Here is a 144179-nt window from a genome sequence, read left to right on the forward strand (position 1 = left end):
ATATCTGTTTACTATAATTAAGAAAGTTTCATGAGAAAGAGTTGAAAAACAATCCGTAGCTTGCCAACTAAAAGAAATATCCAGAATTTTAAAAAACCTGTCATAATTTCTTGATTTGCCTGGACTAAAGGATAGAAAGGAACTGAAATGATTTGGACCAACTGACCATGGCACCTGAGTTAATTATTATTGGGGGTGGGTATGCTTTCCTCATGCTAGTCGGCACTCTTGCAAAAGCCTGACATTGACTGGGCAGGGGAATGTGGGTGGACCAGGACAAATCCATTTCTATTATTAGAGAAATAACTTAAAGCACTGACTCCAATAATGGAGGCTCAGTGAGATCATTTGAGGATATGAAAGACAGAATCCTAATTTTTGTTATTTAGATTTTTCATGACAAAATTATGCATTTCTGGAAAGTACTACTTCTCCTTTGAAGGGCTATGTATACAACGTTGTGGAGAAGATCCTAATTTATTTCCAATACTTTCCTCAGAAGAAAATTTAACAATGGCTATATAGGAAGTTTACCCTAAGTCAAAAGATAAATGGTAATTGTATGTGTCATGCACTTTTACTGGTGTTTAATTTATATCAGTTTATTTAATACTGACAACAATCCTATAAAGAGGATATTATTTTTTTAAAGATTTTTTTTATTTTTTTCCTTTTTCTCCCCAAAGCCCCCCGGTACATAGTTGTGTATTCTTCGTTGTGGGTTCCTCCAGTTGTGGCATGTGGGACGCTGCCTCAGTGTGGTCCGACGAGCAGTGCCATGTCCGCGCCCAGGATTCGAACCGACGAAACACTGGGCCTCCTGCAGCGGAGCGCGCGAACTCAACCACTCGGCCACGGGGCCAGCCCCAAGAGGATATTATTATTATTAACTTTAATAACAATGAATGGATTCAATTTTGTTTCACACTTTCCTAACTGATATCACCATTAAATAAAATATTTTAAATGTTATTCATGTTTGCTTTTATAGTTTTTATCCTTAGAGAACACAATGCAAGCAAACAGAAACAAAAGAAAACAAAAAAACCTTGTCCCTGAAAGGCGGTATGCAAAAAATTCTTTTAAGTAATTTGGCCTTGAGTAAATCCAGTCTTCCCGGTGTTTGGCAGAGTACAGAAAACATTCATCTTTGGAAATAAGACCAGGACAGAAAGTCCCAAGGGCAGATTGATTATGGAATCTTTTGCAAGTCAGCACCACAAAGTTGCCCTGTAGAAAGCACATGTGTCATGGAAGAAACAAGCTGTTTACATTTTCCAAATTTTAGAATTTTTTGACCATACTATTTGCCTAGTTTAATAAGCCACAGACATATAAAAACACACAAAGAAATGTATATAGAGGTGGCAAGGTGGAAGGGGGGAAATGAAAGTTTCTGAAAAAGATTGCAATTTGAAATAATAGATTTGTATGATAGTCTTCTGATTTGGAAATTCTTATTTAAAAATTATACAAGTCTGAAAACTTTGTATGACATGGAATGACGGTCTTATTTCACAGTGATAATTGATATCAATAATCTATAAGCATTGGCAGATTATTAGAGATTTTAATGATAAATGCTGCCCTTTCATTTATAGCATTATTTGGTTTTCACAAAGTACCATGCTGATAATAATGAAATAGTAGTTTGCATCTCCTAAGACCCTGTGTATCTGAAGATTGCAAAGTATTGCAATTAACATAATTTTCAAGCATAGAAAAGCACATATTAGTAGTATCTTAAGGATGAGTTCATTCCAGAGCTGTCCAGTATGACAGCCACTAGCCACATGTCTATATAAAGTAATCTTTTAATTAATTAAAATTAAATAAATATTCCATTACTCAATTGCACTAGCCTCATTTGAGTTCTCAACAGCCATTTGTGGCCAGTAGCTGCTGTATTGGACAGTACAGATACCAGACATTTCCGTCACTGTAGAAAGTTCTATTGGACAGTGGTGTTCTAGAGTTGTAGTCTTCAAAATGTAAAATTTATACTTTGGTGAATGAAAACTTTTTTAATATCTAAATATTTACATATAATGTGTAATATAAAATCAATATAAATATCTGTTTTAAATATAATAAACCAATTTATCAGCATGCTCTTATTTTATGCTAATTATTTAATCTTATTTTTGGAGGATTTTGTATGGATTAATATAAAGATTCTTACTTTTCCGTATCTTAATATCTTAAATATATGCATCTAATCCCTTCTGCTCATGCAGTGCCACAAAATACCTAAGCTTTATGTAATATTGTGTTCTATATTTGAAATATAATCCCCCAGTTTTATACTAAACAAACCCCAAAGAAATATTTTCGTAGCATATTGCTTTCAAATAATTAAAAATATCTTGCCTAAATTTCTGAACTCATCTTAGCTGGGAAGGGATGGGACACAAGGAAATCTTTAGTTTTTAAAGTTCATTGGTTTCTGAATTATTGAAGCACACTAAGTTTAAATCTAACTTAAAAGTGCAAAAATGCTCTTATTCCATGCTCTGGCTTAAAAATAGCCAAAGGGATTTTGCTCAAACTTGTGAGTCATTGAAATCCAAGAATTTTTACAAATGCATGATGGTTAGGTTAACTCTAATGTTTACAACTTTGAATACATTCATATAAATTAGAAACCTCACACTAAGGTGAAGCCACTTTTAGAGACAAGTATAGCCACCTAATGACCAAGAAATTATAGTCACTCTATAGGTCTCCACATTTTAATCTTTAAATGGTAGTTCAAGTGGATTGAATTCTGTATTAATCCAATTGGTACCACAAATTCAATCTGCATCTTGCTACGGAAAGAGATATAAATATACAGATATAAAAGTAGACATATGGACAGCCATGTCATGTTGAATGGAATTTGTCCTCTTTTTAAGGATAACATGTAATAAATGCCCTCAAATTCTGAAGAAGATAGCATTTAAGTGTCACATTCTCTTTTTATTCTGTTCCAGAGTATCCGCAAAGATACCAAAAGACTATCCTGTGGCTCAAATTCCCTGCAGCCTAACAGCCCATGCATGATAATATTGGAGCATAGAAGGAGGTAATTGAGATGGTGAAGTTGTAGGCTACAAGAAAACGCTTTTGTGATTTCTCCTCTTCTCTCTGTGAGGGAGGTAGGGTACCAGCCCCTCAAGCTGAATGAGTAGAAGTCAAGAGAACCATTCATAAACATTAGGAGGGTTTTCTAGAGAAAAGTGTTTGTTACCCATTCTCTAATGGATGTTTGCTGTACCACAGAAACTGATAGCTGATGGCAGTGCATCTCAGTGGAGGCCTGTGCGAATGCCTGGAGGAAATTGGCATGTGGTCCCCGGAGTTTGGAGGGCATGTGAAAAGCGACTATTGCCTGCCTTTCCAGTATGTAACTCTGAAGAGTTGGGAGGCTGGCAGCTCCAGCTCATAAGGATAGATTATGAGGAATAAGGGCTGTAGAAGGGCAAGCTAAACTTCCTTTACTCAGTGTACCAGGAATGCATTGGTTTCCCACGTACCAGGTGGTTATTGAAGAAGATAGATGGTTTTAAACCACCTTGAATGGTATTGCAGTCAAGAAAACTACTGGGATGAGGGATTTTAGCAGTAGGCTTTTGTGGGATATGTACTGCAGGGAACGGGAGTCAGGGGATCAGATCATAAAAGTTCATGGCTTAATTACGGAATCATGAAGTATGAAAAGTCCTTGGAGCTTTCTAAAAGCGTTCCACAACTGTACGCTGTGAAAGATAGAAAATTTGAATACGTATCCCACAGAACATTAATAACAAATGTCTTTTGCCCCTTTCTGTCTCTGATTCCTCTCATGACTCTTGATTCTATCCTAAAAGATCAGAAGTAGCAGAAGATGGATGAGGCCATCTTATTTACAGGAGATCCCTTGGCTATGACTCAGACACTAGCTGGGGGAGGAGGAGGGGGTGGAAACTATCAGCTGCATGTTATAATGAACCTTTAACGCAGACAAGGGAAGTTGGTTTATTTCCTGAAAGTTACTTGAAAGCAATGGGATTTTTCCGAGATGTTGTCATAGGACAGAGAAGAGAGCAAATCTAGCATGTTTGAAGGCAGGGATTACAAAAAGTAAAGCTATTTCCTCCTTGTTCTCTCAACAAATTTAAACCTTTCAATAAATTTGTTACATATATATAAACCAAATTCTCTTCTAGAGGACTGTCAAAAATGAGTGTCATTGGTCAAAATGGGAAGTGGATGAGAGAAGATGGATGGCTATTGGTAATTCATCGCTGCTGCAAAAAGGAGGAAAACACACTGCAAATGCATAGAAATAGGTATGAATACTTATCTTAGGTCTTTCAAGTCCACTCAAACAATTTTTGTTCAACTCTTTCCAATTTTAAAATCATTTTCTTTGATAGAGGAGAAAGAAGTTGAAGAATTCTGTTTTCTCACTGTCATCTGTTAATATTATACTATTTCACTCAGAATATATCTAACAAAATTTCCCTTTTTTCTTTCTGTTTTTACTGCCAACATAACCCAAAGTTTTTGTTTGTTTGTTTCCGTAAGTATTTTTCCCCCTCAGGCATTGGCTCATATGAGGATAGATTTTTCTTTCACCTTTCCTTATAAAGTTTTGTTACTCTTTGGCTTGCTCTTCAAATATACCTTTTCTTCTATATTTTGTACATGTTCTTCTAAATTCTAAGCTTACTAGAGATGTCCATGTATCTGAATATTTCTGAACATCCATACCTATTTTTCAGTTCCCTGGAATCTTGAATAATTATTTTAGGATATCAGTTTAATAGCATTCTATCAATTAGATACAATGTCTTTTTTTGAAATCTATTGTTACATGATTAATATTTTATTTAAACTTCTAAAAAAGGTTTACTAAACTGTAGGGTGTATGTAATGCTTAGAAATCCATTTTTTAATATTTATAAACTTTAATACATTTGGGTAAATCTCTACCAAATGTTCAGTCAATTTCACTTTACCAACTAGTTCTTTAATATGAGTTAAAATACAAAATCCTATATATTCGTTTTGCAAAATGTGACTAACAAAAAAAAGTAAAATAAAAAGTTGAAATTCTCCACCATTTGCATTTTATGCCTCTGTGTCAGATTTGCAACCTCTTTTCATAAAGGCTTTTTCATTTTTTCCATATGGTTAAGTAGTCTTCCGTGTTTTCACAGGATTTCCAGATATATTTCAAACTTTTTAAATAGTTGCCTAAATATTTACCCATATTTTTCCACCTCCTGGTTTGTGCAGATTCCTTTAGGAATATGTACACGTTTATGAAAAAGTAATGATACTTATTTGCCCCTTTGCTTAGAATGGTGCTTTATTAGAAGGCTCTTTCTTAAATTTGATGTGCTCAGTTGGTTTTTAAGTCATTTTTCGCTGTTGTTGTTACTGATGTGATTCTTTATTGGATTATATTTAGAGAATTTCACTTATAAAATACACTTTTTGGAAAAAATTATGCTTTTATTTTGGGCCCAACAAGTGATCAACTTTGATAAATATTCCAAGAATAGATTGACACATTTGTATTTTCTGCTTATAGGACATACAGTTCTTAGAAACAAAATATACATATTCACTTGTATAATTATCTCTTTTTGGTACAGTTGTATTCAAATCACCTATTATAATCATGGCTTTAACACGTTCTACTTATATTCCTAAGAGGCTTTAATTGTGGATAGTATGAACTTTACAACTTCACACCTCAATACTCAGGTCTTCAAAGCACAAGTGACTTCTTCCATGTAACAACAATTTAACTATATCAAGTATCTAATATACAATCCACATTTAATTGTACTAATTGTATTAAATTGTCCTAACAATGTCCATTATACCAGTTGTTTTGATTTTAGATCCAATTGAAAATAGCTCATTATGTTCCATTGTTTAATACTATTTACTTTTCCACTCAAAATATTTGTGAGATTCTATGGTATTGGTTCAAGTAGTATATTTCATTCATTTTTAATGCTCTAGTTACAGAGTGTGTGTATATATATGTGTATATATATGCATGTATATGTGTATATATATGCGTGTACACACTACACACATATACTGAGTTTATCTATAAATTCTTTTGTTGACATTTAGGCAGTTCTTCGACCCCTTTTTATCATTATAAACCATGCTATTATGATTGTTTTCACAAATATCTTTTTTATGGATGTGGGCATATTTTCTCTTGTGTGTATAACTAGAAAAGTAATTGCTGTCTATTTGGGTAGGAATGTCTACACCTGCCATAGATCTTCCCAAATTATTCTTCAAATCAATTATACCAATTTATGCTTCCAAGAGCAAAGTATATATGTCCATTATACCTCATATCTGCCAGTGGTTGGTAATTTCAGGCTTTTAAACCTTTGACAATCTGAATGGCATGAATAGAATCACACTGTGATTTGATTTTGCATTTTTGTGATCATTGGTGAGGTTGAGCTTGAATGAAATGGCTTGCTAGCCATTTGTATTTCATATTCTGTGACTTGCTTCTTCAAGACCTGTGCATATTTTTGTTTTATTTGCTACTTCCTTATTGATTTGCAGGAAATTTATATACATAAGATTATAGAACTTCACTCATATATGTTGAAAATCTTTATCCAATGTGTGATAAATCTTCAACATTTATTGCATTTTTTTGATGCCAAAGTTTTTTTTTTCTCCCCTTTTACATAGACTTTATTTTCTAGAGCAGTTTTAGTTCACAGCAAGATTGAGCATAAAATACAGAGTTCCCATACACCTCCTGCCTCTGCCTCCTGACACACACACGCCTCCTCACTATCACCATTCTGAACCTGAGTGTTAGATTTATTTCAATCAATGAACCTACAGTGACACATCATTTACATTAAGGTTGATTCTTGGTGTTGTACATTCTGTGGGTTTTCACAAATGTATAATGATATGCGACTACCATTATAGTATCATACAGAAGAGTTTCACTGCCCTAAAAGTCCCCTGAGCTCCAACTATTCATCTTTCCTCCCCCATAACCCCTGACAACCATTGATCATTCAACTGCCTATGTAGTTTTGCCTTTTCTAGAATGTCATACAGTTGGAATGATAAAATATGTAGCCTTTCCAGATTGGCTTCTTTCACTTAGTAACATGCACTTATTTTCCTCCTGCGTTTTCATAGTTTAATACCTCCTTTCCTTTTAATGATGAATAATATTCCATTGTCTGGATGTACCATACTTTACTCACTCATTCAACTACTGAAGGGCATCTCGGCTGCTACAAACATCCATGTGCAGGTTTTTGTGTGGACATAAATTTTCAGCAAATTTGGGTAAACACCAAGGAGTGCTATAGATGGCTATTATAGTCAAGCTATGTTCAGTTTTGTAGGAAATTACCAAACTGTCTTTCATAGTGGCAATATCATTTTGCATTCCCATCAGCAATAAATGAGAGTTCCTCTTGTGCCACGTCCTTGTCAGCATTTGGTGTTGTCAGTGCTCTGGATTTTGGCCATTCTGATAAGTTTGTAACAGTATGTTGTTGTTTTAATTTTCATTTCCCTAATGATACGTGATGTTGAACATCTTTTCATATGATTATTTGCCATCTGTATATCTTCATGGTAAGGTGTCTGTTTAGTTCTTTTGCTGATTCTTTAATAGGATTGTTTATTTTCTTATAGTTGAATTTTAAGAGTTCTTTGTAAATTTTGGATAATTGTCCTTTATTAGAATTTCTTTTGCAAATATTATCTTCCAGTCTGCCCCATGTCTTCTCATTTTCTTGTCAGTGTTTTTCATAGAGCAGAAGTTTTTCATTTTAATAGTCTAAATTATCATTTATTACTTTCTTGCATCTTGTCTTTAGTGTTGTACCTAAAGATTTGCTGCCACACTCAAGATTATCTAGATTTTCTCCTTTTAAGAGTTTTATAGTTTTGTTTTTTACATAGAAGTTTGTGATCCATTTTCAGTTAATTCTTATGCAATGATTATGTTCCGTGTCTAGATTCAGTGTTTTGCATGCGAATGTCCAGTTGTTCCAGCACCATTTGTTGAAAAGATATTTCGCTCCACTCTGTTGACTTTGCTCTTTTGTTAAAGATCGGTTGACTATGTTTATGTGAATCTATTTCTAGGTTCTTTGTTCTGTTCTATTGATCTATTTGCCCATTCTTTTGCCAATACCACACTGTCTTGACTATATATAATTATATTATATACTATATAATATTACATATAATATATAATATATATTATATATATTATATTATAGCTCTACAGTTAGTCTTGAAATCAGGTAGTGTCAGTTTTCCAAATTTGCCCTTCTTCAATTTTGAGTAGGCTATTCTAGGTCTTTTCCCTCTCCATATAAACTTCAGAATTAGTTTGTTGATAACAACAAAATCAACTTGCTGGGATTTTGACTGGGATTACATTGAACCTATAGATCAAGTTGGGAAGAATTGACTTCTTCAGAATATTGAGTCTTCCTATCCATGAACAGGGAATATCTCTCCATTTACCGTCCTTTGATTTATTTCGTCAGAATTGTGTAGTTTCCCTTATACAGCTCTTGGATATGTTTTGTTACATTTGCATCTAGTATTTCATTTTTGAGGGTACTAATGTAAATGGTATTATGTTTTTAATTTCGAATCCCACTTGTTCATTGCTGGTATATGGGAAAATGATTGATTTTGTATATTAAACTTGTATCCTAAAACCTTAGTATAATGATTCATTAGTTCCAGTAGATTTTTGTCAATTTCTTTGGATTTTCTATATGTACAATCAAATCATCTGCAAACAAAGACTCTTTTATTTCTTCTTCTTTCCAAGTCTGTATAATTTTTATTTCCTTTTCTGGTTTATTTGATTTAACTAGGACTTTCAGTATAATGTTGAAAAAGAGTGGTGAGAGAGACCATTTTTACCTGTTTTTGATCTTAGCAGCAGGAAAGCTTCAAATTTCTCACCATTAACTATGATGTTAGCTATAGGGTTTTTGTGTTTTTTCGGTATATGTTCTTTATCTAGTTGAAAAAATTCCCCTCTTTTCTTACTTTACTGAGAATTTTTATCATAAATGGGTTCTTGATATGATCATGTTATTTTTCTTCTTTAGCCTGTTGCTGTGGTGGATTATATTAATTGATTTTTAAATGTCGAATCAGCCTTGCTTACCCGGGATAAATCCCACTTGTTTGTGGTGTATAATTCTTTTTATACATTGTTGGGTTTAATTTGCCAATATTTTGTTGGAGATTTTTGCATCTTTGTTTCTGAGAGATATTCATCTACAGCTCTTTGCTTGTAATGTCTTTGGTTCTGGTGTGAAACGCTAGACTCATAGAATGAGTTAGGAAGTATTCCCTGTGATATTATCTTCTAGAAGGGATTGTAGAGAATTGGTATAATTTCCTCCTTAAATGTTTGGTAGATTTCACAAGTATACCCATCTGGATCTAGTGCTTTCTATTTTGGAAGAATATTAATTATCAGTTCAATTTCTTTAATAGTTGTAAGCTGACTGACATTTTGTATTTCTTCCTGTGTGGTGAATTTTTGCAGATGTGTCTTTCAAGGAATTGGTCTATTTCATCTAGGTTATGAAAGTTGCGGGCATAGAATGATGCATAGTATTCCTTTTATTAGCCTTTTACTGACTATAAAATCTGTAGTGATATCTCATCTTTCATTTTTAATATTAGTAATTTGTCTCTTTCTTTTTTTTATCGTATGCTTTTTGGTGAGGAAAATTGGCCCTGAGCTAATATCTGTTGCCCACCTTCCTCTTTTTTTTTTATCCCCAAAGCCCCAGCACATAGTTGTATACCCTAGCTGTAAGTTCTTCTAGTTCTTCTATGTGGTATGCCGCCACAGCATGGCTTGATGAGCAGTGTATAAGTCCGCGCCCAGGGTCCAAACCAGCAAACTCTAGGCGGCCAAAGCAGAATGTGTGAACTTAATCACTATACCAGCAGGCCAGCCCCTCTCTTTTTACCTTGGTTAGCCCAGCTAGAGTCTCACCAATCTTACTGATTTTTTCAGTGAGCCAGCTTTTGGGTTCATTGATTTTTTTTTATTGATTTCTTGTTTTCAATTTTATTGGTTTCACTCCAATTTTTATTTCTCTCCTTCTGCTTATTTTGGATTTAATTTGCTCTTATTTTTCTAAGGTGGAAACTTAGGTAATTAATTTTAGATCTTTCTTCTTTTCTAATATATGCGATCAATGCTATAAACTTCCTTCTACACAGTGCTTTGCTGTATTCCACAATTTTGATAGTATGTATTTTCATTTAATTCAAAACAGTTTTAATTTCTCTTGAGATTTCTCCTCAGTCCCATGTGTTATTTAGATTTTGTTGTTTAATCTCCACATATTTTGGGATTTTCCAGCTCTCTTTCTGTTACTGATTTCTAATTTAATTTCCATTGTGGTCTGAGAATAGACACTGTATGATTTCTATCATTCTAGATTTGTTAAGTTGTGTTTCGTGGATCAGAATGTTATCCATCTTGTGAACGTTCCATGTGAGGTTGAGAAGAATATGAATTTGACTGTTGTAGGATGGAGCATGTCAATTATATCTAGTCGATTGGTAGTGCTATTGAGTTCAGTTATGTCCTCACTGATTTTCTGCCTGCTGGATCTCACCATTTCTGATAGAATGGTGTTGAAGCTTTCAATTATAATAGTGGATTTTTCTATTTCTCCTTGCAGTTTTATCAATTTTTCCTCATGTATTTTGATACTCTGTTGTTAGGCTCATTCACATTAAAATTGATTATGTTTGCTTGGATAATTGACGCCTTTATCACTATGTATTACCCTTTTATCTCTAGTAGCTTTCCTTGCCCTGAAGTTGGCTCTGTCCAAAATTAATATACTACCCCATCCTTTAAAAAAGCAAATTATTGTCAGCATAGTTTATCTCTCTTCATCTCTTTACTTTTGATCTATATGTGTCTCTATATTTAAATTGGGTTTCTTTTAGACACATATAGTTGGGTCTGTTATTTGATCCCCTCTGACAATCTCTGTTTTTTACTTGATATATTTAGACATTGATAATTGTCTTAGTCTATTCAGGCTGCTGTAATAAAATACCACAGACTGGGTGGCTTATAAACAACAGAAATTTATTTCTCATCAGTCTGGTGGCTCGAAGTTTAAGATCAGGGCGCCAGCATGGTTGAGTGCAGCCCTTGTGCTGGGTTATGGGTTCCTGTTTTATCCTCACGTGGTGGAGGGGGCAGAGTCTCTATGAGGTCTCTCTTATCAGAACTCTAATCCCATTCATGAGAGCTCCAGCCTCATGACATCCTAAAGGTTCCACCTCCTATTACCATCATCTTTGAGGGTTAGGATTTCAACATATGAATTTTAGGAGGACACAAACATTCGTACCAGAGCAACATTTGAAGTGTTTATTGATGAACTTGTTTTCATATGAACTATATTTGTTACTGTTTTCTACTCGTTGCTCTTGTTCTTTGTTCCTTTTTTGTCTTCCACTTTTTTTATGCCTTTTGTGGTTTTAATTGACATTTTATAAGATGACATTTTCTTTTCTTTCTTAGCATATTTGTAGCATTTCTTTTTTTACCTTTTTTTTTGTGATTGTCCTTGAGTTTGCAATACACATTTACAGCTAATCCAAGTCTACCTTCAAATTATATTATACCACTTCATAGGTAATGCAAGTTCCTTATAAAAATCAAATATTCCTAATTCCTCCTTCCCATCCCTTGTATCATTATTGTCATCCATTTTACTTATCCATAAACATACATATAATATTTGTATATAGACAAATTATAAAAATATGTAATCAAATACATTGTTACTGTTATTACTTTACTTTAAATATACTGTTGTCTGTTAGATCAGTTAAGTATAAGAAAAATAAAAGTTTGTATTTACATTCACTTATTCATTCTCCAATGCTCTTTTTTCTTTTTTTTATCCAAATTTCTGACCTATACATTTTACTTCTCTTTAAAGAACTGCTTTTTAACAATTCTTGCAAGTCAGGTCTACTGGCAACAAATTCCCTCAACTTTTGCTTTTCTGGGAAAATTTTTATTGCTGCTTCTTTTTTGAAGGATAGCTTGGCAAGACACAGATTGTAGGTTTGTGGGGGGTTTTGCTCTCAACACTTTAAATATCTCTCTCATTTTTCTTTTTGCTTGCATGGTTTCTGAGAAGTCAGATATAATTCTTATCTTTGATCTTCTATAGGTAAGGTGATTTTTTTCCCACCCTCTGGCTTCTTTCAAAGTTTTTTTCTTTATCTTTAATTTTCTTTAGTTCTAATATGATATGCCTGGGGGCAGTTTTATTGGCATTTATCCTGCCCAGTGTTCCCTGAGCTTCCTGGATCTGTGTTTTGGTGTCTGACATTAATTTACAGAAATTCTACCATTATTGCTCAAATATTTCTTCTGTTCCTTTTTCTTCTTCTTTTGGTATTGGCATTATACACACATCACACCTTTTGCAGTTGTCCGACATTCTTGGATATTCTATTCCATTTTTTCAGACATTTTACTCTTTGCATTTAGTTTTGGAAGTTTCTACTGACAAATCCTCAAGCTCAGAGATTCTTTCTTCAGCTGTATCCGATCTACTATGAGCCTATCAAAGGAATTCTTTATTTCAATTGAAATGTTTTGATTTCTAGCATTTCTTTTTGATTCTTAGAATTTCCATCTCTCCTCTTACATCATCCTTTTTGGTTTTTTTTTGCATTTTGTCTACTTTGTCCATTTGAACCCTAGCATATTATGCTTAGTTGTAAAACAATTGATGGTCTGATAATTCGAATATCCCTGCCATATCTGAGTCTGGTTCTGATGCTTGCTTTGTGTCATCAAACTGTGTTTTTTGCCTTTTAGTATGACCCGTGCTTTTTTATTGCAAGTCAGACATGAAATATGGGGTAAAAGAAACTATGGTAAGTAGGTTTTTAGTCATGTAATGGCAAGGTGTAAGGGAGGAGAAGTATTCAATAGCTGTATGATTAGGTGTGAGTCTTTTGGTAAGTGTTTGCCCCTGGACTATGAACTTTATAAGTTCTTCACAGATTTTTTCACTGCCTTAGGTGGTACAGATGGCTAACGGGGACTGGAGTTGGGTATTTCCTTTCCCTCAGGTCAGTTGGGTTCTGATAAAACCTCAATAGTTTAGGCTCTGGCAAAATGGTTTTTCTTGAAGGCAGGTCTTATTAATTGGAACAGAATGCTTTTGCATATTTCAAAATGGGTGCTTCCCCTCTTGCTGGAAGCCTGACGGGATTTTTTCTGATTATCACTGTGAGAACCTGGTAGAGCTCTTGGAGGCAAAACTCAAAAGTATGCACTCTGCCCTCCTGTACCCTGATGACTGGGCCCCCAGCATTTTTATCTCTCAGGCTTTTCCACACTGAGCCTCTAGCAATTCATTAATTACGGTTCAGATTGTCTTATTCAGGCAGTGGTTCTTGTGGAGGTTTCTGCTCCAGTAAGTTGTTATTCTCTGTATCTTTTCTTTAGGATTTCAATAACTATATTAACAAGAGAAATTTACCTATTAACTTTCCTTCCTTGTAATAGTCTTTTCATGCTTTGGTACCAGGGTCCCACATAAATTCTTTTTTAACTCTTCCCTATTAATATTAGAATTTTAGAAAACTTTACTTCTTATTTGCCTACTTTAGCATTATTTTAATGAATATTTCAATCCTATACATACTTTCATTCCTAGAAGATACTACTGTTATTATACTGTATAATTGATATACAGTCAATATCCATTTATAGTTACTCACATATTTGTCTTTTTGATTGCAACTCATTACTTTCTATACATTTATTACCTCTTTAAATAATTGATATTAACATTTTTAATGTGGTTTTGCTGACAACAATTCTAAAAGATTTTGTTCATTTAGAGATGTCTTTATTTAAATTTAATTTTGAAGGATATTTTTGCCCAATATAGAATTTTCTAGTTAGCGATTATTTTCTCTCGACCGCTAAAATTGTTGTTTCATTGTCTTCTGGCTTCCATTATTTTCATTATTGTCTGTTTTTGAGAAGTCAGTTTTCACTTTTAATATTGCTTCTTGAAGTTAATATTTGTTTTCCCCTCGGATTGGGTTTAAGTTTTCTCTGTCTTTAGTTTTGAGTAATTTTACTCTGATGTTCCTAGATGTGATTTTCTCTGTGTTTATTTCACTTGGCTTCACAGAGCATCTTTGCTTTCACTGTGCATTGATGTCTTTTGTCAGTTTAGAAAAATCTCAGCCACTGCCTGTTCAAATATTTTAGCCTCCCTTCTGGCAAACCAATTATATTTATATTGATCTATTTACTATATCTCACTTAATTTTAATGATCTTCTTTAAATTTTCATTCACTTTTTTTCCTCTCTGTCCTTTATGTATATTTCTATGCGTCCATTTTCCAGGTGTCTGACATCATCTTCTCTTGTTTCTAGTGTGCTTTTCTACCTGATGCCCATTAATGTCAGTTTCATTTATAAAGTTACTACATGACTCGTTTTATTAATTTAATATTTTCTAGTAAAATTTACTATCTTTTTATATTCTCCTTTTTAAACATGTGTTAATCATAGTTATTTAATAACTTGCCAACTCACTCCAAAGTCTAGATCACCTCTCATTCTTTTACTATATTGTATTTTTTCTGTTGAATTTTAGTCATATATACCTGGTCTTTGACATGTTTAACAATCTTTCATTGAATTTCAAAAATTATCCATAAAAAATTATGTATGCTCTGCATATTATTTTCCCAGAAATTGTTTGCTCTGCTCTCCTCTAAGCGGGGAAAGTAATGGCTGATTACCTAATATCTTCAAGGACTGCTCTATGTTAAGTTTGTTTGCAGCCTCAGTAATGTTCAGCTCACCCCGGTTTGTTCTTCATTCTTAATTGTTTTCAGCTGATATCTTAATGCGTTCTTTGGTCCCCTTTTCCTTGGTGGATCCCAAATTCTAATGTTTTTCACATCAAACTAAGCAAAGATCTTCTCTACATTTTAGATGCTTTCTGCTTAGGTTTTAATTCTCCTACCTCATGCAGCTCCAGAACTTTGCAAATGTCTTTAGGTTAAAATTGATCTTGGCTTGAAGCTTACCAAGTCTCTTCCAGAATATTGGCTTGTTTCTTCTTCCCTCGGAAGTGACCCGCTCAGGATGCAAGGTTCAGGTTCTCAGCTGCCTGACTCTACCTAAAATCACTGAGTGTCCCCAGGGTAATAATAACAATAGAAATCAGGTCATTGCTTGAAGTGCTTCCCTCTCAAGGGGCTTAGCCCCTCCAGTTCTTGTTGCAGTAACACCTCCCCACTGCTTTCAATCAAATGGTTTCTGTATATCATCCAGCATACATGCTTGTTTTTTGCAGGATTACTGATCTGCCATTAGTAGTCCTTTCCATTCTTACATCCATCTACAAATGTAAATTCTTATAATCCTGGCATAAACCCAACCTTGTTATAATATGATGTTCTTTCATACTTTACTAGTTTCAATTTGCTTATGGAATTCTGCAAGTATGTTTATGGATTAATGAGCCTTTTTCTTTTTTTCTTTATTCTCTGTCAGGTTTTGTTTTTAATATTATGCTCATCTCATTAAATGAGTTTGGAAGTGTTTCCTTTTTCATATATTCATGAATAGTTTGGAAAAATGGAAAATATTTGGTTTTGAAATGTTTACCACTTCCTTTAGGTAAAATCCTCTAAGCTTGCTTTTGTTTTTTTGTTGTTGCTTTTTTAGTGTAGGAAGGTTATTAACTATGGATATGGTTTTGTCTTTCTTTAAACCACTTTGGAGAATCATATTTTCTTTTGATTAGTTTACTTCATTGCATCTTTCCGTGTTTGTTGCTTTCTGCTTTTGTGATTATGGCATCCTTATTTACAACTGCAGCAAGAAGTAAGTAACGCAGTGATTTTACAGTTGAGGAACTGGAATAGCCAAGTATACCCAGCTGAAAAGTGACAAAATTAAAATCTAAATTCAAGCTTTTCCACCACATCACATTTTCTTTCCTAATTGAAGCACATCCACCAATGATAGGTCAAATGGTCCCAAAGGTAGCCTAGACCTTAGAGTTGCGTCCAGTGTGATTCTTTAGGATAACAACACAGTCAGTCTGAGAACTTTCCACTTGAATAAAAATCAGTTAGGTTAAGTGTCAGTAGTCTGACAACTTAAACGTGGCTACTCTAGAATAAAAATTAGAAAACTCCGCACTATGAACTATTTTGTTCTAGAGTATCAGCATAGAATATCATTATGAAATGAGTGAAATCAGAATAGCAATTGAGTTTGAAAACTGATAAATGTTTACAACTCATATTAGGGGTCAATCGATGGCATCAAAGCTCTCTCTTTTTTTTCCTCTCAAAATACTTTCCTTATAGGGGCTGGCCCCGTGGCCGAGTGGTTAAGTTCGCGCACTCCGCTGCAGGCAGCCCAGTGTTTCGTTGGTTCGAATCCTGGGCGCGGACATGGCACTGCTCATCAGACCACGCCGAGGCAGCGTCCCACATGCCACAACTAGAAGAACCCACAACGAAAAATATACAACTATGTACCGGGGGGCTTTGGGGAGAAAAAGGAAATAATAAAATCTTTAAAAAAAAATAAAAAATAAATAAATAAATACTTTCCTTATATTCAGCAAACTATTACCTCCCAAGATTGGGGAAGGATAAGGATTTATAACTAATTGGAAAAAAGTCCAATTTTAACAATAAAATAAGAAGCTGAAGGAAATTAAGTTGATGAATATAATCATTTGTTTAAAAAAACCAGATAGCGTAATAGTTTATTCCCATGCTACTGTAGTAACTGATTTACTATTACTCTTAGACATAACAAAAATAATTTAGTTTATCCATAAAAAGGAATACTATAAATAATTACAGCAATTAATCCTTGTTCTTCAACAATTTCATAAAGTTCCATGAACTAAAAATTTATGATATGTAGTGTTTCATCAAGTGATTTTTTGAAAGTTATATATATGTGTGGATATATATGTGGATATATATAAATTAATATAATAAATAAATATATACAGTCATGGACTGCATAACAATATTTCATCAACAATGGACCACATATATGATGGTTCCATATAGCCCAGGTGTGTATAAGCTATACCATCTATGTTTGTGTAAGTGCACTTTATGTTCACACAGTGACTAAATTGCCTAATGACGGATTTCTCAGAATGTAACTGTGTCATTAAGTGACACATGACAGTGAAGCCAGGTACCTGAGGGTTACTGTAGATATTAAACCAATTTGCTGTTTTCCTGTTTAACTTGAGGAGTGACTCAGGGCTCTCAGAATTTGTGAGCTTGTTTTGCAGAAGAAAGAGAATGCCTTGGGGAGGTTGTGATTACTGGATGGCCAGCCCTCAGGGGCCATTGAAGCCCAGAAGTCAGATTGCCCAGGGGCTTAGTGGGAGTGACCCCTTTGTTTCTCGAGGCTCCTCCTGCCAAGCCCCTTAGCTCTATAAAACTCCTCTGCTTTCTCTTCTTGGAAAGGCAGATTAGAGCCAGCCTAGGCTCCCACCCACTGTTTTGACCACTTTGAATAAATCTTCCTCCCTCTCTAAGCATGAATGTCTCAGTGTTTGTCTCTCCATGCATATGGCACACGAATTTGAGATTAAGAGGTTCGGTATCAATTGTATGTGAATATAACCTTAACCCAACGCGACAGTCAACAGCTGTGGCAATAATTCAGAATTATCCATTAGTACCCCTAGCATATTAATCATAGTTGTTTTAAATTTCCAATCTGATAATTCCAATATCACTGCCCTGTCTGGTTCTGATGCTCTCTATGTCTCTTCAAACAGTGGTTTTTTCCTTTTGGTATTCTTGATGCAAATAATCCATAACCAATGTATAGATGAAAATTGAGGTGACCATATTCTGAACCAAAACATGAGGACCGTATATCCTGGGGCCTTCCTTCCCCAAGGAAGAAAGGGCACAAAGAAGTGGGGTGTGCAGAGTGGCTATACACCCTCAAAGAGCATGTTTCACATATGACTGAAGTGTTCCTTTTACAATAGTCAGGAGATTGATGGACACAGCAGGCAGTAGGTCTTCTGTCTCAGTAGACACAGCAGTGGGGCAGGTCTGTTGTCTGGAGCTGGGTGGTCACAGGTGAGTGCAGCAATCAATTCCCAGCCTAGGGAAACATGTTTATCCTTAAGGAAATGCCAATGTGGGGGAAGTTGCACTTTATCTTAAGCCCATTTGTTCTTGTCTTTGAGACACAGAAAATACTTAAAGCAGATGTATAATGTATGTATGCTCAATGGGCAGATCAGGCCCTTTTGGAAAAAGCAAAGGCCAAATTAGGTTTATACCAAATGGCTTCCTCATATACTCCAATATATCCTATTGCTTGCCAATTTTATTTGTCAACATGCTTTTGTTAAAAAAAAGTACCAGGCCCAAAATGGAGTCATTTGCCCCCATGGCAGCAAACTAAGGCATAATTGCAGTTTTAAAACTCTCCCAGGAATGTGACTTTTAAACAGTCAGTCTGAAATTTCCTGAGTAGCACCAGTGAGGTAATCTGCATCATAAAACCCCCACCATTCCCTTCCCCCCAAAAGAAGATGTCCTGGCTTGCATCAATCCGTTCTTTCCCTTCCCTAATGACTTTCTTACCCCACCTTCCTCCTGCTTAGACAAACCTTTCATCTTGTACAGCTCCTCAGAGCGCCATTCTGTGTGCTGGATGGGATGCTGCCTGATTCATGAATCGTTTAATAAAGCCAATTAGAGCTTCAAATTTACTCAGCTGAATATTTTGTATTTTAACACCTTGAAATTTTTTTTTCCCAACTGGACATGATATGCTCAGTAACAGGAACTGCTGTAAATAGGCCTTCAGTAACATAGGGGTGCAGTATGGAGGGAAAGCAGCGTTCTCTAGACCTGTGATCAGGTCTCAGTCTTTGAGTGAGCCTGTGCCTCTGGACTATGAACTTCACAATCACTTCTCAGTCTTTCTCTCCCGCCTTAGGTGGGACAGGAAGGCTAGAGTGGGCTGGAGTTGGGTACTTCCCTTCCCCAGGTCAGTTAGGCTCTGATAATCCCCCAGCAGGTTAGGCTTTGGTTAACTAGTTTCCCCTGAGGTCAGGCTTTGTTAAGAACAGAGTGTTCTGGCTTATTTCAAAATTGTTCCTTTTATCCTCCACCTGCCAGAAATTCAAAGGATTTTTCTCCAATATTTACTGTGGGAACCTGGTGTAGCTCCTGGAATTTAATTTCACAGTACTGTGTGGGGACCCCTTACGAATGGGTCCCTTTGGAGTTTTTAACTCAGAGTTGTCCACACTGAGCTCCCAGCAATTTGTCAATCACAGCTCAGGTTTTCCTACCCAGCCTCTGGTTCCTGGGGTGGTTTCAGTGGATCACGGCTCAGGGAAACTGTGACTTCCTGTGTTTGCCCATCTGTCTCTTCAATCTGTAGGGACAGTGATTTGCCCTGTGTCCTTACCTTTCTGATGGATCCAAGAAAAGTTGTTTTTGTTCAGTGTGTTAAATTTTTACTTGTTGTTACGATGGAGTGGTGACTTCCAGCTTCCTAACATGGAACTGAAAACCGAAAGTCTGAAGTCTTAACCCTTTAGGAAAAAAATAACTAAAGTGTTTTGGAGACAAATTAGTAGGAAATACATTTTGAGCTACGTTGTACATTTTGATGCCTGATTCAAAGAAAAATGATTATGACTGATCCACCATGAAATATTATTTAGAAGATAATGCAATTTCCTTTCTACTCAACCAAATAATTAATTTACTTGCCTCTAGAGTAAATCAACATATTCATAGTTAAAGAATTCAACAAGAAATCTTAAGAATAAGAACAAATATCATCAAGTTATATTAATGGCTTCTGTTCATAAGCAATCATTTCTCTTTTATTATAAATTGGTAAATATACCATCAATTTTTCCCACATTCCTAGATGGTAACATCAGCATATTGATATGTGAGATCCTATTTTTAGATTTTCATTGCTAAAGCCTGAATTCAAGTGGAAAAAAGATCTTTGAAAATTAATTTGAAATTTAGAAAATGTTTTCTTCTTACCTTCATTGACAGTATAAGTATCTGCAAGAGTCAAGAAGCTTCTGTATGGAAAAAAATTAAATAACAAAAATTCCAAGAGAATTTCCTGATTGTTGAAAGATACAATTCCAAGTTAATAAAAATACATAGTCCAAAAGAGAAACTATTAAATTTAAAATAATTTTTGCAAGAATGAAATCATTGAGGCCAGCCCTATAGCCGAGTGGTTAAAGTTTTATACACTCCACTTCAGTGGTCCAGGGTTCATGGGTTGGGATCCTAGGTGCAGACTTACTCCACTCATCAGCCATGCTTTGGAGGCATCCCACATACAAAGTTGAGGAAAATTGGCATGGATGTTAGCTCAGGGCTAATCTACCTCACAAAAAGAAAAGAGGAAATCATTTGTGTATTTATTTCCCATGATTTATTATATATCTTGAGAGATGGAAGCTTTCATATTTTCTGTTTGATTCTCACTGCAAGATAACCCCTTTCCCCCCAAAAAAAATTTGTGAAGGTTGCGTTTGGTCATATATAGAAGAAGGATAAGAAATTCACTTATTTGTATCAAAACTGCTATTTCATAGCTGGCTTCTAAGGGGAAAATTACAGTGCTTATTTACTTGTTTAATTTCAAGTCTAAAATGGATATGATGGAACATAGGAAAATATTAGAGAACCAAACGATTTCTAGGAGACACGAGTGAGAAAATACACTTCACTTATATAGAAAAGACCATTGGAAAGAACAGCAGCTTTCAAGAGTCAAAGATAAATATTCTTTAAACATTATTTGCGTTATTAAAAGTTAATTATTGTTCATTAAGCAAGAAGATGTTTATTAAATATCTACTATGTGCCAGACAATGTTCTATGAACTTGAGATATATCAGAAAAGAAAATAAAAAAGAATCTATTCTCTTAATGTTGAATTTTAGCTGAGGGAAACCAGAAACAAAGCATAAACATTACAAATAAGTAAAACTTATAGTATGTAAAGTGATAAATTACATGAGGGATGCGGAAGAGAGGAGATAAAGATGAAGTTCCAGAGGGAGAAAGTTGCAATTTTAAATAACTTATAAATAGGACCTTGGATTAAGTGAGCCTCATGGAGAAGATATCATTTGAACAAAGACTTAAAGAAGGCAAAGGTGGGGCCAGCCCGGTGGCATAGTGGTTTAATTCGTATGCTCTGCTTCAGCGGCTTGGGGTTTGCCAGTTCAGATCCTGGGTGCAGACCTACACACCATTCATCAAGCCATGCTGTGGCAGTGTCCCACATAGAAGAACTAGAAGGATGTACAACTAGGATATACAACTATGTACTGGGGCTTTGGGGAGAAAAAATAAAGAATTATATGTGATAAATGAGTTTAAAAAGAAAAAGAAGAAAGTCAAGGTGTTGGCTATGTTTAGGCAGAGGCTCTGAATGAGGAGCTGGCCAGGAGTAATCAAAGAGCTTATATAGCTAGAATGGAGAGAGCAAGGGGTGAATAATGGGAGAGACAAGAGATAACAGGGGCAAGATCAGGTAGACCTTTGTAGGCCATTGTAACGATTCTGGTCTCTGAAGATACAGAGAGCCAGTGGAAGATTTCCAGCTCGGGACTGAAATGAGCTCACAAGTTTTGAAAGGATTACTCTGGCATTTATGTCAGGGAACACATGATAGCCAGGCAGGGGTGGAGGTTGAAGAACCCATTTATGGAGGCCGTAGAGGCCTGGAAGTTGTTCACTAGGGAGTTGACTTCATATTGGCAGCTTGAAATGGACCATGGTGGGTATATTTACACCTAGGAAAGCAACAGATGCTACAAATCAGGTATTTTAATTAACCAATTTAATTATGACACTTTCATAATTTAAAGTACATGAAAGAGTTTTTTTTCATTTGAATTCTTTAGCATCAAGTTAGTTTTGGCATACTACTTTAGCCATTAATCTCTGTTTTCTCTTGCTGTTTGGAATTGGCTGTATTTATGAATGAATCAGCTTTAAGTACGCCTTTCAGATTGGATGAAGCATTCTAGGTTGTTTGTACAACAACTAGTTAACTCTCATGTTTCCTTTTAAACAGATCTTCAATTTCACTAAGCCAGTTACAGTCATCTGATTTCCTTTGTTACTATTGATTTAGGAATAGGCACAAGACAAAAGTGTGGCAGATTAGTCCAAGATCAAAATAGATCCATTATATATGGTAGTGTCTAATTAGATCGATCATATAAAATATTCTCCTAAATAGAGATGCCCAGGAAGAGGTGGATTTTCCTGGACACTGTCATACTTGGACATGATAATTAGAAATACTATAGCCGCCTTGCTTGGTTGCAGAGAGCTAACCTTGGGACCAGGCTTCCACGTGGAGGCTGTCAGACCAAAGAGATGAGAAGAATCTGGATCCTTGATAATGTCTCTGACTGACTAAATTAACCAACCCCAGACCCTCCCTACCTTTTTCTTTCTCATTATGTGAAATAATAAATATTCCTTATAGTTTAAGTCAGTTTGAGTTGATGTTCTATTATTTGCCATTGAGAGCATCCTAACTGACATAAAAGCCCAAGCTTCAATAGCTAATTCTGTCATTTCCTTCTCTTTAGAATAAATATGTTATTCAAATATCAAAACTGTCACTATCATTTGCAGTTTCTTCATTTACTGATGAGTTTAATGCAAGATTTGGAATTGATATCAATTCTCCTAGAGGATCACAAATACTTGAAACAAGTAGATCAACACTGTAATCCATTTTGTATTCAACAATTAACCTGGTAATATAGTACCTGCTTTTGTCTATCAGTGGCCATCAAAATTCAGATTCAACTGATATTCACAGAGTATATTGTGTCCTATTGTTACTTTGTTTTATTTTGTGTTTGGTTTTTTTTTTACTTTAGGAAGATTGTCCCTGAGCTAACATCTGTGCCAATCTTCCTCTATTTTGTATGTGGGACACTGCCACAGTGTGGCTTGATAAGTGATGTGTTGGTCCGCGCCCAGGATCCAAACCTGAGAACCCCAGGCCGCTGAAGTGGAGCACATGAACTTAACCACTACCCCACTAGGTGGGCCCAGTATATATATTTTTTGAGTCTGGTATTTTCATTCCAGTTTTACAGATGACAAAATTGAGGCTCAAAGAGATAATCTAATGTATAATTCAGTATTGATGTTTGTGCCAAGTCCATTAATAGAATGGATTATGTAACTGTGTCTGATGTATACTAATGGATTTTAATTTGATATTAAGTTATATCGCTGTGTAAATATTTTTTGTGTACACATCTGCAATAGAGATATGTAAGCACCTCTACATGCACACACACACTCACTCATTGCTTTCCAAAATATGATACCATTGTACACACCAGTAAATATTTATTGATTGTTTAAATTTAAAGTAAGAGGCTTGACGGTGTATTCATGTTGATTCTATCAAAATCCTATAAAAATAATCAGCTTTGTTTTTCAGTTCTTTATGCTCAGCATCTCATTTTTAATTGTGTAGGACAGAAATTTTAAAGGATTAAAAATCATTATTAAGAAAATGAAAACAGGTTTTAAGATAACTAAAAAAATGTGGAGCATAAAACATTGCATGATTGTAATAATATCACATATATGATTTTATGGACAGAACTGGAAGATAATTTGCAATAAAACTATTTGTCTTGGGATTTATAGTCCTTTTCCACATTTGCAATATTCCTTTTAATGTTGTCAATTGTTTAAAAACTATAAATAGGACTTGATATTTTCTTATAGACAATTTCCTAGTAACACTGGTCTTTCACTTCTACAAAGAAGTGACAATGAATTCAGTAAACTATTTTCCATTTACAAAAAAAACAATACTGAAGTGGTAGTTTGGTGGTATCTGTACATTCAATGTAGAATTTAGTTTTTGAAGTTTAACTGGAAAATTTGAACAATGTAACAGCCACACTGGGTAACTCAGGCCTCTAAGTCCCTAGTCCTGCCTTAGTTCCCCGCCCTCTGTAGATGATCTGAATAGTCACTCTAATTCCCCGCTAAGGCTCTTTGTTTACACACTCTTTATGTGATGTGGTAATGATCAAAAACTCTGGAAACAGATTTTCTGAAAGTATGATTATTGATATTTTATAAACCTTTTGAGATTACATTTATCCTGAATAAATACCTATATCTGAAATGGCACGATGACAAACTGTATAAATGAGATAGAAAGAAAAGAAAAGAGGAGAATAGAAGGATAAATATTGTATTAATTTTCGCATTTATCTTTTTCCCTCAGCCTCTAGATTTATTTGCCTAATTGTTCCCAAGGTGATGGAGTTTGAAAATTTGCTTTCACTAATCAGTGTTTGATAGGGATCAAGAATCTCTGACCTTCTAAACTCTCCCAGGACCCTTTCTCTGTAACTGACACATGGCCATTTCCCCAATCCTGTACGGAGGAGGCCAAATTGACGAGATTCCCAAACGGAAATGTGGAACAAACAAACAGAAAACAATACAACTTTGAATATCCTCAGAAGCATTCACTACCAGTATTGATAGAAGGCAGACATATTTCCATTTATTGTCAACAGATTTTAAGATTTTTAAGTACATGTAGCATCTCTGCTTACGTTTCAGTATGCTAATGATGTGCATAATGGGAAATATCTTAACTGAAAATGATCAGTCATCAGTGAGTATGTATGATATACCTACTCTTTGCTTGTCTCTGCTAAAAACTGTGCATGAGTGTTACATAGCGGTACCCAGTAGACACCTCCTCAAGGAGCATATATTCTCCCATGGGTGTCTAATATGGGCTGACCAGGGGAAAAGAAGGAATGGAAAGGGAGTTTTCTAAATTTCAAAAGTTTGAAAACATACAGAATTCAAGATAAGATGACCTTATCTTCTTTAAAATGATGAACTAGCCGGGGATTTAAAACTGAAGAATTTTAATATGTAATATATATAATATAATAGACTATACTATAATGTGTGTATATACATGAAAGATCACACTTAAATTCCTTCCTTTGGAATAAATATTGGTGAAGGAACCATCATAATGTTTACCGGTTTTCTTCTCTATTTTCAAAGGATGTTATATTACATGTGATAAATATGTGGAGGGCATATTGATGTACTGAACAATCATATATATGACCATACTGATGTATTGAACAATTGTTGACATATTACCAATCATATTGACCTATTGAACAGGATTGACAGTGGCTAGAATGAGATTTAAAAGGGATGTAAGGACAAGCTTTGAATCATCTTCTGACCACGTGTAGTGAAAGACAGCATGATTTGAACCCATAAATACACTGTAATTGGATAAACATCCAGAAATAAAAGACTAATAATAGAAGTTTTGAAGGTTATTCTTAATCTTACTTTTTATTCCTTTACAGAATGTTTTAATGGTGAGCAAATGTTGTACAATCTAATACTTTATCAGAACATATATGGATTTTCACTTGTTTCCTTTGCTGATTCCATGAAGTTGCTGATGTTTTTCTCAAGGCATCTCACTTCAGTACCTAATATATGAATTGTAACTGAGTAGTTGATAAATATGCAGGAGCAGGTATCCCACACGATCAGCTAATGATGTTAAACAAAATACTTGGAGAAACATTGAAAGATAGTCCAGATTATTTTAAGTGTAAATACAGATTTGCATATATATCCTTAGTCATATATATATGCACACATATACAAATACATATATAAAGATGATACAATTCTTTGTAGATAGAATAGTGATTCAAAAAAACCTTAGAATAACACTATTAATCATAATTCTTTCTAAAAGTATAATTTAGGGAAGTGCAAAATAAAACAGATAAGATCTTAGAAACCCAAAGAGGAAGAAGTATCCTTACAGAAGTGAGCTCTCTATGTATAACTTTATACCTAAGTTATAAAACTATTTGCAAAAACTTGACAAACAAACGCCTTACATACTGTAGGCAGGAGACGATCAGCTCTTTATATCTTAAGTTTTTGTTTTGTTTTGACTTTTATTTGAATGTTTATTCCTTCACTTACATTTTTGTTTGTTTGTTTTTAGTGAGGAAGATTGGCCCTGAGCTAACATCTGTGCCAGTCTTCCTCTATTTTGCATGTGGGATGTCACCACAGTGTGGCATGACGTGTGGTACATAGGTCTGCGCCCAGGATCCGAAACAGCAAATCCTGGGCCACTGAAGTGGAGTGTGCGAACCTAACCACTACGCCACTGGGCAGCATCTTCACTTAGATTCTTTAAGCTTCAAAATGTCAACTCAGAGAAAATGCAAAAAAAAAAATCACTGATAATTCCACAAGTATTGCACTAATTTTGCTTACTTTCTTTGTATAGTCTTTCTTACATGTTCGTATTATATATTAGCAATATTTTTTCATCTTACTATATTCACTTTTCAATATATCATGAGATTGACTATGCTGCATTGTGATCTTCATAATCATAACATTATGAATAAATTTAATAGTTATTTGCATAATGACTTTCTGAATAATTGGCTCAAATCACCATGAATGAGCTCATCACATTTGATGTCATTTAATCAAAACAGAGTCTGGCCCTGGGATATACCAAGTGTAGAATATCTAGTGAAATATCTACACCAAGTTCTGTAGGGCTTGTGTTAAAAGGTAATACGGCTCAGGGATTAATTATCTGGCTCTAGAAGCATAAGAGGTAGGGCTTTATTACTAACTTTGTCAATGTGGACCTAGCATCTGTCTAAAGCTTGGTGCTGTAATATATAAAGATGGAAAATGACATCATTATGAGTATTAAAAATTGCCATGCATTGTGGCCTTTGGGTTTCACGTGCACCCCCGAGTCACAGTGCGTTGGGTTTGTATATTGATTGCTCTCCTTACTAGTTTTATCACTTTGGGCGAGTAACTTCACCTCTCTGAGCTTCACTTCGCTCATCTATAAGATCAGAATAATAAAATAACCATTAGAGTGGTGTTTTGTTTTCATCAAACGATATAATCTCTGTAAAGCAATTAGAGTAACTGACACATGATAAAAGCACCATCGATTTCAGCAGTGGTTATTTTAGCAATAGTAGTTGTAGTAGTAAAATTCAATAAATATTGGTGTTTTTATATATTTTTTGTATTTGTCAACAATGCATAAAGTAATTTATAAAATTTTATATTATTTTTGAGAATTGATTGTGTCTTCAATTATTCTTATACCATTACATGCTATATAACAAATATTTTAACAGGGTATTTTTTTATTTCATTCTATTCTTCCATAGCTACTGACAGAAGTGATTGCAGTTTGAGGTCAAATCAGGCAATAAAAATGAATTGAGTAAATGTGACTATACAATGGCTAAATTTACAGTAGAGTTATTTTTATGTCCATATTTTAATATATCATTTACAGCCTATTTATATTAAAGCATGCATTGGTTATGGAAATAGTTGCATAAAATCAGCCATTATCCTATATCTAACAAATTGTTGTGACTAATCCCATTCTGGTTTATAAGGTTTCTAAAGCTTCATTATTCAATGCATATATTCATAGACTTGACCTTAAGTCAGTCGATACATTCATGAGATGAGACCCAAAAACATATCACAACTGCACTACATGTTTACAGTAGAAAACGGACGTCACTAGGTATGTTGACTTCTGAATAATGATTGGAATAAATGCTGTCCTTCAAACGCTGGTGTGCATGCCCTCAATCCCCAAGGAAATCAATATTTGCTCATCTTATACAAGCGCAATCCTTAGGCGACCGCCTGATACCTGCAGGTAGAGTTGTGTGTTCCTCCTCTGTGCTTTCCTATCACCTTGTTCATGGCTCTTTCTTAACACTGTCTGCAATTTTTTGCTTTTATGATTGTATCTTCCACTGGACACTGAGTCCCTGGAGATCAGGTCCTGTCTCCTCATTTATGTAGCTTCAGTACCTGGCGTGATGCCTCATTGGAAAATGAATAAACGTTGAATGAACGACTGACCACTGAGATGGCACATACAGAAGTTCCTCTAATTAAGAACAGCTTCGGTTGAAAGCATATTGGTGTGCCTGAGCCTAAAGGAAAACCCAGTAAGAGATCAGTTAGTGAACTATAGCTGTGACAGGCACTGGTCTCAATATTTTTGCTTCTTTTAAATTCTCTTCTTTGTATATTTGTGTTTATAATGTTCCCTTTTATTGTATTTCCGGCACGGAAAATAAAACCTGAACCAAAACTTTTATGGTCAAACTAAAATAATCATGCTTAACTAACTAATGTCATTTTTTTATGTAGTAAGCTGATTTGACTTGCCCAGAGGCTAAGCTTTTTTAAGTCTATAAGAATTGTAAGGTTTAAAGTGTGTAACCAGAGGAGATCCTGTATTATCTGAAAACCTGATGAGGAAATGCAGTATTTCTTTTTATTATAATCTGTTACTGTTAATGTAGGCAACAATGTGTTTATTGGTAGGTCTCTTCCATTGTTAATGAAAAAAAATTTCTACAGATAGTAGCTCGAACAAAGTGCATAAGGTTAAGTCAAATTCCATTTCCAAAATTATTTTCCCTCTCGTCTAAATAAGAGACATTTTCAAAAGCAGACGTATATGGGGGCAATGGTTTAATGCAACACTAGTAATAAAGAAAGCATAATGTGCTTTTATGATGTGAGTTTTTACAAACAGTTTTGGGATAACTCCCTCATATTATCATCATTATTGAGTGAAACATGCAGCACTTTACCGTGACAACAGGAACACCTGCCAGCAAAGCTGTGAAACTCGAAGTTTCCCTATTGCTCAATTCGGCTAACAAGCTGCTTTAAACTGCCTCCTAATGTCTGCACGACATCAAGGATTTTTTTTTCTGTCCACTCTTGGGGCATATTGTAGAGAGCTATTCATCAATTATCAAGATTCTCTTTTTATTCTCCAGGGGAACTGAAAGATTGTAAGCGGGAAGATTTTAGCAGCAAAATCTCTCACTGTATTTAGTTTAGTATAAGTACATTGTTATACATATATTTTATATTCCTTTGAGAAATATATAAGGAATCATAAATCTCAGTCAGAATCTATCTTGAATGTTGCCAATACAATCTTTCCATCGTATAAAATCCTCAGCTTTGAAAGCTGATGACATCTCTGAAATTACTTGGTAATCAATTATATTTTTGTATTATTACAAGTTTAAGTATTGTTATTGTTAGCACAGAGGATATTGCTACCAATAGTTACACAGGGTTAAAAGTCAATGACTGTTTTCGTTATATTTAAAACTCTGCTATATGGTTTCTTGTGTTGACTAGGTATGTGCTGTAAAGTTAAAATGCAGTGTTTGCATACTGAGTAATTCTAAAGTGTAAACTACATTCCTTAATATTAATGTGTTTTAAGTGACACCAGCTATGTATGCCTATGATTCATATTGCCGAGATCTTCCCCTTCCCCAGAATGATGTACTGTCACTGTCCTATTCATTTTGAATGTTGTATTCATAAGGGTTTTGTGACTAGACATCACCGTAAATCAATGTTATTGGACTATATTTTCAAACAAAACATTTACAGAGACAGTCATCCCACGTTCCATATTCAGAGTGCACCACTTCTATGAAGGTCAAATAAAGTCGACATCAACTTATGGATTAGTTTATTGAAAGAGCAAATGAAACCAGCAATTTTTGGAATACCTTAAGAAGGGGTTTAATGTATTCCTGTTTCACTCTAGAATTCCTAATAGTCTTAAGAGTTCTGCTAGAACTGTAAGACAAACAACATTAGAGGGAGACATGAGTACTTGAGGTTGTCTTTTCTGATGAAGCACAGGAAATATTCCAAACAGTGATGGCTTATATTATGACTTTAGAAAGTATGTGGTAATATTAACAATGTCACAATTTGCTTCAAAATAAACACGATTCATTGATGATCCCCTATTACTTACTGAAGATGCATTCATAGTTGATACACAGAAATACAATTTGTTTCAGTAGAACAAGCTGATCTCCTACGTTCTGATTTTTTTTCAATATTGAGAAGACCCTTAGATTGAAGTAAACAATATTTCTTAATTTTCTTTTCGTAACAATTTGGTGTGACGAAGGTCTCGGGTAGTTTGTGACCACCAAATATCCTCATGTAACATTCTGTAAGTTTTCTTTTCTCTGTTTTCATTTTCTCTATTCATGTGGCTTTAAAGGGAGGCCACATACCATGTAACAAATATACCCAAATCAGTAACCTATGATCCTATTTAAATAAACCATCGAAGTTCGTGAATAAACAGGAAAAGGAATTTAGTTTTTTTGAGAGATAGGAGTCATTCTTGAGTAAAGAGCATTGAATCTAAACTCTCTTGCATAGTTTGGGCTTTGTATACATTAACTTAGATATTTCTCTAAACAATAGAAAACATATTTTTGCTAAAATTGTTTGTGGGAAAAAAAAAACTTTTCCCCTAAGCTACTAGTGATATTTTACATAAAAGACTTAGAACTTTCTGAATTCCTGTTCTTAGTTCTTCCTGTTGACAGCAAATTTACAAGATTTCAGAAAAAAAGTTTTTAAAGTTACCATGTAACAAAATAAAAAATAGCAGTCGAGAATCACCTTACTATCATATAGAAAGATTCTCTTAATAAAATGCGTAACCTGCACAAATTAATAAATGTACAGTAATTTGGCACATAAAATAAATTAATTTTGTATAGAAAATTGCAATGTGCTACAGGTAGGCTAATTTATCTTAAACCCAAGCCCATATTTTACACCATGATGACATCCATCCATTTTATATTCTGATACAGCACTTAGTACAGGGAGTGCTACACTCGTTCATCATCTGTACCATAATCTTTCTTCCCAATTATCTTCTTGGGAGGTTCAGTCAAGAGTGACAGTGGACATAGACATCAGAGCTTTAATTAAAAAGATACGGGTGCTCTGATGGAGTTAACTCTGTGTACCCCACATTTTAAGGTAAATTAGGTGAAGATGTGATCTTAATTAACATGTGCTAGCCATAAGTTGCTCTAGTTTTTAGGTTGTTGGAATATTCTGAAAAGTTTTAGCACTCACTTTTGGATGCTATTTGAAGGGATGTGGTGGGGGTGGGGTAGGGAGCAGTAAGCCAAACAGCAAAAACCAAATTGATCCCATTCCCTTTGTGAACAATAAACCATTTGAGGAGATAAGATGTAACTGTCTGTCTGCAGGTTTCTTTTAACCATGTTCCGGTCTTTTATTTCACTCCTTTATAATTATCATAAGGATGCCATTCTTAAAGTGTACTTTATATCAGTTCATTGCTATGCAGCACAGCCAGCTCTGGAAGGTAATGTTCACTTCACAGATGAAGAAAGCAAAGAATAAAGAGCCCTGCTCTCTTGCCTAGGGTTACATTATAAGTTAGTGGCAAAACGTGTATTAAAATTCAGGCCCCTAGAGCTGCAGTGTTTTAATTAGCTTAATAATCCATGCTAACTTTCATGATTGTTAGGGCTTACGTTTTGGTATTCTTTAACACTATTCCCAACACCTATGAAAAATGGCTGCCCTTCATAAGGTTAATGCAAACTATGAGTTACACCAATTATGCAAACCCTAATCTTTGTAACTTATCTACCTCCAGGGTGCTTAGTGCTATGTGAGCCGTATTTTATTTCTTATTCAAAAGAGCTTTCACCCACTTCTGTGAGCACTTTCCTTTTATACTATTAACAACAAAAACAAAACCATTAATTGCATGTTACCGCATTTAAACTTATAATGAAGGTATAATTATCTCAACTGTATTAATAAAGAAATTAATGTTCAGTGACTTGTCCACAGCTGCCTAGCTAACAAGAATTAGCATGGGAATTTAATTCTGAGAGTTATTCCAAGTATCACAACACATTATCTTTACATATAAGGTTGATTGTTAGAAGAAATCATGTGGTACTAGTGGAAAAATAAAATCAATAAATGGATTTGAAAATGGACACATTGTATCAAAAAGTTCCTCATATGTAAATTTTTTTCCTAAGCCCGTCTTCACTTAGTCATGATTCATATTCTGCACCTTATTTATTCCTTCCTTCATTTATCCAGCTAGTCATTTGACAAATATTAAGCTAATTGCTGGCGTCATAGGTCAAGAGAAATGATTTCAGGTTGTGCTATTATGGTTTTAAAAATGACTAAGATAGATAATACATTAAAGTGAACTGACTCTAGATGGAGTGTTTCAAAAAGACTTCAGCCAGGATAGTATTTAAACTGAGCATTAAAGGAACTTTGAGATGGAACTGCCATATCAAGAATGAGGGGAAAATATTCCAGCGAGGAGAAGCACAGACAACATCTTCATCATCATTGAGCTCACCTTTGGGAGGAAGAGGCAAACGAAACTGAAGCGAAGAAGTCAAAGATGTGATATGTTACCTAGAGGGAAGCAGGGAGGAAATCTCACAGCAAGGAGATGTAGCAGAGTCATTCTTTCAGGTAAGACGTTATAGAAAGTCTCAATGAGAAAGGGACACGAAAAAGACCTGAAAACAATGAGGCAGAGAGCCAAACAGATCTCCAGGGAGGGCCTCAGGCAGAGGGACCAGCAAGTACAAAGGCCCTGAGGTAGAAGTACACTTGGTGTGATAAAGAAGCAATTAAGAAGTTGTAAGTAAGGTGGTGGTAGTGTCTGATTAGAATTTAGGAAGATAACTTTTGTGGGATTTGAGGAACAGAAGGGAGAACTCAAGAATAGAATAGGAGAATAATTAGGATGGTTTTGTGCAATTCAAAGTGAGAGATGATGATGACCTGCACAAGAATGGTGGCATAGGAGATGGAGTAATACGCTACATTTTGCAGGTGGAATCGACAGGACGTACCTTATGATTAGCTACAATGAGTTAAAAAAAGAGAAATCATCAAAAATGACTAATTTCTCACTGACAGGTGAGGGGCCTAGTAAACGAAATTAGGGAAGATGTGGCATTGAGTTTGAGGAAGAAATAAAGTGTTTTATTCACCCCTATTAAGTTTGAGATATCTATAAAATTTTAAGAGGAAATTTCAAGTAGGCAGTTAGCACAGGTTTGATATATACATCTGTGTTTCATCAGCATCAAAATGATATTTAATTAAATTCATAGGCTCTCCATTCCTAATAACGCTACTCAGCACAAGCTTAGAAATATGATGCATAACTATAAGTTAAACTTAAATGAGAAATTCTGAGGATTGTTCAACCAATTTACTTAGAGGCAAATAAACAGTTCTACTCTTGCATAGATTCACAAAAGAGGTGATTTTGTCAGTAGCTCAAAATTTTTAATCTAAATATCAATATAACCATCAATAGAATTTGAATAGCAATATCACAGAAAAACAGCAAAAAGTAAAAACTAATAATAAGTTTTATTCCTTAAGTCCTATCTGGCTTTTACTTGATTACTATGCTTCATATATTTTCCAAGACATATGATCTTGAACTCACCAACGAGCATAATCTCAAATTCAAGTAAGATGACAATCTAGGAGATTGCTTGAATGACATAGACATATAAAGGTTACAACTTTGCAATCTGCAGATGTGTTGTGTTTGTCAGGTGTAGTGTTTTAAAATGATGAATTGATTGTCATGAGGCAGGGTGTGCTCTTTCTAGTTAGTCTCTGATGCTGCCACTCCCTATTGTCTTCACCATTATGCTGTTTGCCTGGTTCTTGATGCGATTTCACCTTCTTAACCTGCTATAGATACTTTCCACATCTATCTACCTTTGTGTTAAGACTAACTGGCAAAGCCCTGTGCATGGTGGTTCTTTGAAATGAGCCCTTATGCAATTCCTTTTGCAGAATTGTGTGTTAGTATGTTTCATCAGTCTACGCTGAAAGATACGTATAAGAAATACACCTATGGATCTTATCATTGTGTGCATGGTAAGAATGTTATTGATGATGTCATGCATTCCAGCACACAGCATTCCTTTTATGAAATAACAGTGAAAAACTACTTCAGGGGCCAGCCACGAGGCCCAGGGGTTAAGTTTGTGTGCTTCATTTCGGCGGCCCAGGGTTTTGTCTATTTGGATCCTGGGCGCCGACATGGCACTGCTCAGCAGGCCATCCTGAGGTGGCATCGCACATAACACAACTAGAAGGACCATCAACTTGAATATACAACTATGTACTGGGGGACTTTAGGGAGAAGAAGAAGAAGAAAAAAAAAGATTGGCAACAGATGTTAGCTCAGGTGCCAATCTTTTTTAAAAAAAACACTTTACTTCTAATATTATTACTGAATTAAGTTGTTGCTCTAATTAATTGGCTCATTTTTATCTCAAAGTAGTGTTAAGAATTGATTTCATTACGCAGTTTCAATTGGTTGCTTGAAAACTTAGGTAAATGTGAAATAATAGAAAAAATGTATATTGGTCTCTGCCCTGAGTTCCCGGCACAAAGCTTCCAAGATCCTCATAATTAGCTGAATGAAGAGAGTGCTAAAAGCATATTTTATTTTGTTCTAATATTTGATCTTTGACCCTGCTTCCTGACACATAACTCCTAAGTTCCTTGAAATTTCCTGGATGATTGAAATATTTTTTCTTCTGTTAAGGTGAGTCATGGTGGCCTGCTAGATAGCTTCAGAATGGGAGCTGGTCACCAGAAAGCTCAAACTACAATTAGAAGCTTGGAACTTCCAACTTACCTCCCATCCTCCAGGAAGGGGAGAGGCTGGAGATTGACTTAATGGTCGATCATGCCTATGTGACTAAGTCTCTATAAAAATCTCAAAGGGTGGGATTCAACGAGCTTCCAAGTTGGTGAACACATTCACATGCCAGGGGTGTGGTGCACCCAAACTCCATGGGGACAGAAACTCTTACTCTGGGGACCCCTCTGGATTTTACCCTATGTATCCTTTATCATAACTTTTATTACATAATAAGCCAGTAAATGTAAGTGTTTCCCTGAGTTCTGTGAGCTGTTCCAGCAAATGACTGAATTCATGGAGGGGATCATAGTAACCTCCAATTTAGATCTGGTCAGTCAGAAATACAGGTGACAACCTTGGATTTGTGATTAACACCTGCGGTAGGATGGGGAGTAGTCTTGTGAGACTGAGCCCATTAACATATGGGGTCTCCACTAACACCAGTTAGTGTCAGAATTGAATTGGATTGTAGGACACCCAACTGGTGTTACAGAGAATTGCTTGTGGGTTGTAGAAAACCCAAACATCTGGTGTCAGAAGTGAAGTTTGGTATGTATGTATGGTAGGTTTGTATGATAGTGTGAGAGTAAAGGAGACACATAGGGGAGCTTTTCCAAGACAGTTAGGATGACAAATGTTGGGACTCTGTGTAGACAGCATTCCAATATGACTCTCACTGACCCTCATCCTTGTATTTTCTCTTCCCTTTGAATGTGGGGGAACCTGTAGCGATGAGATTTTGCAGATGTAATTAAGGTCCCAAGTTAGTTGATTTTAAGATAGGGAGATTATCTGGGTGGGCCTGACCTAATTCTGTGAGCCTTTAAACATGGATCCAGAGGTCAGAGGCAGAGGAAATCAAAGATTCAAAGAGGAGAGGGATTCAACTTGAGGTATATTCTCTGATCTGACTTTGAAGATGGATGGGGCCGTGTGGCAAGAAATTTGGGTGGACTTTTCTTGCTGAGAGTAGCCCCCAGAAAGGAAATGTGGACCTTGGTTCTACAGGTGCAAGGAATTGAACTTGTCTAAAAAGTAAAGGGCTTGGAAGTGCATTCTTTCCCTGGAGGCTCCAGAAATCACCAAATCCTGGCTGACACTTTGATTTTGCCTTGTAAGACCTGAGCAGGAACCCAGCCACACTGTACCTGGACTCCTGATCTAAAGAAGTGCGAGCTAATAAACGAGTGTTGTTTTAAGGTCGCTAAGTTCGTGAAAATTTGTTATATAGCAATAGAACAAAAATACAGACTATTATGTCAAGAACCGTTAAAGGGATGAAAGTTTACTCTGCTTGCAACCTAAAATGAAATTTGCCACAGTTTCTTGCATACTGGTAGAGACATGAGACTCATGGATCACAGACAAGTGGCCTTAGTAGATGCAGCAGAGCAAAAGCCAGAGTATCAGGATTTGTGCTGGTGGCCTGAACCCCAATTCCCACAGGGTAATGCAGAGACAGCCAGGTGATTGAGCCTCGCTGCACGTACATTGAGTTCTGTTACAGGAAAGGAACTCCCAGCACAGGAAACAGAAATCTTTTATAATGGGCAGTAAGCCTGCTTGACCTTCTCCCAGAGGGAGACATTATCTTTATTAAATGGGCTAGTACATAAACCTGGCCTTTGCTCCTAAGGGGGGCACTATCTCTGCCTTCTAAGGCTTCTTCCTAGACAAAGGCTATCAGTGATGAGCAGAAACACAATTGTCTGTCAATATCTTATACTTATACCTTCCTTCTTGAACAGAGGCAGTTATACTAATAATAAAGCGTTTATTCCTAGAGAATTAAGATGCAGTGAAGAATATTTATCAACACTGTGCTATATGTAGACATCTCCAAACTAGTAGACTTCAAATTTTATATAAAGCAAATTTACCAGCCTAGCTTAAAATAAAAGTTATAATCTACCCTTTGCATTTGCGTATAAATGTATAGTAGATTTTCATTAACCTTAATCTTATCTCAAGTTTCTGTTCCTAACTTTGCTTTTCTCTCTTTCTTCCTTCACTATTTCTAATTCATGTTGTGGTTTCATATTTTCTGAATCCTGAAATAAATTAGAAGAATTGTGTTTAAGCAAAGTCAACTAAAACAGAATAATTTGGTAAGAAATAGACTGACAAGCAAAAAAGATATTTTTGTAGTTTTCCCATGATTCTGTATATTGCAGGGCCTGTGATCAGCTATGGAGTTGGGCTCATTAGACTGAATTCATTGAAATTTCTAAAAGCTTTAAGGGTTTTGTTGCAGGATATATAGTGCTATGAAGGCAATTGTTTGGAAAATATTAGATATTTTTACTAGTTCATGGTTAATTTCATATCTCTGAATAACCTTTGGCTCTGACCAAGGTTCATACCCACACAACATATAGCTTGAAGAAAAGAGATGCTCTTTCCATGCTGATTGGACAAGTTAAATTTCCAAGTCGACCACCAGACCAACTGCTGTGGGAAGAATGAGGCCTATTCACATAGTCCTAAATTACTGTCTATCTAGGAGCCAGTCTTGATGGCAGATGGGATGAAATTAGCTGATAAACTTAGACCAAACAGAGATCCATTCTGGATCTGAGCAGGGGTCAATCCCACTCAAAGCTCACTGAGTGCTGAGTGGCGAGAGGGGATGCAGTGTGCAGAGGCGGGAATCTATATAACTGCTATGTGAATCAAGGCAGAGGTTATTAGCCTTATATTATAGAATAAGAAACTGAGGACAAAAATGCAATTCATTTGGCCTCAGTCGCATAGCAAATGGCAACGTCAGATTTTTAGGCCAAGTTTCTGACCTCAGGCCTATTTCTCTTGTCCCTATTTTCTACCCTCTAGTGATACGTTGACTAAATTAATATGACCTGTTAATGAAAGCAGGGTTTGAAAGATGAAAAAAGGAGTGGCAATGAGATGAATAGGGTCTTTGCAGAAAAAATATTTTCAAAGAGGAAAACACCTAGAAAGAGGAACCCTGGGTCGGATTTTGTAAGACGACGTTTGACTTCTTCACAAATTTGCCTAGGTGAAAACCTTCAAGTACTTAAGAGCCAACAACTCAGTGGTAGATTGCAAAATCCATGCCATGAGAGCACTTTTGCAGATTCACTATCCCACTGTGACTCCCCAGAACAGCTCAGGCTAAAACAAAGAAAACAAATTCCCATGAAAACCTAACTGAAAGGTCACAGAAAGGAGAGGCAAACTCATTAATTTTTTTCAGAGCCTGAGGGTTCATTTTTTAAAATCTGTGCCACATTGGCACGTGCGGTCTGCGTGATGACTTTCTTTTGTAGCAAAGCACATCCGCTGCAGTTTGCAATACCCTGATGCCTGGCTGTCCTTTGGCTCCATGTCCTGGTCTTAGCTGAGGCTGCCTTGTAAATTCAGGAACTCATTTCACTGTGAATCATCCGAGATGGACCTCTCTCATGATAGATTTTACTTCTTAAATGATCTTAGAGTAGTTATTTTCTATCTGACCTGTGTACAAATGAGTTGTAACAATAGCATCTACATTAATTGTTAAATTTCATTTTTTCTGATAACTGCTTCATTCAAAGTGGAGATAGAGGGCTGCTATTTTCCCCAGAAAAAAAAGCATAAAGTTAAAAGACAGTAAAGTGATAATTTGTAATTTTTACCTGTGGGTTCAAGAGTTGATGTAAGGCAGAAAAGTTTGAAAGTATATATAACCTGGCTAAAATCAGTCTTCTTTCTCTGTTCTCGATCAAGAAACAAGGTGAAGAGTTGGAGAGGAAGAGAAGAGTTAGAGCCTGTTAAGGAACATTCATCGCTGCCCACCTTCCACTCCATGTTGGAAATCTCTTTAAGTTCAGGAAGCAGAGAAGAGAACCACAGCTCAGAGTGGATAACGAGGACCCATGAGAAGCAGTTGTTTACATTTTTTTTTTTGAGACATAATAGCCACAGTTATTAAAAAAAAAAGCCAGTTATTCCTTAATATATGAATCGTTATATACTTATAAAAATCTTTACAAGGTATGCGTATATTACTATAGTAATGAATTTGTGTTAATGTCCACAAACATATGAAATTAAAATGAATGAGATAAAAACATTTTTGGAAAATGTCCTGTTCCATTTATCAGTGGTGCTAAAATCTTTTTAAAATTTTATTAAAATTATTTGATGCTTTCAGCGTCATTAAATATCTATCAAAGTCATGAATATCTTGATTTAAAACTTTGTGCTAGAAAATGATTTGCAGGCCTGTTTCTAAATTCTCTTTATTGAGACAACTGTTTATTAGTTTAATGACTATCATTATTGGAGAAGTCAAGTGGTAAGATTCGTAGATGCAAATAGAAGAAATGCATGTTGCCTGCATTTACTAAATCTTGAGACTCATGTTTCAATCTCACCCACTAATAATGAAAATATTTTGCTGAAATTGGCTAGCAGGCTTTGAGCTTCCCTGATGTTCATCAGTTGTTCTTTCAAGCTAGAAAATGCTGCATTTTCATATTTTTACAAAATATGCTCAAAGCCAGTCACAGAAATTCATTTGGAAGATTCTTAATCAGATTAAGAATTAGAATTCTGATGTTTTAAAGCATGCTGATAGGAGAGTTTTTATAGGTGACGCTGTTTGCTTTCAGCAACAAATTTATCCAAAGCCGGACACGTTTATAAATGTCATTTTTCCAAACCTTCTCTCTATAGTAGGAGGTTCTTTGGGAAGCAACTACATTCTTACTCATTGTTAAAATGTGGCAATTTTGGAATACTTATTTTATTAAAAGAAAAATATATAACTCATCTTTAACTCTGATAATTCCTTAAGTGCACTCTCATAAGATGTGAAAAGTATCTCTGTGTGGTATGCAGGATTTTCCTTCAAAATATCTGCTCTTTTCAAAATATTTGGAAATTCTTCTATTTAGATAATGTGGTCCATATATTCACATTAATAAAATGCAATACCTCATAATATACTGATACATAACAAAGGAGTGAGGATGGCCCTGCCCATCCAGGTAGCACTCCCTTGCTTTCCTCAGTATGTGTCAGAGGATGATCTCACATGCTGTGATTAAGGATGTCTCATAATCTTTTCTTCCTACAGCTCAATTCAATCATCTCATATACCTGGTGTATACATAGCCCAATTTTTTTAAACCTTTTTATTTTATAATGATTTTTGATTTATAGAAAAGTTGCAGAGACAGTATAGAGAGATTTTTATACTCTTCAAGAAATTTTCCCTTTTGTTAACAAATTACAAAGCAATAGGACATTTGTCAAAACTAGAAGGTAATGTTGGTGCAATACTAGTGTGTAAACTACTGATTTTACATGGATTTCATGCATTTTTTCTCTAATGAAAGTCCTTTTCCTATTGCAGGATCTAGTCCATGATATCACATTGCTCTTAGTTGTCTTGTTGCATTAGTCTCCTCTGATCTATGGCAATTTCTCAGTTTTCTTTTTCTTATGACCTCAACAGTTTTTAAGAGTAATGATCAGGTATTGCATAGAATGTTCCTTGATTTGGGTTTGTCTAATGGCTTCTCACAGGTCTTGCAAAGAATACTACGGAGATGAGTTGCCCTTCTCATCACATCATGATGCATAATATCAACACGACTATCTTTGGTTGTTAACCTCCATCAATCACTTGGTTAGGGAGGCACTTAAGATGTTTCTTCACTGTAGTTACTTTTTTCCCTTTCTTTGTTTTTGGAAGATAGAAAGTCCAGTTCACACTCAAGGAGGAAAGCATACTCTACTTTGAAAACGAGAGGGCTTGAGTTGGCATTTTGATTTTTTTGTGAGGACATCCTGAAGGTCCTTTGGTTCTCAAGTAAGATACTGTTGACACTTGATAAAGAAAGCATGCCAGCAAGACTCATGGAAGCCTGGGAAAAGCCAGGAGAGAATGTATCCTAGGATATCCCTTATACGTCGCCCTCCTTGAGATGGAGCAAAGACATAGCCGAAATATCAGTGGATTGACTATGAGAGGGTTAGCCAAGTGATAGCCAAAACTAGGCCCACAGATATCCAGATATTACTTTGTTTTTCTACGCAAATGGTCTGATAAGATAATTTTAAAAGGGAAGGAAAGGTTAGAAGAGAAACGAGACAGAGGAAGACAAATGTGATACTACTATATTCAATGCTAGTTCTGAAATGACATCACCTCAGAATTTCTTCAAGGAGAAAGAGATGCATTGGAGATGGAATTTTATCACTAAATGAGACTATGTTGTAAGCCTATAATGACTGAGATAACACTGAATTGGTCCATGAAGAACTAGAATTAAGTAGATCAGATTTTTTGCCATCGTGCAATAATGGGAGCTCAAGCTAGAAATTAAATTGAATTACATAAAAATAAAGAAAACAAGATTTTTCAATATCAGAGTTTTATGGGCTGTTGCTACTGTCAGGTTCATACCTTTCACACAAATTTGGCAGCATCATCACAGGTTACAAACAAAATCTGTCCGTGCAGGGCTGGCTGGATGATAAAAAAATTGCTACAAGATATTAAGACCATGCTTCATGGTTGGGCTAAGCAAGATATATTTTCAATTTGTTTATGATCTGGGCAGACATTTCATAAAAATGGGGATGAAAATCCATGAATAAGGGAAAGATATAACTTAGTGTTGATGAGTATTAGTGTCGGACTCACAGAGACCAAGATTTAATTTCCAGTTTTATTATTCTCTAACCATGTGATTTTGCTAAATTTAGTTACATTTTTTAAGCCTAAATTTACTCCTTTCTTAAATGAAGATAAAAATGACTGTTTTATGGCATTATCAAAATTAAATGAGATCACATATGTGCTACATTCAATACAAAGTGCCACATATGATCGATAATCAATAAATCATAGCTTGCCACTCTTCTTTTCCTTGTTCATTTCTTCTTCTTCTTATTATTATTATTATCCTAAATATCTATTTTGAATCCTGAAATTATAAGAAGTTAAAGCCAAGTAAGTTAAATCTAGCTAGGAGCTGAGATAGTGAAGGAGAAATATAACAGAGAACAAATGAGAAGAAAAGGTTCATGAGGTCTAGAGAAAGAAGTCAATTAGAGCATAGAATATCCACCAGGAAAGCCACTTCAAAAAAAGAAGCCTGGGGCTGGCCCCATGGCTTAGTCGTTCAGTTTGGCCTGCTCCACTTCAGTGGCCTGAGTTCATGGGTTCGGATCCCGGGCATGGACATACACCACTCATTAGCCATGCTGTGGCAGTGACCCGCATATAAAATAAAGGAAGATTGGTGCAGATGTTAGCTCAGGGTGAATCTTCCTTAAGCAAAAACAGGGGAAGATTGGCAACGGATGTTAGCTCAGAGCTAATCTTCCTCAGTAAAAAAAAAATGTAAATAGAAAAGGAAACTTAAGTTATGAGAGAGAACTGGGTGTAAGTTGGCTGAGTTGTTAGTTTATACAGATACCCAAATTTGCTCTCTTGAGGAGTTATCAACACTTGAATAAAGGGCAGTCTTTTATTTCACAGCTAAGGCAATTAGAATTTATTTTACCTTACATATTTTAATTTATAATTCCTAATTAGCATATTTTTTGCAAATATAATAGGGTACTGCATGCTAAACACAAATTCATATAAGTGCTTATGAGATTTTCAACATTTTATTTCTTATGGCTGACCAAGCATGAAAGATTGGTAGAAGTAAATTTTTAAAAGAATGCTTAGCTATTAAATTAGAGCGTAAACTTTTCCAGTCTTTATTATTATTGCTAGATAAAGAGTTGTCATTTCTAAAGGAATGCTGGAAGGTAGTTAATTTCTCTTTATGCTTAGGGTTACAGACTTTTAAATTTGTAGGTCTATTTCAGGCCTCATTTAGCTATTAAGAAATTTACACTATTTCCTTCCCTTTCCTAATGGCCAGAGAGGCTGCAATATAAATTGAGAAGGGAAGGATAAGGAGAAGAATCCTTAAATTTTCATTATAGTTGTATCTCCTCTCATCAAAGGACCTCAGACATTGCCCTTCTGGGTCAGTAATGCCAGATAGTTAATTTCCATCAAGATACACAGATGTGCTGACATAACAATACCCAATGTTTCAAGAGCCTCAAGGATATTAATAAAAAACTATTTCTTAGGGGAACCTCAGATATTTTCCCCCAGGAAAGATTACAGATCAGTATTTGTTATCTCAAAATATTAAAGTAATTAGTGTTGGGTGAATTAAAAAAAAAATGCAACATTCACACTGGTCCAGATAAATGCCAAAGTTTGGAGGACGCTTACTTGAACTTTACCAAAATATGGAAATTCTCATGTCTGCACAACTGAACTGCAAGTCTGGGGGGAAAGGACTATCTTGCAAAATTTTGAAAGCATCCTGTTGCTAGTTGGACTGAAAATACCATGGTTGTTCTCTGTTTTTTCAGCATTCTCTGGGTCGGTTTAAAAAAAGATGAAAAAAACCAAGAAATGCAGAGACATTAAAAAGGCAAAAGTGAGCTTTTGAAACCTTTATAAATGAGGTGGGTTTTTTTTTTTTGGAGTTTGACCTGAGACCATTGGACTTTATTTCAAGGAAATGATAATGAACCAAGTAACTGTATTGGCTCCCGTGTCCTGCTCCTCTGCCTCCCTCCTACCTTCCATTCTACTAGAAGCACGGAAACCCCTTGGAAGTCCGCAAGAACTCCATGCTTGCATCAGCTCAGGGGGGGATCCAGAGCAAGATGAGAAACAGGCCTGGAGACTGTGATGGGAGCTCGAGCAGATTGTGCAGTCTCATTTCACATTCTCTTGTATCCCCTGCTGTCACATTTTTCTGCTGCCGACAAGAAATCAGCTATGGGCAGAGCGAGGGAAAGCTAGAGCAGCAAGCGCTCTTCTGGCTGGTGTTAACAAAGCAGCCACGCTAGCGAAGGGCCACCTCGTCTTGCATTCTGCTCCGCTGTCTTGAGTCCATTTCTGAACCCCAGCCAGCTCCCAGCTGGTCATATACTACAAGGCTGTCATGTCATCAACCCAGGCAAGATGTTCCAGCGTTTGTGTGTGTATTTTTTTAAACTTGCCAACTTGGCTGTTTTCCCATAAATTGCATGGAATAATTATTTTTTTTTTGAAAAAGCTTAGCTTCTCTTTACCCATGGGTGAGCAGGTTTTTGGAGATTGCTCAGTCAACAGAATTCGGGTCAAAATTAGCGACAATGAACAGGCAATCATATTTAGATATTCAACGACTCATATTTGGATATTAAGAGTCTAAAGTAAGGTAGAATATTCAGAAGCTTTTACTATAAGGAGCATCTGATATCACGAGTAAATGTTTCTATTTTCCAAATACGTTATATATCTTCATTGTACAGTAAGGCCTTGCTTTTTGACAGTAGTTTACTTTGTGTGTATATATATGTGTGTACCTACCTGCTTCTTTTATAAAAGCTTTCCTGGCAAAACATCAAAACATTATCTGTAAAATAAATGATAATAAATTACCCAAGAGAAGAAAATATCTTTCCACCCAAACAATACGTAAGTCAAGATGGTTTATTTGAGAGAAGCCTGGGTTTGTTCAAAAAAACAGAAGCATTTGTGAATATTTTTAATAATTTGAACATATGGTCTGAGCAGAAGCAGAAAAGGCACTTTTTTAACTTGATGTCAGATCATATCACATTATGTTGATTTATACTGCATAATGTGATATGTTGCAGATTTTTAATAAATAGACTTACTTTACCATCTCAACTAGGAAAGATTTCTGTGTGCAAATCTGGTGATGCCCTTTGGGGTTCTTTAGGAGCTCTCCACTAACACCATTTTCAAGTTTCTGACAGAGATTTTTTATATTTTACTTACTTTCTCCATTGGGTAAGGTGGCAAACATGTGACAAAAATGAAGTGCTAACAGAAAGAATGTTTCTTTCTCCATTTTTTTCATCAGCTGGGGGAACTAAAGTTCTTTTATCTAGTTCAGGAGCAATAATTTGACAATAAGTAATGAGCAAGTTTTTGATGGAGGGGCAGGTGGTGTAATGAAGGTGTGAGAAGGAAGCTATGTGAGGGAAGAGAGGGGAAATGAGAGCATTGCCATGTCGGGGAGGCCTGATCGCACAGCAGATGAACCGACTGTATACTGAGTCCTCTTCCTGATGGCCCACCTTCCCTTATGCTGAATCACAGAGACACGCTGCTAAGATTTCTGAATACTTTTCATCTATAATATCCAAACTGCGTTTCTAAGAAAAAAAATAAACTTTCAAAGTCGATTTTTTTCCAATGAAAAACAGAAACTTAAATAGATCAAGCAGCCAATCTAAGATTTCACTGGGATCTGACTTTTTGGCAAACAAATATAAAACTACCATTTTCAAACCATTCTTCCAAATCTTTCTTTTATTTGTGGCTTATCATCCAAATAATCACTTATCTTTAATTAAATGACTATCGTTGAAGCATATGCAGTCCCATACACATACCTAGAAAAATGAATTAAAACAAATTAAGCAGTAATGCATCATTTCTCTAGACAATTACCAAGAGACAGTGTAAAAATATAAAAAGACACATAAGAAAATCACAGAACTCCTGAAAGAATATCAAGCCCAAAAGATATGTCAATTATCTGACAGGTGAATTTTATATACAAAGAAGCAAATGAGAAGACCTGTGACAGTGGGGGTCATGTTTGTCTGTTAGACAGTATTTCCAATACCTGGCATAAAAATAAGTCAGAGATATTTGCTGAATAAATGAATTAATATGTGCAATGTTATCTTAAAAAGGGAAAATAACAGATGATTTCACTGTTTTTTCAAGATTGCAAAGTAGAAATAAAATCCTTTACTATTTCTAATTAGTATATGTAGTACACTTATTCTAACAGGGCTTCAGCTAATTGCTCTCCTTGGGTTATTTAATTTTATTTTCATTAATATTCCATTTTAAAATTAAGGAAAAAATAAAGGGAGGTTGTAAAATTGATAAGAAATTTGCCTAAGGTCAGTAGATACTAAGTGGTGAAAATAGGACATTAAGAGCCCACCACGCTGTATTGCCCAAAAGCACTCGAGGAGACAACTAAACTTCCATGGCAGTAAAGTAGCAATTATTCCAGATCATTTGGATGCACGGAAAGTGAAACTCTTTGATCACATAGCTTTCAGGGCTTGAGAGAAGTGTTAAAGGATCAATCAGTGAAATAGCTGAATATATTAAATATGGTTTAGTTTGAGATAGTGTAAGCAAAGGCATTAAAGCATAGGGGGATCTGCAGATCCAAGTTCTGATCTATATTATAGGGGCAACAAAAAGAAAGCCCTAATGGTATGCAAATATGATGCTAAGGAAGTCAACAAAAGATGAATAAAATAAATTGACAATGTCAGAATGAAGAATGTGTCCCTAGAGAGGAATGGAGATCCAGTAGTCAGAACTTTTGCTAATGCTTAACTCATTTCTATCTGTTTTTCAGGTTAGTTTTGCCACCCAAAGTTCAACTTATCTTGAGAAAAGAAATAGTTATTTAATATATCTCTTAGGATTAATATATCTCTTAGGATTAATGTCGGCTGTGAGAAACAGAGATCCCAAAGCAGTAGCTCAATAAAGAAACATGTTATTTCTCTCACATAAAAGTCCAGAGAAGATTGTTAGAGATGATAGGGCAACTTTGTTCCCCAATGTCCTTAGAATGCCACGCTCCCTCTGTCTTATTCTCTCAGGCATGGCCGATTCATAATGCCAAAAGACCGTCCTCTCTAGCTATCATGCTGGCATTCCAACCCACAGGAAGGAGGAGGGGATGATGAAGAAGCCAGGGAGTGTACATTCCAGCTATATTTCAAGGAAGGAAGCATGAGACACACAAAACACCTTTCCTTACATCTTATCAGCTAGAACTTAGCCACAAGGCCCAGGATGGTGGTCAGTGAGGAAATGTATTGGTTTTCAGGGTAGAGAGCTAAAAATAGGCAATTTCATAAATATTACTATGAAAGAAGGAAAGAGTAGGTGTTGGAAGATGACTAGCAATCTCTGCCACTGTTAGTATTTATTTAGAAAATGAAAACATTTCTTTTTCACTGTTATTTTTTTAGAATTGCTTTAAAACCCACTTCTTCCTGAGATTCCTTCCATGCATACAGACTGGGGAACTAGCTACTATTTCCAATATTTACTAATATTCCTGAGGATTCTTTGCTCATATGGGCAAACTTTGCCTCAGAAATACCAAAAATTCATGCTACAAATAACATTTATCATTGGGGCCCATGAAGCCAATATAGTTTGACATATTTTTTTCATACATGACCTTTGTAATGCTTGTTTGTGGGTTCAGTAATATACTAAATGACAGCAATCTCAAACCCAGACGAAGTTATTCTTCTTAAAACATTACACTTCGATGGGTGGGCTAGCTCATCATCTCTCCCAGAACTTGCTTTTACTCCTGCTGTCCATTTTGCTGAACGGCACCACCAAGCTACCTGTGGTCATGCTTTATTTCTTTTCTTTCATCCAATGCAGTCAGATACTGTTGGCCAGACTCATTCTTCACTGGGCTTTGTCTGGGTCAGACTGATGTTGTAAAAGGTTTTCCAAAGAGTTTTTACCCATCCCTTCACCACCCCAGCCTCAGTTCTGCTCAATCTTGACAAGAGCCCTCTCCTTTCTCAGTTAGGACACTAAGAGATTTTATCTTTATTACCTTTAAGGTAAGGCTATTACTACAGAAATTTCAGGAAAATAAGTAATCAGTGTTTAGCTTTAAGACTCCAAAGCATAGATGGCATTGTTAATCCCAGGAAAGACTGTCTGAAGGTACAACACACAAGAACATCAAGTGCTTGGCAGATCCTGGTATAAGCAATATGGAGAGAAGAATGGTGATTATTACAAACTCTAACAATTATTCAATCCAGAGGAAGGAGGAGGAAGAGCAGAGAGACGAGCAAACACATTAGCCACTGTCATGTATCTCTGAAAGCACACTCCTGGAGTCAAAGCCCAGGATGCTGTAAATCGCTAGAGAGATCTGGGGATCCAAGAGTACAGGGAGGTTAGTATAGTTGCTTTGCTGTGATTTAGGGCTCAACCAACCTTTGAATTTTTTCCCACAGCATCTTGGTGTCGAAGAGTAAAAGAGAAGGACCAGTTGTAGCAGGTCTACATAGACAATCCCGAGATAGAACCTGGGTGAAAATGCAAGATTTCCTCTACTTTTCTTAGAACATTGTAGAATTGGTTGAAAGAGAACACAGCCTAAGAGTCCTTTCAGTTGCACAAGAGCCCCCCTGTTTCTCTCTGATTGGACTGTGCTATGACAGGACAAAAGGAAATACATCAACAAATTCCAGTGGAGATAAATGCAGGAACCCTCAAGATCATCACTCCCCAGCCCCACCCCCACTCTGTCATCTAGTAGCTTTGGAAGCTCAAAGAAGGCACAGAGGAGGATGTCCACAGTTGAACCTGGGAGAAGATAAAAGTATAGGAGGAGAAGGTGCTTCTTGACCACCAAGACCCTTATACCTCTTTCCCCTAATGACTTGGTTTTATTATGTAAGCACCAACTCCAGCTATCCCAGGTTGCAGGTAGAAACCCCAAACCTGGAGGTGAAGAGAGAAGAGTCAGTCTGTACTATCAACCTAAAGTGATAGTTAAAATATAAATTATAGGGGCCGACCCCATGGTCAAGTGGTTAATTTCGTGTGCTCCACTGCAGCGGCACAGGGTTTCACTGGTTTGGATCCTGGGCACGGACATGGCACCACTCATCAAGCCATGTTGAGGTGGCGTCCCACGTGCCACAACTAGAAGGACCCACAACTAAAATATACAACTATGTACTGGGGGGATTTGAGGAGAAAAAGCAGAAAGAAAAAAAATAGATTGGCAACAGTTGTTAGCTCAGGTGCCAATCTTAAAAAATATGTATATAAATTATATTTAAGAATTTAAAAATCATGTCCATGTATATATACATAGATATATACATGTATTGTATAAACGAGTTTGTTTATTTGTATGTATAAACACGTTTTTACAAACATCTATTACGTATTCGTTTTTCTCTATATTTATTACCTTGATCCTAAATCATCATCTGTCATAGAAAGCATAGTCTCCACAGCTCTCCCAGTGCCTGGCTCACGCATACCTGTCTGCAGGTTAACAAGAAGGCAGACCAGAGTTGACTGTTCAGCTGTGAGTTCCAGCCTGCACCAAGTGATGCCAATGGTGTTTGCCCAAATCCTTTGCACCAGAGTTCCTTTATTGTTTTGCTCAATACACTTGTTTTGACTATAATGGTTGCAGTTATCACATTGTATCATAATTAAGTGTTCACTTGTTTTCTTTTCCCAGTGGAAGGTTTTGGGGGTGAAGGAGTGTGCTTTATAGAATTAATTCCAGTACCTGATACACAGCACATGATCAATCAATTTTAATAATATGAGTAAATGAAATAACAAATGAGTAATTACTGTATTCTCTTTGCATCTTGTGTTTTAATAAAATAATTATCATAGTTAAACTAAAAAAAAGAGAAGCCTAGGAAAAGAGATGCCTTGACTGAAGTTCAGAGGGAAACACATGGAGGACATAGTAAAGCTACAGGAAAAATTCCCTAAATATATATTTGCTATTCACTAGCAATAGGAGAGAGAAAAATGAAATCAGAAAGTGTTTCCGAATACTTCTGAATTTTCCACTGTATATATATATTTTAAAGTTCGATTCCAATAATATTTCAAAAGCTTCATTTTAATTAAAAAAAAAACCTTTTGCTCCATAGGCTTTAAGTAGGAGCTTAAAAATGGTAACGTAAGAAAAATTTTTCTACCAAATTTATAGTCTAACAGCAGATCAGAAAAACAATACTAAATAGCAGACATTTAGCTAATTCATGAAACACTTCCCTGAAGAGTAACATATTTTGTTCCAATTAAAAAACATTAGGAAAATTTATGTATACCTGTAGTAGATTGTCAAAAGTGGTCCCACAATAAATGATGCCTCCCTGTGACCATGGACTTTTGCCATGTCTTTGCTGCTCCTGCCATCAAGAGGTAGAATGTATTTTCCCATCTCTTTGATCTGCGCTGGCCTTGTGAGTTTCTTTTCCCAATACAATGCAAGGAGTGATGTTCTGGGACTTCTGAGACCAGAATTTAAGAGGCTGTTTCCTTCTGCTTTTATTCAGAAGAACTGCAGTCACCACGTAAGAAGTCCAGGATATCCTACTGTAGAGAGAAGCCAAGTGGGAAGAGAGGTCTTGGGGGATAAGAAATCAAGCGGAGGGAGAGGTCCTGTGAAGGAGAGCCAAAGCTCCAAACTTATGAGAAAGCCCAGCCAACACCAAGAAAGGAGCAATTCAGTTGTCCTAGCCAGCCCCAACTGTTTTGAGCCAACATAACACTGGTACCAGATATGTGAGTGAAGTCATCTTGAGTCTTATAGCTCTAGTTTAAGGTCAGCCCTGGGATCTATGGAGCAGAGGTGAACTGAGCCCTATGCATCCTGCCCAAATGCTAGACCCAAATAATTGTAAGCCAGAATTGGTGTTTTAAGCCATTAAGTTTTGTGGTGTTTTCTTATGGAGCAATAAGTAACAATACAGTACCTCAATGATGATCATAGTTTTATGTACTACCCAGAAATTGGTGTAGGCTGATAGCACACTAATTACCGTACTGCATGTAGTAGTTCATACAGGTGTTCCGAAACTTCTGTTTTAAAAGAAAATCTAAATAATTATGTGATTTTTGGAAGAAAACTGATATCTTCTATAGTGTGTGCACAAAATAATGTCTCTCTTAATCTTAAGAGTCAAAATATATCTAGTTTTACAAAATTGCTATACACATAGAAGAGAACTAATTAATTTCATTTTGTTTAAATAAAATATATAAATTCATATTTCTAAAATATGTCATCTATAATAACATATCAAATAAAATACATAAGTACTATTAGAAGAATAACAATGAAGTGGACATTCATGGCCACACTACTTATATTAAAGAACATAATTGCTGTTTAAAGTTAGATTTTCTTGCATACAGATTTTATGTCACCCAATTTTAAGTGGCATAATAAATGGCATTTATAGGTCATGAATTTTTAGTATTGAATCAAAAAGTATTTAAAAAGTTGGAAATGTTATGATATGTAACTATAAAAACAAATGCCCCAGCTAATTTAATTTAGCTCATTAGTGTTATTTGTCTCATCAATATGAAAAACTAGTTAAATTAAGTCAAAGAACAACGATTAGGCAAGTCTCACCCTTCCTTCAGTCATATAAAGGACTACACAACAGACTTTAGTCTCTGAAGATTGAAACATGAACTGTACCTCCAGCTCAGGATAAGTATAGGAAAGAAAATCAAATGGGACTGTTTTATTGTGTTTGTTTTTATGTTTTATTGTACTTGACCACTCATCATTTCATGCTTCAGTTCACCACTTTGGCTTGCTCTTCATGAGTGAAGAGAGAAGAGTTAAGTGTTGTCACTCAAGGATTATCACTAGAGTTACCCAACCTCACTAAACGTCACAGTATAAATCGGAGAACCTTCCATTTCTACATTAAACCAAAAAAACCAAAATGTATCAGAGATAATCCTTGATTTTTACCAAGGCAGTTTAATTGAAGTCTTGTGAAGACATAGAGGATCTCATGAAAATGTTTTATAAAAGCTGATTTTAAAATGGCTCATTTGCTATAAAAAATGTTTATAGATCTTTAATAGATAGTCTCCAGAGAGTCATAATTTTTCTTGAGTCTATTACTTATTGTACTTTCAGGCATTATGGTGTCATTTTCATTCAATGTAAATTTTTGAGGGAGAAGTAATCATAGCTGAAGTCTCTGAAAAATCATCCAGTTGTTACAATTAAGTTGATTGCCAGTCTATATTTTTCATATAAGAAGAAGAAATGTTGCCACTTTGTGAATAACTTGGCAATGATAAATGACACACGTTTTCATACATAGTTATAATGTTCACATAATGCTTTTTCTCCCCCAAAGCACATTTAACCTTTGTTTTGTCAAGAATTTTATGGACAATAAACTCTGAACAATTCTCAGTGCTAATCAAAGACGGAGAGCAAGGTTTTGAGGCTTGAATAAATAAGGTAAAAGTAGTAAGTTTTGTGTCCAGCTCACTCTTCCTGGGTTGATATTAATGTCATGTAAATAGTGCAGCCAGGACTCTCACTTTTTGGATTCCATGTTAAATTGGATTGCATACATTTTAAAGTTAAGTCTAGTTTAAACAATGATAAGTAATTGAAACAATGAAAGGCTAGCATCTTATAAGAATGTAGGAAGTAGAAATTTACAAATAACTTTTATTGGCATTATTATGTCTCTCAAGTCCCACACACATATAAAGAAGGGACAGATGTCTGCAAGAGTTTTTGTCTGAAGTGTTGTTGTGGTCTTGATGATGTTCAAAGGATTTTCATCATCTGACCATCAGCATCCCATCAAATTCAGAGTATTGTTTGACTATTTTCTCTGTATCTGTACAATGGCAAAAAATGACAAAAGCACATCAGTCTGCTTTCACTATGGTACAAAAGCCTGTGTGTCTTTTCTGCATTGGATGGCGTTAGCAGCTTAATTCCAAGGCTATAGGATTTGTTTTAGTAATTCATTGTTATGTAAACAAATCAGAATTTCTCCTCTCCCCCAACTTACTGGCTTCAAATAAAAATTTAATATCTTTTGTGATTCTGTGGAATACTGGACCCAACTGAGCAGTTCTTGTGCTCCACATTGTGTTTGATAGGGCTGCAGTGATCTGGGGCCTTGGTCTGGAATGTCCAAATAGTTCACTTACATGGCTTTACAGTTGATGCCGGCTCTTGGCTGGGAGCTGATCTGGAATCACTGATCGGAGCAGTTCAATTTTCTTCCACATTGCCTCTGTATATGGCTTAGGATTCTTAGAGTAGGGGTCTGGGTCTAAAGAGAGAGCAATCCAAGAGTAAGCTGTTGAAAAGGAAGGAGACAGAAACTGCCAGTCTTCTTAATTCCTGCTTATTATGAATTGTTGCTTAATTCCCAGGGTATCAGTTCCATCTCATTCTATTGGTCAGAACAGCCATATGCCAACCCAGATCCAAGGAAAGGAGAAGCAAATTCCATTTCTTGAAGTGAGGAGTGGCATCTATGGACAGAGTGGTGAGGAATTTTGGGGCCACAGAATCATGTACTAAATCTCAACCTCTCTCATGCCAACTCTGTCACCTTACCAATTTTTCCATTCCTCATTTGTTATACCCTTAAAATAGAGAGAAAGCCTAATTGGGGCATATCTGTTGAGCACCTCCCATGTGCCAGACACAACAGGATATTGTGAGAGTACAGCCTCACTAGATAAATGACTTAAAATGATATGGCTGAAATGTCCAAATTATTAAAGCTAGTGTTCTCATTGTTCTGTATGTCAAAAATTTGGACATCTTAACAACACCCTGTGTATTTCTGAGAGTTCCCCTGGAAAGCTTCGTGGATGCCCCGGAGCAAGTCTACCCTGTTCCTGTCATCTCATTTTCCCATCACACTCCTGCATCGATGTCAGTTTACCTGCTAGATTTGGTTTGCTTCCCTGGCCGTGGCCACTGATCATTCTAGTGCTCCAGCTAGTTTTCACAGCACAACTCATACAAGCAAGTAACATTTATCAAGAATTCATAAAGGCTTGATGTTCAAGCAAGTGTGACATAAAGTGGCTCGAAATCACTACTAGCAAGGGCTATTATTATGTCCCACAGAATGAAACTCTCAAATGAAACATTGCCTAACTACACATAGGCTTTTACATTCTGGGCTCTGACTCATCTCACATCAAAGGAAGTATCTCTATGTATATAAGACGGGGCCCAACTTTACCTTCAGACATAAGAGGAAGACACCTCCTAAACCACTGACTCTCCTCGAGTTCAAGTGCCAACCCATTTTCTGTCATTCAACTTATTTTCAGAATTATTGGCAGTGGGAATGCCCATTACTTTAGAGTGTAATGCCCACTCGCATGAACATGGTGTGGTCTGGGTCACCCCAACAGTGTGCAGCAGCTTCAATAACTGACGGTGAGTTTCCTAAATCAGGAATTAGTATTAAATGACAGCTAAGGGAGCCACCTCACTTCAGCTCCTTTGATTTCCTTTCAACCAGTTTCTTTCAAGAGAAAATCAGGTCTAATTATCTATTTGGGCTGTCTGGTCTAGGCTGCTAATGAAAACAAAACAATTGCTTAACCCAAAGCTTGCTTCCCCCTTTTCTTCTCTATCTCTCTTGCACCTATACACATGCCCACGCTAACAAATAATATATAAATGTCAGCATGAGATATTCTAAATCCAGATTTAGGGAAAACTGAACTAACTAAGTTAAACTAAATTTGACTTTTATTGGTTTCCTGAGGCTGTCATAGCAGAGTACTACATCCTAGGTGGTCTAAAGCACTGGAATTTATTCTCTCGTCATCCTGGAGGCCAGAATTCTGAAGTCTGAAACTAAAGTGCCCACAAGGTGGTTCATTTGGGAGCTCCAACGGAGAATTTGTTTCGTGTCTCTCTCCTGGCTTCTGGTGGGTGTGGTAATCCTTGGAGTTTCTTGATTGGTAGATGCATTACTCAATTTCTGCCTTCATTGGCAACAGGCTGTGCTTTTCTGTGCGTCTGTGTCTAAATTTCCCTCTTCTTGTGAGGACTTCAGTCATACAGTGGGGATTAGGGCCCACCCTAATCAAGTATGACCTAATCTTATTTCAAATAAGGTCATGTTCACAGGTACCAAGAGTTAGGACTTCATCATACCGTTTTGGAGGGATACGACGCAAGCCCACATTTAATATTTGTATGCAGAAAAGGCTGCAGCCTCATAGAATCACACAAGTCAGACTAATAACCAGCCCATTTCACATGTATCAAATAAATGCCTTAATTTGCATTACTTCATTGAGTCAGGACTTTCCAAGAATAATCGAAGTACTTACCTATTTGCCTAACATCTGTAGAACGTAAAGACCGGATCATTCAAGTTGTCCCTCCCAGAATAAAGGAAAGTCTGCCCCCAAACAAATACCAATTTCCAGCCAATAAGGCAAAAACTGCTCATAAACCTCCCACTTGGCAGTTTTCTAACTTTAAAAATCTTGAGATCCAGTCTCCACTGGGCACCTGTTTGTAAGGATAAAATGAAGTAACAGAATGAGAAATCCCTAAGCATTCTTAGGAAGAAACAGTGATATACAAATCTGGGGCAGTTTTATTATTCTCTTTTCCACACCACTGAATTCATTTTCTCAGTGGGAAGCCTTCTCTATCATCATCTTTTTTCTACATTCTTTCCCAAAGCAGAGCTTATCTTTTTTTATACCCCTTTCACATATATTATGTTATTATCGCTAAGAGCAAACTTTAAAAGAACCTGGATATTGGAGCTGTTGCTATACTCTTGAGAGAATACTATGCTACCCACTGAGAGAGGGAGTCCTGCTGTTAAGACTCTTTGCCTGGTGAGATGACCAGGGTAATTGTCCAGGCTCTGCACCGCCAGAAAAAACACCAGGGGCTCTGAGAGGTACGACAAGGCTGAGAAAATACCTCCCATCGCTAGTGCAAAAGGGGGGCAATTCAGACTATTGTCTTTCCTCCATGATTGTTTAAAAAGATTTAAAATCAACCGACTAAAACACACAGATTGTAATTCTAGCCTGGGCACCGTTCGATGTGGGACAGAGCTGAGGACTAATTGCTGAGAGTTCTAAGGGTCTGGAAAATTCCACTCCTGCTGAGGATTGCCAAAGATTAAATCTCAAACTTACCGCATTTTTTTATTATGAAATAATTCTGACATAAAATAACTATAGAAATCCATATAACAAACTCCATTGTGAATTTCCTATCAATTGCATTCACTGCTTTTCATCGTTTACATTATCCCTTGAAGCACATACCTTTAGTTCTAATATACTCAAATTTATCACTTATCCTTTTTAGTTTGCATTTTTGTGTTTTGTTTAGAGAAATATTTTCCTACCTTGAAGCTATAAACATATTTTCCTAAAGAATTTAAAGTTTACTTTTTACGTTATATATTTACACCTATATTTATTTATGTCTATGTTGTGGAGAAGGGATCTTTTCTTTTTACCCCACAAACTGTAACCAATTTTCCAAGCCCATATATTGAATGGTATGTATTTTTCCTTTTGCCTTTTGGGAAAGATCAAATACACTGAAAAATTAAGGAGATGATTTTATCCTATAAAGCTATAGCAGTTGGAAGAAAATTAATGAGGAGCATCTCAAAGTAAAGGAAGGGGGCTTGGGGTTTTATAGAAGCAGATAAACAAAAGACTCATCTGTGAGTCTTAGGGAATCAGCAGATGGATGCAGAAGGGTCTTATTTGGAGATGTGTGAGGGCATATTTTATTTTATTTTATTTTTTTGAGGAAGATTAGCCCTGAGCTAACATCTGCCAATCCTCCTCTTTTTGCTGGGGAAGACTGGCCCTGACCTAACATCTGTGCCCATCTTCCTCTGCTTTATATGTGGGACACCTACCACAGCATGGCTTGCCAAGTAGTGCCATATCTGCACCCCATCCGAACCGGCGAACCTAGGCCGCTGAACTTTCATACAGAATGTGCACATTTAACCACTGTACACCAGGCCGGCCCCCAAGGGCGTACTTTAAGGTTGGTCATTTCCTGGAACACAAAATTGTAGGCGGATTTCAGAGAACAAATGGTAGGGTGGGGGAGTTCTTAGCCATTGCTGCTTTCTGGCAGCACAGGGCTCAGATAAAATTGAACATTGGCACTTATGATCAAATCCCCATAGCAAGCTTTCTTTGGCCTGAGTCTATTTCTAGGTTATTGATTACTCTATCCATGTGTCAGTATCATCATTTCATTGTTATAGTGGTTTTCTTATTTTCGTTTTTTTTTAATGAGGATGATAGGCCCTGAGCTAACATCTGCTGCCAATCCTCCTCTTTTTGCTTGCGGAAGATTGTCCCTGAACTAACATCTGTGCCAATCTTCCTCTATTTTGTATGTGGGACACTGCCACAGCTTGGCTTCAGGGGCGGTGTGTAGGTCTACAGCTCGGATCCAAACCTGCAAACCCCAGGCCACTGAAGCCGAGCAGGAGAATTTACCCACAATGTCTCTGGACCAGCCCCTATAATAATTTTTAAAATGTTATAAGGTGAGATCAATGAACTTCTTCCTCTTCAAAGTCATCTTGGCTCTTCTTATTTCTCTGTCAATTTCCAAGAAAATGAGTTGTGACTTTCATTGGTATTACATTGAATTTAAAGGTTAATTTTGGAAAAGGTGACAATTTTATCATATTAAGACTTTCTATACATTAATTTGGTTTGTTTTTCTATTTCAAGTTTTCTATGAAATATTTCAACTAAATCTGCATCTCTACTTGTTTTTTTCTCATTTTCAATGAAACACAGTAACCAGCTAAGTGAATATTTTAATGTTACATTTTGCAAAATTTAGATTGTGCTAGATTTAGCTTCAATTAAGAATATGTTTCTGATCACAAAGGTAATATTAACTAATTGTAGAAATTTTGGATAAAAGGGAAAATGACAAAGATGAAAATATCCATTGTCAATATTTTGTATATTTCCTTTAAAGATCCTCATATTGAATATTTCCATATATGATAAAATTGGGATCACAACTACGTGTGCAATGTTATATTCTACTTTATTGACCTAATATTACAAAGTTTCAGTAAACCGATATTATACCATTACATGGATTTGCAATAATCCCTTTATTCATTTCCATTATATTGGGCATTTTGGTTGTGTTTAATCCTTGGTTTTTATAAATATTATGTTTTCAGAATATCTATATAATAAATCTTGCTAACTCTGCTTAATTCCTTAGGACAGAGGTCAGCAAGCTATGGCTAGCTGCCTGTTTTTGTAAATAACACTTGATCAGAACTCAGCTGCCCTCATTTGTTATGTTGCGTCTATGGCAGCTTGCATGTTACAACAGCAGAGTTGAAGAGCTGCGACAGAGACCAGATGGCCGACCAAGCCAAAAATATTACTCTCTGGCCCTTTACAGGAAAAGATTGCTGACTCCCTCCTTAGGGTAAAATTCTACCCATGAAATTTCCTGGTCTAGGTGTAGGCATAAATTTATAAGGTCTAATACACTATAAATTTTCTTCCTGAAGTTCTGAAGTTTGTGGCAATATTGTATGAGCACCTGTCTCAAAGCACAATTACCAGAATTGAATATTAAACCTTTAAACTTATAGAGTACATTTTATTCCGTCCCCCCATTGAATTTTTCAAAAATTATGGTCCAAATAATTTATTCATATGCTACAAAATAAACTGATATGTACTTTCTGTAAACCGGTATTTTGATATTTTTATATCATGAGTTTTAAATCACATACTGACTTGTGCTTGGTCCTCCATACGTGTGTGTTCCTTGGGCGTTCCAGGGAAATCACTGTAACGTCAGATGATGCTTGAAGTACTTGACAGCAGCCAAGGAGATAATTATTCATGAGAAAACGGAGGCTGTTTGGGTATCACCCTTCCACCGTGTGCACACGCAGATCCCCTGTTACATATCTCTCAGTAAACACCACCAAGTATGTCTCTTTTCTGCCTCCAGGAAGATTTTCATCCTTAACCATTAGCTTTGCCACACTAAATCACCAGAACAAAAATTCTAGTGCTGTGTGTTTCTTTCCAAAAATTTGTATCTCATCTCCCATAGAAAAGAGTAAAGAAGTATTTATGATTCTTTCTGTGTTTGGCTTATCAAATGCCGCAGACAAGATTTATATATGCATACTTACAATAGGAAAATTTTATTTAGAGGCAAAATGAAAAACCCAAATAATGAGAAACTATATTTTTCTTTCAACTGGTATAATAACTCCATTACACTCTATTTTATACAACAAAATTGTTGAGAAGATGGTGTGCATGTAACATTCTGCAAAAATGATGACCAGTATATTTTTTAGAGGAGAAACTGAGTTAGAGAGACAGGAAGATTTACTCTCTTTCTTTACCTATTTCATCTTATAAGGATGTTTAAATTTATAATTTACTTACTCTTTTTAACAATCGAATCGTTTTACTTAAGGAATTAGAAATAAATTTTTAAATGACTAAATGTATTTTAACCATTTCAAAGTGTTCTGATTATTGGTTAGTTTGTGTTAGGTGTGAGAAAGAAGGGCTATTATGGGATGTTTTGGAGAAGATAAATGCCTTTGGGATTTGACTCCTTGCTTTTTGTCATAAGACCAAATAAATCCTTTCTAAAATTTATTTGAACTTTGGCCATGATATTTATTCATGAAAGTGATTCTCAGAATATGGGTTTTTAGTAAGAAGATGAAATATTAAAGCGAAGTGATGTGTTTTTATGAGTCTGAGAGGTGATGGGTGTTCAGAGTTCATTGACCTCCCCACCTTCCAAGGACACTGGGCCTGGGCCCTACGCAAAGGAATGTGTCTGGGCTCGGGGCCAAAGATGGCCACTTCGGCCTTGACTCTAAGGCACAAGTTACAAAAAAATATGTCTTGCATCATGTTCCTTGTCTGGGCTGGCCGCCCCCCGACAGGCACCTGACAAGACTTTAGAAACATCCCATCCAATGGGAACAAAAAAGATAAAAACACCCCATCCATGGGAACAAGAAGAAATAACTCAAAATATCCAAATATCTAAAACCCTGAGCCAAAACCCAGAGAAACCTTAGGATAAAAGAGAGTCACAGGTATATAATAATTGAAAGTCTCACTAAGGAAAGGATGCTTTGCCTCAGACCCAGACAATCGGTGCTCCCACCCGCTGTACAAGCTATTGGGACTTTCCCGGCTGATTGCGGTGTGGATGTTGTAAGCACTGATTTGTTGCTCCCCTTTATCCTTGCTCCTTGTTCTGTTTCCGTGTATCGGTAAACTTTGTTTGCTTAAACAACCAAGTAGCCTTGGCGGTACCTATCATTCCTTGCCCTTTGCCCCTGTGGGCAACAATGGGAAAATGGGAATTCAGGTATATTGAGAATTTCATACTGGATGGATACCAAAATTCCTTTCTGGAATCAAGTTACTTCCAGGCAAGATTACCTCTTTCTACCACTCCACTCCCTCCCTGGACTAGAAGAAAAAGAAACTTTTATTGATTGTGCAACCACTTTGCTAAAGACACAGTGCCAAATGATGTTCATTTGTGAAAGGTGGAAATGGCTCCAGGACACTGGTGGCCCTGAATGGAGAAGAAGCATTCTCCCTCCATGGTTAACAAGTGGTTTGGGTTTTCTTTTCACTTGTCAGAAAGTCTTGATAATCTTTCTCATCTGTGTATTTTAAATGTGAATGGAAATCTTCTGGGTCAGAATTACACCCTCACCTGCACGTTAATTTGTGCAGGTTCCCTTAGGTCTGTGAAGAAAAGATCTCTGGAATTGAGCTCCAGTGACCTACATTCTTGACAAACATCTCGGACAATTTTTATGTAGACAGAGGACTATTGACGAAGAGCTGTTTTTCCCCATTCTTCCTTACCTTGGAATTCAGGCTTTTGAACTTAGAAGGGAAAATAGTGAGATCCTTGCACATATCCCATTTTTCATAATGTGTGAAAAAGAATTTACAATATACTTAATATACAAAAACATAGACAAAATACACTTAATATACAGTGTCATTTAGTGGGAAACACTGTGGCTGTTGATTCAAATGACAGTTGTGAATTCTCATTGTTTTCTAAACTTGATTCCTCAGTGGTAAAATGACAGAACTTAAGTCAAGGTCTATATCTAAAACATCTTTTTATTTTAAGTTTTCTAGAGAGTATCTCTTATCATTTGTCACCCTACACACATTCATTCACACTCCCTCACACACATGTATGAACCAACTGGTGCCATTCATTCAGATATGTGCAGAAGCATAAACGGCTCATAGAGAAGAAGCTGAAGTGCCACAGTGCCTTCTCTCGAGAATCATTCTGGAGAATGAAGGAATGAGAGTGCCACCCCAGGAGGAATTTCGCTGGTTGACCTTTGTAAGTTTCTAAGAAATTTCAGACTTAGTCAAATATTTTGCCCTGGGATTCCCCTGTGACTAGTTATTTCTTATCCTTCATTCTTGAAGAAAGTCGATTATAAATAGTCTTTCTGTGAGCTTTAGTTTTGGAGATGAAACTGGAAAAAATAGCCCCAGAACAAATGAACGGTATATGCCCTACATGAAGCAAATCTTAGATAATAGTTTTGGTCAGGGATGGGGAGTGTTCCATTTTACTAATCACTAGAGGAGCACAATTGGCTCTCACTAGCAGGTACATGCAGCTCAGTGCGCTGCCTCCCCCCATTTTTACCCTCCAAAGCAGACAAATGAGGCTCAGCACACATGAGCTCCAGGACTAAACATTACTTTACATCTTGACTTTTCAGGTTACTATGGCATTTTGCAATATCCTCATTATGAAGCAGAGAGTTTACTAATTAGAATACGTTGTCAGAAAAAAACATTTCCGCAGTGAGTAATATCTTGGACGTGTGACTTCACGTATGCCTCAAAACTATCTTATCAAAAAGTCCACAGATAATGTAACCTCAACTGATACCTTTTTCCAAAATGCAGGAGGGCAACCTGGCAACTTCCTCCAGAGATGTCTGAGGCTCCAGCCTTTCCTTAGAGGTTGATACTTTCATTAAATGCCTCCTTATTCTGGGCAGTTCTTTGAAGCTGTGCTCATTGGTGGCAGGCAGTGGGGCCACTACCTAAGAGAGAGAATGTCTGATTTAAATGTTCTTCCGTTTTTTCTCCCCTTGTTTGTCCTCTGCTGTCCTCTCTCCTTCTTTCTCTCTCCTCCTCTCTCTCCTTTCTTCACTCTTCTCCTCCCTGCCTCTCTCCTTCATTTTGTTCTTCCGTCATTTCTTTTCTTGTATTTCGTATTAACGTATTCAATACCAGAAATAGTGCTTTGCACAGAATTGGATCAATAATAAATGTTTAAATAAATATGTGTATAAATAAATGGTGATTATGGGTCTGTCATGTAAGGAACAAGTGTTTCTTTGTTTATGGCTGGCTGGCACAGTCATTCAAAAATACTTTGCTGCAAGTTCAACCACACCATGGTTTTCATATGGAGCGACTTGCCAAGGTAGGCTGGCTAGTTTCATGAATTGATGGGGTCCTTCAATCTGACCTAACAAAACAGACCAAGGTGATGGTATTTCAGGATGATATGCTGATCCTACCTTTCAAAAATCCTTAACAAATGTGAGCATTGAGCCAGGTATTTCTTTAAACATTCATTATTTAAACTATTTCCCTTCAAAATATCATTACATACAAATTTAAACATTGTCATGTATGTCATTTTTGTTGAATCTTTACTACGCTAACCTCATTATTCTTCTCATGTTTGTGCTTTAAGTGCTTTTGTTTCTGTCTTTTAGAGAGAAACTTGATACCTAGGTAAACTGAGGAAATTGGCACAAAAGGTGGTTCTGATTCTACCAAGTAGATATCCTGAAGTTTTTACCTGAACATAGGCCAAATGCTAGTTATTCTGAGACTGGTAAGGCCCAAAGCAAACAATTTCTGTGATGGCGTTTTGATGAATAAATGTGGTGAGGCTGAACTACAATCCCCAGAATCCCCTTCCTAGGATGTTTCTAGGATGATTCTAGGATGTTATGATGGGCTACAAGAGATAATCTCTTGTGAGAGTTGGAACTGGAGAAGGAGGCAGTGGCCATTTTTAATCAAGCACACATTTTTTCAAAGTTAATCAAACAGACACCAATCTAAACGCTGCAGTGAAGGGATTTTGCAGTAGTTTTTATTCCAGTAATTTTATTGAGGTCATAATGGTTTATAACATTCTGTAATTTTGGGTGTACATTATTATTTATCAATTTCTGAATATACTTCATCGTGCTTACCACCAGTAGTCCAATTTTCGTCCATCACTGTACATATGTGCCCCTTTACCCCTTTCAACCACCCACCAACACCCTTCCCCTCTGGCAACCACTAATCTGTTCTCTGTTTATCCATGTATTTGTTATTTTCACATATAAGTGAAACCATGCAGTATTCATTTTCTCTATCTGGCTTATTTCTCTTAACATCATACCCTCAAGATCCATCTTTGTTGTTGCAAATGAGACGATTTTGTCTTTTTTGTTTTTGTTTTTTTCTCCCCAAAGCCCCCCAGTACATAGTTGTATATTTTAGTTGTGGGTCCTTCCTGCTGTGGCACACAGGATGCCACCTTAACATGGCCCCACTAGCAGTGCCACATCCATGCCCAGATCCGAACTGGCGAAACCCTGGGCAGCCAAAGCAGAGCGCACCAAACCAACCACTTGGCCACAGGGCCAGCCCCGATTTTGTCTTTTTTATATCTCAGTAGTATTCCATTGTGTATATATACCACACCTTCTTTATCCATTCTTCAGTCGATGGGCACCTGGGTTGCTTCCATGTCTCGGCTGTTGTGAATAGTGCTGCAATGAACATAGGGGTGCATAAATCTCTTTGAATTGTTAATTTCAAGTTCTTTGGATAAATATCCAGTAGTGGGATAGCTGGATCCTATCATATTTCTATTTTTAATTTTTTGAGAAATCTCTGTACTGTTTTCCTTAGTGGCTACACCAGTTTGCATTCCCACCAGCAGTGGATGAAGATTCTCTTTTCTCCACATCCTCTCCAACATTTGTTATTTTTTGTCTTGGTGATTATAGCCATTCTGACAGGTGTAAGGTGATATCTCATTGTAGTTTTGATTTGTATTTCCCTAATAATTAGTGAGGTTGAACATTGCTTCATGTGTCTATTGGGCATCTGTATATCTTCTTTGAAAAAATGTGTGTTCACAGGCCTTCCCTGAGATCGGAGATTACAAAGAGCAAGTGAGTCGGAAATCCCTTTCCCTTCTCCCCTGAATCTTCCTTCCTGACTGCCTGTAGGCAACAAAGTTCAGATCACGTCCGTGGGGTTACATCCTAATCATCTTCCCTTCCTGCTTGCCTGCCCTAGAGACTTTGGTTTTCTCAGCCAGCCTCCACAATTGCATAAGTCAATTCCTTGATGTCCATTTCTACATATTATCCCACTTGTTTTGTTTCTGTGCTTGAACCCTGACTGATACGCTGCCAAAAAACAGTGACCAAAACCTGCAGGTTCTCCTAGAGATTGCTGTTAAGATAACCATTCTGTGTGTGTGTGTGTATGAAGTTGTTATTTTAAAGTTTAAACTCTAAGAAAATAAATTTGTACAATAATTGTTTATTTTGTACAGAATCTTCTGTCAGAATGCAGGTAAAGTATGACAATTTTCAACAAGTATTCACTTGGGATTATAGTTCATAAAAAGTAAAAAGAAATTGCAAAGTTATATTTTTATATTGAATGAAAAATTGAGTAAATGCATTGAGTAAACAATATTCTTAGACAAATATTTCCATAACACTAATGCTTTGAGATTCTTTGGATCAGAAATGTTGAAAGATCTAATATGTAATATGATGGTTGTAGTATGTTCACGTTAATGATATTTTTGCTCCGGCTAATCAGCTGCTACTCAGTCGATGTGTGTTTTTCATAATAAGAGAATTTAGGTCAATGACATACTTATCCTGATTATCTCGTAGAGAATTCACAGGATATAATAAAAAAGTAGTTCTAAATTGGAAAAGTGGAGGAAGAGTTGGTTTTTGGCTTCTCCTTATTGAGAAGATCCATTGTTGAAAGAGAGATAAGAGACAGTGCTATAAGACCAGATCATTATTTACTTTTCTTATAGTATGTGATCTCTGTATTAGGAAAATAGGCTAAGTTCAAGTAAATAGTACAATCTATTTGATATTTTTACAATCTTCATATAAGATCTGTGTATAACAGTGTCTATTGATAGACAAGGAACTCCTGGGATTCCTAACAAGCAACACAGAAATCAAGTAGAATGATCTGGATTCTGTTGTCATCATTGGTGTTGTGGTAACTTAGCAGGAAACAATTAAAAAATATGTTGATTAAGTACCTGCTGTGGTCAGACATTATTTTAACTACCATTGGGGAAAAGAAAGATTAAAAACTTGGTATCTCATTTTAAGCAAAGTATAATTTAAAACATTTTAGTTCTCATTCTTGAGTCCACCAAATCTTTTGTTTCTCTTTAATTAATTAGTTAATTGCTTGTCTTATTTTTATGCAATCTATTAAGTAATAAAGTAATAGGAATAGCACAGTCTTTGCCCTGAAGGAACTTGCATTTTAGTAAATAAATAAAATAAACATGAGTTTAGATCATAGAAGAGATTCTTAAAATTGTAAGTAGGCATATAATTCTCAGTAATACGTGACACAACAGAGTAATAACTAAATGTCTCTGGTGTTTACAGTGATACCCTGTATAACGACATTTCAGTCATTGATACACTCTATACACCACGGTGGTCCCATGAAACTGGTACCATATAGCCTAGGTGTGTAGCAGGCTATACCATCTAGGTTTGTGTAAGTACACTCTCCGATGTTTGCACAACAACGAAATCGCCTTATGACACATTTCTCAGAACGCATGCCCGTTGTTAAGCGATGCATGACCGTCCTAGTGTTTTCACGTTAGCTAACGTTTGACTATACAGATGTAGTTCTTGACGGATTAGGGACTTGAATTTACTCGTACTTTTGCTCATTCCATAATTGCTTAACTAAAGTCTAGCTTCTCCTTTTATTTTGTAGAATCCCTTTAATTTTTGAAGACTCTTGACTGCCAGTTGTCTAAAACCTTGGGGTGGCACTTATAACTGTCTTCTGGGTGTCACCTTTTATAAAAGTTGCCTATCTAGGAAAAGCTAAAACTTATTCTAGAACTCAGCATTTCCGCATGGAAGGGCATCTTGCTGGCTACAGAAGCGGTCGAATTCTCTAGTGTTTCCTCTCAAGTGAGTCATTTGCGATATCGTAGGTACTTGATACGGTGGTTTTTATGCCCAGAATACTCTTGCCTAGGGTTTGTTCAGCTGATTCCTATTCAGTTGGCATTTAATGTGAATCTAACAATTCTGCTTTTATTGTTTGGCTAGACTAGGGATTGGCAAACTATGACCATTGGGCTAAAGCCAGTTCAACACCTATTTTTATAAATAAAGTTTTATTGGAAAACAGCTTTTTTCATTCATTTATATATTTTCTCTGGGTGCTTTCATGCTACAGCTTGCAGATTTGAGTAGCTGTGACAGAAACCATATGGCCTGTGTGGTAGGCAGAATCCTAAAATGCCCCCCATGATTTCCTGTCCTAATTCCCAATATTGTGAATATTGACATTGTCTGGCCTCCACTGCAGCTCAACTTCTCCCTCTGCCCAATATCGCTTCTTTCTCTCCCTTCTATAGGTTTTGATCCAAAGGGAATCTCCTAATCTGCTTCCTGGAGAACATGACCTGCATCACAGAAGTTGATCATCAAAACTCAGTTATTTTCAAGGGTCTAAGCTGGCCCTCCTCCAACCCTGTCATCCTTGCTACTTGCAAATAGGTGACAAATCCTTAGCCATTCATGGGAATATGGCGATTTTCCTCCAGATGGCTTTCTTTTTTCTCCAATTGCCTTCTTCTTGGGGTTGATTTCTTACTTAGAAAGGACTCAATATCATGGTGTAAGTAACACTGTAATGCCCTGAATCTTGTACAATTGAGGTAAGAGTTGGGGCCTCCTTCAGAAAGTCGCTTTTCTTTACAAATGATTATAAATAAATGATTGAATAAATGAGGTGAAAGGCTCTGAAATTTAAACTCTGTCCTAAATCCTCCTCTGCTCACCAGAACTAGAGCCTGGGGTTTGAAAGGAGCCAAATTAGCTCTTCCTTATTTGGCCTTTTAACAATTTGTCAAAGCAGAATCCTTCGGAGAGCTCTGATGTGGAGTCAGAAAGCACTGGTTAGAGTCTAGAATCAGACAGACCTTGTTTGAATTCAGACCTTCTCATGCTAGCTATGTGATCCTGGACAGACTACATAACTTCAATGAATCCAATTTCTTCAACTGTAAAATGGAGATATTAATATCTACCTTGTAGTTTTCCTGTGAGCATTGAAAGGAGAGAAAAAAATAACAGGCACATTCCCTGGCGTATTTGTATGTCCTCAATAAAAATGTTAGCTATTATGATTTTTAGTGTTACTAGAAATATTATTATTATTATTATTATATGTCATATCATAACCATCTGCGCTTCAAGATCCATCAATGACTTTATTTAGGATCAAATCCATAATCATTAGCATGTCCTCAGGCCCTACATGGCCTGATCCTTGCCTCTCAGCCTCATCTTTGTCATTTTCACTCAACTCCAGACACATTGGCTTCTTTTTGGTTCCTTGAATGCAGCAAAGTTTGTCTACCTCAGGTCGCTTCCCCATCCTATTCCTGAGGATCATATTCTCATTTCCCTCCATGAATTTAGCTAATTGCTACTTATCACCTAAGTTTCTGCTTAAAGTTAGCTTTGAGGAGAAAGGCTCTTGCTCTTCACCACCACTAGCCTTCCTCCAGGTTTAGACAAGAATACCTTACGATGATTACTCAACTCAGTCCTCACTCTAGCTTCACAGTATTTATTATTTGCTGTAATTATATCTCTGTGGGTGTTTGATTAATGTAGAATGTAACTTCCATGATAGCAAGGGCTTTGCTTTTTTTTCACTGACATGTCTCCAAACCTACAATAGTCCTTGTTCATAATAGGTGTTAAATAAATATTTATTAAATATGGAGCAAACATCTGTGTGCCCCATTATTCTAAAATCTTTTCTGAAAGTAGATGATGTGTCATCTTGTACCCCAGTATCTTATATAATGCCTGACATATATTAGGATCTCAATAAATATTTGTCAAATGATTGAATAACTAAATAAACAAATAAGTGGTTCTATAGTTTTCTCTTGTTAGATAAATAATATATAAATAATTAGATAATCAGAGAAGCTATAAAATATAAGTTAAAGAATAAAACCTTTATAATATTTGGGTACAGTGGCAGAGATCTAGTATTAGGAAGGAGAAAATTCCCTTTTCCCTCCTTGGTCGTTTTGGCTGGTCAAATAAATTAAACGACATATGACAGATTAACAAGAGAAAATCAAATGTAACGTATGTACATTGGGAATTCAGGTAAGCATGGACAATTCCAAAGACAGGCAAAACGAGGTATATATGTCTTTATAGACAAAGGAGAAGGGGTCAGGGGTCTAGGACTTCAAGGGAAAGGAGGAAATTTACAGGAAATAAAAAAAAGAGTTAAGATTTGTTAAAGAACTGTTTGCTGGGCCATCCGGAAACAATGGAATAAAGAGAGGACTTTGATGAAACAGGCTTTGCTAGGTTCCTCCCTGTCTACCACATCTAGTTCATGTTATACTACGGTTATCTATGGTGATAGCTCCTTCCTGGAACAGGTCCCTTATCTAAATTCTTTTTAGGTAGTGAGGGGGAAGGTCAAAGGTTCTTCCTGAGTCTTTGGGGCCGGATTGTTTTTAAGTTGAAGTAATTTGCATGCCAGAGTGGCACATCGTGGGGAGACTCTTCTGAACCCCTGCCCTAGCTAGCTTTCTGGATTGGGCCCTTAAGCCTACTAGAGGCAACTGTCCTTTTACCCACACCAGTGTGTCCTGATGTCCATGCTAATGAAGTTAAGCATCTTTTAAGGCTTACTGGGTGTGTGTATATATATATATAATTCCTTGTGTTGAATGATTATATGTTTGTCCCCATTTCTATACTTCTTTTATGTTCTTTCAGAGTTATAAATATTCCTCATATCAATATTTCTCCACCCAAGTTGTATATCAACTTTTAAACTTGAGGAAAGTTTGGTTGAACCTCTGGTCCAAGCTCTAAAAATGTTTTTAGGTTGTATTTTGTCTTCTTTGACACATAGAAGTATTTAGAATTTTGTGTAGCAAATCTATCATTCTTTTATTTTACATGTATAGGGGAGCAGAATTTGCTACCCCAAAATGTATCCCTTTGGGTTGATTACTTTTAAGAACAAAAGACTCAGGAATGAAGTTTTACCTTGCCCTTAACTACCGAAAAGAATTTAAGACAGAGGTCTATTTCTGGAAGGAGCTATCACCATAGATAACTGTAATATAAAATGAACTAGGTGTGGTAGAGAGGGAAGTGCCTAGCAAGGTTCCTTTGATCAAAGTCTTCTCCAGGTCCCTTGTCTCTGCAAGGCACGGCAAACCTTTGCTTACCAAATATTTGCTCTTCCATCTGCATGCGAATTGCCTTCCTCTCTTTGAAGTCCTAAACCACTACCCCCAACATCCTCCTTTGTCTTCAGCCGAAGATGGTGGCTTCAGCTATTTTAACAAATTACTCAGTTTTCCTGGGTTTTTCCCATGTACACAGGCTATTAAACTTGTTTAATTTTCTCCTGTTATTCTACCTCATGTCAGTTTAATTCTTAGACCAGCAAGAAGAACTTAGAAGGGTAGAGAAAAATTTCTTCCTCCCCTACGCACGTATTCACATTTAAGATTAATGTCACGCTAAGGGAGATTTCTTAAATAGCTACTCATATTTTTTCCCTTTCACTTTGCAATCATTTTGCAAAGAGAAATGAATAAAAGCACTTATTTAAGTAGTTTGATCATCACTGGTGCATACATCTAACTCCCTTTGCAGCATTTTAAATTTATTGAATTAGAACTCATTTCTTTGGATGGAATAAGGGGTTGTCAAATTCTGTATCAAAGAGTGAGATCAAATGTGTTGGCGATATGACCTCAGGTAAAGGCAGGAGCATTAGAGTCAAACAATTTCAGCTTCTTGGTGGCAAGGCCTGTCTAATGAATCTTTGTAACCCTGTACCTGGGATAGTGTCAGACACAGAGAAACACTCACCATTTGTTGGATGAGTGAATTACTTGGGATTCTATTAAAACACCACAATTTATGAGCCATAGAAAATGACCAAATTATTTAATTTCTCTGATCGTGCACTTTCTCATACGGAAAATTTAGACGATAATAACTTCTTTTTAAGGCTTTGGAAGCATCATATTAAGTAATTCAGAGAAAGTGCCTGACACATGGTAGGCGTGCTATCAATAGTAGTTATTATCATTTAATTCCTTGCTCACTTGTTAGCTTGGGTTCTAGAAAAGATTTTAGAGGATTCAATTAAACTTAAGCTGAGTTATGAAAGAATAAAAGAGGTTTTAGACACACTTCAGCATACTTAGAGGTTTGGAAGGAAGTTGTATATCTGTTTGTATGCTTGAGATTGAACCTAGGTTTAGCAAAAAAGCTTCAGAGAAACTTATTTAAACAGAAATGGTGGTTTGAATCAATTCTGTTTTATTACTCCCATGTAACATTTGGATGATGTGTCCACAAACAGTTTCTTTATTTGAACATTTAATTGATTTCAGCTAAATACTGATATGATGATTTTAAACTCAGCCATTGATTCCACCATCCTGAAAACAATCTGGGAAATTTACTCTCTGGTGAGCACAGATCAAAATAGTTAATATATTACAATTAATTCCCAAACGCAGCTGCTATGAAAATTTATTTTTATTATCTCCATTGCATGGCTCTCACTTGACATAACAATTAAATACAGTTATAGAGACAAAAACACTCCTTAGCATAACCATAAGCCTGCTCCTCCTCGCAGCTAGCTGTTATTCTTGAATGAACTGGAAGGAGCAAAGGAGGGGCAGCGTCGATGACTTGCAAAGATTTCTTTTCAATTCAAATCTATGTAATATATTGGAGTGCCACTGTAGTTGGTAAGAAATTACATAGTTTAATGAACAACGCATTTGTTTCATCGAAGGTTTAAAAGAGCATATTGTTTGAGTGATAAACTCTCAAATGACATATTGAATATATAGATTTTCAAAAATTTTCTCGTGCAGTATCATGTTATCTGTCTTCAGCAAACTAATCCAGGCATACGAATATTATCACACAGACTTGTTAATCTTATCAATTTTTAGGTGCCCGAATAAGCATTACAGTTTATGAAGGTACTTACAAATAAAGAATTCAATGAAATGTTTAAAAACTTAAATTTAGGATGTAGACAAGCAACCTGAATTATACTGTGTGAATTTTCCATATTGTATTTAGAATAAACATTTTATTATGAACCATAAGGAATATGTACAATAAATATTTTATGACAACTCATAAAATCTGTTATTATTATTTGCATTTGTGTAATACAATAGACGTATCGTAAGAATATTTATATGAAGATGTGTTTTTCTTTTTGTTTAAAAGGCAGTGTTTTGTTTTTTAATAAATCAATTTTACACCACAGTCATGCATACCTGATGTGTGTTTTTAATGGTCCTTCATAAAACCAGCATTTAAACTCTTACTTAAATGCGGGGAAATTTGATTTACTAGAATATGCACCTTGATTGCCATAGGAAAATGTGTACAGAGGTTTTGCAATATTAAAATTGCATCCAATTTCTTTACATTTAACTGTAAGGAGAATGCAGGGAATAAAGACGAATGATTGACTAATGTCAGAAGGTTCTATATTTATAAACATATGACACACTGATAAGCCCAGGATGTCATTAATCTACCCTATTTATATGTAAGCATTAACTTTCTGTGTTTCTAATGATACATAAAAGAAATTATTATAATAGTAGAGAAGGTTTATTGACAGCAATCCTAATGCTTAAACAGTAGTGAGCTCCTGGGCCAGGGAAATCTGTTACTGGAGCATCATAGATCAATATTAAATATGAAAACAAACAAGAAACACTACTATGCTTTTTCTTTGTAAGCATTTTGTCTTTTGTGATTTTTGGAACTAATCTGGGCTCAAAGTTCTAAATTAATTGAAAAGAAGCTTTGGAAATCGATGATTGAGAAATTAACCTGAAATGTATGTGTGGATAGTCAGTCTAATACCAAGCCTACATCTTTTATTTTTATTTTCAGAGTTAGACAACCTTAACTACTTTCCTTCTTGAAATCTGATGGTTTGTTTTGTGTGTGTGTTTGTTTGGTTGGTTGATTCCTGTCACATTACTATTTCTAGTTTTCCTGTCAATTTGTGTGTTTGTGTTTGTGTGAGGAAGATTGGCCCTGAGCTAACATCTGTCTTTAATCTTCCTCTTTTTGCTTGAGTAAGATTGTCACTGCGCTAACATCTGTGCCAATCTCCCTCTATTTTGTGTGTGGGATGGCTCCACAGCATGGCTTGATGAGCAGTGTGTAGGTCTGCATGTGGGATCCTATCCCCCAAACCCTGGATCGCTGAAGTGGGGCATGTGAACTTAATTACTACTCCACTAGGCAGACCCTCCTGTCAGGTTTTAAACCATAAACCACTCCTTATTTCTCGTCTTCATGGGAACCTCTTGATCCACTCATTCTTGGTGGTATCTTGTATTCTCTTCTTCTTTCACTTTTTTACTTTTGCTTATTTATCTTAGGAAATTTTATCTATTCCCATGGTTTCCACTATCAACTCTTTGCGGATGACTCTTAAGTCTGTAATTCTAATCAACATTTCTTTCAAAATCCAGACTCATACCCAATACTTCTGAAAATGTCTGCCTTCACATAACAAAATAACTTAAAATCAAGTCCAGCTGTTTACTGTCCTTTGCCCAAAACAATATCTCTGTAAGATGGGAAAAGACTAAATCATCAGTTACAGCCCTATGGGGCTTCAGCTAGTGCAGAACAAACAGAAGAAAGATAGGAGAAGGAGAAAGATGTACAGAATTTCTGGGACAATCTCATCTCTAGCAAAAAGTATAGGGTCCAGAATTGTTCCAGGCAGTGTGATAAACCTTGCCAGGGGTCCATAGGGTTTTCCCACAACAGTCCTAGACAAAACCCATACTCTGAGGTTGGCTCTTCCATGTTGGAATGAAAGAAACAAAGACACAATGAAAGACAGAACTTTTCCTCTAATAACTACTGGAGAAAGAAGCAGAGGTGTTTAACCATTCCAAGAGTTCTTTCCCAATGCCCAAACGTGAAAGAGGAAAGCATCATGTTAGATGTAAGCATTAGAAATGCCCACTCTAAGGCTGTGGGAAAATTTTCCCAATTTACTTTGCTTTGTGTCACTATAAAGCTACCTTGGTATAAGAGCTGAGAAAAGGAAGTACTCATGTTAGCAGCGGTAGCAAAAGCCAACAGATGAGGTGGCTCCAGTACATGGAGAAGCATTACTCACATTCCAGCACTCATAGCAACATCAAAGATACATGCTTATCTCACATGGAAAACTTTAATACACTGTCGAGAACCAGAATGGGTGGGGACAGTGGGGGAAATGTAGTAACACAACGATACTGTGGTAGATCGAAGTCAAAGTGGCTTTTGTTTAATTACCTCTACCACCTACATAGTTTTCCAAAGACTGTTCTTAGAGAGTGGCCTGCTGTACATCTATTCAACCAGGTGAGAAAAAGAGGAGTCATCCTAGATTCCTCCTGAACTAGGGCTACACCTGCTCTGATTACCTCTACCACTCCAGGGGCTCAGGCCCTCATTGCTACTACCTGGGATTTTTATAGCAGTTCGGGTTTACTCACTGGACCCCAAGGTTACACACTTCATCCATCCACATTTCTGTTAATAATCTTTCGAATATAAACATGACGATTTCAATACCCTCTAATAGTTCCTCCTAACATTTTGGTGTAAACCTCACTGCTTCAGTCTGGCATAAGAAACTTCATGCCATTGCCTGGGTGGTCTTCCACTTTAATTTTCATTAGTACCTGCCATTCTAGATACAACACTCCTCAGGCCTCCAGTTTCTTCCTTCTGGACTAACCACCCCTACCCACACCCTGCATATTATCTCTTATTCATAAAAAAGAAAGAGGGGAAAAACCAATGTTTAGACATACAGCTTTTTCAATTCATATACAGCTCCATTTTCCCAGGACACACAAATAACCTGGTTACCAGGTTGCCTCAGGTAGGATGAATTCTAGTATTAGGTGCTGTGCTATGTCCGAAACTGTTTTTCTTCTGGAAACTCATTGTCCTAGTCTGCTCAGGCTCCCACACAAAACACCATAGACTAAGAAGCTTGAACAACAAATTTATTTCTCTTGGTTATGGAGGCTGGAGAGTCCAAGATCAAGGTCCTGGCTGGTTTGGTTCCTGGCGAGAGCTCTCTTCCTGGCTTGCCAAAGGCCTTTTGCTGTGTCCTAACAGGGTAGAGAGAGAGCTCTGGTTCTCTTCTCTGATTAGCGCACTGGCCCTATCTGATTATGGCCTCACCCTTAAGACCTAATTTAACCTTAATTACCTCCTAAAGGCACTATCTCCAAATTGGGGGTTAGGACTTCAAGATGTGAATTCTAAGGGGACACGATTCAGTCCATAGCACTCATAATCATTTATCCATCCGTAGAAAAACTGATTGAGAGCTTAGGGTCAGAGGACAATAGGAGCAGAGGATACAAATCTGAATTAGAAAAGCTTCCAGAAAGAAAGGTATACACATTCTTGAGGAAGAGAAAAGTGCATCAACAAGCAATCGACAGAGTGTGAGAAATGCCATAACAGAATTATGTACAATGTATTTTGAAAGACACTGAGTGATTTTGCATTTACTGAAAAGTGGCATTTCACCCAGAATTTGAGGATAAATAATAGCAGAATAAGAGGTGAATATTGGAAAAATGGTCACGGCAGATATAAGGAAAAACGTAGATTTCCTTAGTGTAGTAAAAAAGCATGTCATGTCTGGAGATTCCTGTATTATTTATTATGTTGAAAGAATAACAGTGTTCACAAGGGAGGGTGATATGAGATAGGCAAGAAGGATTGGTGATGCCTAATAGTATAAAGAACAATGTATGGCTTATCAAAAAGTGAGACATTTTCCCATAGTCAAAAAAAGAACAGTTAAAATTTCCTTTTTACTTTTTTTTTCTGTCGAACTAATCGGATTTGTACTTTGGAAGGATCACTCTAGAAGCAATGTGGACACTAATTCTGTGAGGAGGAACTGGAGAATGGCATTTCCATTAGGAAGTCATTATAAATGTTTGGTTGAGGGATGAAGAGATCTTGAATGAAGGTTGTGACAATGATCATGGAGAGAGGGAGTTAGATTTGACGTGGTTTCTGACTGGCCACAGACATGAAGAAAAGAGAGAGAAGTCGTGGAAACTCAGTAGTTCCTAGCTTGGGCAAATGATCTATTGGTGATGGCATGTAATTTAGAGAAAGCTAAGGGACCGTAGGCAAGTGTGGAGAGGAGGGAAGCAAGTGGATAATGATTGGGTTTATTTCAGTTTTCTGAGAATCCTCAAAGTGATTATTTTTACTGGAGAGTTGGCAAGCCTCATTTATAGTCCTTCAGAAGCTAAAACTAGAGGTTTAGATTTGGTAGTCTTTAGCATTTGAGTATACATATAGTTTAAATTGTATCCTTTTACCCATTGTGTTATTTCATTGAGGCAAGAATATTGGGGATCCAGGAGCAAAGATTAAAGAAGAGTATAAATTTGGAAGGATGTGTCTTGGATAAAGGTCACTTGTGTGAAAGAATGCAGAATCCTGGGTCCTCAAAAGTGAAATAGTTTGTTATTTTATAGTTTCTGGATTCAGCCTGCTTTCTTGCAAGCTACGTAATTGCATTATCTTCAAGATCTACAACAATGAAAGCTTCCAAAATCCTAGCTAGAAATTCCAGAATCTAACAACCTTAATTTTTCTGAAAATGTTCCTTAATTTTTATCCATATTTCTCTCGTTTGTCCTTATATCTTTGCAATCTATCCTTCCTATGTTCTTTTATCTATTTATTCAATGAATATTTATTGAGCACCTCTATTCAGGTAATGTTCTAGAGTCTAGATATACAACATTTAAATACATGCCTTCAAAAATCTTATGTTCTCCCTGGGAAGAGGGAGTCAAGTTTGGACAAAATGCAAAGAATTACAAAGCTCTCTTTCAGTCTTTATTTAATAATAATAATAATAATACTCAGTTACTTTATCTCTATCTGGCCCAAACTGGAAGACAGAGGACTACAATTTGGGTCAGAAACTCCCTCAGTCTAATGAGTAAAGAATTATTTCTCTATTCCTAAGTTCTGTTCTAATGGTTGAGATTGAGCACAAACATTTCAAATGACTGATTTCTCCATGGAACACAAATTGAGTTTCCTTTCTTTAAATGAAAGAAATGATAGTTTCAGTTAAAAACACACATTGCGTTTTTTCAAATTTCAGTTAGTGCCGTATTGCCCTGCACATATTTCACTGTGTTGATTTTTGAATGCAGATTAAAGTGCCTTCTTTTTAACCTTAAAGAGAATCTTCTACTGATTGAACAACTTAAAAATCAAATTCAACCTAATAATCTTCTAAAAATATCCATTAGAAAGTTCAATTCCATTCATGATTAAATCAATTTGATGTTCTTATCCTAAAGATCTTTATTATTTTTTAACATAGAGAATTTTATCTGAAGCTTAGTTTTTAGAACTCCAATTTTATTTTACTGAAATCTTTGGATTTTCAAAGCATCATATAGTAATTCGAAGATTTTCAGGTCAGGCAAAATATGTACTACTTTAGTATCGCTTGGGCAAATTGAGATATACTTTCTTTAAATAATCATCTAGGTAAAATATTTCCAGAATGTTTTTATTCAAGTTTGGTAGCAACAATTTATGAGTTGTTGACTGATCTATATTTTAAATTCATTTAGTAATATAACTAGATTAAATCATGCATCAGAAAAGACTGCTGGAGAACTCAAATGACCATGAAGCAGTCTTGCTAATGTATTCATGAGAAAGCTTACAAAGTTTATCATTTTACAAACTTCTATCTATTAGATGTCCACATCACTTCATGTTTGCATCATTAAGAATTCATGGCTTCCTATCACACTTGCCATCTGGTCCCATATCCTAAGTAGTACTTCCAAGCCACACTCTTCAACACTTCTCTCCCTTCCCCTACTTGCAGAAGACACACTTATTTCATCATTGATATAACTGAAAACTCATTTCCTAAAAAGTATCCATACTATTATTTGGGCAGAGTTTTTCTTCTCTGGCAGTTGATGGACCACAGATAAACAAAGTAGTTGAGAGAAACCAGAGAGAGAGAGCTCTAGGTGTGGTTTGGGCATCAAGGATTTCCAGAATGCTTCTCTCTTTTGGTAGAAAGCAAGGTGACTCACTGCTCTGCTCAGAGGTAAGGGTGAGAAGAGTGAGGAGGAAAGCAATTTCCCTGTGAAGTTGGCTATGGGAGGGATTGAAATTAGAATTTTGTGTGTCCTTTCTGTACTTTTATTTAATGGCTGCTACTTGATATTAAATAAAGTTTATCTGTAAATTCTCAAGGGTAATGTCTTCAGAGGATTCAGAGTAAGGAGATTTTTTCTCATTTCAATGAGAGCCTCAGCAGTGCCACACACCCTGACTGTAAGGGGAATGGCAGAAGAGGACAGGGGACTGAAAGAGGGGACATTTATAGTCAAGGATGTTGGGGACATTGTACCTGAAAAGATGCTTCTTAGCCTTTTCTTTCCAAATTTCATTTTTGCAAAGAAGGTCAAATGATTACATCCCACCCAGAACATATGCAGAAGTTGACATTTATTATTTTTAGATTTAATGTGACTAAATTTGGCTCATTTTCCATGCCTGTCCAAATCCTTCAAAATTCTGATTCTGTCATTCAACTTATTCAGTCCCTCCTTCCTGCTTACGTGCGGACATGGTCAATGCATCTCCAGGGTCTTCATCTAGAAGTTGGTTGTATAGATTGAGCATAGCCTAGTGGTATGACTCTAGAAAGCTCCACTCAAGTTGATATAACTTTCATTATTCGGTGTAGTCTTTATGCATGGTCATTCAATAATGAGTGACCATGTAAAGTCATGTGTGGACAAATCCACTCAACTGTATTATTGTCTATTCCATACTAGTTTATCTGATTCACATGAATATCATCCACTAATTCACTAATTGGACATGTGAGACAGGTTGTCCCTGACTAAGTAAAATCGAGATGTCTATACTAAATTCCTGTCTATCAGGCTAGAAACCCAGTAGAAGATATTCATTTAGGATAATTTCATGATCACAGTTTTAAAACACAAGTTTATTTTATTGGTATCCTATCTCTAGTATTACACTTATTAAAATATGGAATTTTAATTATTACATTTATTGAAAAACATTGGATACATTGTTTTTAATTTAAAACACATTGTACTTTGATTTTCTAAGATTCTGATGTGTGTGATTCTTTTAATCTCATTTTCATTTTTAGTATATTTCCTTCTTATGAGCACTTATGCATTAAACACAGAATGCCATGAGATGTACAAGAAAAGAGGTTGAAATTAATTTACGTCTGTCTTTTTTGGGGGTAGTTCTTTTATTTAAGTTGCTTGGGAATTTGATGGAATATTTTTTCCTCAGGCCAACCTATGATGCTATTTGTCATACTTCTATAAAAAGGCTAAAACTGATGTATCAATTTATGTTTGCCAAAATAAGTACCATTCATAACAAGTGTACTTTTTCTTTATTCTCCATGTGGTTGTAAGAAAAAAAGACTGTAAAAGTGAGCACTGCACAGTACTTATTTCATCTCACAGATCTGTATTAATATCCCTACATCAGTGTCAAATGTATTAGTGAAAAGCACAATTAATTTGTTAGTAGGGAAATTATTTATCAATGGAGATAAGAAGTGGAAATAATGGCTCCCTTAAATGAATCCTAATATTGTTACCCAATTTTGGACATGACTTGTAATCCTTCTGCCACTGAGTCAGGCAAAGAACAAAATGAAAAAAGAAAAGAAAAGAATTAACATAAAGATCAGGATATGAGTAGGGAAGAAGAGCAGGAGCGATTAAGAATGGCATTTGGATTGTTTTCCTAACCTCAGAAATGAGTTAACAGTAAAGGAATATCAAAATACACAGAGATATACGTATATATATGTATATATAACTGGGGCAACACTTTCCCCATTCTCCTTTCTTACCAAATTCCTCCTAAATGCGATATCACTGGAATTCATTCATATTAGAGAATAGAAATGCTCTCTAAGAATATCTAATTGACATCATCTCTTTTTTTTGCTTATGCTTGTCTAAAAATGAAAAGAAATAAAGATGCTACAAATATGATCTTATTTTTAAATATTAGAGATGGTCATGTGAGATGGAAATGGACTTAACTGAATTTGTAATGACAAATCAGATAGATTAATTTAACAATTGAAATAATAACTAATGTGTACTAAGAGCTTACTCTCTAACTGTCAATTTGTTGTATTTTATATTATTTTTATGTCTGAGGAAACTGAAGCCTCAGGAAATCAAACATCTTTCCAAAGTCACTCATTAGTAAAAGTATCAAAGCTAGAATAAGAACTGCTGTATTTCATATTCCTAGTTGTTAAACTCTGTGATGTAATTCCTCATTATTATAATTAAGGCTGCAATGATTCCCTTTACATACATATAATAAAAAATGTATTATTTAGAAAATATATATCATTATGTTGGTAATGAGGAAAAAGTGCATATATGTTGTACTTTTTCCTCATTACTGATGATTTTCTCCAATGAAAGGAACACTTAAATACTATGAAACAATAACATAATTGTTGAAATACATTTCATCTTAATGTTATTACAGATGTATACCACTCTGTTCTGAGTTTGTAGTCACCCTCTTGTGGACTCCCTTTAAGAAGAAACTTGGATTGCTACGCTTTTAAAATGGATTGTTTGACCACCCATTCTGGGGTGAATATTTTGATATTTACTCAGAATGCACGTAGAAGACAAGATTCCTTCCTTAAAGGACTTGCGTCTACTAAAAAAGGCAAAAATGTGAATACATGATTGTGTCATGAACTATAATAGAGATCCTTTATTACAGATTTTTGGGAATCCACAGGAATAAATTATCAACCATGCCTGAATGGATCAGGAAAGCCTCACAGGTGAGGATGGGCTTTCCATGTGGAAGGAAAGATGGGCAGGAATGATAAGGTAGGCATGAAACAGAGTGGTGAGGTTTGCAAACTGTCAACCTTTAATATGACTGGACTATACTGTAAACTTCAGAAAAGCAGTGATGCTAGAGTTTAGGCAAAGCTCAGATTGTGAAGGGCAAAGAAACCATGCCAGGATTATACATTTTATTCTAGATTTAACAGAAGGGCCCCGGAGTGTTGCGATATGGAGAAGTCAATGTCATATTTACGTTTGGGAAGAACTCCTGCCTTGTCTCAGTCCCGGGGAAAGGTACAGTAGAGAGGATGAAGAAATAATGTTAAGTGAAGATATTTGACACTTTCTAACATTACACCAAGATAACCGGCTCTTACCCAGTGATGAGTCTTGATGCTAAAGATGTGTGGATTAAATTTGAGTTTAAGAAAATATTAACTTAAAAAGTTAAATAGCACTGTCTTTAGTTACTTATAATTCCCAAATGGGTTATAAAAGGATTTTATAACCTAATAAATTACCAGGATATGAGGCTGTTATTCTCTCATCCCGAGGATAGCGCCTTAATACTGAGAGCTCTGTTGGTTTTAATATTGGCAGGATCTTTTTTTCTTTTTTTTCATTTCCTATCATTATATCCTAAGGCTCCTTCCCACCAGTGCAGCTGCCACAGAGTTTTCCCTCAGCATCTCGCCTTGTTTTGCTCTCTCCGTCTCAGTAGTTTCATACCTGAGGCCAATTTGTAGTTCTCTCCTGTAGTTAAACCAGCTGTTTTGTAATAACATTGTTGATTTCTCTGAATGAATAGTACAGAGAGCAGTCTTTTACATTATCATAACATTTGTAAGACATGAGCCCTAAAGGATCTGAGAAAATCTATAGTAGGAGAGAACATAAAACGTCTCTCTAATTTTGAAATGTTTTGTTAATATGGAAATGCAATAATAGGAGATAATGGCAGTCACTTGCCTACTACTGATTCTGAGGAGTAGTGGTCTTTAAAGCCAGATTTAAAAATGCATGTTGGTCCAGCAACTCTGTACATCTGTTTAACTCCCAGAACAACTTGGCAGGCGAAGAAAGAAAAGGAAGTGGTAAAGTCAAGCTTTAGCTGCTTAAATGGGAAGGTATCTGTTTTTATAATCAGTGTAATAGATTTGGAGTAAAGATACATTAAACTGGCATTTATCTTTTCAAATTATATTCCATTTCCATTACTTCATTAATAGGACTCATGTTTTTCAATTACATGTAACACTTCTGAGCTACATATAAAATCCTATGCATTTCTACAGTATCATGTTTTATTAGAAGGAATGACTAACATTTGGGGAAAATTGACAAATATTACATTGATTTCTCATGTGTCTTTCAAAAAATTAAGAATAAGAAGACTTTTGTTCTAGGTCTTATATAGCATCGTCTTGCATTATATATTGTCTCCAATATAAAAGTTGATGTAGTATGCTAGTCATTATATTATTTAACAAAATTAGAATATTTAATTGGAAACATTTTTTTAGATAAACCGCTATTTTTGATTATTTTATTTCTATCTCTATTTTTGACCTAGTATCAAAATGAAAAAATACACTCCACTTGAGTTCATGAAATGGTACAGTAAGCTCTTTTATATCATGATTGATGAGTTACTGTAAGATGCTGCTCGTCTCCTAGCATATGTTCCAGATGTTAAATATTATGAGCAATCTCTAGTACTTATAACACTAGTAAGTGTCTTAGAAAGAGACCATTATTAAATTTTAGAGTGGAAATCCAAAACTGAGGACACATTTGTTTAACATTTATTTCCTACTTAAAATGTACTATCTCCCATTAGTAAATTGAATTGTGAAAAAAATATATAGCTAATATTTTCTCTTTAATCGGTTTTATTGAAAAGTTAGATCAAAGTTCTCCAACAAGTCATTTGTGATAGACAGTCAAATCCATCACATGTGTAGGCGGAGGGTCAGTAGCCACCTAAAACTTTCTTTCCACAGAGCTAATAGAATTTTCAGCTGGGATAAGAAAAGCCCAAAAGAAAAAAGAGAAAATCCTTCTCATTTATATTCCCCAAGAATTTGCGTAGATGGGCAAATGCCAATATTAACACAATCTTTCCGCTATCCTTTAAAAGTTATATATTTTCAAGGAAATAATTGTACACTAGCTTAGCGATTCCTCTACCACAGTCTGCATCAGAATCATCTAGAGGGCTTGCTAAAACAGTTGACTGGGCCCCAATCCTAGAGTTTCTCATTCAATAAGCCTGGGATGGGTTCTGATAATTTGCATTTCTAATAAGTTCATACAGAAACCACACTTTGAGAACAACTCCACTGAAGAACAGAAAATAAAGAAAAATGTATTAATTTGACCCCTAAATTATGGCTCTCTTTTGACAGTGAGGCATGTTTTCTATTTGCTTTTTGTGTGTCTGATAATTTTTTTAATTTACTGGCAGACATCATGGGTATAGACAGAAGAGACTGAGGCAGGTACAGTGAAGCCTGGCAACGGGCTTGTTTCTTCCGTCAAGCTCTTATTGTTGGAGCTTAACTTTATCTACTTAGGAGATGATCTAGGTTTGGGTTTGTTGTTGCCATGGTTACCTTCAGTGTACCACATGCTTCAAGTACCTCTAAGGATGCCTTGAGCTTGGGGCTGGTGTTCTAGGTGCTTTTTCTCACTTTTCATGTTTCACTCTCAGCTTTCAGCTTTTCTCCATGCCCATGCCAGCCACAGAGGGCTTCTCTGTCCACATTTTCCACTCCCCAGTAGCAGTTGCTTGTTACTTGGTGCTTAGTAGGATGGTGGCGAGGATTGGGAGAGTAGAGTTCTCTATTTTCTTGGTCCAGCCACACACTTAGGTAGGCTCTCTGTGCCTGGGCTTTATGGGCAGGGCTTTCTCTGCACTCTTGAAACTTCTCATGGCAGCCAAGCTGTGTCTTGGATTTGTGGTATGTTTGTGCAGGACAGTATTTCCTGCCTCCTCTACTCCCCCAGGGGTAGAATGTCCCTAATACTATTGATAGAGGATTCTGGGCCCAGGATTGAGTTACTAATCTTCTATTCATGGGAATCCCTTCATTCCTAACATTTTATTATATGACTCTTGTAAGTGAACTGGAGATATTGGCCTCTCTTTTATTGTATAGTACTTAGTAAATATTGAGTTGCATAACTTTGCTTTTTTTATTATTTTGTGGAAGAATTTTAACTTAATAAGTACCAGCCATTCTTGAGAACTTTTAGAATACCTCCACAAAAATTTCTGAGCTTGATTTTTAAAAACGTTTTTATTTTAAATGACATGGTAGGCCTAGTGTAGGAGGTTTCCAATGTCAATTTTCTTATTTTTTATTGGTCTGTTTCACTTTCCAATGTTTTCTCTTTCCAATTTTGAAAATGTACATTTTTGTAGAAGAGTATGTGCAATGGACTGAATTGTTGAGTCTCCCAAAATTCGTATGTTTAAATCCTAATTCTGAGTGTGATGATGTAGGAGGCGGGGCTTTGGTTAGGTGACTAGGTCAGGAGGGTGGAGCTCTCATGAATGAAATTAGTGTCCTCATAAAAAAGTCCAAGAGATCCCTCGGCCCTTCTGCCATGTGAGGACACAGTGAGAGGAAAGCCATCTGCTAATCTGGAAGGGCACCCATCGGACACCAGATCTGCTGGCACCTTGATCTTGGATCTCCCCACTTTCAGAGCTCTGAGAAACAAATTTCTGTTGTTTATAAGCTCCCCAGTCTATGGTATTCTGTCGTAGCAGCCTGAATGAACTAAGGCAGAATGTTTTTTTAGTTTTTCATGTTATTATTTTTAGTTTTTCACATTATTTACAAATTTTATGTCTGTTATATATGTAGCAATTTACCCTATTTTATATTTGGTCATTTATTTGAATCTTAATCCACTTTTCTTTTATCAGTTTGTAAGAAGTTTGTCTTAGTACTCTGTTCAAAGAACTAACATTTGTTAGTTAGATATCTCAATTTTTATTTTTTACTTCTCTATTTCATCATTTATCTGTCATCTTTTTTATTTTTATCCATGTCATTCTTCAGATTATTTTATGTCTTTTCTTATCTCTATTCTTAATTAAGTGATTTCCTGAGTTTTGAGCTTCATTTTCTAACAAATATGAAGAAAATTTATAGCACTCTTATAGTCTTTATTTCACAATTTTGAACTATAAATACTTCATTGTTATTAATCTCTAAGTATATCATAGTAAATATTATACAATTCTTATTTCAAATTTTAAATATTTCCAGACATATGAGTGGCTTGCGGCCATGCTTTGTTATTGCTTTCTAATTTTATCACATTGTAGTGAGAAAATAAAGTTTTTATGATATTGACTATGGGGATATATTAGGCTTTCTTGCTGACTTGGTTCATATGTGATTTCTTTGAATGTTTTGTGTTTGCTTAAGAAAAATTTGTGTTTTCGGTTTATGGGTTTATAGTTCTCCTTATGACTATTAGTTTAAGCAAATTAATCATTTTATTCAACTTCTCATACTTTTGCTATTTTTTCTACGTATTATATTAATTTTTAAGAAGGATGTGTTCAAACTCCAGTGGAGTTTTTGATTTCTGGAATTCCCTCCAGTTTTCTTAGTTATTGTTTTATATATTTTGAACCAATATTATCAAGTTCATGTATGTTAATCACCATTACTTTTGTTGTTCTTTTGTCCCCTTTTCCAGTATATGACATCTAAATTTCCCTTATGATGGTTGTTAACCTAAATTTTGATTCAACTGATAAAAAATTTGCTACCATGGTTATCTTTGTAAAAAAATTCTGATCAATAACTCTTTTATCAATCTTCCATTTTCAGCATTTCTTCATCTTTTTATTTTAAATGTGGCTATTGTAGCTAACGTATTGCTGATACTCCTTTATAATTCAATTTGGATGCTTTTCTGTTCTCTGATCTGTTCAAAATTTTATATTCCTTATAACTGCAATTATATCAGGAATTATTTCTACTATATCATTTTATGTTTATTTACCATACATTTTTTCCTTTTTTTATCTCTTTCACTCTATGGACAGAATATTCCTCTGGTTTTAAAGCCCAATGTTCTATTCCTTCTCTGCTGTGGACTTTCATACTTATTCAGAGCTTTAAGTATGCTTATTTTTCTTGTTACTGTGTGAAACTTTCCCCTATCCATATATTCTGTCTGAACAAGAAAAGAAACTTAGCCTGCAGTCGCCTAGATTTCTTCTCCTCCCACCACCAGCGTGGTATCATCTGGAATTTTAGTTTTGAGTGGGGTAGATGCCCTTTGTCTTGTTTGTCACTACTTTTTTAGAAAACAGTAAACCTCGTTATCTCTTTGTTCATTCTTACTTCTCATATGACTTATTTTCTTTCTCTTAAGTTTACTTATTGCCTTTTTATGACTAGAATACCAGCTTTTTATTTCTTTCCTTTCTTTTTAACAAGAGTCACAGTATGATAAATTATTTCAAGTCCTGTTTGCCTGTGATTTATATATATTTATTTTAACCATATATGATTATTTTCCTGGGTGTGTAATTAAAGTTCCCTATTTACTGTTCTTCTCTTACCTTTCATTTGTATAAAGAAATTTGATATTAATCAGATTCTTATTCTCTTTAGGTTATCCCATTTCCTCTAGAAGAAACTAAATTGCTTCTTGACTTTGATGTTTTCAAATTTCAGTATCTTCTATTTGTTTGTGATATAGATTCTCACATTCTGAGTGCTGTAATTTTTTCTGTTTTGAAATATTCTCTAGGCTTCTCCTGATACAGGTAGAGTATAGCATTTTCTGAGTTTTTTCTTAGTGCTTATGCATCTCAGATGCTTTGTGTTTCTCCTTGTGACCTTGTCTTTTAGAACTATGCTTTTGCTCGTGATAGCCACCTGAAGGTGGTGGGCAGACCCTGGGTTCCAACCCTTCCAAACTGCTTTTTGGAGGTTGGGAGGTAAGCATTTTGCCTTAGGGCTGAGAGCCTAAGGTTTTGCAATTTTGGCTTAATCACTTCTTGTTTTACACTCCAGGTATCCCTATGCCCCAAGGAAACTACTGTATTTTCATTCCAGGGACCACTTTCATGGTTCATATCTAAGTACCCTTTAGGGTAATTTCCTTCTTCTTAGCATGGAGAGGGGTGAGGAAAGAGATCTGCTAAATCTGAGCCTTGGTGGAGAATAACGACACTGCATAAATTTTGGCTTTGTTAGGAAAATGTAAAGGCCAGTACATAAATTAAAATTTAAGTAGAACTTCATTTCCAAATATGGTGGCAAGCTGGCATAAGATGCTGGTTCTCTCCCCTTAAAGAAACCCTGAGATGCTACATGAGTGACAGAATATTTTGATTCTCCAAGATATGGTGAATGATTTTAAAACTCAGAGGCTATCTTAGAAAGATAGAGCTGATTAGGTCCTAGGAAACAGCGACAAGGGAACCAGCCTAGAACAGACGTTCAGGGGTCACAGATGTGGGATACGTTGAAGAGAGATTTCTCTTTAGGTCCAATCTACTCCTCTCACCAAAGCATCCCTTCCCTGACCACCTTGGGCAAATTCTTGCACAACCTTCTAGAGAAAGTGAGCAACCGAAGTAAGGAGACAGTGACAATGGATCCAGGTGGGCTGATAGGTAGACTTCTGATTGTTTCCTCCTCCCAACTTTCACAATCTTGGGCTAAAAAATTATCATAAAGAATTCCTTTTGGCACCTATTCTTGCTGTCAGCTTAATTTAAATCCTTGTGTAAATTAACTGCCTTTTCTTCTTTTGAAGATTTTTCTCTTTATCTTTGAAGTTCTGAAGTTTCACTATGACATGTCTAAGTATATATTTGTTTTTATTTATTCTACCCAGAATTTGATGTTTGATTTCCAAATGAGTACTCATTTGTTCCTTTGATTCAGATAATTTTAGGCTATGATCTCTTTAAATATTCCTTTCTTTCCGGTCTCCCCCCATTCTCTCACTCTAGAACTAATCAGATGTATGCTAAATCTGTCCCCAGTTATCATTCTGTTATCTTTTGGAGCTATAAAACTCTTCTCGTATGATCAAAAATGTTAGGTAATCTATCAGATCTATGTTTCTAATGGGTATGTCTCCCTGGGCTGGACTCCTTTGCTTGAGTCATGTTAGCTAACTGGCTCCTTACTTCTACTTTTCTCTGTCTTCATAGGTATTCTCTTTCCTTTTCTCTTATATTCCATTTCCTGATTCTTGGACCGTTGGTTTTTGTCTTTCTCTCTTCCTTTCTTCATTTTATGAACACATCCTCCAGCAGCATCCTAATAAAAGGGGCGTTAAATGATTGGAAATGTCTTAATTTTACACCGAAGCTTGACTGATAGATTCACCAAGCCTTCTGAGTTGAAAATTATTTTTCTTTAATGTTTAAAACAACGCTTCATTGTCTTTAATTTCTAGTGTTGCTTTTTAGGTGTTTGATGACATTTCAGTTGATGCTTTGTTATGTATGCAATGTTTCCGCTTTCAAAACTTCTGGAATATATCATTTATTCATAATGTTCTGAAAACTTGTGATGATGTGCTTTGCTGGAGAACTTTCTCGTTCATTACGCTGGGAACTTAATGGCCCTGTCAATATAAAAATTCCTACTTACCTTCCCTGGTGTTTATCTTGTTTATTTTCCTTTTCTGTTTTCTATTTCTTTTTCTTTCTTCTTCTTCTTTTTTTACAGCATAATAACTTGACTTACATGTATTGTGAAATGATTACCATAATAAGTTCAGGTAACATCCATCATCTCATATAGATACAAATAAAAAAAAGAAAAAAAAACGGTTTTTCCTTGTGATGAGAACTTTTAGGATTTATCTTCTTATCAACTTTCAAATATACCATACGGCAATGTTGACTGTAATCATGATTTTGTACATTACATCAAGACTCACTTATTTCATAACTGGAAGTTTCCACCTTTTGACCACCTTCATCTAATTCTGCTATCCCCACCTCTGATAACCACAAAAGTGATCTTTTTTTTCTATAAGGTTTTGTTTTTCTTTTTAGAGTCCACATATAAGTGAGATCATACAGTATTTATCTTTCTCTGTCACTTAGTATAAAGCCTTGAAGGTCCATCCACATAGTCACAAATGGCAGGATTTCCTTTTTTATGGCTAAATAGTATTCGCACATAGATATATCTGTGTATCTCATGCTTTCTTTATCTGTTCATCTACTGATGGACACGGATTGTTTCCATACCTTGGCTATTGTAAACAATGCTTCAATGAACATGGGGTGCGGATTTCTCTTTGAAGTAGTAATTTAGTTTCCTTTGAATAATTACCCAGGAGTGGAATTGCTGGATAGTTTTCATTTCTGATCCATTGAGATATTTATTTTATTTTGATTATTGTTTTTTCATTTTTATTAGTTTTAGAAATTATTTGTTGCTATGTTTTAGAATTAAAGGCAGAGGTGTAATCCACGATGTTACAGAACCATCACAGCCATAAATCATCTTAACTGGTCTCCATCTGTTGTTAGGCTCCCTCTTTCAATCCTTAATAGTTATATTTCTAATACTCAAATCTGATTATGTAATTCTGATACATGAATTTCTTTAGAAATTTAGGAATTTAGCAAACTCCAAATTCCTTTGCATAGAAGACAAAAACCAAATTCCTTAACATAGAATATAAGACCCTTTATGATCTAACCCTGCTTAGCTCTTTCTTCTTATGTAACTCAATTTTCTCCGCTGACATATTCAACTATTTGCCATACCTGAATTTATTATTCTACTTCACAAATCACTTCCTTTTTCCAACTCTATAATTCATTTCCCAATTTTGCCCTCTGAATTCCTGCTCATCAGGCAGGGTTTAACTCAAGCATTACTTATTCTAGACTGTGTAAGCTGACTTTTCTCGCTAAACTAGACAGATGTCCTGATAACCCACACGAGCTTCCCTTATACTTTTTGAGGACTTCAACTTTGGCTTATTTATTTGGCTTTCTGACAAAACTGTGAACTGTGAGTTCAGACACTATGTGTTACTCATCACTGTATGCTTAAGAAAACGAGTAGTACCTACAACCTAGTAATGCACTGTCTTTAATGAATGCTTTTTGAGAATAGAAAAAATGATGTTTGTAAGATGAATTAATTAATATCATTTTACAAATGTATTTATTTGACACTGAATCCAAGTGAAAAAAAGTCTTTACTAAGGTTATAAAATTGTGAAAAATAATGGAGAAAAATTGAAGAATAACTTCATTGGATCACCTTGCTTTAAAGGTTGTCCTATGGAATGAAGCAAAATCCACCAGTAAATAAAACCACTAAATAGCTTTTATGCATGCCAATTACTAGGGAGAGAATGCAAAGCTTTTGAAATCCCAGGGAGATTACAATTGAAATAACTCCCCAAAGCCATACTTCATTGAAAAATATTGACTATCCAGATTAGGACTGTGAAGGAAAATACAAGAACTTTTAAAGAAAAATCTGGATATAAAGATGTATCTGTATTGCATTTTTTAGTATAAACTATCTTGAACTCTTGGTATATGTACATAACAACATGTCTTTATTTACTTATTAAATACTTATTTACTTATTATTACTTATTTTTCCATATGGTATAATTTCAAGATTAAGTATTCAGTAAGATACATAGCATTTTCTTTTGACTTGTACATAATGACATTCTTCTATATAGATTTTAACTTCTTGAGAAGAAAAGTGCACATAGTATCTCTTACATTCTTTTTTGTTTAAATTCCATCTCCTTTTTTTCTGTTCAGTATACTCAGAGTTGGTCTAGTGACTTACTCCTTTTTCACTGGATACTATCATATATAGAGTTCCCAGACACTGACACTTCACAATACAAATTTGAAAAACCAAGAATGTATTGGCCAAAAACCTACAAAGAGAATTAGTAGAGTAAAATACATGGTCCCTTACATTCTCGTTAGCCCGAAGAGAATTGTGCCTGCATTGGCAGTAGCTAGGCACAGGCCATGGACAGTGTTATGGCAGAGAAAGACCTCAACCCTGAGATGATCTACATATCTTAGGGAAAGGCCGGCAGAGAATAACTGTGTAACAATGGAAGCTCCCGGAGTGGAAATAATGTCCATTATAGAAATAGGAGGCTCTCCAGAATTCAGCCTCTGGTATTGGCCTATTCTTCCAATTAACTCAATCAGAACTGCTTAGTTGGCTGTGAGCCTACTTCTTGCTAAATTACTAAAAGTAGATGAAGGAAACAAATCCTATTGTATTTGTCTCTCTTAAGACACGGTCTTCCTGAATTTGTCAAATGAGTTAATACTGTTTCAATCTTGGGCATACACTGTGCAAGAGCCTTTAAACTTGTAAAAAATATTTACTAAGTTCTTAATATGTACCAATCATGAATTGGATCTACAAACTAAAGCATAGCAAGTAACAAAACAGACTAAGTCCTTGTCATTATTAAGCGTACATTCCCCTGAAGGGAAACAACAAGGATATTAATTAATAAATACATGACTAAAGGAATATTAATAAACCAATAAATATAATGTAATAAAAATTGCTTTGTACATAATTAAAATTAGATAATATGAAAAAAAGTTACTGGGTAACTACTTGGTTAAGTGGTGTGCCAAAGACTGCTAGGAATCACGAATCTTCATGTTTTCCCTTTCTTGCTGGGGAAACCAGTAAGTCACATTTCCCAGTCTGTCTTGTCTTTAATGTGACCATATGACTGAGTTCTGGCCTATGGAACATAGAGAGAAATTGATGAAAGCTACTTCAGACCAGACCCATAAAAGGATCCTATGCAATTCTCCATAAGCTCTCTTCACGAAAGGTGATATAGGCCAGATGCAGAGGCTTCAAAGGGGTATCTCTAGGCCCTATAATATGTTGGAACCGCTAAATGGAAAAATCCCCTGAAAACTTCATGGCACAGAGAAAGCTTCCCCACTGCACACACACACACACACACACACACCCCACATACTCATTGAGTGAAATTGAACTGTATATGAGTGGGAAATCAACCTTTGTGTGTGTGTGTGATAAGTCCGAGACTTCAGACTTGTTCATTGGCAGACAGTTATATAAAGATATGAATTTAAATAAATAATCACAAGAAGGAACCATCCATGTACAAACCGAGTTTCCCAAGGAATGGAGAAATACTATTTAGTACAATCAATGTAAAAATGACTAATGGGGCTAGCAAGGGGTAGCTAGTATGCAATAAGGTCAGGAGTAGCAGGATTATATCACACAGCAAAGCAGAACAAATATATGATTTTATTCCAAATATAACGCGGAGTCATTGGAGGGTTTTAAACGACAGAGTGATACTACACATAATATTTCTAAATTGTCCTTTTTCTTTCTATTGTGAAGAGAAAGGAACTGTTAAGGTACAAAATGAAAAACTATTTAGGAGGTTATGATGATAGTCCAAGTGAGAAATGAGGATGGTTTGGTCTGGCGGCTTTAGTACAGACTAAAAAAAGTGGATGGATTTTATATACATTTTAGAAGCATAATCAACACTATCTGCTAGTGAATTATATGTATGTTCTAGGTTTTTGGCTTGGTCAAGTGGTTATATAGTGATGTGGTTTACTGAGGTGGAGGAGACTGAAGAAAGTTCTGCTTGGGAATGGAAGTAGTTTAAGCATTCTGTTTTTCACATGGTAAGTTTTAGATGCTTATTGGTCATGCATGTGAAGACGCCAAGTAGACAACTGGATGTAAGTATCTAAAGCTGAGGAGAAGACAGGTTTGCAAAGAGATTTTTGGGATTTGTTGACAACTGTAATAACCGATGAAAGAAGTGAATGAGGTGATGGGAGGAGGGTGTGCAGATAGTGAAGAGGTGACAAGGACAAAGTCCAGGAGGTACTTCCACACTTAGGAGTCAAGGAGAAGATGACAAGCCAGCACATGAGCTTGAAAAAAACTAGCCAGTGAGTTAGGAAGAATATTTCTTGTGACTGATAAAAGAAAATATGCTTCTAGAAAGAGGGCATGGCCAACCAGTTTAAATGCTGCTCAAAGGGCAAGTAAGGCAAAATCAGCGAGGTGACCATCAGATTTTACAAGGCTAGGGCCTAATGGTAGTTCTCGACAAAAGTGGTTTCTTCAGTGTTTGGTCCAGAAACAAGGGAGTAGGTTGCAGAGACAATACCTAGTGAGGAAATATAAGCAACAACAATTAGCCACGCCCTTTAAGAAGTGTTGGTGTGAAGGATAATAAGAAAGTGGTAGCTGCTGGCATAATGATGACAAAAAAAAAAAATTTTATGGCTATCCAAAGGCATGCTTGTATGCTGAAGGCACTGTGGACAAAGGTAGAAATTAGGGGAGAAATACTCAGGAGACTGTAAAGTGGTTGGTAAGAGTTCAGTCATGGAGAAGGTGAGAGGAGATGATTTCCAGAGTGCAAATGGGACGTTTGACTTATGATGGGAACAGAGAACTTACTCCAGTGCACCAGGAGGAAAGAATGAGTTTACAAATGATTTGACCCAATAGGGATGACCTAGAGAGATATTTCTGTACTTTCTGCTACCCAGGTTCAGGAAGCTGCTCTCCCTTTATGAAGTCTGTTTCTTCAGCACTTGCTTTACGTCTATGAATCACCTGACATCCTACCAATAAATTCCCTTTTACTCTAGTTAACTAAAGTGTTTTTCTTTGGTTTAGTACAGAAAGCAACGACTGGTCAAATAAGTCAGTGCTATGTGAAGAAAGCAGTCTTCATGAAAATTTGGGAAACGTTAAGTAGAAAAATTCCTCTCTTCTAAAATATATTCTCAAGCTTCCTCATGCAGGGTCAGAGATTGCAACAAGAAGGAATATTGGTCACATTCTTGAGGACTAAGATTGCAGAAAGCTGGTCATTGGCGTGTCCTGTAAGAAACAGTCAGTGTCAGATGAGCAGATGTGAAGCAAGAAGCTGGTTGTCTCTTCTCTCTCTCCATTTAGATAAGTAAGAAATAGTCGCCAGCCTTTACTTGGTCTCTTCTGACAAGTATAAATGTTATTTTGCATAGAAAAAGATTTTCTGCAATCATGTTGATGTGTCAAAGTAGAAAAATGTCCAGAAGGCAGATTTATCTGAGGCACTGGTTTTCCCACTACTTTAGCTATGGAACTGTTTCAGTGGATGCAAACAGGCAAAAATATATTCTGTAAAACTGAAAACAGAGCAGATTTTCTGGAATTAAGAATGAGTGCCCATAAGCCCAATTTTAGTTCACCTTCTCTCTCCATCCTATCTACAGCCCCATAAACCTGAGCTTGAGTGAATATTTTACGTGTTATACCATATACCATAAGTAGGTTCCTTGATCATTTCTTTTTTTTATTTTCTTTTTTTCGTTGAGGAAGATCAGCCATGAGCTAACATCTGATGCCAATCCTTTACTTTTTTTGCCTGAGGAAGATTATCCCTGAGATAACATCTGTGCCAATCGTCTTCCACTTCATATGTGGGTCACCACCACAGCATGGCTGATGAATGGTGTAGGTCTGGGCCCAGAATCTGAACCTGTGAACCTGGGCCACTGAAACAGAGTGCACCAAACTTAACTGCTATACTACAGGGCCCACCCCTCCTTGATCATTTCTAATTCAAATCACAACTGAAAGTACTTAATGATTTTGCTTTTGATTGTACAACTATGGATTATAATTTGAATGGTTTGAATAATGCTCAAAACATTAAATTAACTAGTACCCACCAATTCTACAAATCATGTGGATAATTATGTGCTAATTTTGTGCTTTAAATTTTATTTGTGTTACTTTTCTTTTTATGATAACGCAGAGTAGGAACGTTCAAACAAATGTGCACGTGGTAATATTGGGATACCTGTCATCTCAAAGATGAATAAGGTTGGTTCAAGGCAAGATGGGCTCGCCCTCCTTCCCCCTTGACTGTTCAGTGAGTATGATTCAAGCTGTGTGCTCATTCAAGGAGTGAATTTCTCAGATAGGGGAGGGAATTATTCAGTCGAGGGTCCATAAAGTCCAACCTATCAAATTATTTTTTTCTACAGTTTTTGATGAATGTATCTGCATCCTAAGAGAAAACTTTATGTTGGCATGAAAGCTTATTACATACTTATTTTCAAAGGAGACTATGAACGTTAGAGGGGTTAAGAATTGCATTCTTAAAAAAGTAATTAGCTATGGCATTTATTTAAAAAAGAGCTAAATCAACATGCCCACTCTTATACACAGCACCATTCATCAGAGAACAGATGGTCCCCTAAAAGTGAAACTAAACAGTTCTCAAAACATGACAATCCATTTATCTTAATGTGAACATCCTCTAGCAGATATCAAAAAACAACCAAGACAGATTTGCAACTTTTGGCGTGTATTATATATGCACTTGAAATCCAAGAAAGAATGTTTGCATTTAATAATCTGATTCATATTGGTAAATGGCACATGAAAATGTATAGTAAAACAGTGCTTAAATATTTTGATTATATTCAAAACTGCATTAGTAGAAAAGACAACGTTTATCAGCAATATTTCTTTAAGCTTTCTACTCTGTTGTTTGGCAAAAATTATCTGAAATTCCCTTCTGAATAACTCTATCTGCCTAGATATTTGAAAGCTGGGTATCTTTTGTTGGGCTGCATATTTTTATATTAGATTGAATAACAAACATATTCATAGTATATTTTATCTTTTTAATTCATGCATTCATCTTTCATTTATTCAGCAAACAGTTATTGGGCAACTGCTATCAATTGTACCAGGAAATGAAAATAAAGAGATAAATCAATGATCTCTATTTCTGCCCTTAAGGATTTCACAATATAAGAGGGAGAGACAGACATATAAACATATCATGATAATAAAATGAAATAAGAGTTTAAAATGTAGTGGGGAATAATATGTTGGAAATATTAACTAATGTTATTTTCTTCCCATATTTTCAATTCCTCCTTGGTAGCTTCCATTCCTACTCCCTCTTCCCTTCCTCTCATGTGGTCTCTTCTTGACTTTTGTGTTTTAAAGATACAGATTTTGAAGAGAAGGAAAACAGTTAAAGGCTTTGCAAAGGACTGGGAGTAACCCCATAAAGAAGATCAGAGCCCAGCTAGAAAAGGATTTCCTGTATGGAGGGAAGGAAGAAGAGAGCTGGAAGGGGAATGATAAGATTAGAAGGTGATGGGTCCATGTGAATGGCTTCCCCTCTTAGTCTCTAAGGGGGCTGGTCTACTGGAGTAAAGGCTGAGTAAGGAGATTCTCAAGATATATTCATGAGATTTGAGAGTTAAGGGTAACTGTGCCACTGTGTGTCTCGTCCAGGTACAACCCTGAGCATGTGTGCTAGCCCCAGCTAAACAATGATTGCTATTGTGCTAGGCAGACAGGGCAGGCAGAATCTACTGGAGTTCCCTGTATAGGCACGTGATACTGTAGCAATAGTCATTCATTCATTCATTCACTCATTCACTTATTTATTCATTTTGCTTCATTCACTAAATGTTCCAGGAAATCTTCTTGGAACTTGGGATATATGAATTCTGGTAGGCATAATTCTCAGATTACCTCCAATGACTTGACCTGATATAATCCCCTCTATTTTGAGTGCAGGAAAAGCTGTGAATATGAGAAGGTATCATTCACATGATTATGTTACATTATATGACAAAAAGCAAGTTATCTGGATGGGTTTAACTAATTACATGAGATCTTAAAGACATGGTTTTATCCAGCTGGTAGCAGAAGCAGAAGCCAGAGATATTCTAAGCATGAGGAGGATTTGACATACCTTTGCTGGCTTGGAGATGGAGGGGGTCACATGTCAAGGAATGTGGGCAGACTCTAGAAGCTGAGATTGGCTCTGTTGACAGCCAGCAAGAAAATAGAGTCTTCAGTCCTATGACTGCACGGAACTGAATTTTGTCAACAATCCGAGTGACCTTGGAAGCACATAGCCCCCAGATCCTTCAGATAAGAGCCTGCCTGATTGACTGATGCCTTGATTTAGGTTTCCTAAGACCCTCAGCAGAGAACCCAACCATATCCACCGAGACTTCTGAATTATAGAGCTGTGAGATAACAGATAGTGTTGCCCTAAAATTGTGGTAATTGTGGTAAATTGTTACGTAGAAATAGAAAACAAATACCCACATAAATAATAGAGAAAAACCCCTCACCACATAGAGTCTAAAATCTAGTGGGGAGAGAGAGATAATTAAGACATAGAAGTTCTTCTAAATCATTGGAAAATCAAAATATAAATTATGGTAAGTGAAATTAAAAGTGGAAGGCAATTGCAATTTTAGAGAGGGTGACTACGGACACTACATTGAGATGATGGCGTTTAAATTAAAAATTTTATGGCATGAGAGAGTTAGCCACGCAGCTATCTGGGACAAGTGATGTCTGGGAATGGAAAAGAATAAATTCCAAGGATCTAAATTGGAATAAGATTGAAGAATTGCAAGAAGGGCAATGTGGCTGGAGAAAAGTGGACAAGGAGGAAATTAGGAGATGAAATCAGAGAGGTGACAGGAAATTAGTTCACACGGAGCTTTAGAGGACATTGTCCGAATACTGGCTTTTCCTCTGAGTGAAATGGGAATCCAACGAGGGTTTAGACTGAGGAATGACATGATGTGACTTTGTATTCAACGAGATCACTCCAGCTGCTAAAGAAGCAACAGAATAAATATGACAGAAACATGGAAGAAACAGCTGTTAGTCCTGATGGTGTCTTTCATATGGAAACAAGGTGAAATTCACAAGAAATCTATATACACCTGTAGCAAGGGACAGGACAAGATTGTAAAGTTCTCAAAACATGCCTTTGAGGATAGATGTCCACTAGAATGTAAGCTCTATGACCACAAGGTTTGGTTTTATTTTTGGCCTATTTTCTTAATCATGGTATTCCTGGAGCCTGCTGTGCAGTTCCACTCTATAATTAGCTGTTGAATAAATGGAGACACATATGAATGAATCAGTGATCACTGAAAATTTCTCATTTATTCACTTTGCCTTCCAAACTGGGAGAAATTAGAGTGTTTGGCAATGGATTGAATGTATGTTTCTGCCATGTTAGTATAAATATGTATTTTGGTTCCTTGTTCACTTTTAAAGATTTTTTTCCCCATTATTGTTAGGAGCCAACAGACTTGAAGTTTCATAAGGGCAAGGACAATGTGTTGTTTATGATTACAATCTCAGAGGCCAGCAGACTGCTTAGTACATTATAGGCATGGAAAAATATATATATGTTTTAAATCTATGAATAAAGAGTGAATTCTGTGATGAAACCATTTGTTTTGTCTTTTGTATAATATTCTCAATTACTACTGGGAACAAATATGTTAATGATGTCCCTCTAACTCACCAATACTGGTACCATGGTACGCTGGAACCATAGTGGGGCAAAAGCGAGCTCTGTAACTGAAGGGATTTTGTCTTTCTTCATCACAGCTGTCACCCCAGTGCCTGGAACAGTGATGGACACAAAGGGGATCCTCAAAGAATGGGGTGGGGTGGGGAAGAGAGGATTAGATGAGCGCAAAGATCAATGAAAAAGAATCAGAAAGATTGAGTTCTAATTTCCACCCATTATCAGATGTTATGTTTTTAGTTAAGTTGCTAGAAACTACAATGTTTGGTAGGTTGATTTTTAATATTTGTTCTAAACCTGAGAAAGAAAGCAAATTATGCTACTCTAGCAACTGCATGAATTTATTACATTCAACCAGTAGGATTTGCTAAAATGTTACAGATTACTTCATTAATTTCCCTAAATTCTTCTTAGTAACACTCTGAGGAAATATAAGCATTTTTTGATGGGAGAAAAATCTAGAATGCTGCATAGAGAAGGCAATCAGAGGAATAGGAAATTTAGGGGGAAAAAATCTCCACACAAGGAAGTCATCCTTCTGAGAAATGCATTGATAAAAGGGAAATTGGGAACTTTCAGATAAATTTTAGGTTACTAGGTGCCTGTAGAAATATTGATTATGCCATTTGTCTCTGTGATCTGATTCCCATGTACCACCAGTATCATACTCACTCCTCTTTACTCTTCACAGGCTGCCAGTCACCTTTCTGAAAACAAATCTAATTAGATCACCACTCTGCTAACGAAAAGTTGATGATTCTTGCTGCCATAGCATTAAATACAAATTATTTACAAAGAAATATAAAATATTTGCAGTTTGGCCTTCATTTTCAGACTCATGTGATGTCATCCTCACTCCCTCATCACAGAGTCTATGCTCCAGCCACAAGAAATTCTAATAATAAATCCTTATCTTTGCACAGTATGTTTCCTCTTTCTGAAATGACTCCTTCCTTTCTTGCCCTTACAACATCCAAGTCATCCTTCAAGATCCAGCCGAGACTCACTTTCTCCAGGAGAGACCTTTTCTTACAGTCCTGAGTGAATGAACATAGTAGCTTCACCATTATGTTTCCATGGCACTATTGTAGCAGAAATTGCTAAAGGCCCCCAACAGCCACTGTGCCCTTCTTCCCTTTGGCAGTGACACTCTTAACTATTTATCACATGGCCATATGACTCGCCTCCGGGAACGGGATTAGAACAGAAGTTCTGTGAGCAATTTCTGGATCATACCTTTCAGGGGAGCTGCTTGACATCTACTTTCTCTTTTCCCTTTCTGTAGGTTGGGCCATGGAAGAAGTACCCTAAGGAATGACAAGGCAAGATAGATGGAACCTGGGTTGCTGATTCACTTTGTGGAGGTAGCATCCTATACTCAATTGATAGTCTATCAGCTAGGACTTCTGTGTGCGAGAAAAATAAAGTGATCTTGTATAATTTAGCATTATTTGGTTTCTATACAGCAGTTGGCCCAATGTACTAACTAGCAATACAGTGTTATTCTCTTTACAGACCCAGTCACATAATTGAAGTTATTAGTCCGCCATAGACTGCCTTTCTTAAGAGTATTTTAGTTACTTAAAAAAAAAAAAGAGGGAGGATTGATTTTAAGAATAAAGTGGTATTTTACAAAACTCCAGGGCCTCGCAAAAATCTAGAAATAGGAATTGGAAAGCCACCAGAAAGCCATATAATTAGTCTTTGAGGCTTAATCATTTTCATGTGTGTCTTACTCAGCTCTCTCTCAGCTTCATTCTTCTGCCTGGTAGTTAAATGCCTTTTCTTTCTTCACACACGTGGGTGAAGGCAACCTCCCCACACCTCTCCAGAACATATCACTTAAATTTAAGCAAAATGTCAGATGGAACTAGATCCTTTAAGTCCTAATTCCAAATTTATTAAAAGAGAATCTCTATGGTTAGGCTTGGGTAAAATCTTCCACTCAAATCTAATCATGAAGCCAGAGACGGGGCATTATTTTTTTTGCAGTGAAAGGAAGTAATTGCATGTGTACACACATACTGAGAAGTGTCTGCTGCAGAACTCATTTACGATTAGAGGGCCTTGTCAAGATTTTACTCAGTTTGTTGTCCTCTGAGCCTAGTGCATTGCCTGATAAAATAAATGTTTGCCGAATGGTGACTGAATGACTATGATCCAGAGAGAGAATGCTGATAATACAGCAGCCAGAAATAGGTTTCATCATTTTGGCTGTAGACATAAACTCTTCTTATCTTGCACACAAGAAGTGAAACCCAGACAGTGCAGAACTCAAAGAAGGTATATTCCAGGAGCAAATTCATCATTGGCAGGTCTCAACAGGTGACCTGTAAAACACACACAGATTTACCCTGAGTGTAATGTCATCATCTCACGCAAATCACAACTGTCTACGTGGTCACATTATTATTATTTTTTTAATTTCAAAAAACCAATTAAAAATGATGAACTATCTGCATTTTTTAACTCTGTCAGTTAAAGAAGTTTCTGTTCTATTGCAATAAAAAATACATGATAAACTATTTGACTGTGTGCATACATGTGACAGTTAGTAAATGATGAATTCTATTTTAAATCTACATTTTTGTTTTTTCACTTTCTCTGGTCAATGGGATAAAGCTATGAATTACCTGAGGTAGGAAACCTAATCACCTGGGCTACAAAGTCCTCCTTTATTGCTAAAGGTACGAAGAGATAGAGGATTCATTCTGAGATAAAGACGTTCAATCTCACTCATCAGACTACGCATGTCGGAAAAATCACCTCATGGATGAGCAGAACAGATGGAGCATAGCAGAGAATGAGGGACTTGGGAGATGGAAAGGCATAGGTTATGTCAGAGCAATCCTGGACAGTGCGAGATAACAAAACAGTGCATCCATACATTCTATTTCCAGTGGGGACAATCATTGGAAGGTTAATCCTTTAGACATTCGGAGATTATCCTACACTTGCAGAGATATCATAGTAATGTCTTATCCTGTATTTCAATTCTAGCACCTAATTGTAATGGTAAACTTTATGGGCAAAAGTAAAGGGATATTACTTAGTAACACTCTTGTTTTATTTTTAAGTTTTCGTTTTAAATAGTTTCGAAACTAGATTAAACTTTCAATAACTGTATAAACAACTACTTCTTACCCTTCACTAATATTCCCCAAATGTTAAGATTTTACCATCTTTACTACCTTTACTCTATACTACCTATCTTCTATTTCTCTATTTTTTTCTTTTTGGGACTATTTCTGAGTCAGTTGACAAAGTGATGTCCTATTTCTCTAAAATATGTATTTGTCCAAGAAAACAAAGAACACTCTTCTATATAACAACAACTCTACTATCAAATCTAAAAAATTAAAGCTGATGTAACATTACCATTAAATATTCACACTCTATTTAGAGTTCACCAATTGTTCCAGTTGTGTCCTTTACAGTAAGAGGATCTAGTTCACGATCGCATTTTTCATTTAGTTGACATGTTCCTTTGTCATCTTTCAATATGGAGTGCTCCTCAGTCTCTCCTTGACTTTGACGCCCTTGACAATTGTTCAAAATGTGCCCTGGTTTGCATTCGCCTGATGTTTTCTCACGATTAGATTGAGATATGCACGTTTGGCAGAAATAACCCAGAAGGGATGCTCTCTTCCTCTCTGTGTATCAGATCAGGGCACATGGTGACTATTGGTCCTATTACTGTTGAGGGTAACTTTAGTCCCTTCATAAAGGCAATGTCTGTCAGCCTTCTTCATCATAAAATTATCTTTTCCACTTTGTAATGAATAAGTATTTTGTGTGGCTCGCACTGAGACTATGTAAATACTCTGTTACTTCTCGCATCTCATCCTCTAGTTTCAGCATCCATTGATAATTCTTGTCTGAAGCTATTACTACCATGACTCTTTTTGAACAAATCAAAATAAATTCCTTGACATTTATTTATCTATTCATTCAAAAATGTATATCAAAGACCTATTACGTGCCAAGCACTGGGTAAAAGTCTAAGGATACTCCATCAGTCAGGAAAACAGTCCCTGTTAAGTATTATGGAAATACAGGATTTATTATAGAAAATAAACCTTAAACAAATATCCTTACAAAAGGTCCTGTGGAAGTAAAAATCCAGATGCAGTTAGTAGAAAAATCAGAGAAAAAATCACCAACATGTTTGCCTGGAGATTCAGGGCAGGGGGACAAGGCAGAGCTTACAAGTAAATCCAAAAGGCTGAGCTGTTGAAGTGGGACTATGAAGGAGGAACTTATGGTAAGCCCATAGAGACTGTTCCAGGGGACCTACTGCATTTATATGGGTGTCTCTGTGGTTCCCAGTCATAGTCAAATTGATTTAACATAGTCTAGCACCGATATCTAGGGGTGGAGAGTGGGGTAGAATACCCAGTTCCTGTTTTCTGTGAGCTTTGTTGGGAAAGGTAGATATTGGAGAATTAATGGCAGACAAATTAAAATTGGAATTCTGAAAAGCGTTAGACAGAATCACATGATTCTATGAGTTAAAGAGTTTAATAATGTGGTCTCCCCGAGGCAGTGATACTTGAGTGGAGATCTGATGAAAATGGCCTAAATGATAGCTACCTCCTCACATTTCTTCTTTAATGTGAGCTTATCACTCCCCAGTCAAGAAGTAGAGTTTAATTCCTCTCCCCTTGAGGTTGAGTTGGACTTAGTGACTTGCTTGCACTAAGTAGAAGGAGGTATCAGTTGATGCTACATGATTTCCAAGTTCTAGGTTAGAAGAAGCCCTTCTAGCTTCTGCCTTGCTTTCTTCAAATGTTTGCTCTCCAGATGCTTCTCCTCAGAACCCAAGACATCACGTGTAGTTGTTGTGGTCAATGATCCCAATTCTGCCCACGTTTCAAGTTATCCCAGCTCAGGTGAGTGAAGGAAGAAGCTTGGACGTGGAGCATCCAGCCCTAGTTGTTTAGCCCCCATCCAGGCGAGTCTCTTGAATCACAACTCCTTCCCCACCATTTGAGTCTTCCAAACCATGGCTCTCAGACGTCTTTCAGCAGAGAAAAACCGTTCTCATTGTGCCTACTAACTGAATTTCAGTCTCAAACATTTTGTAAGCATCACAAAACCTCAAGATTGTTGTTGTTTTCTGGTATTAACTTTTGGAGTGTTGGGTTATGCAGCCGTAGTAACTGGAATAATCAGTTTTGAGATGATTTCATCAATCCAGTTTAAAATGTATTTTATCGTCTATCCCATTAACATTACGAGACAGAGAAGCAGAGATGCTTGAGAGATATTTGCAAGTTAGAAATATAAAAGATATTAGTGATAGTTTGACAGATAATGGATGGTAAAGCAGATGAAAATATCAAGGTTCTTAATTTCTCCAACTCCATAGATAATGTTATCTTTTAAGGAGATAATTCCTGTGAATGTCTGGTTCTCTTTCCCTTCCTGGGAACACGGAAAATTGTACTCTAACCTATCAGTAGTTGAGTGGTACTACTTGCCTAACTCTGGCCAATGAGTTGTGAGTAATGAATAATTGTGAGTAAGGTAATGAAAGCCTCTGTATGTTTTTCCCATTCTTTTCTTCTTCTTTGGAGATGTGAAAAGAAGCAGCCTAAATTACTGAGCCATGACATGAATGACAACTGCCCTGGAGAGTCACCCAACATACAGAGGACTTTGTGGAAACAAGAAATTAATTTTATGTATTAAATCACTGAATTTATGGGGTCAATTTTCACCATAGATTAGTCGTGTTTGTCCTGATCACATGGGAAATGCTGAAGGAAGACTTTGTGGCCATGGGAAGTTGGTTTGAATCATGGAGTTTTTGTTTTTTGTTTTTCAATTAAATGGAAATTGTGTCAGTTGTAAGGCCATTTATAAATCACTTAGAAATTATTTTAATTTGGATTTTTTCCCACATATTTCTTTCACAATTTTTATTTAAAAACCACTTTAAAGAGTCAAAACATATCCCAGGCACTATTCTAGATGATGTAGAATACAGGGTAGATATACTTATAGAAATTGATATATAAACATTAGCCTGGAGAAGCACAAAATTTAGTAGAGATTTTTATACATGAGTATACCAACCATAATACAAGGTAGAAAATCATAAGTGTTACAAAAACTGTTCAAATATAATGTTATGTTTGTTCAAGGAAGCCTAGAGCTTCTGGGGAGTGGTTGTCTGTAACAACATACACAAAATAATACATCATGCCTGGAAAAATAGGGACAAATTTAGACGTGAGGAGGATCTTTCATGCAGAATTGTGGCATGAATCTGGCACAAGATGCGTGTAGTAGATAGAGGTGACAGAAAGTAATGCAGTTGGGCTGCAGCTCAAGCATAGATTTTAGAGTAGAGAATAATAAGGCCAGAAAATTTGGTTGAACTTGGTATTAGATTGCAAAGGACATAAAGGTAAAAAACATAGTTTGAGATTTTATTTTCTTAGGCGAAGGAGAAACTACAGATCTATTTGAACACGGGAATTAGGTGTATGAAGAGTGTATTTGAGGAAAGAGACTGAATAAAAGCCACTTATATTAGAGCAGTATTCAAAGCAGGAGGCATTGAGAGCCTGAAGATAGAAGCAGTGTGAATGAAGAAAAAGAGACCTAGGCAAACATTTTTAACTTGCATCTAATTAGATAACAATAGCAATTCTTTTATATTTGCATTTATAAACCCTTATTATGTATCACCAAGTAGTGCTCTAGGTGTCTTCTATCTCTGTCTATCTATCTATCATCTATCTATCATCTGTCTATCCTTCTATCCTTCTATTATTCTATTTATTGGTCTGTCATGTAACTTTTTGTCTACCTGTGTGTGTAAATTTATTTAATCTTCACAATTACCTTAGAGATGAGTTCTATGTTGGGTACAAGGAAGAAGGAGGAATGAACAGATAACTAAAAACTTAAACTTGGGTGAATGACACAACTGTGAATTATAAACAGAAAGTGAGCACAAAAATGAGAAAATTTGTGTGGAAAATATGCTCCATTTAGTTTTTGACATATTTTGTTTGAAGATCTATCTCAAATATATATATCAGTAATGCACATAAATCTCTAATTTTTAAACTCCACATTTTCATTTTTATTAGATACAATATTGGTAGCAAATTTTACAAGTAGATTGGTGGATCAGTAAACTTTTGCTACATCATAATTCACTCCAAAGCAGTGGCTTAAGGAAACAAACATATGTCATTTCTCATTGTTCTCTTAGTTGGTTGGGTTGAGAGCTTTCGAATGGCCTTATTTTCGTGTCTGAATACCATATGATAGGCATCTCTGGGACAGCTTGGATGCCTAGGACAGCTGGGATGGGTGGTTCTTCTCTTCCCAAGGTCTTCCACCCTCCTGAAGTGGACTGCTTGGACTTGTTCACATGGTGGCAAATGGTTCCTAGCAGCAAAAGTTGTTGGATCCTAATGCACAAACACTCTTCAAGCCTCTGCACAAGTTACATTTGATACTGTTCCGTTGGTCAAAGCAAGGAAATTGGGCAAGCTCAGATTCAAGAGGTGGAAAAGTAGACTCCACCTCTTAATGGGGGAGGCACCGTATTCACATTGCAATGGGACAGAGTGAGGCAGGAAAATAATGGTCATTACTACTGTACTTACCACAGTTGGTGCTAATGCTTTCAAATTATTAACACACATTTATAATCATAAATACTATACTTCAATATGTAAATGTGGCATTTTAGGATGACAATGGCTATGATTGGTACTGTACCTTGCAGAGCAAGCATTTTCTCCCAATCCATTGTTTCCTTCTGTCTTCTGATTAGGCTGACATTGTTCACCTGTAGCAGAAAAGTAGACGTGACCAGAATCTTCCCAACACTTCCCCACCCCTCCATCTATTCTGTGTTCTGGTGATATGGTTAATGGGGCTAAGGGGTAGGGTTACGTAAGGTACATGTTCTATTCTCTTCTCACATCATCGAATCCATTATTCTAAGAGAAATGATATAGTTACTTATCTTCATCTCCATCTCATAAAAGCCAATTTACTGTACAATATCGCTGAAAAATTACTAGATTACTGTCTGTGCTCACGACCCTATAGAAAGATAATTTAATCATTCTATGCTGTAAATTCATATTTGTTGGTTGACCTAGGAGCCTAGATACCGCTTCCGAACTGTTTCTATTAGAAAATGTTGCCAAGTTGCTCACTTAAAATATTTGACTTGGCAGATGATTCTAGTTGGGGATTTCCATTTTTTATCTTCAATAATGAGACACAAAGTGTATCTTGTTATAGGAGGCAGCATGGTATAATGGGAAAGGTCTAGGACCCAAAGGAGTTACACTCTAGCTCCAGTGTCATTATTTACTACCTCTGTGACACGGGACAAAGCAGTTAAAGTCTGTAGGCCTTAGTTGGTGTTTCAGAAAAAAAAAATAAAATATTTTAAAAATAGATAAAATAAAATAAAAGTAACAACTGCCCTTTCAGTACCATAAAAGTATAATCTATTATAGAGCTTTGAAAACTTTAAAACACCATATTAAAGTAAAGCATTCTTATCTCTGTTAGAGTTACCTGGTGTTGTATATGATAGTAAAAAAATATTGACCAATTACTGTTCAAACCCATTATTATTAAAATAATAGAAAATGATAAGCATTTTTGAATTAGACTAAAATTAAATTTAATATATTTATTGATAGGCCAAACCTTTTTGCACTAAATCAGCAAATCCTCCAATGTTTTAATACAGAATAAAACATTTTGAATGACACAGATACCGCAAAATTTTTAAATGTGAGAATGAAAAAGGGAACTACAGACCAGCAAAACATTGTAGTGATAATTCTGAAGTCAAGATGAAGTACCTGTTTATTCATTAATAACTTTTACTACATATAATTCCAATAAATTTCATGTCAAATTTTAAAACATCAAAATGAATAGAAAAAAGTCTCCCAACTATATTGCAATGGCTTTTCTAGTATTTGTTTGTGCCATGGTGCATTTAAAATATCCAAGCTTCAAAATTACACTTTTCTTTTTCTTTAAGATAGTTTCAAAAAATAATTTTAAAATTTGATATTAATCTTCACTAGTGTTAAACAAATCTTGGAATTGCATTGCTGAGCCTATAATTAAGAGCACCTATGTAATATAGTTTTGAGAAGCAAAACGCAGATTTTATATGGCCCTATGATTAGGAAGACAGAAGGAACAGAAAGTTCTTCTATTTTATGTGTGAAGTTCTGTGGGAAAGTATTTAAGGAAACAGTTACTTACTGTGGGGTTGAAAATTTAATAGTATTTCACAAGGGAAGAAGAAGGAAGGGTGTTTTGAAAGAGGGAATCGTGTGAATAAAGGCATAGAATGATAAGACCACACACACTGTTTCAAGAAATGTAAAAAATTCTGCCTTAGTCCAAGCATTCCATAACGTCGGCATTGTTCTGACCAGTCATCCCCATCTTTGCGTTCCACAACCCCCTGGCCACAGTTCATGCTTCATTTTGCTACCTGCACTTTTTCTAAAACCATGATCTGGTCTTTTCACTCCTCTGCCTTTATATCTTTGATGCTCCTCACTTACTAGAGAAAAAACCTTAAACTCTTTCCTTTGCATTAGCTCTGGAACTCTTCACAAACTAGCATTTGTTTACCTTTCTGATCTCTCCTTATATTAGAAAGAGTTGTGAAAATTTTAGATGAAGCATGACCTGGACTTCTAAATTATCCTCTAACCCCTTGCTATATTGAGAGCATTTAACTTTTTCTAGACCATAATTCCATTGTCAGAGCTGAGACCACCTGCAGACATCTTTGCTTGTTCTGAATTCTGACCTTGGTCCTAAAATACTTGATTTTGTCCATGAACCTCAGCCTTCATTCCTGACCCCTGTCCTTGTTCCCAGATCCTTTATCTCTTCTTTAAAAAAGGTCCATGCTGTATGCACATTGTATTAGACTTCTATTATTGTATGGAAAATTGTGACAAAATAAGGGGCTTAAAGCAATACACATTTAACTCAAAGTTTCTGTGGGACACGGGTCTGGGGACAGCTTCGTTGAACCCTCTGTAAGGCTATAATCAAGGTATTGGCCAAATGTAGATTGTCATCTAGAGACTCGATTGGGGAAAGGTCTGTTTCCTGGTTCATTCGAATTGTTGACAGAATTCATTACCCTGCAGTTGTAGGACTCCTGGTATCTTGCTTCCTCACAACCAGTGATGGGGAGAGATTCCAGAGTCATATGCTAGCAAGACGGAATCTCTTACAACGTAATACAAAGGGGTGACATCCCATCACCTTTGGCATTTTCTCTGAGCTAGAAGCAAGTCATAGGGCCCACACTCACTCATGGGGAGGGGATTATAAAAGGATATGAATATCAGGAGACAGAAATCATGGGGGCACTTTAAAGTCTATCTGTCACACATGTGCCTACGGCACATATGGTTTTCTATCAGGTATAAATAGTTCACACATACAAACACACACACACACACACATGTTAGATATCCCAAGGTCTTAGGGCAATTTTAAAGTTTAATAATTTCAGATGTATAAAATACTGCAAATATATAAGTACTGCAAACTTATAAAATTCAATTATTTAATTTTTTGTGCAATTATTCAATTTTGTGAAAATTCTATTTTTTAATTTTTGTTTTCAGTCAATGTTCACTATCTTCAATCATATATATATGAGAGGGAGGGAAATATTGAAACATCTTGAGAGAGATAAATTGAGATTGGCGACTTGAAGGAAACTCAAAGATTGCCTAGTCCGTCTCTTAGTTTAGAGACAAGGAAACCCAGATGGATGTAGTATCATGGTTACCAACAAGTTAACAAGAGAACTGAAATGAGAATTCAGAATTCTTAACTACATTTTCATTATTTCTTTCCATTCTCATCACAATATCTCCCTCAGTATATTGCCAAAAATTACAAGAGAATAAAGAATAGCATTTAGCTTAAAGCTTGGAATATAGTAGGGGCTTAATGAAAGAAGGAAGAAAGGAAGAAAAAAAGAAAATGAAGAAGTCTTCTGTGAAAGAGTTCCTCCTATTTTTCTTCTTAACCGAGATTTATTTTACCAAAATTTTAGAGATGCGTGCGTGTGTATATATATATACGTATATATAAATTTATCCCTAAAATATTTGTATTTCTCTAATGCATTCATATATATATATACACAAATAATTGAAAGAAAGTAGAGTAATTTTATAAAACACTATCCAAGACCAGTAATTTAATGAAAGATCATAAATCATAAAATGGTAAAACTAGAAATAACGCTGTCAACCAGAAAGAGATAATTTAAAAATATTTATTTATTTACTTACTTGGTGAGGAAGATTGGTCCTGAGCTAACATCTGTTGCCGCTTTTCCTCTTTTTGTCTGAGGAAGATTTGTTGCTGAGCTGACATCTGTGATAGTCTTCCTCTATTTTGTAGTTTGGATGCTGCCACAACATGGCTTGACGAGTGGTGAGCAGGTCTGCACCTGGGATCTGAACCTGCGAACCTGTGAACTTCAGCTCCTGCTGAAGCGGAGCATGGGAACTGCACTGGGCCAGCCCCTAAATATAATTGATTATTTTTAAAGTACATCTTACCGTGGGAACTAGGTCAGAAATGGAAATATACATACACAAAAAGTCAAGATGGTACTCACACAGGTTTGCAGTTCACCCTGCCAGTATTATGCAAACAATTTTAAAATGGCCATTGGTAAATAATATTGTCAAGTGACCACAAAAGGAATTCTACTCTTAAAGAAATGTACTGCAATAAAGGTTTACAGAGATTTTAAGATGCCACACATTGAAAGACAATTTTTAATTTCAGAGTTACAAAAATGTGAAAAATATGAAGGTTAGGTTCTATAATATATGATAATATCTACAAATGATGTATGACATGGCCTTAGGTTTTATCATGCACTGAAAGTCAGAAACAGATTTTTAGGTGAAGTAACTTATCCAGTACCACACAATGCTTAAATGGTAGGGAACGATTTTAAACTCCAATCTTACCACAAGCTATGTGCCTTCAGAACATGCAAATTGAACTCACTGCATGTTATGTAATTTAAGTGTTGCACAAAATTGTCTTTATATACCACAGAAAAAATGCTGAGCAAAACCAGACATAGATCAAAATAGTCATGCTTAAGTTAGACAATGATTTGACTAAAATGAGTTTGATTTACCAATAGCACCATGACACTTTTCTAAGCACATGCCAGAATGGACACGGATTGTCTTATGAGGACTCTTCTCTGTCCCCATATATACATCCCCAGTTAGATAGGCCATTACCCTCAGGGCTTTCAAGACCACAGCTTCCCTGTGTGCCCACAGCTAATGGAGTCATAAACTAGGTTTAAGTCTTAATAGGATAAAGTCAGATTACTTTGAAAAGTAGACTTTACTTGATGCTGAAAATAATTCTTCCATCAATTTGTATTTCAGTAAGTCTTTCCAATGAGCAAGCTTATAGAATAAAAGTTTAAGGCTGTATCTCTTACTTAAATCTGTTGACTCCCACACCCAAGAAGTGATGATTAAGCAATGCCTACACCCTTTCAGTCCTTGTCTGGGCTGGTGGCAGCCAAGTCCATTTAGCTGATCCTCTTTCCTGTCTGCATCATTTTCATTATTGCTTTGTCCCTGCTGTCAGGCTGCTATCAGTGCTGTCACAAGAGATAATGTTACATTTATCTTCCTGAATCCACTCAGGGGATCCGAAAGCATCCCAGTTCTTTCTTCCATGACCACACCTCATAAAGTTCTAGCCTCATATGATATAGGTTTTATCCATTACTCTACAGTCAAAATCTCCCGGAGGAACTCTCTGAAAGAAGCTAGTGTAGTGAGGTCATAATTATTCTCCTAAACCTGGGAGTTTGGTGGAGGCCATTCTGTTTCATTGCAACCATTATAATGGTGCCTCACATCTTAAGGGAAACCACCTACATTCTTCAATGAATTCACTACTATTGCATAAGGCATGATCTTCTCTCAGTATTCCTTAACCTGTTTCTTACTGATAAACCTCACAGCATTATAACTTTCTCTCGTTTTCTTTGTTCCAGGAAGGCAGGCACCGTGTTTCACATTTAAACCCTTCAACCTTCAGCCTACACTACCCATATCATCTCATAAGTGTTTCTGTAGGATTATCTCCACCCCATTATAGGTCCTCTGCGTTTTTTCTAATACAAAAATATAAAAGCCAGAAACAGTACTAGCAATTGAACTGATGTTTATCCAGTACCTCTCATACTTTCCTTCTTGGGCTCATCAACTCTTGGTTGTCTGATCACCTGACTTAGTCTTGTGGTTCTCAAGATGAAAACTGATTATGGGCTTCCTTAGACTTTGCATCATCTTTCCAGACTCACATCAGGTGTTAGCTGATTTGCTTTCTTATGCTGCTGGATTCCTTACCAATCCAGGAACCTTTGTGAACTTAACCAAGAAGAGGGTCACTGGGGCTGAGACACTGGTTGAGATGATATAGTATATTGAAAAGAAAATAAAGCGAAATTTAGAATACCCACCATCGCCATTAACTAACTGCATGATCCTGGTCAAGTTACATTCCTCATCAATGAAAGAAGGGTTCAGTATCCTTCTTTAAATCTAGGTGTTCAGCATCCTTTCCAACACTTAGAATTTTTAAGTTCTTTCCAATCTTGTCTCTAGATCTGTCCTGAGCAATTCCAACCAGTAAATCCTGAGGATGGTACTAAGTAAGAACTCAATAACCTTTGCCGAATGAATTGTTAAATAAATCTGTTATCATAGACAAGAAAGAAAACTTGACTAGTCTTGGGACTCTCTCCAGAGCAAACATCATGGCAAAGAGATTTCATTTGATAGCTACATTTGTAAAACTCTGCCCTATTAGCAATCACAGTCTACTGCATAACAGTAGGATTTTATGTAGAAGCACAGGAATAGTCTTTCAGAGAAAATAAATATGATAATAATTATCACACTCAAGTATCAAAGAGTAGAGTAGTCTTTATAGGCTGCATGGTATCAATAGTCACCTTTATCAGATGAATGTATGTATTTGGTGAGTGTGTATATACATTCTATACTTTCCCAAGCCCAGAAACTGCATTTTAATAATGAATTATCATGTGAAAATTTATATACACCATATAATTCAATTTGGAACTAATGCATACTTGAGTATATTCAGAATATTTGATTTTAAGTATCACTGGGTTTAGCAATCAAAATATTTCAAAGGTGCATGGTTACTGCTAGAGTTTTGAATAGCCATGCTCCAGAATCATTAAAATCTCTACACATAATAGCTGTGATTTAATCTAAAAATGATATTGATGTAGTAAAAACAGTCCTATTTACAAAACAAGGATGCCATTCTACAGTATATTTAGGTCAAAGTTGAATGAACAGTATGAATCATACTGTTTGTTTTGTAAACTAGTTGTAGGCTTTAAATTAGTTTCTAAATAATTTACTTCTACATTTTATACATTCAAGCAACATTGCTGGGATATTTTCTCCCTGTGAACATGCGCCAGTGAGTAGGATGTTCATTAATGTTTATTTTTTTTAATAAACAAAGGTGTGCTAAAATAGTTCAAACAATATTTCACTGAATGCTATTAGGAATTTTAAACAACTAATTACTTCGGTATGCAAATTTAGTGAAACCTAATTAAATAAATATCGGATCTATGGATCAACGTATTAAATAAATACTCCTGCTTTATATCAGTCTTACACATCCTGTGTTTATGGAGAAACCTGTTTAAACAAACAAACAAGTGATAAATGAATAACTGTAAAATACGTAATTCCCTTTAGTACTAAGTAATGAACAAAACAATTATGTCAACCTTGAAACTACACTTAAAGTTTTTTCAATTCTTGGAAGGAGAAGTTCATTCCTAAGTGGATGAATTCCAAATAAAAGTGTGGGATGTTTATCAAATTGGATTATCTTTGAATTATTGCTTTATGAAGTCGGTTATAAACATATAGTATACGTATAGTGTAACAAAGAAAATAATCATTCAAATGTCATAAAAATTTTTTTTGCATACTTATAAAGATTTTCTCCAAATACTGAAATTCAAAATGAGAAAGACATAAACTATAAAAGTCTTTACAGTAATTATATTATTTCAGCTGCAAAAGATATCTTAACTAGCTAGATTCCATTGATCTCCTATAAAGCTTTGTCAACACAAAGCTTTTTCTCTTAAATTGATTCTCCATTTTGTCTTCGCATTTTCTCAACAGTGCACAGCGGGCATCCGTGTCTACAGACAGAAAACAGGATCTAGCTGTAGGCATGCGAATAAAACAAAGAGGCCCCGATTAAAGGAAAAAACCAAACAAACTGCTGTTGCTATTTGATCTTAAAATTATTGATCTTGTCAATCAGTTACAGACACAGAGTGCCATTTAAATATGTAATGACTAGGAATGTTACAGTGTATTGCTGACCATTTCAAAAGTCAAAGAAATCCACAAGATAATGTGCTGCTCTAATGTTAATTTTGCTTTGGCTGCTGAAAGTATATCAGTACACGTTCTATTTCACAAGCATAAAATCAGTCAAGAAGCCTTTGGAGCTAGAAAATCAGAGCATCTGTCTAGATCTTAGCCCTGTGTGGTTTAACAGAGTGAAGGCCCAAAGTGGGTGGCGATCTTGTCTACCCTGTGTTCTCTAGGTAGAAGGGAGAGCGTTCGGAATGGAGGAAACAGGAGGAAGGCGATGAAAGGCATTGGCCTGAGCAGTAAGTTGCATTTGGTTGTAACAATGCCCAATGTTGGTTAAACTGAAGACAGAAAAACACAATGAGCATCTGCCTGGAAATGCACAGCTTTCATTTAAACTGTCTAGCTGGCAGATTCTAAGCGAGAATGCTGATTCTCACCACTTTTTACTTTTTCACTTCAAGCCAAATGTGGACAATTTCTGGTGCATCTCTGATACTGCGCCATTTCACCTTCATGTATATCCACACCTCTAGTTCATTGAAGATGCTGACACTCTACTTGCCAGGCTGACCTCCTTCTCTTTGCCAGTCTCTTCTTCATTTAGTGGAAGAACTTTGCTGTTTCTTTTCTAATGGGGTCAGTAGCACCTTTGAACCTATTTTCACTTAAAATACAAAGGGATTTGCACTGAATAAGTAGAGAATCATATGCTCATCCCATACAGGAACGTGTACCAGGTCCCTAGTTGATGCCCTTCCATCCTTTCGGTCGCAGCTTGAATCTGCAACCATGATTCTGATTAACCTCAGGATGTATATGGTAATTGCAACTAACATTACATCAGGTCTCTGTGAAGTTTCATCAAAAAAGACCAAATTACTTATTCAAGGAGTTCCTATTCTTTTCTTTGAATTCTTTAATCCCCAAATAGATTCCATATATAAATCTCTTCTTTTATTCTAGTGAAGGTAATGGCAATCTGACGAGTGCTAAAGGGGACAGATTTGGGAATCATCAATGTTCCAGGAGAGCGTGTTTAATTCTGTATTTTTAGTTACTGAAATTGTGAACAAATGGCAGTATCACCGTTATGAACATATACTTTCTGTGAAGATGAGTCAACTCTATAGCCTTTGAAAACAATATCTGTAATATTTCTAATTACTTTTACAAAAGAACACCAAAAATAGTTCACATTTTTCAGATAAGAAGATATTTATCTATGAAAGTATAATGCAAATTCAGTTCATTTCATGAGCTAAGTATGTTTTTCCATCAGCAGGTGAAAAAAACAAACATAAAAGCTAAACTAACTGTATTTTCTTGACTTCAAAATAATGTAGCTCAAAGGAAAAAATCTGAAAAGGTTGGCAAGCTTAATTTTCGTAGCATTGAGCAGAAAAAAAATTATGCGAACAATCTTCTTTCATTAGTTTCCCTAAGTTTTGTGTAGTGAATCATGTACACAAGCAAGCAGCAGACAAAAACCCAAAATTTTTGTTTGAGCTTAATTTGAAAGACAATGATTAATATTTATAGGTGCCGGCCCGGTGGCGCAGCAGTTAAGTTCGCATGTTCTGCTTTGGGGGCCTGGAGTTCGCTGGTTCGGATGCCGGGTGTGGATATGGCACCGCTTGGCATGCCATGCTGTGGCAGGCATCCCACATATAAAGTAGAGGAAGATGGGCACGATGTTAGCTAAGGGTCAGTCTTCTTCAGCAAAAAGAGGAGGATTGGCAGCAGATGTTAACTCAGGGCTAATCTCCCACCAAAATATATATATATATATTTATACCAGTACTTATAATTTATAAATAGATCTTATATATGTCATTTCCTTTAATATTTAATAACTTTGTGATTTACCACAGAAAATGTCACCATTCCTATTTTATGTCTGAGAAGGAGACCGAGGCTTAAGAAAACTGTAATTTAAACGAGGAAGTTATATGACTGCAAAGTGGAGAATCTTATCTTTTCACTCCTACTCCCTACTCAGGGATTACTTCCACTAAACCAGAATGTCTTCCCATCTATAACACAACTGTATGCAACAATGGGCAAACACTTTAATTTTAATAGCTATAAAATTTATGTTATTCAGAGGAAACAGAGAAAAGCAGATTTGAAGTGCTCTAAAATAAATGAACGGATTTCTAAACTGCCATTGAAAAATAGCATACATGTGAGTCCTGTATTCATGGCCTGGGCATACCAGGAATACTAGCATTGATAGGTTTAAGATATATAATTTTGCAAAAACACAGAAAAACAGGAAGGAGAATGGAAGAAGGTGGTTCAGTCAAGATAGAAATTGACAGCAAAAAGTCCGTGAAGAGAGAAGAGCTATGTACAGCATAGCAAATTGTAACAAAGCAATTACAAAGAAAAGAAAGAGGATAGAAAAATAAAGGATAAAATGATTAAGCAAAGGACTGTCCGAATTGAAAAGGAAAGAAGAACTCTAATATATAAAATATTAAATGTGTGTTGGTATTAACACTGCTGCTGTATAATGCTCATTAACAAAAAATGAAGGGGATATATATTTAATATTCTCTTACAATGAGAGAATCTGAAAATTGAGCCTAAGAAATTTACCACAGACCACAAATAGGTATTTCTCTTTCTGGAATCTTGAGGAAAATGGAAGGCAGGAGGAGAGACGTACCACTAAGGGCAAAATTGAAAGAATGGCAGGAACTTGCAAAAATAGTATCAAGAAGGCTGAACCACAGGGGGAGCTGAGCCTTTTGGAAAGCACTAAAGAAAATTTAAATATAATTTCTAAGAAATACTGAGCAAGGAATAGGCCTGCTTCCTGGGCCAGATGGTGTAATATTAGCAGATGACATTGGAAGGACTAAACTCCTATTTTGCTTCTGTTTTCTCAATCAGGAAAAAAATGATCTTCAGACTCGAAAGGGTAGGACAAACAAAGGAATCCAATCCCGAGATAAATGAGGAGATGGTAAGAGAGCACTTAGCTACTTCAATGAGTTCACATTACCAGGCCCAGATTGATTACATCCCCAAGGACTGAAGTAACTTGCACGTGGACTCTGACTCATCTTGTGAATTTGCCTGCTCCTCTCTATTTGTCCTGCCACTATCTAACCCACACACCCACCATCTCCCTGCTGGGTTATTTTAACAGTTTTCTGCGCAGTCTACCTGGCCCCAGCGTCTCTTCATTGAGATCAATCTTCCATACCAGCTCCAAAATGAACTTTCCAAAAAACACATACATGATCATGTTTCTCTCTTACCTAAAAAACCTCCTGTCTCTCCAGTTTCTCTAGTTTCTACAAGATACACTTCTTATTATGCTATGTATGGGCCTTCCCTTTGTTGCACCACCTTGTCATTCAATGCCTTCTCTACCATACCATATAGCCCATGGCCTAGACAAGCTGGACTGTTGTTCAACTGGTCATGCTCACATACGCTTCCTAATCTTGGAACACACTGCTCCCTCTGCCTAAAATGTCTTACCTTGCTCCACTGATCCACTTTGAGTCTTCAAGACCCAGGTTAACGATAACTCTTCTTTGTAGTTTACTCTGGGTCTCAAGGTAGATTGAATTTTGGACCTTTCTGTCTTCCTGATTAGAAAGCTTGTTTCTCAAAATGACTGAATAAGATTTATCAATATAGAATCCTGCGGACCAAATGTTAAATGTTTGCTGAGTTAAATGTAATTGTTATAATACAACGAAAACTTTCCATACATGTTTGAAAAATCATGAGAGACGAGGCATCATTAATATCCTTGATTCCTAAAATTATACCTGTATTTTCAAAAGTAACGTATTGTCATTACAAAGATTCAAACACTACATTGGTGCCAGGGGGTATAGGTTCATAGCCTTGTTCTCCCGCCCTCAACACGTCAATATACAGATCTACTTCACCCTTTAAAAAAGTTACAGAATATTCCTTGGCTATGAATGGGCCAAGTTTTATGATTATGGGGTAAAGGAGAGAGCAAGAGGAAGAGATTATTATTTACACACTGTAGGCCTTTTCAACTGGGCCTGATTCATACACTTAGGAGAGAGAATGCTATAGGAGGATGCTATAAGAAAACTCAGTTCTCTTGAAACTATAATAATATAAGCATGTCTGTGCAGACAAGTGATTCCACTGTTTAAAGGATTTTCAGAAATGCTTTTCACTAACATAAGCTTCACAAAGTATGCAACTCCACTACATAAAAACTGCTAAAATGTCACGTTTTTACATATCTATGTGTGCGTGTGTGTATAAATATATATATACGTATGTTTTTATTTTTCAAGACAGAATCCAAGAAATGGGATTTCTGAGTCTAAAAATATATACATTTTAGAGTTTCATATGTGGGAAGAACCAGAACTGACTTCATCATGGTAGTCTTATACATTTTTGATTAATGAATGGATATCCGCCTAGAAAAACATCTCTAAATTTGTGCTGCAGCATTATGTTATTTCTCATTTTCTCAGCTCTTGTATTCAAAATGCAAAAGCCATACTTATTAAACAAATAGATAATAAAAAAGAGTGGAGATGAAGTTAATTCTCTGACAGAATAGCAATACAAAAATATCTTGACAGATTTGAACGATAAAGTCAACAAAAAGTAACATAGGAATTGAAAGTGTGCACAGAGATTCAAAAATCCTGTTCCCAAACTGTTCAGTGGAAAAATGCTCAGGGGCTTCAGCTGACTAAGTTTCTGCCCAGTCATCAACATGTGATAACCTTCTAGATTACATTGGTTTTAGTGTCTAGAACATGAATGGTACAGATTTTATTCTTCTTCAAGAATCAGATTCCACTTGGGATATTGCCTCAGATTCTCCATGCCATATTTTACGATGGACATTTTCAAAGTGAAGCATACCCAAAGAATGATGAGTAATAGAAAGGAGGATCTCAAAACTATATCTTAGGAAAAATAGTTAAGGTAAGAGGAAATATACACAAATAATTCAGAGGTTTTTGAATGTTTGAAAATCTGTCTTTATTGAGAAAATTGATATAGTCTGTGAAGCTCCAGATTAATGGACAGAAATTATAGAGAGATTGATGTTAACAATATATGGAAGAAATTTAGCATTTAGAACTTTCCTGAAATGGAACAGAAAAGAAGATATGTTGTGAAGTAGGTAGTTGTGTTCTTGTCCAGCAAGGCTCGGCATCGCCACCCAGGATTCTGTAGTTGGAGCTCCTATGTTGAGTGTTAGTTTACTAAAAGTGGATGACTTTTGGGGGTCAGCCTTGTGGCCAAGTGGTTAAGTTTGCGCACTCTACCTCGCTGGCCTGGGGTTCGCTGGTTCAGATCCTGGGTGCGGAGCTATGCACTCCTCATCAAGCCATGCTGTGGCAGCATCCCACATAGAAGAACTAGAATGACTTACAACTTGGATAGAGAACTATGTACTCAGGCTTTGGGGAGAAAACAAAAAAAAGAGGGAGATAGGCAACAGATGTTAGCTCAGGACTGAACTTCCTCACCAAAATGCATAACAAAACAAAAGAGGATGACTTTTAACAGCCCTTTCTATCAGAGATTTTCATAAAATGGAAAACAATCATCACAATAGCCAAAGTTTATAGAGAGTTTATGATGTCAGGTATTCTTTAAATCTATCATATAACATATTTTATTTAATCCTAATAACAACCTTGTGCAGTTGGTGAGGTTATCATTATCCTCAGGGCTTAGAAATATCACATACCTTTGGCCCTATTTTTACAACCAGTAAGTGGCTGCCCGGCTCTGTGTCACCGTTCTAAAGCTTCGTGATAGACCAGCCCCAATAAGTGGAGCACGCATTTTATGATCTTGTGACGAGTCACTTTTAGCACGTTCAAATGAGGGAAAGCCAGCGATGGCGTCTTGTCCTTTAAGAAGCCCCAGTGCTATTTTTGTTCCACTCTGTTTATTAAGTGTCTGCATTGTATCAGGGGTTCTAAGAATAACAGCCGCAGGTGCTGTCATGTTATAGACCCTAGCAGTCTCTTTGACCTCATAGGTAGGCTCTGGAAAGTTCACCCTCCATGTTAATTAAGTTCCTTCTGCCTGAAACCTGCACATTGTAGTGGTTGAGTAAATTTTCAGGGATGAGTAGTATGCTCAGTTATACCTAGAAATACAGGCTGGGAAGGTGGCAATGGTTTGCAGTTGTTCCTTGTCAATCATAAGCTATGTGGCTTTGGGCTAGGTCTTAACCTATCCAAGCATAATTTTCCTCACCTGTATGAAGAGAATAATAATAGTAACAACATTTGGGATTATAATGTGGCTTAAATAGTATAGGGTTATAGTGGGGATTGCATAAGGAAACACATACAAAGTTCTTAGCACAGTAACTGACACATGGTAAATGCTAGAAAAAGGTTAGTTATTACTGTGATGATGGAGACGATGACATCTGTCAGTATAATGCTCTGTACTTCAGCTTCCCAGGAAACAGAATGCATGTGAGCACACATGCACATTGCAAATCTTGATAATAATAAACATTACTGTGCATATGTTTCTATAAAGCAGTTAACAGAAGTTCCATATTGCAATAATTTCTAAAATGTCTTATAACTAAAAAGTATAGTTCTCAGTACTGAGCGAAGTTCCATAAATCATTAAAAATTCTCATCCCCACTGAGTCTCTCTGTGACACCTCCAGCAGCTCAGCAGCCACTCGCAGGCCCAGCAGCTTGAAGGTCAGGGATGCAGGATCTCCAGGTGCCGGGGTCACTTCAGTGTTTAACCCCTAGTCCTGTCGATTTAAAACTACGCAGATTTGTTCTCTCCTTTGAAACAGGACCCAGCAGGGATTTATCAGGTGGTTATCCCCAGGGAACAGAAATTCACTCCAGGACAAGCTAACCAACCACATCAAATAAGGGCAGACGAGGGACAGGCCCCTATGTCCCATGTGTGAATGCTCTGGGACTTATGAAAAGGCCTTGAGACTGTGATGATAAATCAGGGGAAAATAATATGAAGGAGGGAGTAGGGTTGTTGGCTCAGCAGACAGATGGGCCCCTGTGGTTGGTTGTCAGAATCTTGAGCGGTTTCTTCAACCTTATGGCCAGAGCAAGAAAGAGTTTCAAGAAAAAGAAAATGGCTTTGGGAAGGTCATCTTCTCAGACAGATATTTCTGATTGCAAGGATTGCATATTCGGTGCTTTTGTTACCGGTGTACTCGCAATGAAGTGATAAAATGAAAAGTCTAACCCGCATTCCCTCACATAAACACCTCAGGCGTTTACGAAAAACAGAAACAGATTAAGATTTAAGATGTGCCATACTTTTTTGTACATGCCTGTTTCAATTTGTTTATTGTAGTTTGGGTGACTTTTATAATAAACTATTTTTATCTGGATTTATATAGGGATTAGAGCAATTTAAACTTTTGGCTTTATTTTAACTGTTTTTCAAGCTGTGAAGTAATTAAAAGCAAACCTACAAAGATGCAATGTAACAAGATATGGGACAATCCTCTTTTTTCCATTTGAAATAACTTCTCTAAGTTATACTTTGAGGAAAATGTTAGGAAGCACCTGGATATGTGGATGTGTTTGCTTCCCTTAGATTTTTTTTTTTCTCTCAGACTTACACAAAGGATATAAAACATCCTAGATACTATTACTTTTCATAAACTCAAAGGTTAAATGATTGACTCACACATGCTGATATTATTGCGTAGAGATTAATCTATTACAAAGAATTAAATGCCCAGAAAACATCATATATACGTGGGAAGTTTGCACAATGGAAAGCTAGAGAATAGAGTACAGCTTTTCTGGGTTGCAGTAGATTATTTAACTCCTAAAGAAACAGATCTGGGGCCTTTGTTAACTCAAAAATATTACAAAATAGAAGGCATCACTTCAATCAAGTTCTGCATATACATTTTTTAAGCTCTGATATCATGCACATTTTTCTACTGGTTTTCATTTCAAGACTGATGAACTGGAAATGGCAGTCACCACAATGCGTCAAGCCAGCGCTGTGTTGCTGGGTAATAGTGAGAGACACAGAGAAAGGAGCTTCTGTTTATAGAATAAGACAGTACTGCTATGCCCCACTTTGATTTCCACAATTATTTACTGTGCTCCCATCTGCTATGTGCTGGTTCTTTTGCAATCCACTTTGCAGGAGAGAAGACGATGGAAGTATTCCTTGCTTTCAAGGGCAGAGCTCATGTCCTACAAACGAGGGACTTGACAACTATACAAATAACTCTACATAAGGTGGAACCAAATGGGTACCAAAAAGAAGTACAACCATGAGAGTAGGAATGAACCTATGAAATCATCCACATCATTTTATAGAAGAGGAAATGAAGTCAAGAGTAAGGGTTTGCTCAAGGTGACACGTATATTAGAACACACCTAGGACTGGAAGTCAGGTCTTTTACATCAAATTAAGGACTCTTTACAATTTAAACCACACTACTATTTGGGGGCAACTTTAACTTTAATTGTTTTGGGACTTTGGCATTTTTAACTTTAATGCAAGAGTATAAAAATATATCAAAAATCTTTCTGAAGATTAAAATACATGGAGTGAATTAAAATTTTGACTAAGCGAAGTAAATATCATTTTATAACTTTCTAAATCCATATTCATATATCTGATATATTTTACAAAGTGGTTGTACAATTCAGAATTGTCTGTGGAACAAATCCTCAAAGAGAGCTCATGACAGAAGCACTATTTTTGTTATCTGCAGGTAGCTGAAGTTTAACAGATTCATGGGAATAATGATTGCCGAAGTTTTTAAAATTATGTGGACCTTGACATGATTATAGTTTTTCTCTCAGTGAATGTTGATTGAGATAAATACAAAATAGCAAAAAGCCAATATGAGGGGCTGGCCCCGTGGCCGAGTGGTTGGGTTCGCGTGCTCTGCTGCATGCGGCCGTGTTTCGTTGGTTCGGGTCCTGGGCGTGGACTTGGCGCTGCTCATCAAGCTGCGCTGGGGCGGTGTCCCGCATGCCACAGCTGGAAGGACCCACAACGGAGAATGTGCAACTATGTACCGGTGGGCTTTGGGGAGAAAAAGGAAAAAATAAAATCTTAAAAAAAAAAAAAAAGCCAATATGAATTCTTTAGCAAATTTAAATTATGAGGCACAAAGGTGTCTATAGACACCTGAAAAAGTAAAGGTAATATGTGTGTGGGGGGGCATTCCTTCAAAATGCCATCTTACGTGAAAATATTAACCCCATTCATTTCTTCATTCACCATTCATTCATTCAAGAAAAATTGACTGATCTCATTGTAGTCATGAGACATAATATTAATAGGCCCGTGTTCAGAATTCTTTTTCTACTATAAAATAGGAACATTTGTCTTTCCATATTCTTTCAACTGGACTTCCTTGTGACCAGTAGAGTAGAAAGCGCCTGTGGGATTTGCTGTGGAATAAAGCAATTTGTGAAAACATAGCAGGATACTCTCACGAACCATGGTAAGTATTTCTCTTGCAGACTTCTCAGAAGGTGATGGAGATCATCTACAGCAAGTATCTTACCAGCTTGAGAGACAGTGAATAACCATGCACTATAATATCTGCTCATTACCGACCTCTGCTGGGCTCAATAGATCCTGCAGATGATTTTTAAATAGGTTGAGTGATTCCAAGGGGAAGGAAGGAAGCCAAAATGTCCGCATCATGCTAATTGGCACTTACCTTTAATTCTAATTGGCCATTCAAGGAGGTCTCTTTAAAGGCAAGAGATTTAATCTCTACCACGTGTAAGGCTTACTTGGCAGTGCTCTTTTTAGGTTGGCATGGAGTATGCTTACCCCAGTTACAAAATCCTAGTAACATCTGTTGATATGAAGTGTTCATTTGCTTTTGATTTGCAAGTTCTTCCAGTAGATGTGCATGCATTCTGAAGCTAGCTAAATTTTGAAGAAATGAGCAGCCTCATAGGCATTTCATACCTACATGTTCAGTGATTACCTTTTCTTTGCTTGGAACTTTGGTTTCTTGGTAACAACAGCAAACCAATTTAGAAATGTGGATAGGGCCTGTCCATCCACGTGAAAACTCGCTTACTTTCATTTCTATTACATTCAGTTTTTTTCTATGATAACTGGGGTATATATTTACATGAAATTTACACAAATGGTACTGCAATCATTTGTTTGCTTTGCCTTTTAATCATATCATTTCTGATAGGTTGTCTAAACAAGGATGTTAGTGTCCTCTTTCTAAAATAAGTACAGTTGAAACACAGCTCACAGATTCTAAATCATGCCCTCCACATCCGCAATCGGACTTGGATATCCAGAAAGATCCTTACGGGCTGTAACAGATTATGGCTGCCCTCTAGTGACTAGACTGTCCTGCTGTTTCAGCTTAGGTTAGAATAGGGTGTGTTTAAACATATGTTCTCATTTCTGTTCAATCAGTTGGGCGTTAGAAATCTTTATAGAGAGAATGCAATACATACATTGTTAATTATGCTGAATATTAATTATATTCTATAAAATGTAGATGCATATGAAATGCAGAAAAGTAGAAATATTTTTGTCAGTTATAGTACTTTTGCCAACATGCATTTCTAAAAATGCCAGCTGTTTTCAAACTAAACTATTATCACTTAAATAACCCTATAGTATTTTAATAATCATAGAACAAAGATTTTTTTTTTTAATGTAGAAAAGCTAATTACCAAATAGCACTGCTAACTATTGAGTCTTCCTTCTACACCCCCCCCCCCCCAAAGCTTTCTCCAGCTTATTCTCCCTGGCAAAAAGAACGTATTCTGTTCGTTTGACAAGAAATTTGTATTTCCAACTAGCTTCAGAGAAATTGCTTTTTTTCTAATTGCTAAAATGGGCGGAGTTGTATTTAGATGGTCACACGTGCCTGGGTACATCAAGCCACATTTAAAATTCAACCAGCAAGACAACAACTATGCCAACCAACAGTAGGGAGGCACGGCAATCCAGACCGCAAGTGCAAGGGGGCTTTCTCGTTTTCTATCGGCTACAGGGTACAGCCTGGCAAAGTTTGATTTGATTAATTTCAAATTAAAGAAAAACAAAAGACAGAGAAAAGAAACACTGCACTTTAGCCTGTTGCTGATAGAACTGAATCAAAATAAATCTCACTGCCAAGCCGACCGGAGAAAAATCACCTCTTTGAAGGTTGACAGAAGAACAAATCATATTTCGTTCCCCACCTTATTTTTTCCCCCATCCCTAAACCAAAAGACATTTTCTACAATGGATAGGTGTTGCTTTTTTCTATAAAAAGTAAGTTTTCACTGCAAGTGTGAAAATCTAAAAATCAGCTAACCATAGAGGGAAAAATTCTCCCTGGCCTCTATGAAATGATGTGTCTCCGCCTGTTTAAAATACAGTGCAGCATTTGACCTTGGATCACATTCTGAAATATATGAACATTCAGGATAGACATGCACTAGGAAAAATTGATGGATCTCTATTCCTATAGTACCTAATGAAAAATATTGATATTAAAAAGAGGTTGACTAGATAATCTACTCTGCCTTTCCACATGGTCAATCATCTAAATAGCTGACTGGATCGTCTAGAACTAATAGAATAAATTCAATCAAGGGGCCAATTCTGATTTGGTATATGTTTCTAAACCTTTATACAAGGACAATTTATTTCTTATTTGTCTCCATTCCCTTTGTAGGAAAACATACTTTCCCTTCTGTCCAATAAAAACAGCAACAAAATCCTTTTGGGGAATCAAAACCAAATTTCCTGGGCTTTGGGGTTATGTTAAAATGACTAAAATCAACTGGCAGCAATACCAGCATTTGCCATTCTGCTCGTCTCTATAATTCCTGGAAGAAAATACTCAGTTCATTTCAGTTTAGTAAATATATGTGGAGCTCTGATTCTGTGTCAGGTGTATTAGCTCCTAGGATGAATATGAAGATATGATTGAGTTTCTGCTCTCGATGAAAAAATACTTACAAATTGATGTATTCAATAATAAGTACGTGCACAGTATACAAATACAGTACAGAATAGGGATTAATTCCCCGAGGACCAGGGAAATCGGATTAGAAGTGATGATCTCACTGGATCAACATTTTGAAGGATAAATAGGAAATCTGCAGACAAATAAGAGGAGGAAAGAACATTCCAGTTGGACAAAATGACCATTTTTTGAATTGAATTATGTCAATATTGAAAGGTGATGTACATCTTTTCATAAATTTTGTCTGTAATATTTATGTTCCAAATTCAGTAGTTTAATAAATACTAATTTCAACATTCAGTCTCTTAAAAACTAATCAATCTTCTAAACTCCTATCTTATGCCGCACACTCTTCTCAGTGCTAGTGAAAAAGAACTAAATGAAACATAGTACACGCCCTCAAACTGCGTAAATGTTTATGAAACACGCAACTCCACCAAAGTTATAGTTAGACAGTACCTAGGGACAAAGATGAGGGGAGAAGAAGCAGCAATAAAGGGACTCTTTCAACATATTTTTGGAAGAGAAAAGACAAATGAAAAAGTGATAATACTGAAGAAGAGTAGGGAAAGTTACAAACTAAATGCTAAAGGAGTGAGTGGCTGGGAAAAATAAGGTGATTCACATTTGTGAACTTCTGAGAGGCTCAAAGCTTGAAAGCTCAGATCACAGGGAGCGTGGGAGGCAAGCTGATGCTAATAGCTGGGAATTTGGTTAGGCGTTTGCATAGAGAGGGGATGGACCACACCAAGGTCCTGCCCCAAATTCATACAACTAGTATCACATGCACAGTCAAGGGCAAAGTTGAGGACAGGGTTAAAGAAATAATAAAATGAATGAGGCAAAATCTACGTGATGAATGGTGCTAAATTTACACACTAAGGCACCTTATCCCTCCCTGCTTTGAGAATGTTGGAAAGCAGAACTTCTCTCTCAGATAGGAGATTCAGTGAGTTTTCTCTTGAATGACTGTTTAGTCCCAGAGAAAAGACATCATATATTGACACTTAGAGAGCTGTGTCTCTCTAAAAAAGTAAATCAATTCAACTGATCATTCTACAGTGAAACTCACTAGTCAATAAGCCTCATACTCATTCACAGAGAGCAACCAGCCAGCTTTTTAGTGTTGGTCTGAAACATGCAGAGAGAGTCAAGCACAACTTGACATTTTTTTGAAAGTCTACGATTAGAAAACAAAATAAATTAATATGAGCAGCCCCTCTCAAAGAGAACTCACAGGAAAGATATAATGCCAGGAACAGAAGCCAATAATCAAACATTTAATATATCAGAGAAATGAGAGAAAATATTGTGCCCATAAAGCAAGAATAGGGCATGACAAAAGAATAATTAGAGAATAGGAAGGGGCTTTTGAAAACCAAATTTTATTTAACAAAATAACAATTTAATTTAAAAGTTAACAGAGTAGGAAATCTCCCCAAAAGTAGAATATAAAGATGAAAAACAGAAGCTAAAAGTGGAAAAATGCAAACATTAAGATAAATCCAAGAGGATCCACTTCTCAATTGTAGCTTTAGAAAGAGAAGCAGGGGTAATTTAAATGAGTGAATTAACAAATAAAAAAACATTTTCCAGAGCTAAGGACAGAATTTTTAAAACTAAAAACATTATTAAGGGTCTAGAGCAGCACATTGAAAACACATACACACACACACACACTGCAATCAAATGTTAAAACGCCACATTATAAAGATGCTAAGAGTTTTCATACAGAAAAAAAGTTACATACAAAGGCAAGGAAATCAAAATGGAATCTTGAAGATAGTGGGGCAATTCTTTCAAAATTTTAAGGAATGTGATTTTTGGCCTAGAATTCTCAATGCAGCCAGATAAGCAATAAAAAATGCAGAAAAATATATTTCCAGATATACTCAAACTCAAAGAATTAGCCTCTTATGAAATATTTCTTATGAATCTGCTCTAGAATTTTTTTCCCTTAAAGAAATGGGACAAATAAAACCTAAAAGACAAAGGAAAGCAATTCAATGGATTTAGAAAACAGAAAAAGGAAGAAAAGAAGTTCCAGGAAATATGTATACAACAGGCCTAAAGAGCGTGGTAGAAGATCGAGGACAATGAAGGAAAGTTCTTCAGGAGAAAACTTCACTGGGGCTTCCATTTATAAAGTTAAATTTACTAAAGTTCTTCATGGAAGTGAGGGATTATCTAATACTTTTGAAAAATTATTTCTTGGCTCTGGTACATAAAAATTAAGGAATTGGATAATAATTAAGAGATTTCTGAGCAAAAACGGAATATTGAATTGAACACACCGGTCTATTTTTGCTTCCTCTCCATACTCTACTCTCTCAGTCAAGTATGTATATACAAAAACAAGGAAAGTGGGAAGCAGCAGTTTTAAAAAATTAGAATTTGGAAAACAGCGGTAAAGTAACAAATAATTTATTAGATCCAAGAAAATTGAATTGTACTCTAGAAGGTGAGAGCCGAGGATCACACCACAGAATCTCCTGAGGGCTCTAGATTCAGGAAAACAAGACAGGTACTTTTGGCTGTAGGATAAAGAGAAATGCAAAAATTAGGATTGTTTGAAAGCCTAATTAAGAAGCAATGAGAATCTCTGATCCTTTACTCTTTTGTGGAGTTGGGCGATTATCTCGTTCCAACACAGGAAAACAAAATTGGAAGTTTATTCTTTGAAAATTGTCAAGTAGTTCTGGATTTCGGCTATTGGGCGCATTTGAGGGTGAATGTAAGGTACAGTATTCAGAGAGATCAGATACATTTACTGGGCTCCCAGAATGCTGAGGGCCAAGTGGTCACCCTCCATACAAAAGATTGGAGGATCTTTCTCTGCAGAATTTACAGGTCCAAGAGGAAAGTCTTTGGGAGATTTCCCTATAGTGACTTATGTAATAATACTGCATAAGTTAATAGTTAATAGTTGACACATACATCCATGGACGCAGAGCTTCCAATTAGCTTTTTCATAGTGGGATAATGACTAAAGAGATTATAAATGGGGGTTTCTGAAGTGCTGATAATATTCCCTTTTTTGATATGGGAGCTGGTTACCCAGATGTGGTCCATTCGTGAAATTTTATCAGGCTAAACACTTAAATATTATACTTCATTACAAACTAAAATAAATTAAAATATAGTAAAAGAAAATAAATAATAATAAAAGGATCAGAATAATCCCAACTAGTTGCTGACTGGCAATGGTACAATCCTCCAGGTAATTATTTCTTTCAAATTATTTTATTTCTGTCAATAATGGTCTTGGTTGCAGAATAAGTTTGTTGTCAGTTGAGAAAAAAAATAAGCCTCAGAAGGTTGGGTAAACTTTCCCCTAAATTTGCACAGTGGTATAATTCGAACTAATGTCATGACTCCTGGGCTGCATATTCTTCCAGAGACTACAATGATAGCTCTTCACTACATTCCAACGTTTTTCTCTGATAATAAAAGCTTATAAAACATTCTCGTAAACTCCTTCAACCAAGGTAATATGGTATTCCTTTGGACTTGACACTATTGAAATCTTAATTGCACAGAGATTTTGCCTATGTATATTGCCTTCTAATTCTAGAACTTTAGATTTAGGATTCACATAGGTTTACTTTAGCGAGTACTAGTCATTTGCCTGGTACCAACTGCTAAACTTTGATTGAAAGCTCTTACAGTTTAGAAACGGTAAGCAATGTTTGTCACGTGGAAAATGACTTAGTTAAAAAAAATGTTCAAAAGGAATGAGGGAATGTACAAGTTTCCATGCTTTGCTTGCAAAGAAAATTAGCTGAACTGAAATATTTCTATATGAAGTTGAAGTCAAATATCTCCCTGTACTGAAATCATGTGGATTAATTCATATGTATTGCAGAAGAGAGCTATCTAAAGGAAATAATACATGTTTATTCTAACAGTTGATTTCTTTACTGTGTTGAATTTTGCCACGTTTTGACTCCATAGGATCCTCAAATTTGCACTTTAGACTTAAGAAATCCTTGTTATTGCTCTGTTCTTTTTTGGCCACAGACCCTGTCCTGGTGATTTTTCAGTGAGCATTCCTGCTAGAAGCCTGGCGAAACGCCAAGGCTTCCTTGCTCAAAGGGCCTTCCTGCTGTGTGCCATTAAATATGGAAATGTTCATATTTTGTGGATTCTGTAAAATTAGACGCCCCTGAGCTCAAAACACCTAAGAGAATACGCAGGTCTTCAGACGGAAAGAGCCAAAGATCGCACCCTGGACAAGATGCTGTTTGGAGGCAACTGAAGCAAGGAGAGTACAAATTCCCTGCCACCATTCTTGATCCCCTGCTGTCCATTCTCCAAACAGCAACATTTTACTGTGTGAAACAAACTTTGCCAGTCCTCTGATAAAAACCTGTCTTGGGCTTCTCAAATTTTCATTGAGTATAATTTAAATGCCTTAGCACGACCTGCCTGTGTAGTGCACTAGCAGAGTACACAAGGTCATATACACAATGCTGTGGAGCTGGCTCTCAGTTATTTTGGTTGCTTATAGACAAGTTGCATCTTACTAGTCACTAAATATCTGGAGTATCAGCGCTGCTGAGTTTTCCTGGGCCTGAAGCAGTCTGCACTTGCTGGCTATTCTCACTGCCTCAAATGTGTACCTCAGCCTCAAACTCTTGCCATGACCAACTCTTTCTTGTCTTTGGGTCCATGTAAATGTCTCCTCAAAGTCTCCTTCCCTTTCCATTTCACATCAAGAAAGCCCTCCCCCCTGTATGGCAGTCACTCTCTCACAAAACAAGGATGTGTGTTCATAGCACTTCTCATACCCTGTAAGTATCTTGTTTATTCAGGATAATTGTCAGTCTGTCACTAGAGGGTAAGCTTTACAAGGGCAAGGTCCTCATGTCTCTGTTCACTCTGGTGTCCTGAGTTTTGAGGAGATGGCGTCACTCAGCTAATCCTTGTATGTAAATAAACAAATAACAGGGATTTAAACACCATTGTATAGTTGTGAACTTCTATGCAGTATTGTCACATAAGCCATCCTGAGGTGAAGCAATAAGGGCACACAGTCACAGCCTAGGGCTTTTGTAGATTATGAATCTAAGTCATAGAGCTGAGGTCAGTGAATATCTCTGCAAATAAGGTGGAAGATCACAGATCAAATAACAATATTTTAATGCGAAAAATAGGAAGAATTCTTGGTCATGAATTTACCTTTCCTACTATATCTGGATGTCTAGATCTCATCATCAGTAACAGTACTGTCTTTGAATGTGAAAATAGAGAAAAATATGACACTCACTGATCTAGCATATATTTAATTAAGAATTGCATTGGTATGAGTGAAACTTCATTTTCTCTGCCTAATGCCCTCTGAGGAAATAGCTTCAGCAAGCACAAGTGGTTTCCTAAGAGCCCAAGAATACTGGAGATTTAAAGGATGAAGAAGCCAGGGGAAAGAAGATTCCTTAATTTCGCATTCCACATTTCTCCAGATCTGTTCTCTTAAACCTTTCTTTGTAACCCTGAGGGCTCTGATCAACCAAGAGTGTGACTGCCTTCTCAGACAAAGAGATCAGCAGTCTCCCAGGAGAGTTTTCCTACATTCCTTGAATTCACTACTTTAATACCAGACACTCTAAATTCCCACTAGTGGGAATTCAAAATTTAACTTCCAGAAGGATCTGGAATGGATTAAAGGAGCAGATCAATCAAAGAAATTTCAAGGTCCCTCTAAGGGTATCTAAGGCTGAAACTCCTCTTTCTGTCCTATTTTCCAATTCAAATTATGTCCAGCCACATTGTCCCATATAGCTCATCAAATGTTCTACATTGGCATCAACTGATTACATTTAAGCAAAAAATGACAAAAAATAAAGATGCCCCAAATTTATAGTGTAACCCCATCCTATTATCAAATTCCTAAGGATAAATTAATCCAAAATACTCTGAAATATTAATGCTTGTAATTCAAAAGAGTTAAAGTCTAAAATCAAATTCCCTTGAACTTGTAAGTTGAAAGTCCAAGGTATGGAGACCCAAAAATCCAATAAAGAAACACCTCAAATTTCTTCCTTTTTCCAATTTGTATTCCTTCTCCCTCAGTCCTGAGGTTTCCAGCCAGGTGCCTGAGTCGAGTCAGGCTAGGCTCTATTGTGCATATTCCTTTAGCACTGCTGAAGTTAGCTACCTAAACTCTCTGATGCTGCTAATCCAAAGTTCCATATTGAAAATAAAAGAATATTAGCATCATCATAGCACTGGCCCACACTCAAAAATTCTTTATCTAAGCCCATCCACTGTCCCTAGAAATGTTGCCACAAGCAAAACAATGGCTCCATAATCTACAATTTAGTTTCTAAAATCCACGAGAGACACTTAAACTATGACAGAAACTTACGGATATTAGGTTAAAACAAGTTAGGTGTCAAAAAAATCTTTCCAGGTAGCAACCCCATCAAGTTTCCAGTTATTTTATGCTCATGTTCCAGAATCTATTGCCTGTGAATCTAGCTTGATTTGGTAAAAGTATCATCTCCTATCAAAATGCACATTTTAGTAATCTACATCAATAACCAAGACCTGATGTTTCCTCTCTCAGAAAGTGGCATTTTTGAGAAATCGTTGCCCTTTGCCATAATTTTAGATGAAATGCCTTTCTTTCCTCTCTGTAACCCATATTTGCTTCAATTGGAGAAAAACCCTCAGCAGATTTTGAATGGGAGTTGCTGTTAAGGTTCCCTAGCTTTGTGCTCCTACCAGTCTGGAAAGAAGCAATAACTATGCCATGCCTTCTCACGACATTTTTATGTTCACCTTGGCATCTGTATTTATTTTTTCATTTAAGTTTCCCATAGCCAGTGAAATAGAACCAATACATACCAGATTTTCCAAATGGACCCCAAATCCTATCCTTCTTCATCTCCCTGAATTGGATAAACTCCTCAAGATGTTCTTTTCCCTTCTGACCAACGTCAGAATCAGGCCTGGAGTTTCATTATAGTTCAGCCTAGCATCCTTTCAATGCCTCAAACCTTTGCTTCTCTTAGAGAAGTAGAGATTTGTCAGACATGTTGCCTATAATAACTGTAACATCCTGAAAAGTCACTCAAAAATATTTTGACTATTTTATGGTGACCTTCCCTGTTTCTCCACTTTTATCTGTTTAGATATTCAAAAGATTATCCCGTATTGCTATGGCAGGGAATTCTCCATCAGTAGCTTTGAAAGTCTTCTTCTCAATAAGCATCCTTGGTTCTGGCTTCCTCTGGTGGACTCATTCAAGTCTGTCATTTTAGATTTAGCTCTCTTCTTCTGTCAGATGTCACTGGGCTTCAGTCACTTTCTGATCTAGCAACAACTTAAATATCTCTCCCTTTTCTACTATTCTCTTTTTAAAAAGTTTTAACTTAGGTACTTCATTTTTGTAAAACATCAAATCAGAAGAAAAAAGAGAGAAAAGAAACAGAGCCATGACATCTTCAGTTCCTTCTCCAAAATTTGCTTATTAGAAGAGTCACTCTCTCCTTCTTCGAAGAAGTCGTTGAGAGGACGGTAATAGGTCAGATTACTCTAATGATGCCATTTCACTTGGTTATAGGATGCCAAGGAAAAGGAAATTCTTTTTCAACAAATAAAAAGAAAATGATAATTAGAAATTCCTGAAAAGTGAACAAATAGCAACAATGACAACAAAACTGTGGGAAAAAGTCAAGATTCAAATATGAGGCAAGCTTTAAAAATTAGAAATAAAATTTCATGAGATTCAAAAATAAAATGCTGGCAATAAATATATTAAGGAATAAGCTAAAAAACATTACAGATATAGTAAAGAAATAAGAAATTTCTTCTAATAATAAGGAAAAGTACAGCTCACTTGAAATATTAAAACAAAAAATAAAAAAAACAAAAATCCATACAAGAGGCCTGACCTCTGGATAGCTGAGAACAATGGCAACAATAATCTAAGTATCTCCAAAAGTAACCTCTTTCTCACACACGCAAAAAAGGGGAAAAATAAATTCTGTGAAAAACCGTCATCACAACTTGAAGACAGTGAATAAGACACCTACAAAATAAGTATTAATAAGATCACTAAATTCCAATGTGTGATCGCTCACACTTCTCTGTCACTTCCAGCCAGTCTCAAAGCTTGGCCGAGCCCAAAGGCAGCCTGAAAAAAACTGAAGGAAGACAACTGAGGGTGGCTGGCAAAGAGACCTCCGTGTGATTTGAAACAACCTCCCTAAATCTGGAAATGCTGCAAAGTCTTTGGGCAGATCAGAGCAGAGACTGCAAGGAGGAGATTTCAAGAGCAAGTGATTCAACGAGTCATGGCTGAAGGGCCAAATGCAAAGGGACACTCTTTGAGTCATGTAGCTGCTGAGGAAGAAAAACAAAGCAAAACAAAAACAAGAAAGATGTGTCCTTTGGTAATGGACTAGTGAAGGGAAAAAGTGGAAAAAGGGAGGAAATTTAGTGTTTTGCAAGGTTAAAGAGAAGCATAGAATTGAGGACTATCATCTCACCATCAAAATGAACAAAATCTTTTAAATTATCTGGACAGTGCAATACAAAAAGAAGAGTGGCCTTTCACCTGGAATAGTGTATATTGTTTTACAGTATTCCTAATGTAATGCACACTCTAAAACCATAACCGTGACCAAAAGAAAAGTGAAATACTTACAAAGCTATTGAAGAAAATTAGAAATAAATTAACACGCAAAAAATACATACCTTCCTCCCCCAAGAAACAACAAAGTAGAAGAAATGTGCAAACTAACATTCCAAGTAGATTTATATGCACTCACACACACATTTGGATCAGAAATTCAAAAAATAGAATGCACACAACCAGAAAGAAATGAAAGAGTATGTATTGAACTCTAGAAAGAAATGGAAGAAATAGAAAAAAATAAAAACCTCATAAATTAAGAATAAATTTCAAGAGCTTAAAGAAGAATAAAGATAAATGAAAATTTAATAACACACATTGAATAAAGACAGAAAAATGATCCAGAAAATGAAAATGACATAAAGGAAAAGACAAAGGATATGTGAGCAAGTAGTGGAAATGGAAGACCGGCGAAGAAGATATTGCGTTTCCATGAGTGGAGTCCCTGAAGGAGGTTTACAGATTGATGGAATAGACATAATATCTATATATACAAATGCAACAAAATAAACATAATTATAAAATATAATGAAAGAATTGAGATTAAAAATATATGCTGTATGTTCATATATTCATATTCAATTGTGAACTAACTCATTACCTAGCTACCAAAAAAGATTTTCATTTTGGCTCACAAAACAAGATCCGACTACATGCTGTGCATAAGCAACACACCTAAAACGAAGTAATTCAGAAAAGGATGGACAAAGGAACACCAGGAAAATACAAATCTGTAGAGAGGAGGGATAGTATGCAGAACTCAAGCTGACCACCATTAAATGTGATGACAAATGACACTCTATAGTCAATCTTCTACGTGAGGTGTGAGTCAATGCAATTAGACAAAAGAAATCAATTAGTGGAATTAAAATGGGTAAGAAAAAGTTAATCTATCTCTATTTGCATATATGATAATATTCCTGGAAAACCCCAGGTAGTCAATAATAAAACTAACTAAAACAATAAGAGTTCAGAAAAATACAGGATATAAAATTAACATGCAAAAATAGTCTTTTTATTTACAAACAATAATCAGCTAGATGGCATCATGGTAGCAAAAACCATATTTGCAATTCCAACAAAGAAGATTAAATAATAAAGAATAAAGTTAACATAAAATTCACAAAATCTATACACGAGAAAATCTTATCAATACTCCTGAAACTCAGAAAAGTAGGCTTGAAATAATAGAATATATATTCTCTGGTTTTGGAGGGGATAATTCATCATTACAAAGATGTCAGTTCTCACCAAGTTAATACATAAATTCATTGTAATCACAGTAAAAATAATATCCAGTTTTTATGGAGTTAAACAATTTGATACTAAAGAGCATACTGAGTACCAACCATGCTAGAACAGCCTAGTAAAACACTGAAACAGATAAAAACTCCGAATAGACAATAACCATATCAGACATTAAAACTTGCCTCTATAATTAAAACAGTGTGGTACTGTCCAGTGCATGAATAGACAAATAGACCATTAGAATAGGAAGCCCAGAAATAGGCTTAAGTAGATGATAAAATGAACCTAGTTTTTGGGGGAAAAATCAAATCCAGGGCTGAGGCAGAGAAAATATAAGAAGTGCCTAGAACATCTTCTTGAGTTAAAATGTAATGAAGTGCTGGAGAAAGGGTAGAGTCAAGTCAAAAAGACGTAAGAGTCAAAGCAGAAGAAGTTTGTAATGGCAGAAGATGGAGGGATTTGAGCAGCCAATTAAACAGTGGGAGTGTTGCATTATAAGCCATAGCATAAAATAAATATCCTCAAGTCCACACTAAGATAAATAAATAGATTAATAAATAATTAAATAGGGCAGAAGAGACAGCTCTCCCATACAAAAAATTCCAATTAGTAAATGTAGAAAGAATGAGCGAACGGCAAAACCACCATTAGGCAAACACCACATTAATAACTAAACTATTACAGCAAGATTCACTGATGGATGCTATAATTGGTGTTGAAAATTGGAGGAGAAATGGAATATTCGTATGGCCACAAAGGATCTCCTGCAAGGTAGTTATCAATTACAAAGGAAAAAAGTAGCAATTTTACAGTGCTAAAACCCACCAGACACCGCCTTAAACAAGTGACTCAGGTTAAAATCAGCGATAATAAAACACATCCACAGTTTGTCCCCTGGATGAGGGTCAATGAAAGAATACACATGAATCCTGTGTTATTCTTGCCAAAAATACAAAAACTACCATCTAATCATGAGGTAAACCCAAATTAAGACATTCTGTAAAATACTGACCAGTACTTTTCAAAAGTTTCAAGGTCATAAAAGACTGAAGAACTGTCAGAGATCAGGAGAGACTAAGGAGACATGGTAAATAAATGCAACTTGGGATCCTGGGAGAGGAGAAGGAGATTTGGAGAAAAACTGGCAAAATTCAAGTGAAGTCCATACGTTTGTTCATAGTATTGTAGCAATGTTAATTTCCTTGTTTTGATAACAGTACCAGGGCTATGTGCGTTGTTAACATCAGGAAAGCAGACTGGACAGTATATTCTCAATACCTGCTTTTCAACATTTCTAAGCCTGAAATTATTTCAGAATAAAAATATTAAAAGCGGCGCATAAAAGCATGATTCAAATATAAAGCAAATTAAATTGGCATGGTTTTGAGCAATTAGTGAAGTGTAGAGAATCCATTTGAAAATTCCCATTTGAGTAGCACAGGGATTATGGCATTAGAAATTTAGAGAGGCTAATAAATTCATATCAAATACTTGCCTCTGCAGTGAACCGTAATTACAGACAGTCATGCATCGCTTAGCGACGGGGACACGTTCTGAGAAATGTGTCTTTAGGCGATTTCATCGTTGTGTGAACATGATAGGGTGTACTTACACAAACCTAGATGGTACAGCCTACTACACACCTAGGCTCTATGGTGCTAATCTTATAGGACCACTGTTGTCTACGTGGTCTCTTGTTGACTAAAATGTCGTCACGTGGTGCATGACTACATTGTATTAATGAAAATTATGTTTATGCATTTTTAGCATTTAGAATTAACCTATAGACAAAGCATTGAAGGTTTGATTATAATTATAAAAGAGAATATAAATATTTCCATCCTTGACAATATCAAAGTAAAAATACAACTACCCGAAATTAGGAGATAGAAGTAGGGAGGAGAGGCGCAGGCAAGAGTAGAGGACTAATAATATTATTCTAAAAAGTGGGAGGCAAGGAAAGACTCTCTATGGCTTTGAGTCAATGATACTAAGTAAAGGTGATAATAGAATGATATTTCTATATTGGGAGTAGGGGAGGTAGGGTGGAGGGAGTAAATTAAGTTTTCATATATTTTATTTCAAATATTTCACATATTTTACTATGATAAGTAAAATATAAAGAGAAAATATCTAACGTTGATAAATCCGAAGGCATATTCAGAGACTATGACCACCAATCAATTATGAATAGTAATGATTATAAGTAAATCCCTTGTGAGAACAGGACTAGAAATGGACAATCGTGGAGTGAATCCTATTTTCCATGTGTGTGTGTGTGTAACATTTTTAATGATGTGACATATTATGTCAATTTGTTAAACATTAAAAAGAATATATTAATTGTAACTTCTAATATTATTAGTGTTCTTCAAGTGCATAATATTATTGTCCCTTTTTGTATCATGTGAAATTTTATTTTTCAAAGCTATGCTCAAATGTCATTTTATTTTCACCTCAATATTTACATAGAACTTTTTCCTTACTATCCCAGGTAGGTTTAATATTTTGCTCCTCTGCCCTCCAATAATACTTTGTGTAAAATTCCATTAAGGAGCTAGTCACAATTATTATAATTCATCTAGTAACTATCTTTTCCTTTGTGAGAATGAGACTTCCTCAAGATCAAGTGTTATGTATCTTACTCATGTTTGTACTTCCAGCACTTAGAGTGATTGAAATATATTTTTTCACTATGCAAATGCTTATAGAAACAAACAATGACATCCTGCTTCCTTTAGGCATTAAGGAGAACCAGCAAATTGAAAAGAAGGGAGTCAAATTCTGGTAGAATTATCTTGGTTCCATTGTTTCTGTGCCTGTATCCTTCAATCATTCATTCTTCCAGGTCAGAATAGAAAATAATTTGGAAGAGAAAAGCCCTAATCTGATGTCTGTTATCCTTCTTATCTTGGTTGCCCTCCATGATTAAAACTTGTCAATGGTGGCTGAAGGCAAAAACTATTGTGTCGTCCAGAATAGGCACTGCTGTGGTTTGGATTGTATCCCCCAAAGATGCCGAAGTCCTAAGCCCCAGTATCTGCAAATGTGACCTTACTGGAAATAGCATTTTTGTGAATGATCATGTTAAGATAAACTCATTAAGGTAGGTTCTAATTCAATATGACTGGTTTCTTTACAAAACGAGAAAGTTAGGACACAGAGATAGACACACATACAGGGAGGAAGTTATGTGAAGATTGGAGCTATTTTGCCAGCCGCCTACCAGAAGCTAGGACGGCCCTGGAACAGATCCTTAGTGTCTTCATAGGAAGCACGGCCCTGCCAACACCTTGATCTCAGACTTCTAGCCTCTAGATTTGTGAGACAATACATTTGTGTTGTTTAAGCCACTCAACTAGCGGTAGTTTGTTAGAGCAGCCATAGGAAGCTAAAACAGGCCTTACTGGAAACACTTTCAAGCAGAGGGTCAGCAAAATGAAGCACTTTTTTCTGTTTCTCTTCTCTTCCCTGGGAGAGGATTACAAAGATGAGAGAGCCCAGCTGCATGCATGCTGTGCTCCAAGAAAGAGACCTCACCTCTGCAGTTCCATCTTGTTATAGTGTGCAGGAATAGTCTGGTGAATCAGGCTGGTGTGCACACACTGGGCTTAGGACCAGCTCTCTGGAGGGATTATTTGAGAAGCTCAATCGACAGCACCTAACAACTTAGAGAAAAATTAAGATTGGATTGAATGACCTCCCCTTGAAGGGAAAGGCACTTGTTCTGGGTTGTTCATTGCCAGGCAACTCATGGAGAACCTCCAAGGTCACTAGAAGACAGTACTATTTTGTCTCTTTACTGCTTTTTGCTTTGGCAAGCTAATATTTACTGAGTGCATACTATGTGGCACTATTACTCTTCTAGATGGGTGAGTGTGAGTATGTGAGTGTATATACTTTACAGATTGGGGATGAAGTTATATGAGGTATATATCTGTATATTCCCCTCTCTACATATGTATCTATAGGTGTTTTAATATCCCTCATTTATGTGTTTATATGTATGCAATTATTTTTATATATAATATATACACATACATAATTTATATATATATAGGCATTTGTATAGTATGTATATAATATATATACATATTCCTCACTTAAATTTCCCCCAATTTATAAATTGCATTACTTTATTTTTCCTCTTTTATAACTTAGATACTGAAGAATAAAGGAGGTCAAAATATTTTACACAAGTTGTGGTGGGGCAGAATGCAGACTCCAAGAATTGTGACTCAGAAATGTATACTATTAATGCTACTTCTCAGGGAACTCTCTAAAGCTGGCTTAAGCAAAAGGAAAAATAAAATGAAATTTTTTATGGAAGGAAGTAAAACCAGAAACTGGACATGTCTAACTCTTGTCCTTGCGTTCCTCTGGCAATTGCTTTATTTCCTTTTCTAAATATATACTAGTTCTCTTTATATGCTATTCTATATGCTACTCTATACGGCTGGAAGAGATAAGATATAGATGTCCTCCTTTCAGGTATAGCATATGTCACCCAAAGTTGAAATCACATAGTCTCAATCTGAAATTCTCCAAGAAAGAGCTCATTGGCTCAGTATGGGCCAACTGGCCAGCATTGGTCCAAACAACTACTGTAGGACTGGAGGCCTGAGTTAATGCTTAGTGATCACAGCTTCCAGAACCCTACTTTTGTATCTTTGGACTTGGGTGGGCAGAGTGGTAGCCTGTAGAAAAGTAGGATGGGGGGCAGGCAGCCAGTTCACCAGGCATCCACTACAAGATGCCTGTACTCAGCTTAGAACAGAGGCTAATAGAGGAATCACAAATTTAAGAACGAACTTATAAAGTAGGTGATCCTCAGTCCCCTTCCATTGAGGATACTTTTGGGTTTTAAATTTTAAATGTATTCTTCCCTTCTTAGGAGCTGAGTTTATTATAATCATGATTTTCAGTCATCTTTAGAAAAAATTTCTACTATTTATCCGTTTCCTCAGCACACACTCATTAAACATCTAAAATATGGTTATAGCTGAATTGTGTTCCTCACTCCCATAAAGATGGTGGAATCATAATTCCCAGTACCTGTGAAGGTGACTTTATTTGGAAATAGGGTCTTTGCAAACAATGAAGTTAATATGAGGTCATGAGGGCAGTCCTAATCCAACGTGACTGTATCTTTGTAAAAAGGGGAAATTTAAACATAAAGTCAGACACGTGCTCAGTGAGAATGCATGTGAAGATGAAAGCAGAGATTGGTGTAACGGATCTACAAGCCCAGGAACGGCAAAGACTGCTAGCATACTACTAGAAGCTAAAGAAGGGCATGGAACAATTTTGGTGCTCTGTTATGGCAGCCCTAGGAAATTAATGCAAATATATTTATGTGAATGAACAGTTGGCCCTCAAGGAACTTACAGTCTGTGATGGGAGATAGACTTATAAACTGATCTTATAGAATAATGGAGGATAATAACATCTCCTCAGTCAAGAAATGCCTCTGGTTAAGGTCTGAAGAGATGAGAATTTCATCCACTCCGTCTCTCCCTAACCTCTTTCAGTACTTCATTGCACTTTTCATGGAAATATTTTGATGATTCAGTTCAATTGACACTTTTGAGGGATATTACCTGGAAATATCTACTCTCCCATTTTGAGTAAGATGCCTCTTCTATAAATTCTCAGAGAACCACAGGCTTCCTGCATAGTAACAATTATCATAACGCACTTTTATCTCTTCAAAATACATTACACATACTGAAATTATTTGCTCTCATGTTAAAGAGTGATCTCCTGGAAACAAGGGGTAGTATCTTATTAATATCTATGTCCTCAGCTCTTAACAGGGTGACAATATATTTTGGTTAAATGAATGAACTAACAAATATTATTCAAATATTTACATAAATATCACTTTTACAAAGCTCAAAGTACTTTTCTCTTTTATTCAGCTTCCAGAAATGTCTACCAGTGTTAAATAAACCCAGTTTGAACTCAACAGAGAATGAAAAGTATATGGGAGTTAATTTTTTTGATATTACACCATACGCTTTCCTGGATATGTAGTGCAAGACTCAGAATAGCATTCCATTTGTTTGAATGATGGATTAATTGATCAATTTCTGTGACAAACGGCAGATACTGGTTGCCAAATTATATCTTCAAACAACTTCTGTCATTTAAAATTTAACTGAACTATATTCCTAGGACAATCTAATCCTGGAGAAATATAAGAGAGAAATGACCTGAAGTGCCATTGTATTCTGGGCCATCAATATTTCTATTTAGAAGTAATAAAAAGAAGCTTCCAAGCCTAGTCAGGGCAGACCAAGCTCTCACAAAGAAGGTTCTGTCACCACTAAGGTAGTAATAACACTCACAGTGCTCTGGGAAGTGAACACCGCTGTGCCCCTCCCCTTCCTTAGAGAACAAATGAGGAGCACCATGTTGCCATCACTGTTATGTCTAGGGGTGGGTATCTGGAAATCAGAGTCCACATGGGACTCCTTTCCTGACTGCTGCCTCTGCTGTGTGAGCCTGATGAAAACCAGAAGGATATGGATGGTAAGAAGAAACTTGGCCTCCCTGCAGTCATAATTTCACTTTTATCCCACTTATTACCAGGGGACTCTATTCTATATTCAGATATAAAAGATACTACGCAGATTCGGACCTATGGTATTTTTAGTTCTGTGGTCTATGACAGCCCAAAGGATTTTAAATGTAAAAACTGGACTACCAGGCAGGAAACCTGACTTTCTCTCTTGGCTCAGACTCTTGGTAATGTGATTTGGTTGGAGGAATCTATACAATATATAGCTACTATGGATATTTAAATTTTTCTCTGCCTAGAATGTCTTTCATTTCATGTAGCCTCTCTACTCTTTCTTATATTAAGTGTACATAGTTTCTACTTAAGCTCTTAGAAAATATTTCTAACTAGAATATATATATATATGTTTTGTTTTCATTCTTTCCTTCTCCAAGCTGGTTCCAAATTAAGCTTCTTGAAATAAGATTTTTTTCAAATTATAAATAGCTAGTTTGAAAGCTTACAATAGTTCTCTTTAGTCTACCCAAAAGTAAATAAACAAAGGCTACAGTGATTGTTTGATTAATTAACACATTCATCCATCCTTCTATTAAGCAAGCATTTGATAAATATCTCCTATTTGCTCCTATAGTATTAAGGATGATAGTCAGTCCCAGGAACACTAAGATGAACAGAACATGCTACTACACTTCAGGAGTCGACAGTAGAATAGTCAAACCATACCTCTATTCAGTTGTCTTTATTGACAGTGGTTGTTGTCTAAAAAGTCACTATGAGCCCCCAATTTGCACAGATAAGATTAGCTTCCTGTGTTCCTCTGGTCACGATATTTTTGCCAACTGAACAATACATGAACTGGATTTATTTTGTGTTTCTGTCTAAAGACATTGTATTCAATATACATTGTGGATTCATTAACACTGAACTCATGGCCATCAGTGCCATAACTCAAGCCTGAAAGAAGCTTATCTAATACATGGATTTTTTTCATGAAGCATATCAGCGCCTTCTTGTGCATAGGAACAATAGGCAGTACTTCAACACCACACTTGGGGGCCATTTTACACAACAAAATCACCAACAAAACAGCACAGAAATGGGAAAAATGTGGCACCAAATAGATTACAAAAAGGATCCGTTATAATATGAGAGCTGAGACAAGAAGGCAGTGTGTGCTTTGCTTTACCTCAGGTGGGAACACTTTCATTGAGCGGCTCAAATTTTTCATCCCTCTGCTTGTGTGCTCAATATGACTGCAAAAATGCCATGCATATTGAGGCTGCAAATCAATTTTAGTGAGTAGGTAGACTTGCAAATACAGAATCCACACACTGTGAGGATCAACCGTATGTGAACGAACAGGAAAGACGTGTTGCATCATTAATAGTATAATACCTAGGGCCAGCCCTGTGGCCTACTGGTTAAGTTCGCGTGCTCCACTTCGGTTGCCCAGGGTTTCGCTGCTTCAGATCCTGGGCACGGACATGGCCCCACTCATCAGGCCATACTGAGGTGCCGTCCCACATAGCACAGCCAGAGGCACTCACAGCTAGAATGTACTACTACATACTAGGGTATTTTGAGGGGGAGAAGGAAAAAAAAAAGATTGAAAACAGTTAGTAGCTCAGGTGCCAAAAGAAAGAAAAAGTTGTACAATACCCAAAGGAAAGTGAAACACAGAGGGGAAAAAATTAACTGTGCTTGGGAGTGTTGGAGAACACTCTGTAGGCCAAATGATGAATGAGATATTATTTATTGGCTTCTGTCAAATAAGCAAAAGGCCACCCAGTCAACGAAAATAGCATATGAAGGTCGTGATGACATGAAGCTGTGTGGCATATTCAGGAAGTACAAGTAGCTTGGTAATTCTTGGGTCTGAAGCTCAAAGTGGAGAGGTTAGAAGACGTGAGCGAAGAGGATAATACCAGCAGGTGATAAAGAATCTTAATATCCATCTTAATTAGTTGGAATACTTTTTGTATGTAAAGAAGCTGATGACAATATGATAATACTGGACATAGCAACTTGTCCCTATCCGTATTATAGCATTCATCAAACTACATACAATCTACCTTAGTATGTAGTTAACCAACTCTTTGATGGTGGGCAATAACTGATCACCATCATGGCCAAGAGCTCTAGTATGTGTCTTTCACTTGATAGGTGTTGAATAAAACAATAAATGAAAGAATGAAATATTAGACCAGCCTTTGTGTTTAGTTCCAATAGCCTTGCTCTCCATATGAGAAGTAACCCCAAATGCTTTTTTCAGACTCAAGTTCTTCATCTAAAATTTTCAATAGTCAGCATTATTTGGGTAAGATGCTTATTGGTTGGGAGCCATTTTATTTAAAAAGGTTCTCATTTATACACACCTAATAAGTAGATAATGTGCAAGAAATTACAAAGTTGGACAGACACTTTTGAAAATCAGGTGTATATCGCATTCAAGAAAAATGATATGCTTTTTAAAGAAATCTCCTCTCAGAATTTTCTCTAAGTGACCTGACAGCAATTATTTTACTTGATTCATGCTGTTTAGAGTGTTTCTCTGACATGACCTGCTACAATTGAAGAAGCCACCCTATAGGGGCACTTATCATCACAACTGTCATGTTTTCCTTTTTGCCAGGGATTTTAAATCTCACCACAAAGTCAACTCAGGAATCCCACCGGGGCTCATGTCTTGCGCTCTGTGCATTGCTCCTCCGACATTCGGAGAAAGATCAATCAATCAATTTTTTCCACCAGGAACTGAGTGGTCATGACATCACTGTCAAACTTAGCCCTGTTCTAGAAAACCAATTGAGCTTGACCAAAAAGAGCAGCAATTTATTTTCAACCAGAGAGGCTCAGTCTCTATAGGGTTTTAAATATCAGATGCTGCTGCTGAAGCTGGGTCCAGGAGTACCCTCACAGAGCCAAGAAGGGCAGGGGAAAGGAAGATCAATGAGCTCATTTTCAATAAATCACTAGATTAATCCAGGTGGGATTCT

The 144179-nt window shown here is 36.2% G+C and overlaps 1 protein-coding gene across 1 annotated transcript; it reads right to left on the reverse strand.

Moving 5' to 3' along the window:
* Positions 1-25525: 25525 nt before the first annotated feature.
* On the reverse strand, positions 25526-100064 carry LOC111773404 (uncharacterized). Its single transcript, XM_070267596.1, has 10 exons — positions 99968-100064; positions 97307-97407; positions 95720-95870; positions 63304-63371; positions 61475-61631; positions 52660-52784; positions 49782-50049; positions 44227-44272; positions 27921-28209; positions 25526-25756 (listed from the first exon to the last, which is right to left on the reverse strand). The coding sequence occupies exons 1-6, from the start codon at positions 100062-100064 to the stop codon at positions 52666-52668; spliced, it is 693 nt and encodes a 230-aa protein (XP_070123697.1). The 3' UTR covers positions 25526-25756; positions 27921-28209; positions 44227-44272; positions 49782-50049; positions 52660-52665.
* Between the last annotated feature and the right edge of the window lie 44115 nt (positions 100065-144179).

Source organism: Equus caballus, chromosome 5, assembly GCF_041296265.1.
Source record: "Equus caballus isolate H_3958 breed thoroughbred chromosome 5, TB-T2T, whole genome shotgun sequence".
In the NCBI taxonomy this organism is placed as follows: domain Eukaryota; kingdom Metazoa; phylum Chordata; class Mammalia; order Perissodactyla; family Equidae; genus Equus; species Equus caballus.

Coding starts and splice junctions, on each gene's coding strand:
- LOC111773404 (XM_070267596.1), bottom strand. CDS start 100,064: ATGCGTAGTCTGATGAGTGAGATTGAACGTCTTTATCTCAGAATGAAT. Junction 95,871..97,306: donor GTACCATGGTACCAGTATTG/GTGAGTTAGAGG, acceptor TGTGCTTCCAAG/GTCACTCGGATTGTTGACAA. Junction 61,632..63,303: donor CTGAAGAATGGATAAAGAAG/GTGTGGTATATA, acceptor TCTCTCTCTTAG/GTAGTGGCCCCACTGCCTGC.